Source organism: Brassica napus, chromosome C6 (assembly GCF_020379485.1).
Source record: "Brassica napus cultivar Da-Ae chromosome C6, Da-Ae, whole genome shotgun sequence".
Taxonomy (NCBI): domain Eukaryota; kingdom Viridiplantae; phylum Streptophyta; class Magnoliopsida; order Brassicales; family Brassicaceae; genus Brassica; species Brassica napus.
The window spans coordinates 34,988,803-35,132,981 of NC_063449.1; the positions used below are offsets into that span (position 1 = coordinate 34,988,803).

The following is a 144,179-nucleotide window of genomic DNA, read 5'->3' on the forward strand; positions in this document are numbered from 1 at the left end:
ACTTTTTATTCACAATTAAAATATTAAATTAATTCAGATATATAGACTCAAATTTTCAAAAAAAAAAAAATTGGCTTTTTAAAAATTTTAAATACTTATTTGGATATTCAAATCTGAAATACAATCTTAAAAACCCTATTCGGATAATTTTACATATTAGACTAGATAGAAATTCAGTTTTTTCGATTTAAATTTCGTTGGAATCTCAAATTAATTAAAAAATATTAAAATATTATTTATGTCATCATCAACTTAGTTTGGCATATATTAGTCGAAAGAGTCAACGCCAACTATATATGGTGTGTAATGCAAGATATTACTTGTGTGGAGTGTAATGTAAAATATTTCATGAAATATTTTTTAGACTTTGTACTATAAATAAAGAAGGTTGGAGTGTGTTGTAATCTAAGCCAAGTGAGTTGATTAATCTAGAGTCTATCAGAATCATTTGTATTATCTTTGAATGTTTTTAATTAAATAAAAGTTTCCTTCTTATAAAATATTGTTTCTCCACTTAAATTTTTTATAGATATACCTTAGATTTTAAACACCTTCTTTGCGGTTGTACTACTATGTGTTCGTAAATTTGCATTTGTCTGCTTTCATTATCTATGCTAAAGATTTGACAAGAAAGTTGCATACAAATTCAAAAGAGACCAGTTCATAGTTAAACATGTGAAACCATACATCATGACAACCGCATAAACCCATTTGATTTTATTAAATCTTCTTCATCGAATTAACCTACTCCTCATTTGCTCTTGCGTAGGTTTTCTTCATTACTTCCACTATAGATTTCTCTTGGTCGCCTTCCAGTTTTTCCAGCTCCTCCTCCCAAGTCCTTTCATCCTTGCCATGTAAAGACGAACCTAGGATTTGAAGAGTCAGAGGAAGGAAACAAGCAATCTGAACAGCACGAAGAGCAAGTGATTCAAAACTAGTAGAAGGGTGTTGCTGCTTGAAAGCATATCGGGAGAAGAGTAGGAGAGCTTCGTCGTATCTTAGAGACTGGAGTTCATAGACATGCTCCACACCAACTTCATCTAATAAGCTCTTTTCCTGTGTAATAAAGATGACTCTGCTTCCTGAACCAAACCAGCCAACGATCTCTGCTATGTCCTTTAACTGTTGGAGGTTATCCACGCAGTCAATCACAAGCAGACCTCTTCGCTGTCCAAGCGCTGACTTGATTACAGCAGTTTGAGCGTCTTCTTGAATCTCTCCCGATGTGAAAGTTTCTTGATGGTCTTGGTGATAGTTCTTTTCGGAGTTGTCTACAAACATATGGACATGGAAATTGACAGACATTTCTTCGTATGCGTATCTTGCTAGTGTCGTCTTGCCAACGCCTCCTGGACCACATATACCGACCAATCGGACTTCCTTGTTGGAATTTAAATCCAGCAGCTCATATAATGCATGCATATGACGATCCATTGCAACAGGTCCATCCGCTTTGAATGTGGATGGACTGATCGGCTTATTTGAAATCACCAGTGATATTTCATTTGTAATCAGATCGACCATTTCTGCTTCTCTGCTCCTGTGATTGAATAATAGGGAAAATACCATGAAACGAAAAGTTTATAGGATACTATATAAGTGAATGAAAATCTTGCATCGATAGTTGGAGAAATGAACTAATTTGTAAGAAAAAATAAACCACAAATATTTTTGTTGCCTATTCTTTTGAACTAGAAGCTAAGATGTATGATAGGCTCAAAATTTGGCATGGTATCAGAATCATCAGATATTGAGCTACCATATGGATGATGTTCTCACAATTACTCAGAAAGTGTATAATGAATGAAAGTCTAACATCGCGCTCGGTCATATATTGTTATAAAGAAAACATTTACCAAAAACGTGAATCCAGGCCGGATATACCGGTGAGTTTGGTAAGAACCCTCCTCCATGATTGAACCTTCTCAGCTGAATACTGTTCACCAAGATTTCTGAAAGGTTCTGCGTATTCTCCGGTTTGTTTTCTTATATTCGAAGTTTCCACTCCATAGAAGATGAGTAGGACGGAGAGTTGATCTTCATCGTGCAAGTTTAGTATTGTTTGGAGTTCGTTCAGGCATAAAACAGAGGTTGGATAGCTTTCGGAGACCACCACAACGGCTAGTTTTGAATCTCTAATACATTTGCTTAGGTCAGAACCCGAAGATGAGACTCCCTCCTCTAGTTTTTCATCTTTGTAATAAGTTGTAATGCCTTTTTCTGACAAGGAACTGAAAAGATCCGTTACAAAAGTTTTGGCGGTGTCTTCTTCTGAGCTGAAACTTAGGAAGACATCAAACTTGGGAATAAAAGATGAAGACGAGGCAGACATTTAGCAGAGTGATTGAGATTACTAGAGAGATGGGAGTTACTGAAATCTCAAAGGAAGAAGAGACGCAGTTTCGAGCAGAGGAAAAGTCCCCCCCAACCACCCCACTTGCACATAGTAATTAAACGTTCCACCCCACTTGCACATAGTAATTAAACGTTGATTTCGGTATTAAATTTCATATTGCTGTGCTTTGAATAAAGGTGAACAGACGTTTCCAAAACGTCAAAAGGAGCACGTGACGCAGTTTCGAGCAGAGGAAAACCCCCCCCCCACCCCCCCCCCCCCCCCCCCACACTTGCACATAGTAATTAAACGTTCCACCCCACTCGCACGTAGTAATTAAACGTTGTTTTCTGTATTAAATTTCATATTGCTGTTTAATTTCAAATACTTTGAATAAAGGTGAACAGACGTTTTTGGCTTTGTAATTTGTAATGCACCAAAACGTCAAAAGGAGCACGTGAAGTCAACAAAAGGTTGCTCTATCAGTTTTATTTCTTTATTCTAAGTGATGTTAACGTAAAATAACACTTTCTCTGTTCCTGATTATAGGATGTTTAAAATAGTTTTTATATTCGAATATGTAAGATATTCTCATATTTCTAGGTAGTTTAAGTTTATAAAAAACTATGTAACTAATCAAATTTAATAGTTAGTATTTTAGATAAAAAGTAATTTTTTAATATGTGTATTAGCTAAAAAATTTTTTATATTTAGGAACTGAGGAGAGAGTACGATATTAGAATCAAGTTTACAATGTACAGTGTAGCAATAATATTAAAATCAATGCCATCAATGATTTTTTTTTTTTTGAACAACTGCCATCAAGAATCTCTAAATAGAATATGACCCAGAAAGAAAAAGACTAGTTTCCTTCTTGGACAGCCTGTTCTAATCGGCAACCGAGAAAATAATTTTCTTTCCGTCCATGGCTTCCCTGTCAACTCGTGTCAGGAACTATGATGTCTTCCTCAGCTTCCGAGGGGAAGACACTCGGCGCACTATCGTCAGCTATTTGTACGAAGCTCTTTGTCGTGAAGGTATCATTACTTTTAGGGACGATCGGAGGTTGGAGGCAGGTGACAACATTTCAGACCAGCTTATCGAAGCCCTAAAGACTTCGTGGTTCGCTGTTGTAGTCATCTCAAAGAACTACGCTACCTCGAAATGGTGCTTGGAGGAGCTTCGACTGATAATGGAGCTTCACGGTGCCAATCATATTCAAGTTGTTCCTATGTTCTACGAAGTCGAACCTACGGACGTGAGAAACCAGACAGGAAGCTTCGCGGCTGCGTTTCAAAATTTCGAAGATCTACATACGGTGCCAGAGAGGGTTTCCCAATGGAGAAGAGCTCTCAACCAAGTCAGTCATCTCTCAGGCTTTCATTCCACCACATGGTAATCTTTCCTTATTATAACAACATTTTTCTACATGCTTCACGGATTTCTTAAAACATGCGTATGAAGCTATAGCTTTCTCTCTCTCTTTTTTTTTTTAATTCAGCACACTATGTCCCTGGATGCCATTGTTTTAAGAGTAGCTGCTATACAACTGTAGTATGTAGCCATGACCAAAACAAAGCCATGTACAGCCTTTCATATCCTCATGAAAGTCTCAATTCGGTATTTGGAGAATTAATGAACTATTATATAAAGAATTATGGTTCATACATTTTTATAGTTAATTAGTTTTGAATTAGAAGTTTATGATAAACTCGAGTTTAACATGGGTGTTGATGAATGTTACATATTAGTACTTAAGAAATAATGAGCTACTTATCGGCAGTTGGTTTTAAGTTGGGAGTTTATGATAAACCAGAATTTAGTCTTAACTAAATTCTCAAAATTGGCTTGGTACTAGAGTTATCAAGTGTAGGGAGGAACTAAGGAACGAATAAATATAAATTCCAAAGAATGTAAAAAAATGGTTCATTTGGGACATATATATATATATATACGTGGCTTACCTAAATACCTTTCGTTTCTATGGGAGAATTAAAGCAATGTTTGTTTTCCATGTTAGGGAGGATGAGGCAGCAATGGTAGCCAAGACAGTTCAAAGTGTCTCAAGTGGACTGCTGAAGATGAGGCCGACCAGTGGGGTCGATTTAGTTGGGATGGAAGCACACATGGTGAAGATGCATTTCCTTTTGAATATGGGGTCTACAAATGAGGTTCTCATGATAGGAATATGGGGCATGGGAGGCGTAGGCAAAACCACCATTGCCAAGTGTCTCTATGAACGATTTTCAAGTCAATTTCCAGTTCATTATTTCATTGAAGACATTAAGAAGGTTTATAAGGACAAGAGTCCATCCTACTTACAGGAAACTTTCCTCTACAAAATCACTGGTCAACAAATTGATTCTCAAAGGGTTGTAGCAGGATCTCAGGTAATAAAGGCAAGACTCGAGCACCAGAAAGTACTTGTGGTGCTTGATGGTTTGGATAAAGTGGAGCAGATGCATGCACTGGCAAAAGAGACGAGCTGGTTTGGTCGAGGGAGCCGAATCATCATAACCACACAGGACAGGGGTCTGCTTACTTCCTGTGGAGTAAACCATGTACATGAGGTTAAGTGCTTGGACGATAAGGATGCCCTCAAAGTATTTAAACAATCAGTTTTCGGAGGAAGAAGGCCTCCTTCTGATGAATTTGAGCAACTCTTCATCAGAGCCTCTCGTCTGGCTCACGGCCTTCCCTCTGCCCTCGTGGCTTATGCCTTACATCTTAGTGAAAACACTACCATAGAGAGATGGGAAGATGAATTACGTCTCCTTGAAACATCACCTCATAAGAATGTTGAGGAGATCCTGAGAAATAGCTATGATGGTTTAGATAACAATGACAAGATTGCTTTCCTTCATGTTGCATGTCTCCTTAACGGATACCCTTTCAACCATGTCACTTCCCTTCTTGATGCTGGTTCTCCTCGGATAAATCATTTAAGTAAGAAGTCTCTCATAAGCATATCAACAGATGGATGCATAAACATGCATTTCTTGGTCGTACAAACAGGCAAGGAAATTGTGCGCCAAGAATGTGAGTATAGACCTTTCAGACAAAGGTTCCTATGGGATGCTGATGATATCTATAATGTCCTCGATAACAAAATAGTAAGTTATTAGTTTTCTCTGCCTTTGATCTCTTGTAAGTCAAACTCATCTGGATATGTTTTTCTTAACCTTGTTCAACAGGGTACGAACGAAACTGATGGTGTGATGCTACACATTTGTAAGATGCATGATAAGTTAACTATGAGTGATACAGCATTTGATGGCATGCGTAGTATCAAGTTTCTCAAGTTCTTCCACCACTTGTGTGATACAAAGTCTAAATTGGAGCTCAAATCATCCGAGTTTTATTTTCCCCCAAATCTTAGGCTACTACATTGGGATGCCTGTGCGTTGGAAACCTTACAATCCAGGTTCCGAGACCTTGTTGAAGTCAATCTTCGATACAGCAACCTCAAGAGTCTTTGGGATGACACGTCGGTACGTTATCATTAGAAATATGTTTTGATTCTCTTTTCATAAATATCAATGAGTAAAGGACTCGCCACAATCCCCCACCCCCCAAATATAAATATCTACATGTTTTTTAATCTTTATTTTGTTTCAGATCCTTCCTAGTCTAGAAAGACTAGATGTGACAGGCTCGAAAAATCTGATACAACTTCCCAATCTTTCAACAGCCGTGAACTTCGAGGAATTGAGAGTAGAAGGGTGCAAGAGGCTACAGGAAATTTTGCAGTCCCTAAGGGGCTTACGCAAGCTCACAAAACTCAACGCAAGCCACTGTAATAGCCGTATGAGTATTTTCATAAGCTTTCCTAATAAGGAAGCGGGTTTGGGTTGTCTTAAAGATCTATCCATCGACGGTCAAATAGACTTAAATTTATGGGGCCTATACGGATTTGCAGATCACATCTCCTTTAGGTCCAAACAACAAATCCTGGATGAATCGGTGATGATGGAAGAGAGCACATCTCATCAGCTCACGTCAGATCCCAAGGGATTCCATTCACTCAACATCAAGAAGTCCAGGTACACAGAGTCCAACGCTCCTTTCACCTGTCCCAGCTTTTCAGTCTTTACCGGTTTAACAGAGCTAAAGCTGGTCAACTTGAACATTGAAGAAATCCCATACAACATTGATTGCTTGCTAAACCTAGAGAAACTGGACCTCAGCGGAAATGATTTTGTGTCCCTACCAAACGCCATTGGGGACCTGCGCAAGTTGAAGTATCTCAGCCTTCAGAACTGCCGCAAAATCACATCACTGCCACAACTTGCTCAGGTGGAGACGCTCATACTTTCTGAATGCGTTCAACTTCAGTGGTTGCAGCGATTTCTTGTTGGCTTGCTTGAGCTTTGGCTTGACAACTGCAAGGATGTTCATGTTTTGTCAAAACAACTCAGTCGGTTCACCAAGTTAACATATTTAGACCTCAGCAGACATGACTTTGTCAGACTGCCTCAAAGTATCAGGGTGCTTACATCCTTGGAAACTTTCTACCTCAACAACTGCAAGAAACTCAAATCAGTGGAGGAGCTTCCACAAAGCGTCAAGTATCTCTACGCACACAGCTGCGATTCCCTGGAGAAGGTTTCCCTTTCTCCAAATCACTCGATAAAACACCTTGATATTCTCCATTGCCCCCGCCTGAAACAAGAAGAACACAAGCATCTAATGGATCTGTTTATACATGATGGACATAGTCAAGGGGTAATCTTACTGCCATGGCCTGTTTTTTTTTTCCTTTTCATATCCATATGTTTATATGTCATGACTCATGAGTGCACACTCTTTATTTTTCATAGGCTTCAAGGCGATGTGCTTGCTTATCTGAAACTGAAACATCCAAGAAACTCAGCCGGACTAGAAAAATTTTTCGGTCCCTCAAATCAGTGTTTAGTTGATCACTACTCTTCCGTTTGAAGCTAGATGATGGTGTGTCACACAAAAGAATCATTCAATCAAACACCGAGACAATGGAAGAGTTGCGGCTTGAGTTCTATCTTCGGTAACAGTATGTGGAGTATGTATGATCTGGGCCAAGCCCATTGAAACAATGGTCTTAGGCCCCCAAAAATGTTAGACAATTTTTATATGGGTAAAGGTATCCAAATTATCATAAATTTTTTTTTTATAAATGTCCTTAAGAAATGTTTAAGGTCCGATCTGGCCCTGTGTATGATTAGCGATAACTATAGAGGTTAGTCGATTGTGGTGCGGGGAAATTATGTTCAGGCTTGGAACTATATTAAACCAATCATCGGTTTATTTGTACTACTTTGCGGTTCAATTGTATTTTCAAATCAAACAAAAGTTAACCAGCGGTGGGACATTGCGAAATGTCAACATGGAGCGTCACTTTTCTTGCTTTGGCAAGTCACTAGACTGTGCTCTTCTTCTACTTAACAAGGTTTCTCATATTGTATTTATGTGCTCGTGTTGCGTTTTAAGAGCATGATTATTGGGAGGTTCTTAGCGAAATATAAGAATCTGTTTCTTAACTTTTAACTAAAAAAGTTAAGAACCGTCTCTTAAAACTCTTATTTAAGAGCCGGTTCTTAGCTTTTTTAGTTAAAAGTTAAGAGTCAGGTTCTTATATTCCGTTAAGAACCCCACTTTAAGAACCCTCCAATAATCATGCTCTAATGAACTGTGTGCTCCCTTAGTTTACGATAAAAATGGAGACGAGCAAATTTTAGTCAAAGCCAAAAGAGTTGTCTCTAAGTCACACTGGAAATGCTAAAACATAACTGTTGGAGTAAGTTTGAATTAGCTTGGAGAACAAGCTATCCTAATACCACCGAGATATGGTTTACTAAGTGGATTAAGAGTTATCTATAATAGGTTTTACTAATAAAATTAGGAGATATCTATTCTTATATAAAGGAGTTGCAGAGTCGTTGCAACCCTTGGGAGTTTTAAGATTGTTAGAGTGAGAACTTAAGGTTTTGAGAGGATTTTCCTTAAGATTAATAAGAGAGCAAATTCTTATTATTGTGATCTTGCAAATACAATCGAAAAACTTAAACTATATTTGGTATCAGAGCTTATATGAACGATTACGAGAACATCATGGGAGACATTGTTGTTGCGAAACCGATGGAAGGAGGAGGCTCTTCTTCCACGATAAAGTGTCCTACGCTCACGACAACTAACTACACAGTCTGGGCAATAAGGATCAAGCTGTTGTTGAAGGTACACAAAGTTTGGGATGCGATAGAGAATGAGTCAGATGTCGGAGAGAAGAACGACATGGCCACAGCCCTAATATTTCAGTCCATACCCGAAGCACTTGTGCTGCAAGTAGGTGATCTCGAAGCAAAGAAGGTTTGGGACTCGATCAAATCAAGGTACATGGGAGCAGATCGAGTTCGTGAAGCAAGACTATAGACATTAATAGCGGAGTTCGAGAGATTGAAGATGAAAGATAATGACACCATTGACGATTTTGTTGGGAAGCTAGCAGAAATCTCGTCAAATTCAACCGCTCTAGGAGAAAACATTGAAGAATATAAACTCGTAAAGAAATTTCTATGTAGCCTCCCAAGAAAGAAGTTCATACACATCGTTGCGTCATTAGAGCAAGTCCTTGATATCAAAACCACAACCTTCGAAGATATCATCGGTAGATTGAAGGCTTATGAAGACAGAGTGAAAGAAGAAGAAGAGGCAGAGGAAACACAGAGCAAACTCATGTTGGCAAACAATGAGTCTCAACCTACCTCGAACTCGTATAATCAGGGTTATAACAACTATAGAGGCCGTGGACGTGGTGGACGCTACTATAACCGCGGAAGAGGATGAGGAAGGTACAATGAACGTTTTCAAGAGAACTTTGATATGTCAAAGATTCAATGTTTCCGTTGTGATAAGAATGGGCATTACGCATCAACCTGCCCTGATCGACTTCTAAAGCTGCAAGAAGTTACAGAGACCAAGGATGAGAGCACGCTTGAGGCAGAGGAACTAATGATGCAAGAGGTTGTGTACCTTAATGAGAAGAATGTTAATCCTAAAGAGTTTGAGGCGAGCAAAGACAACGTATGGTACTTAGATAACGGTGCAAGTAATCAAATGACCGGCAACCGCAAGTACTTTAAACGGATTGATGAATCTATCACAGGAAAAGTAAGGTTTGGTGACGATTCACACATTGACATAAAAGGAAAGGGCTCAATCTTGTTCTACAGCAAAGATGGAGGAAAGAAGCTCTTGGCTGATGTCTACTACATACCAGATTTGAAGAGTAATATAATTATTCTTGGGCAAGCTACGGAAGCCGGTTGTGATGTTAGAATGAGAGACGAGTACCTCACGCTAAGAGATAAAGATGGCAAGTTGATCACAAAGGCAAATAGATCACAGAACCGTTTGTATAAGGTCATCATCGACATCGTCACTGAGAGGTGCTTACAACTTGAAATCTTAAGCAAATCAGCAAGATGGCATGCAAGATTAGGACACATAGGCAGAGAATCAATGAGGTCAATGATCAGCAAGGAACTTGTTTTGAGCATACCTAAGATCGTGATCGAGAAGGGTACTTGTTCAAGCTGTTTACTTGGGAAACAAGCAATACATCCCTTCCCACAAGAAACATCTTTCAGAGCTAAAAGAACACTTGAGCTCGTTCATGGAGACCTCTGTGGCCCAATAACACCCATTACGCCGTCGAAGAAGAGGTACATATCTGTTCTTATTGATGATTATTCACGATATATGTGGTCGATTCTTCTTGGAGAGAAAGGAGAGACGTTTGAGAAGTTCAGAAAGTTCAAAGCGATCGTCGAGCAAGAGACAGGAGAAACCATTACAACTTTTAGAACTGACAGGGGAGGAGAATTCGTGTCAAACGAGTTTCAATCATACTGTGAAACAAATGGAATTGCGAGACAGCTCACAGCTCCGTACTCTCTGCAGTAAAACGGCGTTGTGGAACGACGAAATCGAACCCTTCTAGGTATGACTAGAAGCATCTTGAAGCATATGGACTTGCCTAATTATCTATGCGGAGAAGCAATAAGGCATGCTACATATATCATTAATAGAGTAGCGACAAGGGTGCTAGTGAACGTGACACCGTACGAAGCGTACAAAGGAAGAAAGCCAAGACTTGACCATGTTCGCGTATTTGGACGCGTCTCTTATGCTAAGATTGAAAAAGGTCACATGCGGAAGTTAGATGATAGGTCTCGTCTGCTGATACATCTTGGTACGGAACCAGGATCAAAAGCGTATCGATTACTCGATCCAATAAATAGAAAGGTGGTGGTAAGCAGAGATGTAATTTTCGATGAAAGCAAAAGTTGGGATTGGAAGAACTGTGAGAAATAAGATAGTACAGAGCCACTCAGCGTTGAGTTCGGAGAATATGGAAACCATGGAATTGATGAAGTTGATGAGATGAATCGCGAAGATAGAGGTGATGAGATGGATAGTAGTAAAGTGATAAAAACAGAGGATCATGAAACAGAGGATCATCATGAAACAGAGGATCATGAGACAGAGGATCATGTTGAGAACGAAGAAGACAATGAAGAGAACGCTGAGACGGGATTAAGACGATCACAAAGAGAGATTAGGAAGCCAAGCTACTTAGATGACTACATTCTCCTTGCGGAGGTTGAAGGAGAACGTTTGTTACTGAGCGTTAACGGCGAACCATGGAGCTTTGAGGAAGAAAAGTTAGAGAAAGTTTGGCGAGACGCTTGTGAAGACGAGATAGCTTCGATAGTGAAAAACAAGACTTGGGATCTGATCAATCTTCCTGCCGGAGCTAAAGCAATTGGTCTAAAGTGGATTTTCAAGGTGAAGCGTAACTCTGATGGAAGCATCAACAAGTACAAAGCGAGATTGGTAGCAAAGGGTTACATCCAGCGCCACGGTATTGATTTTGATGAGGTATTTGCACCTGTCGCACGCATCGAAACTGTCCGTTTCATATTATCTCTGGCTGCTTCAAAAGGATGGGAGGTGCACCATCTAGATGTCAATACTGCACTCCTTCACGGCGATCTAAAGAAAGAGGTTTATGTTTCTCAACCGGAAGGCTTCGAAATCAAGGACAAGAGAGCAAAGTATACAAGCTAAACAAAGCTCTCTATGGGTTGCGTCAAGCTCCAAGAGCATGGAATGAAAAATTAAATAAAGTGCTTGGAGAATTGAAGTTTGTTAAGTGCGCCAAGGAACCGGCTCTGTATCGACGACAAGACAAAGAACATCTCCTTCTCGTAGCAGTATACGTTGATGATCTTCTTGTAACAGGAACAAGCTTGGAGTTGATCATCGAGTTTAAGAGAGGGATGTCCGCACGTTTTGAGATGAGTGACTTAGGAAAGCTCACATATTACCTAGGTATTGAGGTCGATCAACACGCTGAAGGGATTACTTTGAAGCAAGAGAGATAAGCTAAGAAGATATTGGAAGAGACGAGAATGCAAGACTGTAACATGGTTCATGTTCCTATGGATCCAAGTCTGAAACTCTCTAAAGCGTGTGATGAAGGACGAGTAGATGAAAAGGAGTACAGGAGAAACGTCGGGTGTCTCAGATACCTTCTACACACCAGACCCGACCTCTCTTATTCTTTTGGGGTAATGAGTAGGTACATGGCAGAGCCAAGGACTTCGCACGCAGCAGCAATGAAACAGATCCTCCGCTACTTGCAGGGAACTTGTTCTCATGGACTTACTTTCAGGACGGGAGATAACTCGAAGCTTAGTGGATACAGAGATGCAACCCACGATGTTGATGATGATGATGGAAGGAGTACAACTGGTCACGTTTTTTAATTTCTAGACTCACCAATCACATGGTGTGCTCAGAAGCAAGAAACGGTTGTTCTATCATCTTGTGAAGCAGAATTCATGGCAGCATCTGAGGCAGCAAAACAAGCTATTTGGCTTCAAGATCTTCTTTGTGAGATAGTTGGCAAATCGTGTGAGAGGGTGGTGATTTACATTAACAATAAGTCAGCTATAGTTCTTACTAAGAATCCGATGTTTCACGGTTGAAGCAAACATATTCATAGACGATACCACTTCATAAGAGAATGTGTAGATAACAACTTGATCGAGGTTCATCACATAGCAGGAAGCGAGCAACGAGCAGATATCTTAACGAAAGCACTCGCAAGGATTCGGTACAAAGAGATGAGGAGTTTAATTGGCGTTGAAGACTTGACAAGAAATGGTTTCAAGCTTAAGGGGGAGAATGTTGGAGTAAGCTTGAATTAGCTTGAATTAGCTTGGAGAACAAGCTATCCTAATCCCACCGAGATATGGTTTACTAAGAAGATTAGGAGTTATCTATAATAGGTTTTACTAATAAGATTAGAAGATATTTATTCTTATATAAAGGAGTTGCAGAGTTGTTGCAACCCTTGGGAGTTTTAAGATTGTTAGAGTGAGAACTTAATTAAGGTTTTGAGAGGATTATCCTTAAGATTAATAAGAGAGCAAATTCTTATTATTGTGATCTTGCAAATACAATCGAGAAACTCAAACTATAATGACATCGTGATTCGTGACAATCTATCTATATATAATAGCAAACCAAAATTTTTTACTCTCACATCATCTTTTTTTCATAGGAAAAAAAAAGTTTCAATCCTACGGTTAAGTCTGTTGGTCTTTTACGATTTAGCGGATATATAGTCCTGTTGCTCAAGTCATCTAAAAAACTGTCTTGTTTGGCAATTTTCCCGAATCATCGCCTTCTCAAGCAACACAACTCTTAATCGCACCTCTATCAATCTATGTTTAAAACATAACATCTTGATTCGTGACAATCTATCTATATATAATAGCAAACCAAAATTTTTTTACTCTGACATCATCTTTTTTCCCTTTTTTCTTAGGAAAAAACAAGTTTCAATCCTATGATTAAGTCTGTTGGTCTTTTACGATCTAGCGGATATAAAGTCCTCTTGCTCAAGTCATCTAAAAAGCTGTCTTGTTTGGCAATTTTCCCGAATCATCGCCTTCTCAAGCAACACAACCCTTAATCGCGCCTCTATCAATCTATGTATATCCAGTTTCATGTTTATTACACCTCATTCTTCTATCCTTTTTCGCATATCTTGTCTATGTTAACCTTTCCACTCGCTGAATTCCAGAATCGATTTGAACGTAATCGCATTTGTAAACCATTTATGTGTCTCGCTCTATCCCCAATTTGAGAAGGTTTGTTTTTCGTATCTGTTCACCGTATGTCTGTTTGATTTATGCCTCTTTTAGTTTTGTAATCTTCCTCCTTTTTTCATATACGTATTTGTTGTCTCTGCAATTTTCCTTTTCTCCGATTTCACCACTTGCAGGGAAAGAAATCAATTTCGTGACTGTTTTTATATTTCAAAAGAGTTTGCTCACTTTTTCAATTTTTTGGGTTTGGTTGGGAGGAGATGGACTGAACTGTGTCTTATTTTTGGGCGACGAATAATCTTTCTTAGCACTTCTTTCGTTTCTATTCCAAGATTTTGTACTCCAAATAATTACTACATTTTTAATTGGTATGTTATGTTTCTTTCAAAAGAACTGATCCGAGAGTCGTGAAAAACATCAGTGTAATTTTTGTTCTCTTGATTAAACGTCAGTCGTGAATCACAGATAGAGAACTGATGTTCCTTCTCTGTTTACAAATCATTATGTATACTAGATCATCTTTCCACCTAACTATATCATCTTTCCATCTTTATTTGCTTTTCTGCATTCTCTATTTGTGATTCCTTTGGAGGATATATTAAACTCCGTGACTTTTCTGTAGTACGTGTGTCTTTTGTCTTTTTTAGTAGTTAGATATGCTTGATCTAAATTGGGTCTTGCGATCTTGTTCTTGTGGTTGTTAAATTTTCTCTTCTATTTTCTGAGATTTAGTCTGATTACTTGTTTTCTCTTATTGGAGTTTTCAAAATAGATGAAAAATAGAGAGTGAAATTTACTGTCCTTAAACGAAGGTTTGGTAATTTTCCATTGTTTCATGTAAAATTCATGTCGTGGATCTGTCACGGAAAAAAACTACGAGGGCAAAACATTCTAAAACATCTACCCACGTTTCTTCGGATCGTTGTAATGCAGACCATTCTCCGAGCAACCCGCTTCAGATATCATGCTCAAGAATTATCCAAAGAAGCTCACTAAAAGGGACAACACCAGCAAGTATCCAGCTACTGTTATTCCTTTGAGAGAACTAATCATGAGGCGTAACATGGACAATCATGCATACGATGCTTTTGGTCATAAGACATCAACCATTCGTGATCTCTACACGCTGAGCTGTAATAAATGACAAGGAACTGTTTGATGGGATTATTCAAAGATGGCATTACACCCAGGAGAGAAGGGGCTGTGCCGACTAAAATCGTGGGGGGTGTTGAAGTGTGACATTCACTCGGTGTTACGCATAGAGACTTAAAAGCCGGGATTTGTTGTTGGTTAATAAAGATTTATCTCAAAATGCTATTGACTTTGGTCTATCTTTTTCAAACCGGTGGTTTATAAAATATGTGAACAATTGGGTTCTGCACCTGTTTTTGTTTTATTATTTTGTTATAGAAAACTTTTTTTTTCTGAACGACTACTTCATTAATAAGAAGAAAAACATTACACAGAGAGCAGAGTAATATCAGAAGCAAGCAGAACCCCCTTAGCAAGGACATCAGCAGCTATGTTGTCTGAGCGAGGAATAAAAACAAAGGAGATCACATGGAACTCTAGAGACAATTTGAGAATATCATGAAATATTCCAAACATTTCTTTAAGAAGTTTCCTGTCGTTGATAGCTCTGACTAGAGTCTGAGCGTCCGATTTCACTGTCAAGGTGGAGATGCCCATTTGGCGCGCATGAAGCAAAGCTTCGCGAATGGCCAGGCTCTCAGCCATGAGGGGGGAAGGAACAAAAGTTTCCGATCTACTTTCCGACGTAATGGTATCGCCTGCATGGTCTGTGAAGATCCAGCCAAGGCCTGCTCTATTTGATTCTTCTTTCCACGCCGCATCCGTGCAAACGGTAGTTCCACCCGAGTTGTTCCGAGAAGTGGTCTCGATAGGGTGGACTACATTCAGTGGAGGAGTAGTTGTAGTCTGCGATTGTCCCTGACATTGAGCTTCTTGCCATTCCCGCGCTAGTTTTATTGCTCGTGTCAGTGTTTCCTCCGGAGTGACTGCTCTGTTTTCAAAGATTAGCTGATTTCTTGAAGTCCAGAGGGTCCAACAAATCCAAGGAAACAGAGGGCCAGACGCCAATCCTGACGGTGGGAGATTAGTGATCTTCTTTGAGTTTTTGAGGGCCGTTTCAAAGTCTGGTGTAGAGGTGATGAGTTCCGGATGTAGCAGTGGTGCCATCGCCCAAACTCTTGTTGCAAACCGACAATGTAGGAACAGATGTGATGCTGTCTCTCGCAGTCCACAGTGAATACACTTAGAGGTGGTTAGAATACTTCTCTTTTCTAAGTTCTCTCCCAGTGGCAACGCTCCCTTAACAATTTTCCATAGGAAAACTCTTAGTTTTGGTGAAAATAATCCCCTCCAGATATCGGCGTTCCAATTGCAAGGTTGTGGTGGTGCAGGCCGCAAGTGGGTTGTCTCCTTCATTGATAGGCCGGTGTAGTAACCGGTTTTCGTGCTGTATGCCCCATCTTTTGTTGGAAGCCATACCAGAGCATCAGGCTTGCCTAATTTGCTTGGTTTTATGCTGAGGATCTCCTTGACAGCATGAGGCAAGGTGCGCTCTATTAACGCTTTGTTCCACTCTCCCGACTCCCTACTAATAAGATCTGAGACCCGCCAATGCTTAGTCTCATCCGTTGGCGGTCCCATTGGACGGGTTGGTGTTTCTGAAGAGAGCCACGGTTCCTCCCATAACGAAGTGTCTCTGCCATCCCCGATCGCTTTCCCAGTATTTGCTAGGAGGAGGTCTCTACCGCAGAGGATGCTTCGCCAACCGTGTGATATTGAGGATGAAGCTGAGACACTGAAGAATGGTTGATGATTGCAGTATTTCCCAAGTAAGACCCTTGAGAGCAGGCACTCAGGGTTTGTGGCAATTCTCCAGCTTTGTTTTGCTAGTAAAGCCACATTAAACATCTCTATATCGCGGAGGCCTAGTCCCCCTACTCCCTTTGATTTAGCCAGCTCCGAGAAAGCAACCCAACACATTTTCCGCTCATCGGGATTAGCATACCACCAGAATCTTGTTAGCGCTGATTGGATTCGCTTGATGAGACTGAGTGGGAGTTTGAAACAGGTCATGGCATATGTTGGTTTGACTGATAACACCGACTTGAGCATGACTAGTTTTCCAGCACTAGATAACTTATTGGAGCTCCAACTCGCGGCTCTTTGTCGAATGCTGTCCACAATTGAAGTAAAGAGGTCTTTCTTTCGCCTACCGAAGTGTTCAGGCAGGCCTAAATACTTGCCCACGCCTCCTTCCTTTGTGATTCCCAAGCTAGCTTGTACTCTGATCTTCACCTCCATGGGAGTCTTCTTCGAGAATGTGATGGAAGATTTCAAGGGGCTTATCGTTTGGCCTGATGCAGTCTCATATTTGATCAGGATGTCCTTTAGCACGTCCACACTTTGCTGCGATGTCTTAACGAAGAACATCGTATCGTCAGCGAATAGAAGGTGATTGACGCGCGGACTGCCCCGAGCCACTCTGATCCCTGCGAGCGTGCCCCGGTTTTGAGCCACAGTACACAAGCCTGATAGCACCTGGCTGCACATGATGAAGATATAAGAAGATAACGGATCTCCTTGCCTAATCCCCCTCTTCGGAATTATATGGCCCTGCGCTTCTCCATTAAACAAGATCGAGTAAGAGACTGAAGTGATACAGCTCATTACTCTGTGACAGAAGCTGTCGTTGAAGCCGAATCTCCGCAAGACCGCTTCTATAAAATTCCACTCTAGGCGATCGTAAGCTTTGCTCATGTCCGTTTTCACCGCCATAGAGCAATGTTTGACCGCTCCTGATCGTTTCAGAAAGTGCAGCGTTTCGTGAGTAATCATGACGTTATCCGCTATAGCTCGTCCTGGAACAAAAGCCGACTGATTTTCTGAGATTATCAAGTCCAAGATGGGTTGTAGCCGTTTGGTGATAATCTTAGAAATGATTTTGTAGTAAACGCTGGTCAGGGCGATGGGCCGGTAGTCCGCCACAGTCCTAGGGGCAAGGATCTTTGGGATGAGCCGGATGTGAGTATGGTTGATGTTGCTGGGCAGGACTCTTGTGCTGAAGAACTGTTTGATCTCTCTTGATACTGCAGGTCCCACTGTGTTCCAGTTTGTCCGGATGAACCCTGCAGAAAACCCATCCGGGCCCGGGGCCTTATCCGGATGTATGGAGAAAGTCGCGGCTTTGATCTCTTCATCAGAAGGTACAGCGGATACTCCCTCGTTAAGCTCCTCGGTTATGGCTGGCGAGATTGCTTCCTCAACTATTCCGGTGTTGGTAGAGTTGTTAGTCTTGAACAGGTTCTCAAAATAATCTGAGATCAGTCTCAAGATTTCGTGTTCTTCAAAGACTGCAAGGCGTTGACTATCTTCCATAACTGAGAACTTATTTGTCGCCCATCTTTGTCTGGTTGTTGCATGAAAGAACCCTGAGTTCCTATCCCCTAATGCAAGCCATAAGGTCCGGCTCCTTTGCCTCCAATACTCTTCCTCTTCGCTGTAGGCCTTTCGTAGTCGGGCATTGATCTCAGAGATGAGGATATCATTAGGGACCGAACTGGTCATTGCTTCCTCAAGTCAAGCTTTTTCCATGTTGATTTGTAGCTGGCTGTTAACATGATGAATTCAATTCCACTTGGAGATGGCTCTCCTGCACGCTGCGATCTTGCTTTCGACTGATTCACCATGCTCGAGCCATGCTTTAGCGATGATCTTCTTTACCTCCTTGTTTTTGCATAGTTTCTGGTCGTATCGAAACAGACCTTTCTTCTTCCTCGTATCCGGCTCTAAGAAGGTGATGACTGGTCTGCGATCCGAGCCTCCAAAGTTGAGATAAGAGCACCTTCCAGAGGGGAATATCTCTGCCCAGAGGCTGTTTGACATTGCTCTATCCAGACGGCAATGAACGGTATGAGAATGGCGTACTCCCCGCCATGAGAGGAAATTGCCAGAATGCCTGAGATCATAGAGATCACATTCAGACATCAAAGTTCTGAAGTCAATGAATGTGCCTTCTGCTCTAGTCGGCCCGCCGTCTTTTTCAGAGTTATCAATGATATCGTTAAAATCACCGGTAAGAAGCCAAGGGCCGGTCCTGGACAGAGAGATTTCGGTTAGGCGTTCCAGCACTTCTCTCCGTCGTGCCTGTTCCGGTGCTCCATATGTAAAAGTTGCAAAAAACATCTTGTTCTTGTATTCGATCTCGGTATCAATGTAGTTATCGCATAACTGAAGAACTCTAAGTTTAATAGAAGCATTCCATAACAGAGTTAGACCTCCTCCTCCTGGACTATGGGGAGGAACATGAACTTGTGATGTAAAATTTAGTACAGTCAGTTTATTGGTCACAACATCTGGGGGATTTTTTTGTCTCCATAAGAAATAGAATGTCGGGATCAAAATCTTTCTTCATCTCCCGCAATCTCTGGACTGTTGTGGGATTCCCCAACCCACAACAGTTCCAGCTCAGAACTTTTAATGAAGAGAGCTGGGCGGGTTGTGAAAATCCGCCGTTTTCGGTAACGGGGATGGTCCGCTACCTTTTCCCTTCTTTCATGTCTTTGACGCTTCTCTAGATGTTCCCGCTATGCTTGCTTCTGGTATATTTGAAGAAGATGGTTTTGGAATTGGTGGCTTCCTCCTCTGCGTGGTTCGTTTGCTCTCCTTTGCTCCTTCATTATTGTTCTGAGAAGCATAGGACTTGCGCACTCTTGGTGAGTTTTGAATTACTAACTTCCGTTTCTTGGACCCTGCTCTTTTTAATGCCTGTTGATTGATGTTTGTGGATCTTTTCCCTGGAGGTCTACCCCTTTTTCGCGGTTGTGTCAACTGAGAACGTTCTTCTATAGCCTGGCCCGAAGTTGGGGCAGCTATCTGCTCTGTTGCTTGTGCAGGAGATTCCTTGTTTTGTTCCAGAGCCGCATAGAAAGCATGGTTGCTTGCGTTCTGATTTCCAGTGTTAATAGCTTCAGCCAGAAGTGTAGCCGCTGTTTTGGCCATCAGCTCTTGAGTTTCGCATTCTAGTACCCTTTGTCTTCTCGCAGCGCTCTCCACGGGGTCTGAGACATTGACATATTAAAATGTCACCTCCTAAAGCTCAGTCATGATGTCGTCATGTAGTTGTTGAACTGTTTGGGTCTCAATCTCAGGTTGTTGCACTGGAGTAGTAAATGGAGTATTGATGTGATCTCCGTCATCTTCATTATCCTTTTCTTTCCATACCAATTGAGCGCCGTTGGAGTTGTTTCCAAAAGATAGGGAGCGTCTCCTTGAACCATCTCTGAGTTGGGTGGTCTGTCTCTTGTACTCATTGTTGGTGTTTTTGAGTGGAGGGGAAATCCTTCGATCTCTTCTGTAGGAGTGAGAATCGCTGGGAGAGTTCCTGATTTCAATTTGTTTGTTTTCCTTTAAAGCGTGTTTTGGGGGGCCAGCTGGCGGTTTCCTCACGTAACTCATAGATGTTGATTTAGCTGACGGTCTTGTTCCAAACGGGCGTCCGTATCTATCTAAGCGCTCGCTGTAGTTCCTCTGATTCTGCAGGTCTCTGTGTCTGTTGAGATCCATTGGGTGGTTGACTTGTGTAGTGGGAGGAGCACTTGGGAGTGGTGGTGGACCAGGAAGAGTAGCCCGACCCTCCCTCTGGCGTTTGTCAGCACAAACTGGGACTTGGTGCGAAGACTCTTGATCACTTTGATTTTGGCACTGATATTCATCATGTAGGAGGCTGTTGCAGAGTTGGCAATGGTTTGCAAGCTTTTCATATTCCAACGAAACTATAGTTTCATCTCCAGAATCAAACTCGACAATGGTTTCCTTAATCAGTGGCTTCAAGCCATCTATTGTAACCCTGATCCTTGCTGCCAATGGGGTTACTTCGAAGCTATCAAGAGAACCTAGTTCCTTCCCAATTTTGTGAAGCATTTCTTTATTCCAGTAGTGAAGGGGTAGCCCCTTTAACTCTATCCAGAAAGGTATTTGAGACAGATAGTTTGGAGCAATAATTGGTTCCCATTGTTGTATAATCACCATCCATCTTGCGTAGTGGTACGGCCTGTGCGCCAGAACATAGTCGAGATCCTCCTTGCTCTCGGATCTCACTTGGAAGCAACTCTGACCTAAGTCAGAGCAGGAAACGGCTCCTTTTGCACTCCATCTCCGAGACAAGAACGAGATTAGGTGCCAGATCTTTTGTTCACTGGGGTTGGTGAGTCGTCCAATGAGAGTGAGTTCGTTATCTCGAACAGCGTCGGTTGTATCTATGGTCGGAGCTCTGATGCGAAGCGGTGGAGCCTTCTTTGACTGGTTGTTGATAGCTTTCCCTTTCTCTGCGTAAGTGAATCGTCGAGCCTGGTGTAGATAGTAGTAGAAATCTTCGGCGGTGGAGGGAACAAAGATGCGAAGAGGCAGTAGCGTTATGGTCTGATTCTCCTGAAGTAGTTGCAGAAACCCTATTTTCCGGTGAGTATGTAAGCTTCCTTAGGATAAGGCGATGTCGCTTATTTCCTTGTAGACGCCATATAATGTCGGAGGTGAGATAAGTGAGGTCGTGCAGTTTGGATCCGTCGTCGGTGAGGAGTACTCCGGTGGCACGTCGGGCCCTCCGACTGAGTGTCGGGGGCTGAACCCGGGAAAAAACCCTCTAGCGGTTTTCAATTTGAAAAAATTGCCCGAAACGGCAAAAAACCGGGTTGGTGGAGTGTGTCAGGCTTGGTCAGAAGAAACAGAGTTGAGCTAAAACGGGTAAACCCGGTTAAGAAGAAACCGTGGGAGGGTCAAAACGTGGATTAGCTTAAATGTCTAGGGAAACGTGTCTGGGATAGAAAACTAAATACTAAAATTATGTATGAATGGTGAGGGCATCGCTGTTAGAGCATTAGCATGCGTACTATGATCTTTATTATATTAACAATTATTAGAACATTTAGAATAGCATTTAAAAGTTGCAAATGCGCTTTTTATCCAATGCTTTCATATGAAAACTTTTGGTATATCATTACCATGTAGAATATATTAAAATTTTAAAATAATTTAATTATAATAATTTGTTTTTTTTTAATAATATCACAAAATTATATTAGGATCCAAAAATCAAAATATGTTTTATTTAAAAAAAAAAAAAAAAATAATTAGTCTATTTTTAATTTTTAAAAAGTATAAAGTTTGACAATTAAACTACAAATTAAATATATATAATTAAATATAATTTATTATTTTGAATAAAATTATAAAATTAATATATATTATAATTAAAAATGTATCTATACTATTTTGAAATAAAGAAATTATATATCTTATACTAATTTTTATAATAGTTTTTTGTATAAATCATGTACGTACTGCTCTATAAATCATGTACTGCTCAAGTAAGATGGATTTTATTTTCCCCCAAATCTTAGGCTACTACACAGGGATGCATATATCCATTGAAAACCTTACCATCCAAGTTCAGACTCCATCACCTTGTTGAAATCGATCTCCGATACAGCAAACTCGAGAGCCTTTGGGATGACACATTGGTATGCTATCTTTAGATAATATGTTTTGATTACCAAAGATAAATCTCTACATATTTTTTTATCTTCATTTTGTTTCAGATCTTTCGTAATCTACATAGGCTAGATGTGACGGGCTCCAAGAATCTGATACAACTTCCAAATCTGTCAACAGCCAAGAACTTTGAGGAGTTGATAGTAGAAGGGTGCAAGAGTCTACAGAAAATTCCGGAGTCCCTAAAGAGGTTATTTAAGCTCAAAAAACTCAACGCAAGCCACTGCGATAGCCTTAAGAGTATCTTGTCCAATGTTGACTCCTTCAAGTCTGAGTATACCTGGCTAGTTTTATTAAGTTTTCCGTATGAGAAATCGAGCATGGTTTATCTGAAAGATTTATCCATCGACGGTCAAATACACGTAAAAGTATTGAGCCTTTATGGATTTGCGGAGCATATCTCCTTTAGGTCCAAACAACCGATCCCTGATGAATTGTTGATGATGGAAGAGAGCACATCCCATCAGCTCATGTCAGATTCTAAGGGCTTACATTCACTCAACATCATGAATTTCAGGTACAGAGAGTCCAATGTTCCCTTCGCCTGTATAGATTTTGTAGGCTTTAAGAGTGTAAAAGAGCTAAAGCTAGTCAACTTGAACATTGAAGAAATCCCAGACGGCATTATTTCCTGTCGGAACCTAGAGAAATTGGACCTCAGTGGAAATAATTTTGTGTCCCTACCCTACACCATGGACCCTACACCATGGGACTACTGCGCAAGCTGAAGTATCTCAGCCTTCATAACTGCCGCAGAATCATATCACTACTAGATCTCTATGCACATGGCTGTGATTCCCTGGAGAAGGTTTCCCTTTCTCCAACTCACTCGATCAAACACATTGATCTTATCCATTGCCCCCGCCTGAATCAAGAAGAACACAACCATTTAATGGATCTGTTTATAGATGATGGACAGAGTCAAGAGGTAAGCTTACTGCCATCGACCTGTGTTTTTTTTTTCAGATCATTCTGTTTATATGTTATGAATGCAAACTCCTTTTTTTCATAGGGTTCACGGCGATGTGCTTGCATACCTGAAACTGGAGTGTCCAGTGACTCTGGTAATGAAACCAGTCTGATATCCAAGAAACTTAGCCGGACTAGAAATTTTTTCTGGTCCCTGAAATCAGTGTTTAGTTAATGGTGTGTCACAAAAAAAAAATCATTCAATCAAACACCTCGACCTTATCCATTTCTTCAATCTGCAAATAACAGTATGATTAGCGATAACCATAGCGGTTAGACTGTGGTGTGTGGAATTTATGTTCAGGTTTGGGAACTATATTATACCAATCATCGGTTTATTTGTATATTTTCGGTTTGATTGTATTTTCGTATCAAACCAAACTTAACCAGCGGCGGGAGACATTCCAAAATGTCAACATTGGTAAATCACTAGCCAGTGCTCTGCTTTACCTTAACAAGGTTTATCAGATTCTGCTTATGAGCGTGTGTTGCGTTCTAATGAACTGCGTGCTTCCTTAGTTTACGACAAAAGCAAATTTTGGTCAAAGCCAAAAGAGTTTTGTTCACACTGGAAATGTTACAACATAACATCGTGACATTACTACTAACACTCTCAATGAAACTATCACTCACATTTAACGCCTTTGGGGGCGAAGGCAATCTTGTAGAATGATTCACCTAAGAGACGAGATAAAATGAAGGATTTGTTTTTTCCTCTCTTGTCTTGTCCAGCTTTTTAATTTCATGACTTCTATAATACTAGTTTTATCTTGGTCTCCTTTGACTTTTGACCAAAGAAAGGTAATAAACTTTTTATTTTGGTCCCTAGGTACGTGAAATTCCCATGAATCAAGGCCTCGTATCTTATAAACATAGGAATTTTAAGAAGTTACTAACAAACTGTTAAACAATAAATTAAGAAAGAAAACATGAAGTAGCAATTATTATGGTTTGGATGTTCCAAGGATAAAGGAGGCATGACTATGCTTTTTTTTTGTTTTGAATATAATATTAAATTTATTCAAAGAAAAAGCTTTTGTACATCATGTGTAACGTTTGTGTTCTAAACTGAAAGAGATAAACTTTCCTAAAGCATATTATCCTTGAGAAACAAACCAGAGCTGCAGAAGAGCTTCAAGTCTGTTGTTTCCCATAGCGTCGATGGATAGGCATTTGTTCTTCACTTGGCGATCAACAAATCGGACCAGCACTGCAGTAGGCATGGGGTTTGAGCCATGACGTCTTTCATTCCTTTCCCTCCAGAGAGAGTGAATGGTTGCTTGAAAAAAAATCGCGCCAGAAATCTGACCCTGCAATCGAGAGTGTTGTTGACTAGCAAAAGAATCAAACTATCCCAATCAGCACTGAAGTGTGAACCAAGAAGTCCGCGTGTTAACTTGGTCCATGCTGCCATAGTATATGCGCACTCAAAGAATAAATGGTTGCGGGTTTCCACACTATGTTGACAGAATATACAAGCTGGATCAATGCTTGAATTCCATGTGAGCATACGATCCCCAGTTGTTAACCTGTTGTGCAGAGCTAGCCATGTACAGAAAGCGTACTTAGGTGTTGCATGCTGAAACCAAACCCCTGTGTGCCAGTAAACTGTCGGAGAGGCTTGTCGAATGAGTTGCCATGTTTTATTTGTGTTGAACAAGTTCTCGTAGGTCCTTTGTTGCTGTTGCCACAAAGGAATATCCTCTGCATCAACAGCCTTTAAACGCTGATTCTCCAAGGCTACCTCAATCTGATTGAACACATCCACTCGATGATTCCTCTTGCGCCTGCTAAAAGCAGAGGCCACTGATGCCATTGCTCTGATACCCATATCGATACACCCCCTGGGCCCAACTACATCAAAGAGGCACTCCATATCCGACCAGACATCATGTCAGAAGGATGTTGATCTGCCATTCCTAACCTCCATTCTGTGGAAAACCTTGGCCTTGTCTCTATATTTCAACAGTTTACGCCATATCCATGAACCTAAAGATGTATTCTCTTTAGTAGACCAGAAGTTACCGTTACGTAGCAGATAGGTATGAACCCACTTAACCCATAGGGACGCCTGCTGGGATGTTAGACGCCATGTGAGCTTCAAACTGCTTACCATGTTGGCCTCTTTCAAGGGACGAAGCCCCAACCCTCCCTCTCGTTTAGGTAGGCATACTATATCCCAAGAAATTTTTGCTTTTTTCGAGCTTAGCGTAGGGCCTGACTATGCTTGACTTGCACTAAAGCTTTCTTACATTGCAGAAAAGGTTAGGTTATTGATTAAGAACCCAACCTAAGTTTTAGTATAAATAAATCCTTATTACACTTTTCTTAAACATATACTCTTAAGGAAATGGTTGTAATGAATCCATAACTTGCAGATTAAATTTGTCATATGTTATGCAGTTGAAAGCATCTGAATCACGAGTTCAAAAGGCGCGTGAGATATGATTGTGGTGAGGGGCGGCTAAATACTTGAGGGGACGGTCCACAAATTTAAAACCTTAATCATTGGCTAGTTACGCTTGAAAGATAATTTTAATAAGGTGAATTCGCAATCCGATTTTTTTTTTTTTTTGCCATCTGATGATTTCATTTCATTGCTCAAACGAGCATCAGAGTCAAGGGTACAACACTAACAAGCTCAAGAAGACAAAGCATACCCTTTAAGATCTTAAAACAGCCTGGTCATACTAAACCCAAAAAAAACAAAAACCAAGGACTAAACTCCTTCAAACTTTATTCAAAACAACCAAAATTCTCGCCATGAAGCTCTTTAGGAGTCAATCTATAAAGAGGAAAGCCTCTCCTCATTCTCAAAGAGATCCAAAAGCCAAAAAGGAGCACCAGTAGCTACATAAGATTGAGCATAGCCACCTTTGATCACACTTTGAGCAATGAGGAAAGCTCCTCTATTAGATGTCTTCTCTTCCTTCAACACTCTCTACTTTTCTAATTTCTCCAATCTTTCCATAATCTGGATGTATTGACATTTGAAGTTAGGCCATGCTTTCGGTCTTAGAATAACCTTTGGAAAGGTAGAGTCATCTAAGGCTATTATGATTCTATTGAGATGATGGAAGTGAAAACATTCCGCAGACCATAAGAGCGCTTGATATTTAGCATCTTCCAATGATCTGATATTGGAGAACGCTCGCCTACTATGAATAAGAACCTTTCCTTTGTCATTTCTAACAACCCAGGCACCTCCGCATCTAGCTTGCGATCTGTTCCAATGAACACTTATGTTCCCTTTCAGCCAACCTTTTGGAGGAACAGACCAGGACTTTGTAACATCCAACCCTGCCTCTTGTTCCTCCTGTTCACGGATCTTTTTATTTTTCTGAGCCATTAACCAAAAATCTGCTTCTTCGAAAATCTTTATCACTAAATCCAACGCAGTCATTTGTTTAGCACCAAAGATGATGCCATTTCTATACTTCCAGAGATACCACACAATCCAGGGAATAGCATTTCTTACTTCCTCAGGGATGGTTGCATTTTTCATCATTAAAATCAAGGAATGGAAGTTTGAGAAATGTGATACCTTATCAAAGCCATTCTCTGGATATGGAACATTTGCCAACGCCCATACCTGCCTGGCTATAGAGCATTGGAAGATTATGTGATTGATAGACTCGCCTTGGAAACCGCAAGACTGGCAACATGGATCCATTTTAACTCCTCTCTTCACCAGGAGTTCCCCCACCGGAATTTCATTGCTCATAGCTCGCCAAAAGAACGTTTTAATCTTAGGAGCCGTCTGAACTTTCCAAATGGCAGCCTTCAAGACATTAATTGAAGGTTGTGCTTCAGCTTCTCTGATTTCTTCTCTTCTACGCAGATTGTTTATAAACCAGTATCCAGATTTCACCGAATAACTGCCATGCCTATTATGCAGCCAAACCCAATAATCTTCTTCCCCAAAGGCAGTTTTCATGGCCAAAATTCTTTCAATGTCTTCCTCATAAAACATATCACGAAGCTTCTCCAGATTCCAACAGCTGTTCTGATGATCAATAAGATCACTAACCTTCAGCAACAGATCAACAAAAATATTCTTCATGAGAGGAGCTCGTCGCACTTCTCCTTCGATCCAACGATTCACCCATACAGAAACGGTTTGACCATTGCCCACATGCTTTCTCAACCCTTGAACCAAGAGTTCTTTACCAAATTGTATGCTCCGTCATGCATAAGAAGGTCTTGATCCGATCCTAGCAGAAAAAAAATCTGAATTTTCAAAGTATCTGCTCTTAAAAACTTTCGTAAACAGTGAGTCGGGATAAGCTAAAATTCTCCAAGCTTGTTTTGCCAAAAGGGCTTGGTTGAAGCTCTGAATGTCTTTAAACCCAAGACCCCCTTGCTCTTTAGCCAAACACAATTTAGTCCAACTCAACCAATGCAATTTCCTTTTGTGCTCCAGAGAGTTCCACCAAAAGTCTGCCATTTCTTTAGTAAGATTCTCGCAAAAAATCTTGGTAAGTTTGAAACACGACATTGCATAAACCGGCATTGCCATAGCGACCCCTTTGATCAGAATTTCCTTTCCACCGAGGGACAGCGGTTTCAAAAACCAACCAGATAATCTACCCTTGAGTCTATCATAGATGAAGGCTAAGAGCTTCGTTTTAGAACCACTGAAACACTCCGGCAATCCAAAATAAGAACCAGAACCACCTTCTTTTCCAATGCCCGTAATCTCTTTGATCTCAACCTTCAGATTCTCCTTAAGCTTCGTGCCAAAAGAGATGGCTGATTTAGAAACATTAACCAGCTGCCCCGTAGCTCTTTCATAAATTTTCAGAATTTCCACCAACTTTCTAGCTTGATCCGGAGAGGCTTTACTGATGAGCAAACAGTCATCAGCGAACAACAAATGGTGAATCATCGGTCCCTCTTCAGAAAACTGAATACCTTGAAGACTCCCATTCTCAACTGCCTTGTGGATTAAGTGAATGAGGCCCTCTGTACAAAGACCAAAGAGGAACGGAGATAAGGGGTCTCCCTGTCGAAGACCTCTTTCAGGATGAATAAGGCCATAAGGAACATCATTGATCAAGGAAGCATAGCTGACTGTAGAGACACAGAACATGATCTTCTCAATCCAGTCTTGCTTAAACCCCAAAGCTGAGATCAATGCACGCAAGTAGCCCCATTCCACATGGTCAAAAGCCTTCGACATATCAGATTTAATCGCCATAAACTCCTTAGAGACCTTATCATTAGTTCTCAGCACAAGGATAATCTCATGGGCTATAAGAATGTTGTCTGTTATAAGCCTTTCCTCCACAAAAGCTTATTGCGTTGGAGACACAATATCTAGCATAAGCGGTTTCAACTTAGAAACCAGAAGCTTGGATATGATCTTGTAAAGGATTGAGCACAAGCTAATGGGTCTCAAGTCAGACATAAGGATAGGGTCATCAATCTTTGGGATAAAAAAAAAGATGCGTAAAGTTCCACTCAGCTGGAAACAGACCAGAGGAAAAGAAATCCTTCACCTCCTTGGTCACTTGATCACCTACAATTCCCCAATATTTTTGAAAGAATAACCCCGTCATTCCATCAGGACCAGGGGCACTCCCAGGCTTGATTGAGAATACCGCTTCTTTGACTTCTGCATTACTCACATCCTTGGATAAGGAGTCATTCATTGTAGGCGTAACCCTAGCAGAGAAACCTTCAAACAGCTCAGAAAATTCTCCAATATTGGCAGACTTGAAAAGGTTAGCAAAGTAAGCAGTGGCAACTTCTCCTTTAGCTTCCTCAGAAAATTGATCTTGACCAAGATCATCCTTTAGCTTAACGATTCTCTTCTTAGCTCTGTTATGCTTGACTGAGGCATGATAATACTTTGTATTCAAGTCCCCTTTAGTTGCCCATTGCTCCTTACATCTTTGTTGCCAATATTCTTCTTCTTCTTTGTAAGTTTTGACAAGCTCTTTTTTTAGAAAGGTGATAGTCGTTGTTGAAGCACCTAAAGAAGACTGTTCTCTTTCCAGAGCAAACTGAATTTGATTGATCTTATCACGCGAGTTCAAACACTCTTTCTTCTTCCAATTACTCAAGGATTTTCTACAACACTTCAGTCTCTCCGAAACAGTTGCTTCAAAGTAGGGGTGATTGGTTAACCAGGCTTTCTTGATCTCTTCCTTAACCCCTTTTTTATGAAGAAATCTTCCATCAAAACGAAACTGTCCTCTCCTGGCCACCGAAACAGCTGAAAGCTTAACCAACACAGGTCTGTGGTCTGAACCTCTTTTGTCCAAAAAAACTTGATTAGAAGCCGGAAACAGCCGATGCCACATTTTGTTTCCAAAACACCTATCCAGCTTAGGTCCCTCTATTACCTCCCCAAGTGAAAGTATCTCCGGAACTTTGAAGTTCAACCATCTCGCCAATTTCAAGCATATCATTAAACGGTAGAAAAGATATAACACTTCTTCTAGGACCTCCTATTTTTTCATCATTGTTTCTGATCTCGTTAAAGTCCCCAAGCATACACCAAGGATCTTTTCTGAAGACTCCAATCCGAGATAGTCTCTCCCACAAATGCGGTCTTTCACTACGAACAGGTTCACCATATACACAAGAAACAAAGAAACTGAGATTTCCAAATTGTACATGAAAATCCAACAGGTGCTTATCAACAAACTTGAAGTCTATATACACCGAGCTTTCACATCAACGCTAGGCCGCCGCTGTACCCAATAGGATTCACTGTCATCATCCTATCATAGCCTAGCCAGGTTTGAATATCTACCAAAACGTCTCGCTTGTTCTTCGTCTCCATCAAAAACAAAATTTCTGGGAAATGTTCTTGTCTCATCCCCCATAGTCTTGGAATCACCAGATCTTGTGCACGGCCCAAGCCCTGGCAATTCCAGCTAATCATCGTCATTTAGATATTGGGCGGTCCCTCATTTGGAACCACCAATGGTTTCTTAAACCTTGCAGAGCTTTGAGATGGCTCAACATCATCCTGCGCCTTCCTTTTCGCATCTGACACTACACCTTCTCCAATTTGCACTCCAGAATCTTTATCTGGAATCATGGTAGCTTTACCATTTCCCTTTCGATTAAAAGTACCCGGCCTTCTTCGAGGTCTAGCTTTCTTCAAGGGAGTCCCGTACGTACTTGGTTCTGAGAAACCCGTACTAAAACCCATCGAACCTACCTGAGAGAAAGAAGAACGAAACGACACTACTTGAGCATTAAGAATTGGCAAATCAGAAACCACTTTTCTGATTGTAAGAACCTTGACCCTGCAGCTATCGCCGACGTCATCAACTTCACTGGATTTGAGTTTGGTTTCATCTGAACACTGAAGTCATAAACAATCCCTTTTCCTTTGTCTACATCATTAGTTATCGAAGGAGATGGTTCTAACATCAGGCAAGTCTTTCTCCCAATCGGGTCTTTCTTTAACTCTTCTAGTGATTTCCTCACTCTTTCAGCTCTAGCTCTTTTTTCAGGACCATCCGCAACCATGAGGTACATACGCATATCATCAAGAACTTCCTGTGCAATCTTAGGCTTTCCTGTAATAGGATCCAATCCTACAAGGTCTTCAGTGATGAGACCAAACAGAGGGTCAGAAGCAGAAAGACAATCTGAGACGCCAATTCTTTTATTTCCAGCTGAAGAAGACTCTACTGCTTTAATCGGATCCACCCGCCCCTTATTGAAAAAAGGGCATTGGCTTTGCTCATGAGTGAGTCTTTGACAATTATAACACCTTTTCTGAAGTCTTTCATAGTCGTACAGAATGTTGACCACCTCACCACCAGGCAACATCACCTTTTTTGATCTCCTGAGAGGTTTAGCAACATTAAACCTGACTAAAACCCTGATGTAGTCTTTGGTTTGAGGTTTATCTGGATCGAAAGCCAATTCCACCACCTGGCCTGCAAAGTCTCCAAGGGACCACGGAGCTTTGAAAGTATAGTGATTGATGGGATGTTCCTCATCTGAACCCACACCATAAAGTATTGGAGATAATCTTCTGGAGGTCTTTCCACCCATCTCTCCAAAACAATCGGCCATAACCGAAACGTATGGACGCCTCTGTTGAGGATATCAAGAAGATCATGTTCATATTTGAAAATGAACTGGAATCTGTCCTTAGAGAGGGCCACACCCCTGACTCTGTCGTATAGTTGCCACTTCCTAGGCATCTCGAGAATCAAATCAGACATCCTCTGACATGACGGATTAAGGAGCCTTCCCACCAAGCTCAGCGAGTTCCTTGCTGTATAATAGTATTCCGGCATGTCCGGGAGGATGAACGGAACATCGTCCTCTTCTTCCAACGATAGATTTTAAAGTTCTTTATCAAGATGAGACGACATGACCAGCACTTCAAATCTTGATAATAACATGCAAACCACCAACTTCTACGGTCTTGAAATTTTCTTGATCGAAGAAAATCCTTTAAGAACACGATGAACAAACACTAGAATTTTCTGAAATCAGGTTGGAAACCAGAGAAAATATCTAGAAAAAGGTTACTTTCTTAAAAGGAAATGTATTTAATTAGCCATGTAGCCCCACTATGCTATGAGGTGTACAATAGCAAACAGGGAGATAAGCCCAAAAGAGGGAGCCAGCTATTTTACGCCGAAAGAGAATTCTGAACTAAATTTGACTTTTTTTGTCGCAATTCGATTATAGTTGACCATTAGATAATTTAACTTTGTATTTCTAGGACCTACGGAATAATATGTCGACGGTTAATTTGAAAAATAAAATTAAAAAGCTTTGGACACTGGAAACGACAACACACACTGTGGCACTAATTTAATATTTTAATAAACTTACACAAATATCTAAAATATTTTTATATAACCAAAGCTAACGTGGCCAAGATAGCTCATACTTTTTGGCTTCATTACCTGATTAGTGATTAGATTAATTTGTAAGACATCATGCAGCCAAAAACTTAGCTGTAACCGAATATAAGATGGGGAAAGTTGATAATGCATTATTGCTAAAGTGATAAACAGGAAAACAAACTCACCACAATAAAATGTATTAGAGTTTAAACTTGTGACTTTTAAGTCTTTATGAAAACCTCGTGATCGAGTGGTAAATTTTTTTTAAAAAAAATTACATTAATTTGAGGTTCAATTTCCAAAGATGTAATTTTACAGATTATATAATACTCCTACAAAATTTATAGAAATTTTAGAATGCTATAAATGGAGCTATTTGTTGTGGTCATATATATTGTAAAAAAAAAATACATATCGAAGATATCATATGTATATGTAAAATCATCTATTAATCATGAAAATTTAATAACATTACGTATATATGTTTCAAATAATTTATTATTATTTATAATATATAAAAAAATTATATAGTTATGTTATCAAGTTAAAAAATCTTCTAAAGATAAATTCAAAATTTTAACCAGTACACAATTGGTTGTTTAAATTATTTAACATTATCATTTTAGTATTTTTCCAATTTTAAATTTTCATTTTTAGGGAACTTAGGAATCTGAAAATATTTGGCCAATTTCAATTTATAAAATTATCATTTAAAAAAATTTAATATTATATTTTTGAGGGTAAATGATTCTAGTAAGTAGGCAGAGAGCTAGAGATGTCAACCGAAGGCTTGTACCGCGGGACATGGCCGTTTAAACCTGTGGCGGGGCGGGATTGGGCCTAGGATTTGTTATCCCGCAATGTTGCGGGATGGGCTTTTAGCGGGATGGCCCAAACGAAACCGCGGTTAACCTTAAAGTCTCGCAACTTCTTCTCTTCTAATTTCGTCTGCCACCTTTAGAACAAAGGGGAGAGAGAGATAGAGAGAGAGAGAGAGAGAGAGAGAGAGAGAGAGAGAGAGAGAGAGAGAGAGAGAGAGAGAGACGAGTCGCCACCGACTGAAATGGAGCTGGAGCTCCAGCGACGGCGATAAGCTCTGGTACTCCTATCTCGGGTTCTAAACTTCACAGATCAAACATGCATATCCGGAGATAAGTTCTTTCCTCAAACTCTCAGCGAACTCCCTTTCCATCGTAGACCAAGATCCATCTCCGGCGATGGTTTCTTCAGCGACGGTGACCGCATGCATGTCACAGGTAAAGAAAGATCTATGTAGTTACTGTATTTTTTTTTTTGTTTTTTGGAGTCTAACAGTTTTACTCGTTTTCAGGTGGGTAACATGGGTTCTCTGCTTCGATCCACCACCGGAGGTTATATTCTTCTTTGATCCACCGCCAGAGCTTTTATTTTTCTGAGATCCACCGCCGGAGCTCTTCCTTTGCTGCATGCATGGTCGTCTTCTTCACTTCATGAGCCGCTCACCGACAAATGCGACTTCCGAGGGTATGATTTGCTTCCCTTCTTACTGACTGTACATGCATTTTCTAAATATTATGTCGATTGTATTTATGTTGTTTGAGCTTGTCGTTTGTTGTTAGTAACTGATTAATAAGTATAATGTTCTGTCTATGAAGTGTGAACTTTTATTAATTGTCTTAACGCGATTATTAGATTGATGCTAAGTTATACATGCATTTATAATTTCAATAGAAAAAATTGACTTCAAAACTTATATGAAATGTAATAGACTCAAAGAATAATATATATAGTGATTTTGAAGAATTTGAGGAGTAAATGCTTCATGTTTATTAATTATGTGAACTTGGTTGTGTAGGGGAGCAGCCTGCAGCATCAGGAAGTGTTCTGGAGCGGTCTGTAGTGTCAAGCATGATCGGATACACTACATTGACGTATGTCCTGCGGGACAGTCCGCGAAGAAGTGTGCATTTGGCGGTATGGGTTTGGGATGACCTTTTGGAGACCGCAACCCGCGCGGACCTGATCCGCCGTGACCCGCAAAAAGATGAACCCGCTGCGGTACGGGACGGGACGAGACGGATCAACCTGTTTGACATCTCTGCGGGAGCCTCCTTTATTCTGTGTTTTGGGTGAAGTGAAACAATTAAATGAATAATAAAAGAGAGAGAGAGAGAGAGAGAGAGACGAGTCGCCACCGACTGAAATGGAGCTGGAGCTCCAGCGACGGCGATAAGCTCTGGTACTCCTATCTCGGGTTCTAAACTTCACAGATCAAACATGCATATCCGGAGATAAGTTCTTTCCTCAAACTCTCAGCGAACTCCCTTTCCATCGTAGACCAAGATCCATCTCCGGCGATGGTTTCTTCAGCGACGGTGACCGCATGCATGTCACAGGTAAAGAAAGATCTATGTAGTTACTGTATTTTTTTTTTTTTGTTTTTTGGAGTCTAACAGTTTTACTCGTTTTCAGGTGGGTAACATGGGTTCTCTGCTTCGATCCACCACCGGAGGTTATATTCTTCTTTGATCCACCGCCAGAGCTTTTATTTTTCTGAGATCCACCGCCGGAGCTCTTCCTTTGCTGCATGCATGGTCGTCTTCTTCACTTCATGAGCCGCTCACCGACAAATGCGACTTCCGAGGGTATGATTTGCTTCCCTTCTTACTGACTGTACATGCATTTTCTAAATATTATGTCGATTGTATTTATGTTGTTTGAGCTCGTCGTTTGTTGTTAGTAACTGATTAATAAGTATAATGTTCTGTCTATGAAGTGTGAACTTTTATTAATTGTCTTAACGCGATTATTAGATTGATGCTAAGTTATACATGCATTTATAATTTCAATAGAAAAAATTGACTTCAAAAACTTATATGAAATGTAATAGACTCAAAGAATAATATATATAGTGATTTTGAAGAATTTGAGGAGTAAATGCTTCATGTTTATTAATTATGTGAACTTGGTTGTGTAGGGGAGCAGCCTGCAGCATCAGGAAGTGTTCTGGAGCGGTCTGTAGTGTCAAGCATGATCGGATACACTACATTGACGTATGTCCTGCGGGACAGTCCGCGAAGAAGTGTGCATTTGGCGGTATGGGTTCGGGATGACCTTTTGGAGACCGCAACCCGCGCGGACCTGATCCGCCGTGACCCGCAAAAAGATGAACCCGCTGCGGTACGGGACGGGACGAGACGGATCAACCTGTTTGACATCTCTGCGGGAGCCACCTTTATTCTGTGTTTTGGGTGAAGTGAAACAATTAAATGAATAATAAAAGCACTTAAAGACAATAATAAACCAGAAGGAGAAGGAGAAGAAGAAGAAAGTGGCAGTGGTGGTGCTCATGGCGATGGTGGTTTCCCAGTAAAGCTAAGAGAGATAGAAATCGACATAGACAAAGAATCAAAAGAAGGATCACACCAGTCCAATACGACACGCACCCTCTGATTCACTTAGTTTCATTCAAAATTTCAAAGAGACAACAACAGTCCACTTTGTTCTGTAAGGACAGGGAGACATGCAAAACTAATCGTCGTTTCATCCAACTACTCAAAAGGTTGTCTCTCTTGTTCGAAACGCTTTTGTTGTTTTAATCTCTGTCAAAGTTTTCTCCTTTTCGTTGTATCTGTCTTGTGGCGTGTGCGATTGTTATGTTTAACCGATTTGGTAAAAAAAAGTTTTCCTCTGCAAGTCAACGCCTTTTTGCCTAAAGTGATGACAGGGCACAAATCTTGGTCGGAAGATTTCTAATTTGAGCCAATCGTCACTGATCTCTGCATCCTTTAGCTTACCCAATATAGTACTATCGAATCAGAATTCGTTTAGACAAGACCAATTTAGAAACTTCCAGTCCCTCTTTTATTTCTATTTCTAGGTTTTCACCCTTTCTTCTTGATTTGAGCCCTTTAAATGTTTTGTGTAATTATCCTCTTCTTCATATAATTTATGAATCATGGTTGAACTGTGTAGGTACTCTTCTTGTGAGGACAGCTTGTTGGGCGTTATGCATCAGATGAATAAGAAAGATTCCACTTTGCCATACCTGAACACTAGCATCTCATGGGGTGGTGTGGATGCAAGACCTGAACATATGCAAACCACTAAGCAAATCAGTTTTCAGGATCTGGATTCACCTTCATCTCAGTCCACTTGTCAATCTTACACTGAAGTTGCAAGCAGTGGGGATGATAATCCTTCCATACAAATCTCGTTTTCAACAAAGTCAGGTCAGTTCTAAAGTATGGAGTTAGTTATAAAAAAGAGAAGGTTGTGTGATATTCTATGTTATAGACTCTTGCTTGATGTTTTGACTTTCTTGATATGAGAATGCTGTTGTTTGGTATCATGTCTCTTATTTTTTAGATGTTTGTTTAGGATCTGAAGAAACTCAACATAAAGGATTTGCAACTCATCCTAACTCAGCCTCAATGACAGGAGTCCCAAGTATTCACTTTGCTCCTACGCAGGTATTTGTAAATCTTTTATTTTGTAATAATAGCAAACTTCTGATGGTGGACTGACATCTTATATCATACATGGTTCAGGCTAACTTCTCTTTTCACTATGCTGATCCACAGATTGGTGGTTTATTGGCTGCAACATATCTACCACATGCACCGGTTAGTAAAACTTTCCTTTCTTATACTTTCTTCTTCTGGTATCCTTGCATTTAGTTAGTGAGACCTTTAAGACTCTTAATCTCTGTTGCAGACATGCCATCCCCAAATGGTGGGTATGGTTCTTGGTCGAGTTCCACTACCAGTGGAGATCACAGAAACTGAGCCAGTTTTTGTCAATGCGAAGCAATACCACGCAATCATGAGGAGAAGAGAGCAACGTGCCAAGCTTGAGGCTCAAAACAAACTAATCAAAGCCAGGAAGGTATAATGTATAAATGTTCACAAACAAATGAATCTCACTTACAACTGCTTTGCTCATCTCTGTTTTTCCTTATTTCAACAGCCTTATCTTCATGAATCACGACATGTTCATGCTCTCAAAAGGCCAAGAGGATCTGGTGGAAGATTCCTAAACACCAAACAACTTCTCCAAGAATCCGAACAAACTGCTGCTAAAGAACAAGAACGTGACAAGCTGGTCCAACAGGGAAGCAAAAAGGCAAACATGTCTAGATTGGACGCTCATATGCTGCAGCACAACAAAGACCGTGGCTCAACCACTTCTGGCTCAGACATCACATCTGTTTCCGACGGTGCTGATATCTTCGGACACACCGAGTTTCAGTTGTCAGGTTTTCCAACAACTCAGACTAACCGAGCTATGCTTGTTCATGGACAATCCAATGACATGCATGGAGGTGGGGACTTGCACCATTTCTCTATCCATATCTGAGACATTGGATCTTTGGTGCTGTTTCAATGTTTCCCACCAAAAGGGGAAGTCATCCTTGGCTACTACTACTAGTTCTTTTGCTTGTTGTTACTTGTTATTGTTTTCATGTATGTGGTATACATCACAAGAACAACCAAAATATTTACTTTGGAACCGACTCTTTCCTTATAAACTTGCAATTCCTCTGTGTGTTTTTCATGTTTTACTCTTTATGTGAGTGTCTATAAATGATCAAGTCTCCAGATTCTGTATCAAATGATAAATAAATAAAACAGATTTTGCTTCCAATGTATCTTGGATTTCTGAATATTTTTTAGTTTAGTTGACAATGTTTGAGAAACATTTAATGAAGAATCTAGACCATATTTATATGATTATATCTTATTCTGAATACACTTCATTTAATTAAGAAATGAGGTTGAAAGATTCTACTTTTGAGTCTCATTCATGTCTGAGAAAATATCAACACACGACTTGAGATACTTGAAAATATTACATTTCTTGGACACGTTCAAAAATAAAAATATCAAAGCCGTCTCTACGTATTATTTCCTATTAAAGAAAGAATAAATTATCTTGATAAGGTAAGAAGAAACGTAAGACTCTGCTCCAAGATACGTTGACTTCTGTAAAAGATACACACTTGTGTCTCTTGAGCACTAACAATGAAAACAAATGACAGCATTTTTGAATCATACAAGTCACAATCAATCCTTGTAAATCACTTTCATAAGTGAATCATGAATTACTAATTGTAAACATATTATTGCCAAATCAAATCCTGTTGTGTGTCTTTAGTGATGTAAGAGCTTGCCAGTTGCCAAATGTGTTGGATAAGCTTCAAGAGATAGCTTAAGATTCAAGTTATCCATAAAGGAAAGAAGGATAACTTAAAGGTTTTGGATAAAGACTAAGATTCCTAGATTAACTTGTAATAGGAAAAGATAAGAAGTTTCTATTACCTATATAAGGGGAGACTAATGTAAGTTGTTCAACACAACAATAAGAAGAAAGAAAAGAAAGAAATAAAACAAAGAACCGTTTTATAGTTTCTGTGTCATTAGCTACTTTATTTGGTATCAGAGCTTGTGGTTTATCTCGATCACATAGAGCTTGGATACAGAAACGATGGCAGACCCAAAAGCTATAACAGATTCAAAGGCAGTAGTAAAGATGAAGAAATCAGTTCCTAGTGCAGTGGTGTGTCCGATGTTAAACACATCAAACTACACGGTATGGGTGATGAAGATGAAAGCACTCCTACGCGTGCACAAGGCATGGGAAGCTATGGAGCCAGGAACCGACGATGAAGACAAGAATGATTTAGCTATAGCTCTTCTGTTCCAGTCGATACCTGAATCACTGGTTTTACAGGTGGGTGATCTTGGAACTCCTAAATTGATATGGGAGGCCATACAATCAAGAAACCTAGGCGCAGAACGAGTCAAGTCGGCTCGACTCCTAACATTAATGAATGAGTTTGATCGTCTGAAGATGGAAGATACAGACACAATCGATGCATTCACTGAAAAAATCTCAGAGCTTGTATCAAAGGCCTCGACATTGGGACAGATTATTGAGGGTCCTAAAGTAGTAAAGAAGCTCCTTAATAGTCTACCACCAAAGTTTATCTTCATGACAGCATCTCTGGAACAAATGTTAGACTTGGAAACAACAAGCTTTGAAGATATAATTGGGAGACTTAAGGCTTATGAAGAGCGCATAAAAGGTTATACACCAGTTGAGCAACAAGGAAGTCTTCTGTACTCAAACACTGAGAAGTCCTACGATCAGAAGGGAACTGATAATACAGGAAGAGGGAGAGGACAGAACAGAGGACGTGGCCGTGGTAACAGAGGAAGGGGTCGTGGCAGGAGCAACTATGGTGAGAGAAATAAAGAAAAGAGAGACTACTCTCAAATAGTGTGCTATAACTGTAAGAAGAAGGGACACTTCGCCTCTGTTTGTACCGAAAAGAAGGCCGAGGATGAACTCAACAAGACTGAAACAGAGACTGCAGAAGTAGCGCTTTACATGCTGGAGGTGGTATTCCTTAACGAAGAAAAGGTAATGCCGAAAGAACTGGAAGCTGACAAGAAAGAAGATGGAGTGTGGTACTTGGACAACGGAGCCAGTAACCATATGACAGGACAAAGATCGTACTTCTCTGAGATAAACGAAAATATCAAAGGGAAAGTAAAATTTGGAGATGGATCTTATGTTGACATAAGAGGAAAAGGTTCGATTATGTTTGAGGCAAAGACGGGGGAGCAGAAGATGTTAACTGACATATACTATATCCCTGAGCTACGAAGCAATATCCTAAGCTTAGGACAGGCAACCGAGCAAGGCTGTGATGTTCGAATGAAAGACAACTACTTGACTCTAAGAGATCCTGAAGGAAGATTGCTCGTGAAGGTCTTAAGGTCTGCAAACAGACTCTACAAACTAAAACTGCAAGTAGGTAGAGCAGTTTGTCTACACGCAAAGATACAGGAGGAACCATGGAGATGGCATGCCAGACTTGGCCATATTAGCTTCAAGACAATACGAGCAATGGCAACTAAAAGAATGGTACATGGTCTGCCAGAAATAAGTGAAGAACGACGACTCTGTGATTCATGCTTGGTAGGCAAGCAATCGAGACAACCTTTTCCAAAAGCGACAATGTTTAGAGCATCACATCCACTAGAGCTTCTACATGCAGACCTTTGTGGACCAATCTCGCCTGCAACTCTCTCTCTCAACCGCAATATCTTTGTCATCATTGATGATAACACAAGATTTATGTGGTCTATACTGATGAAAGACAAAAGTGATGCATTTGACAGGTTTAAAACGTTTAAGAAGCTTGTCGAGAAGGAACTAAACAGAGAGATACTAACACTGCGTACTGATAGAGGAGGTGAATTTACTTCACATGACTTCAATAACTTCTGCAACAGCAATGGGATCAAGAGACACTTAACGGCACCATACACCCCACAACAGAATGGCGTTGTGGAGCGAAGGAACCGCACACTAATGGAGATGACTCGCAGCATACTAAAGGCAATGAGTGTGCCTAATTACTTATGGGGAGAGGCAGTTCGTCACGCCACATATTTGATTAATAGAGTACCTACAAGAGCTCTATCTAATCAAACTCCCTATGAATGCTTGAAAGGAAGAAAGCCAAGCATATCTCACATTAAGATCTTCGGGTGTATGGCGTATGCAAAGAAAGATGCAGGACAGTTAAGGAAGCTTGATGATAGATCTGAAGCAGCAGTTCATCTAGGCATTGAACCAGGGTCCAAGGCCTACAGACTCTACAATCCAACCTCAAAGAAAATCATTGTAAGTAGGGATGTTATCTTTGATGAGAAGGCATGTTGGAATTGGAAGGGAGAAGGTGAACAAGTTAGAACCGATCCAGGCATGTTTCACATGACGTGGGGGAGCACAGAGGACAATGGAAGTGGTCCTTATGTTGGTAACGAAGAAGCTGCTACAGAACCAATATCACAGCCGTTCGAAGCAGAGGAAGATGAAACAGAGTCAGAAGTAGAAGAAGAAACTGAGAACGAGAACCCTACAGGTCAAAGAAGATCATCTCGTCAAGTCAATCCACCTGCCTATCTTAAAGACTACGTATTACTATCTGACGTTGAGTGTGAAGTGTTACTCCTCGCACTGAATGATGAACCTGCAAGTATTCAAGAGGCACTCAAAGACAAGCGTTGGAGGATTGCGTGTAAGGATGAGATTGATTCGATAGACAAAAACGAAACCTGGATCCTTATTGAAAAACCACACGGAGTAAAGGTGATAGGACTCAAATGGATTTTCAAAATCAAGCGCAACGCAGACGGAAGCATCAACAAGTACAAGTCAAGGCTTGTTGCGAAAGGTTATGTGCAAGAGCATGGCATAGACTATGATGAAGTCTTTGCTCCAGTCGCTCGTATGGAAACAATACGGTTTCTTATTGGTCTAGCTGCTGCAAACGGATGGGAAATCCACCACCTAGATGTTAAGACAGCCTTTTTACACGGTGAGTTGATTGAAGAGGTGTTTGTGTCGCAACCAGAAGGGTTTGAAAAGAAGGGAGAAGAGCATAAGGTTTTCAAACTTAAGAAAGCTTTATATGGCCTGCGACAAGCTCCTAGAGCATGGAACACGAAGCTTGATCAGATACTAAAAGGATTACGGTTTAAGAAGTGTGTCAAGGAGAACTCTGTCTATCGCAAGGAGGAAAAAGGTAAGCTACTTATAGTAGCTGTATATGTAGATGACTTATTCATCACGGGTAGCTCAGTGGAATCTATCAAGGAGTTCAAACACGCGATGTCCGGCGAGTTTGAGATGACTGATTTAGGCTTGCTTACCTATTATCTCGGCATAGAAGTAAAACAGAGCATACAAAGAATCATGATTAAGCAAGAAGCTTATGCTCGACGAATTTTAGAAGAAACAAAGATGGATAGTTGTAACTCAGTCTACGTACCAATGGAGTTCGGATTACATCTCTCGAAGGCAATGGATGAAACAGAGATAAATGCAAGCGAATACAGGAGAAGAATAGGATGTCTGAGATACTTAATGCATACTAGACCTGATATGGGGTTTAGTGTTGGCATTCTAAGTAGATTTATGCAATCACCAAGAGAGTCACATGGAAAAGCGTTAAAGCAAGTATTGAGATATTTGAAAGGGACTCTCGGTTACGGGTTAATGTTCAAGCATGGAGGATCTCAAGGACTGATAGGATATAGCGATAGCAGCCACAACACTGATCCAGATGATGGAAGAAGTACCACTGGTCATCTATTTTGCTTCGGTGACACGCCAATCTCGTGGTGCTCGCAGAAACAAGACGTGGTGGCTCTATCCTCTTGTGAGGCCGAATACATGGCAGCAACAGAAGCTGCTAAACAGGCTATCTGGCTGCAAGAGTTAATGACTGAGATCACAGGAAGAAAGCTTGGAAGAACACTGATTCGCGTTGACAACAAGTCAGCCATTGCCTTGGCAAAGAATCCGGTTCTGCATCGTCGCAGCAAACACATTCACAAACGCTTCCACTTTATAAGAGAATGTGTTGAACGGGAGCTGATCGATGTTGAACACATACCGGGAACAGAGCAACGCGCGGACATCCTGACTAAAGCACTTGCAAGGAACAAGTTCAAGGAGATGAGAGAGATGATCAAGGTTCAAGACTTAAGTGAAAATGTCTTGAAGCTTAGAAGGGAGACTGTTGGATAAGCTTCAAGAGATAGCTTAAGATTCAAGTTATCCATAAAGGAAAGAAGGATAACTTAAAGGTTTTGGATAAAGACTAAGATTCCTAGATTAACTTGTAATAGGAAAAGATAAGAAGTTTCTATTACCTATATAAGGGGAGACTAATGTAAGTTGTTCAACACAACAATAAGAAGAAAGAAAAGAAAGAAATAAAACAAAGAACCGTTTTATAGTTTCTGTGTCATTAGCTACTTTAAAATGGAGTATTGAAGTCTCTCAGAAACCATTCTTTTATATTGCATTGATCATACACCGGTTTAATAGCGCGGTTTTGTTTAACCATTCCAAACCGAACCGGAAATTTAAGCCATTGATGAAATGAACCTTTCTTTATTTAGAAACAACTGAATTTTAACACATTCATTACATATAACTGGAAACAAAAGAGAAAGCAAGAACAACATCAAAGATTCTTATCACGATGATTTAGAGTAAAACCCGTCATGGTTCTTAGCCGAAAGCCGTTTCAAGAACTCGTAGGTAGTGATCATAGTTGTTGCAGACATTGACATTGAAGCACATCTTGGTCCCAATCCTCTATAACAAGCTGTCCATCCACCTTCCCTAACCAAGTTCCTCACTGTCTGTCCAATACTCGGTCCACGCTTCCCATTACTATCTTCCCCATCAAGAACCTGCAGTCTCGTCTTGATTGTGTCCAGCGGCATTGTAATCAAAGCAGAAACACTCCCAGCAACCGCAGCACTAACTCCCTGAACAGCCATTACCGTCTTGGAGTCTGGTTTAACCGTGTTCCCATTCTCTTCCCCTTTCTTACAGACATAACACCCAATCCCACCCCAAACCATACTCTGCGCAACAGAGTAAGAAGCCCACCAAACCGCGTTAGACGGTGCGTAAGTCAGAATCGATATCCCAAACCCTCTGTATAACCCTTTAACCCCATCAGCTCTAACAATCTTCCTAAACGCATCGAACCCATTAACATAATTACAAGCATTAACAAGACCACTGCTTCCTTGAACCATAAGTCTCTGGCTAACCACATCAACAGGAGTCCAAACAAGCTGAGCAGCCATCGCAGCCGTCAATCCACCAACGGCATTAGCAGCAGCAGAGGCTTTAGCCTCAGTGAAACCTAAGCTAAGAGCAGCAGAGCCGACGTTGCTCTTGGTAACCTCTAAAGCCGTCATGTACAAGGCGCGAGCGGGGATGGTTCCCATCAGAGAAGTGCCGAATCCTCTGTACAATCCCTTTAAGCCTTCGTGTCTGACGAGAGTGAACGCGCCTTTGATACATGAGCCTTGAGAACGGCACACTTGTTGACGAGTTTTCATCAAAACGGCAGGGTAGAGAGCTCCTGATACCCCTGAGAACAAAGCTGCGCCTAGAACGAAGAACTTTGATTTGTCGAGCATCTCCCAGTTGATATCAGCCGGGATGTGAATCTCTTTAGCTGTTTCTTCCTCGGATGTGCCAAGATTCATCTTTGCCACCTTTATAATCCCAACTCAGAAAAAGACCAACAACAAAGAGAAAAAAAAAAACAAGAACAAAAGCTTTTGTTTTTTTTTTAGTGTTTGAGCTATTACAATCTATCTGTCTGTACAATCTTGAAAAAAAAAACAAACTTGGAAATTTCTATTTACAGGATTAGAAAGACCAGAACTTTCTAAGAAGAGAAATAAAAGAGTTAATAGATTCGCCGAGAAAGGAAAGATTTTTTCAGAAGTTAGAAGATCAAACAAAGAGACGGCGGCATTTTTTACGCCTGTGGAACCATGTCTTGGATGCAAAACGATCACCGAGAAGACCTTGTGGATCTAACGACATCTCTGAACGATTCCGAAACAGAATCGATAGATCGAGCTTGCCGAAGGAACGATCATCCCAGAAGATAATCTAAACTGTATTCTTTTGCTGAAGATAGCTAACGAGAGATGAAAATGCGCAGCACCAATACGAGACGGATGAGACAAAACGAGAGAGTATTTGGGAGAAAGCATGAAAGTGCGACCTTTTACAGTTTATACTGTTATCTAGGGAGCGAGAGACTAGGGTTCCGCCTTTTTTTTATTCTGTTAACAAACCAAATTGAGATTCCGGTATAGCTATTACCTAGTATAAACCGGTTTGTTTAACCGATTTCTTTTTCTAACAAGATGTCATGTATGATTTTCCCAAAGTTTATCTGTTTGTAGACATGACAAAAAAAAAACTTGGAAATTACTAGGAATGTGTACAGTGTACTTAATCAAGGATTTGGAAGAGTGTACACTAATAATAAAATATTATATTATTTAAGTAGAAATTTATAAAAAAATGCTAGAAAGTTTAGTGTTTTGAATCTATGGTTAGAAATTTATTATTGCTACTATTTTAAAGAGAAAATCGCATAAGAAACCTTAAAATTGTCACTTATTAACACTTTAAACCTTGAATTTTTTTCACTAACACTTTTAACCTTTAAAATGATATTTGTATCATAAAAAACCTCTAAGTAAAACGTTTATATATTGAACGGATAAAAAAGTGATGTGTCAGCTTTTTCTGTCAAAAAATATATTTAATTAATAAAATAAACAAAAAAATTAAATAAAAATCAGAAAATTAAATAAAAATTGAAAATTTTAATAAAAACTCAGGAATTAAATAAAAATTCAGAAAAAATTAAAAAATAGAAAACTAATTAAATATCAAAAAATTAAAAATTAATTAAAAATTCAAAAAATAAATGAAATCAAATTAAACTACAGAAAAAAATTCATAAATTTCAGAAAAAAAATTAAAATTTTAAAGTTCAAAATTTTTTTTTTCCCATTTTCAACTATGACGTTATAAACTATCATTGGATATATGCCAAAAATCGTCATTGTTAATGGTTATGTGATAAACCATCATCATCAGTGATATATTTGAAATTGTTATTGACAGTGATGATATTATATATTTTCTTTAAAAAAATCTTGGAATTAAAAAAAAAACCTTTTTTGAATTTTCTATTTTCTTAAAAAAAATTTACGAATTTTTATTTAGTTCTTCTGTATTTTAATTTAATCTTATTTATTATTGAATTTTTAGTTATTTTTTATTTTTGTTTAATTTTAAATATTTATTTAATTTTGTGAAATTGTCATTTCATTTTCTGATTTTTTTGGTTTTTCTGAATTTTTATTAAAATTTTCGATTTTTATTTAATTTTCTGAATTTTTATTTATTTTTTTGTTTACTTTATTAATTAATTAATGATTTTTGAAAAAAAAAAACTAGCTCATCATTTTTTACCTGTTTAGCAGGTTAGTTTTTTACTTTGGAGTTTTTTTTATGATACAAATGTCACTTTGAAGGTTAAAAGTGTTTTAAGATTTAAAATGTTAGTAAGTGACACTTTCAAGGTTTTTATGCGATTTTTTCTATTTTAAATGTAGTGTTTTGAAAAAAAAAATTGATTTTAAATTGTTTTGGTGAAACGTTTAGTTAAAAGTATAAGAATCCAAATTACATGTTCTTAAAAGTACCAAACATTTTGATTTGCTTAAGATTCAAAATCATCTTAAATTTATTAAAATTTAAATATTTTCAAACCTTGCACCCCATTAGGTTTGGATTCAGGAGCTGTATATGAGATTCTATTTTTTCTTATATAAAATTTGTTAATGCAACTTGGAACACTTTTTTACTATTTTAATTTAATGATTTTGATCAGTATTTTTTAAGGAAGTAAGGACAATCTATATCCACTCAAATGCTGGCAGGTCACACGTGCCAATCACGACTTAGGATAAAGAAGAAAAACGAAATTGAGAAATAGTTCGACTGCAAAATGGAATAACACTTTGAAGAGGATCAAACAGCAGAGATGCAAGACAAAATACAAAAAAGTAATCGAACTGAACGGCTAAGATCTTTCCATCGGAAGAGAGAAAGTGGATCCGTGTTTTGTGATATGGATAAGTTGACGTGGTGTCCATCCATATCCTTGGGACGTTGGGAGTAGTTTGGAAGAAAATTAAGGAGTAGAAGTCAGTATGTGTAAGAGCTGAGGCACGTGCTCTTTCAGACAAATCACGTGACCTCTTGTGCACGATTCTTTTCCACAGTTCCACCATCTGTCAAACCTTTTATATCTTCTATACATAAATAGTATCTTTTTTCCAGATATATCATTTCATAAAGATGCTAAATGTCATGAACAGTGGTGGTCCTGAAACAAGAAACCACAAAACATACCAGCAGAAATAATTTTTCTCTATAAGTGACATTAATTGAAAACATAAACTTAACATTGTGTCACATTTATACATTAATCATTTCTTTTCATCAGATTTTAGACGCTTAAAGCGAGTGGAAACAAAATTATTTAAGCCCACAACAATAATCCTATTCGTAAGTTTCACTCTTGTTTGTTCAAAATATTCTCGATGCGTCAGATCAATCTTAACAAGTCCACAAAGATAGCCTTATAAGAAAATGAAGTAAAAAGTAACTGGGATATTTTTAACGTTTCTCCTCTAATAATTTAAGGCATGTGTTGATATCTCTTATGTGAAACGTTTTCTTCTATATATCTGAAACTGGCATCATAAACAGCGTATGTGTTTGCTACCAGCTGCATCACAATGGGTGTTATGTTCAAACAGATTAAACAATGTTATATTTCGGCACTATTGTTTTGTTAAGTATTGGCTTTTCTGGACTTGTGAAATTAAAGGACTAAGTAAGGATCGCTAAATTCTTAACATTCAGTTGAGCTTACTTGAACATTTTATCAAAAACTTAACGAGAACATAAGTAAACGGAAGTAATAAAAGAAACTTAACGAATAAAAAGGGTTGCATTGTATCACAAGTAAAAAACACCATATAGCTAGAGAAGAGCCTTCTACTCATAATAGTTGAAGGTAATCTTCTAACCTGATTGTATCACGACTTTTTCTTGGATGAACCTTTAGGTTCACCAACCAATAGAAAGTTGTCATTTTAGATCTAGTATCTTTTAATTAAGGAAACAAAATAACTTGCCAAATTATATTATGCTTTTAAAATAAAAAATAAAAAATTAAATAAATAAAAATAACAATAGTTCTAAAAAAAGATTATTTAAAAAAATATTTTATTTTTATGATTTAGAGTTTAGTGTTTAAGATTTATAATTTAGAATTTATCCAAATGTTTAGTGTTTTTCCAAGGGTTTAGGGTTTACCTAAGGGTTTAGGGTTTACCCAAGGATTTAAGGTTTTCCCAAAGGTTTAGGGTTTAGGATTAGAGTTTAGGGTTTAGTGTTTTGTTGACATCATGTTTAGTATTTTTCCAAGGGTTTAGGGGTTTACCCAAGGATTTAGGGTTTACCCAAGGATTTAGGGTTTAGGATTTGAGTTTAGGTTTTAGTATTAGAGTTTAGGGTTTAGTGTTTTGTTGACAACATTATTTTTTTTTGAATTCGTTTTTTATATATTATTTTTATTTATTTTTAAATTTTATTTTGAAAAGATAATAAAATTTGCTAAGTTATTTGGTTTCCTTAATTAAAAGATAATAGATTTAAAATGACAATTTTCTATTGGTTGGTGAACCTTGGGGGTGAACCCAAGAATAACTCTTGTATCACAAAGTTTTTTTTTTTTTTTTTGTTAAAAATGTTAAGATTTTATTACCACTTTTATGTTTTTGACAGAAAACAGAAGAAGCAAGAAACATAAAATTGAAATGCAACTAAACTAACTACGCATAAACTCAAACTGGATTAAGGAGAAGACAATACAACTAGTTAACCTGCCCACACGGAGGACCCATCAGAGTCGGTAAAAGTCCCTTGCCGCAAATGGATGAACTGCAGAGAATACGAGATCCTGAGCCCGGTAGAATTTGGTGTACCCGATGAACATGTCTTTTAAGATAAGGCACAAAGTTCAAAGGTACTCTTCTTACATGATTGTATCACAAGTTTAAAGCACCAAACAGCTAGAGAAACTGTAATAAGTTAAAAACACCAAATAGCTAGAAAACACCTCTGATCGCCACAACAACATCAGAAGCTGCTTCTTCTTTAGTGGCAAATTTCTTGTTAGACTCGTACGCGAAGGAAATAAGAATAGCGATTGTGTGGTTTTGAGCGACAAAAACCCTAGACTAATGCTTAAGGAGTAATGTATATACTAAGTTTAATGAAACAAATAACATAAATATTTTTCACAACGTACATAAAGACATTTTGGTAAGCCATATGATGGGCTAAAATTGTATACACCACAAAGCTACGTATACGAAAATAAATTAATGTAAGAAAGAAAAGCAACAGAACAAAGTACTCACCAAAAAGGAATCCGACGTTTAGAAAGAAAACACAAATACAAAATGAAATCAACATCTATACGCTTGGGCCTAGGCCTACAACCCATTTAAGATTCGGATTCATCCCGACCGGGTTCGGGTCCTAAATTGGATCTCCCTCTTTTGACAGAGTTCATCTTCTCCAACTTAAGTCCAGCTCTGAATCTCGAGATGAAATCATCGGCTTTGGTATCTACATCAGGACTCGGACAGAACATACCCCCAACAGGCTTACCGGATTGAGCTACATCCTGATCATCCTCAGGTTCGTCTGAGCTTATGCTGATGTTGCTAGCCATCCTCACGTAATCTCCACGCTTCACGAACTTCCACGCTGGCATTTTGAACGGCGGAGGAGGCGGCGGCGGAGGGATCGGCATTAACGGCGATTCGCTTCCGGTGAATCGTGTTACTTCAGCTGGCGGATTGGATTCCATCGGAGCTCTGCGAATGTTCGACGTTGATGCGCGTGGTTGGAAGTTCCGATGAGGTGGTGGTGGCGGAGGAGGCGGTGGATTTGAGTAAGTTTTCTTGCTTTTACCTTTTTTAGAGGAGAAGAGTCCCTGGAAGAAAGGTGGTGGAGGTGGCGGCGGCGGAGGATGCGGCGGTGAATGTGGTGGCATTGAATAGTCAAATTGAGAATCGGAGCCGAAGAGTAAATCAAGACCATCGATGCTCTGTTGCCGCTGCTTCTTCTTTCTCCGTAGCGAAACAAGAAAATCCTTGGGTTGCTCCGCCTTTCTTCTTCTCTTGTTTACTGCTCTTCTGATACACAGTCGTCGCCGCCACAAAATCAGCTCTCTCCTCCTTCTCTTCCTTTGGAGGAACATCTTGGTACACTCTCTTTGTCCTCCTCTTCACTGGCTTAGATGGAGGAGACGGCGGAGCAGAAGGTGGAGGCGCCGGATTAGAAGACGCAGATATCTCTTCTACAACTTCAGCCGTCGCCGTCTCAACGACCTCAACTTTCTCAGTAACAGAACCATCGTTATGGAGCTTCCCTCCATCGCCGCCGGCGTCTGCTGGATCTTGATTCTGATAGATCGGATCTGATGCTTCGTAACGGCATTCACTGACACGTGTATCGTCGTAAAATCTCCACCGTTCATCGGTTTCAAATTCTCGGTTCCTTAGATCTGGATACGAGCTAACACTCCGTAACCTACTAAACCTCTTGTACACCGTCTGATCAGGAAACTGATCTCCGCCGCGATCATCGATCCAATAACGCGGCGTGGCACGACCTCGATCGATGGTCGACGGCGAGCTCGAGTACTTGTCGAAACCGTATCCGTTGATGACGTCATTGCTTTTAGCAACTTCTTCCTTGTTGTGATTGCTTTCGTCATTACCGGTGTTGCGGCTGAGGAAGCCGCAGACGACGGCGAAGAGTACCAGGACGAAGTTGAGATAGTCCCAGCTTTTACGGACAAGATGTGGTCGGAGGAACTGAGAAACAGAGGAGAAGAAAGGAGGGATGATGAAGAAGACTATGAGGATTGCAGCTACTCCGGCGAAGAATGATTGGATTGCGACGGTGGTTGCGCGGTTGCCGAGACTAGAGGTACGGCGGAAGTAAGTGTTATTGCGGCGGGATTGAAGCCAGAACGGCGTAGACGCGCCTCCATCTTCTTCTTCCATACGCTTCTTGTTTTTTCTAATGTTTTTTTTTGAGTTTAGGATTTAGAAAGAAAACTTTTTGTTGAGAGTGGTTGGCTTTCGATGATGCTTTTTATGCTTTGCTTCCTCTGTTGAGATTTTTTATATGCTTGAGGAGTTGAGTTTGGTCATATTATATGCAATTTCTTTGTTCTTTCTTTCTGGATTACTACTTTACTTTACAGTTCACACCTTCCTTATTAGAAAATGTAATTTCTTGGAGTATTAAGTAAAAGACATGTTACTCACAAGATAGTGTTGCTCGAAAATACTCATAAGATGGTTTATAAGAATAATTATGTGTCAGATTCTGCATTTCATATATCTTTTATACATGTGTCAGATTCTGCATTTAGCTAATTTATTATGAAGGGATATAAAATGTATAATGTTCAAACTAGTACTTAACTGCACACTTTTTACCAAGTCATCTACTTATCCATGAAAATTTTCAGCTGAAATTATGAATTATATTCCCTATTATTTTTAATAATAGAGAATGTATATTGTTCTTTTCAGTGTTTTTTTTGGGGGTCAATTTCTTTTCAGTGTTTAACATGTGAATCCACGAGAGTTTGGTGATACATTAGATAATAAGCTGAAAAACGGTATATTTGCTTGTGAAAGATGGAAATGGAATTACAAAGACATATGATACAGCTGGATTACATGAAGCAAAAACATATTGGTACGCCACAATTGTTCAACGGACTCTTATGTCTACCATGTTAATACACGTTTTCTATATCAAAACATAAGGCGTAATTAGCCTGTTAATTTCTAATTTTGAATAACAAACAATAGTGCTCATATTTATATTATTCAAGATTTGATTAATAAATGGGATCCCATTAATAAATAGTATTTGGGTCAAAGAGGGAGATTGTTTCAAAAAAAAAAAAAAAAAAAAAAAAGGGTCAAAGAGGGAGAGAGCCGTGCTGTCGATGGCTTTGGCAGTAGGTCAAACCGTCGAACGTAATATTAATATTAATATTATTATTATTATTATTAATATATTATTATTATTATTATTATTATTATTATTATTATTATTATTATTATTATTATTATTATTATTATTATTATTATCAGAGGAAGAAAAAATGATTAGGATAGCACTAAAAAAGTTTTTGTCACAAATATAGTTTTTAAAAATTAAAATGACCAAAATAACACTTAATGTTTTATCAAAAAAAATAAATATACACTTATACTCCAATGATAAATTAATTTAGACATTAGGGTTTATAGTTAAGGGGTGGAGTTTAAGATTTAAGGTTTAGGGTTTAGAGTTTAGGGTTTAGGGTTTAGAGTTTAGGGGTGGGGTTTAGGATTTAGGGTTTAGAGTTAAGGGGTGGGGTTTAGGATTTAGGGTTTAGGGTTTAGGATTTAGGGTTTAGGGTTTAAAGTTTAGGTTTTAGGGTTTAGAGTTGGAGAGTGGGGTTTTGGGATAAGATTTCAAATTTTGAAAAATAAAAAAAAAAACTAAATTTTTCAAAAGATAAAATTCTATTTTGGTCATTTTAGTTTTTGAGGGCTATTTTTGTGACATAATCTTAGAAATGTGCTATTTTGGAGATTTGACCTTAGAGGAATTGGAGCACATATACATAAGAAAAAGAGAAATTAAGTTTATACACATATCACCACTTTGGCTATGATATGTTATATATTGTTATGAAAAGTATCAAAAATACCTCTTTTGCGCGTGTAAACGTGAATGAGTACTTTTTCTCTTTATTCTGGAAATTGAAAGTGTTTTTTTTTCCAAACTCTTGCTAGCGACAAAGAAGAAGAATTTGAAGAGAGTGCATGAAAATCTGAGTTCGAAAATAGAAAAGTTGAAACTAGCGATAAACGATTCAGTCGTGCATCATAACTAGGATATTGAAAGTTAGGGTTCAAGTGGTTCTTTCAATTTCACGCCGGCACAATTGAGTTTTCAAAACCAATGAATCAAGGTAAATTTGGTTTGATTTCATATAGTCTAAGTTTCAAACTGATCTCGTCCTGTATTGACAAAAATTAAATTGGTAACATCTGTTTTTTTCAGATCCTGTCAGTTTAAGTGTTTTCTTCGTTTTTTCCAACAGAAAGTTCTGGTTAGGGGTTGAGGAGACAATGATGTCGTGTGATGATAGGACTATACTATATGAGAGATGTTCATAGTATAGTTACCCAAAAGAATTTAAAATAGTGTGATCTAGATACGTTGTGCTTCCATGATTGTGTTGAATGGTGTGAATGATCTGCCCTATGTTTCCCTATGTTCAATAACACATAGGAGAATATAAACATATTGTATTGGAAGTCATTTGTGTGTTTGTTAATGTGACCATGCTACATTGAATATAATATAGTCTACTGTTCGAGTTTTTTCATACACCACCATTCCGTCATATATGTTTTGTTTAATGAAACCACGTTCTTGCTTATTATGTTGCACATGTTATGCGTGCATCAACCATGCAATAATGCTGGAGGATTGCTTGCCGGATCTGGAAATTCCATGTTCCATCAACCATTTCTGCCCCCATGTTATGGTAAGAGGTTATATCGCTTGGCATATGCGACGTCAAGTGCATCCGTTTCCAAAACTCCATGGCCTGCCAGTGCGGATTTCTCAGACAAGCACCGTCTTATAGTTCAAATACTGTTCTTATTCCCCGTAAATGAAGCTTTCCTAGTTTCCATCTGTGGGACAACCTTTTTGGACCCGACCTTATGCATTTCTTTGTCGTGCAACACCCAAGCTTTTGTTTATTCTCTTGTCTTAAAAGTACATATCTTTCGTAGATTCCCTATTTGATATGGTTCAATATCTCTCATACCAGACATTCAATACGTGGGAACTTATTCAACTTTGCATAGGAAAGTGAAACCTAAACAAAATTACAGGCCAATAGTTTGTTTGGCAAAGTGCCCATACTATATTGACGATAGTATAGTCTATTTTTATTTATTCACAAACCAAACATGGAGAATTATCAGTTGCGGTAACTGCCACCCCGTTATTCACAACTCCGTTGCACTTGTTACTGATGTTTATAATGCTTGCAATTTACAGCTTACATTCAAATTGAGCGGAGAATTACAGTGCTTTAAATAATTAAGTTTGGTGTTAAGTTATAGAAGTGGCAGACTATTCTATGCATAGGCTTAGTACAACAAAATTAAGCACATGGTTATTACCTTTCGTTGGCTTCCACAAACGCACGCGGTTGCAGGGCAATTTTCATCAATTTTTGACGAAACCTATCACTTCGGTGGACATGTACTGTAGCATGGCTATATTGTACATTTTGATGCCTCTTACGAAGATCTTACAAATTCTCCCTTATTATTATTATTATTATTATTATTATCAATTTCTGTTTTTTTCCTCCATTGTAAAAGAAAGATGATCTAATAATGATATGAATAATCAGTTAATCACGATCTTAAGTTGATATAATTTCACTCTCGGGTTCACTTTAAAAAATCTGTAACTACGTCTACGTGTGTGAATCAGTGAATGTAAAATGATTTATTTATGGAAAACATTTAAGAAAAGAAACAGGAAAATAAAAACAAAAAAATGCGTGAACGGCAGGATTCGAACCTGCGCGGGCAAAGCCCACATGATTTCTAGTCATGCCCGATAACCACTCCGGCACGTCCACTTAATGTCCATTTGCTGGTTTGTTTTGAATTATTCTTGAATTCGTTTCTCTACAATATTCAAGTTACACAATTAAAAGAAATTAAATAAGTAATATAAAAATTAAAAGGCTATTATTTCGTTTCTTTTCCTCCCCATATTATATTATTTTGTCTTATATCTGACTGAAATCTGTATAGAGTTTCATTTATTCTTAAAGATATTAAAAAAAATTTGTTTTTTCTTTCTTAAAGATATGTAAATGATTTCACAAAAGCCTTAAAACTCATAGAGGCATACACTCATTCTAATTAGACAGTTTGATAAATGAAGTGAAATAAAAACAAATCATGATTGTATATGCATGCATTTATTAGTTCTAGTTTCTAAATGACAACTACATGAGATGAATTAGACAGAATGTGATAGAGAATGAGATATGTGAATTAATGAAATCTCGACGCGTATAAATGTATGGGTGTCACTAGTTCAATATAATCCAGTTTTTTTTCTATATATAATTTTCATTAAAAACCCTTTTATTTTAATTGGAACACCAAAAGTGAGTCGTTCAATGGGTTTATTCTATTTAAGTTCAAATATACCACTCTAAAAAATAAAACTCTGTTTGATAATGTTCATACTTCAACCTTATCTTGATCCTATCTGCTATTGGCCGCCATGAGAGTAAAGCTTTTGTGTTTTAGAATTTTTTTGTAACTTTTTCGGAAACTATTGAGTTAGTGTTCTGTCAGAAAGACCAGACCTGTTCAGCTGTTATGTTCCAGTTGTTTCCATAGATTCGTACTTTCGTAGAAATAGATTGGTTTGATAAAATTTTTGTTTGATCAACTAAAACCAATTGTTGCTTCTTTTGTGGCTTTTGCTTGACACAAGCTGTGTATACTGATTATTTCTACTATGATCCAAAAGAAACACGAATGAATTTAACCAATTTAAGTTTAAACATTTTTTGTTGTCAACATGTAAGCATTCAACATTTCAGTACATATATGTATAACGTTCATATTTTGTTTGAATTCTTAAAGAAAAAATTTGGGAACAAAAGACAAATTATTTGGTTACAAGACCTTCAAATCGTGTATATTATTATTTGTTTTGCTATTCTGTCACTAATAGCAAATCATTACTTATATTGCTAAAAGTTGAAATTTTAAAATTAAAATTTTCTATAATGTGGCATGGTTCCAACGAAAAATATTTTTTTGTAGGTTTTGGCGTTGCATAACAAAACAACTTTAAACGAACAAAACTAGAGAAAGAATTGTTATTTGCCAGAGTTTTTAAAGTTCGGTACTACAGGAATGCTTCACCCCTGGAACCGATTCGCTCATATTCTCCATCCTATGGATGGCGGAGTATTGTCTCTGCTAGATCTCTGGTAAGCAAAGGACTAATCAAAAGGGTGGGAACAGGCTCTTCTATATTTGTATGGAATGATCCATGGCTCCCAACCACTCGCCCGAGACCAGCTAATAAAAATCAACATAATTTATATCCGGACCTCACAGTGGAGTCACTCATTAACTCCACTTCGCGTACTTGGAATTCTCAGGCAATTCGGGCATTGGTGGAACCACAGGATGCAAAACTTATAGAAAGTCTACCACTGAGTAGAACTCAGAAGATAGATCGGGATGGATGGCATTTTACCAAAAATGGAAAATATACAGTTAAATCAGGATATCAGGTGGAGAGGATTTACCCAGATAGGGCACGACCACCCTCTATGTTTGGGCCCACGGTTAATGTCTTAAAGGCTTATTGCTGGAAAATAAAATGTCCACCAAAGTTAAAACATTTCCTCTGGCAGCTCGTGTCAGGAAGTATAGCAGTTAGGAAAAATTTACAAGGGAGAGGGATTAAAGGAGATATCTGTTGTGCCAGGTGTGGAGCCGATGAGGAATCGATAAATCATGTTTTTTTGAATGTCCTCCAGTGCTTCAGGTTTGGGCTCTTTCAAAGATGCCGTCGAACCTAGATGTTTTTCCAACAAAGTCGCTTTTCACAAATATAGATCATCTATTTTGGAGAGTTTTACCACAAATGGAGGATCATCAGTTTGCCTGGATTTTATGGTACATTTGGAAAGGACGTAATAACAAAGTGTTTAGTAATTTGGATATTGACCCTATGGATACACTCAAGTTGGCAGAAACAGAATCTAAATTATGGGCGGAGGCCCAGGTTTTAAACGAGCAGAGAACAGAACCACGACCTATGGTTACGTCTTTGCCGAGAATTCCGGGTAGATGGTGTTTTATAGATGGTTCTTGGAAAGATAAGGATATCTTTTCAGGGCAAGGATGACTTAGTACACTAGTGGGTTTTAATGGTTTATTGGGGGCGAGGAATGTTCGGGCTAGTCTCTCTCCTCTTCATGCGGAGATGGAAGTGCTACTCTGGGCAATGGAATGTATGAGGAACCTACGTCAATTTCAGGTCACATTTGCAACGGATTGTTCTCAATTGGTGAAGATGGTTTCCGAACCAGAAGAATGGCCGGCTTTTGCAGATTATTTGGACGATTACAAGATCCTGAAGGAGAGTTTCACAAGATCAGACATCATCCATGTTCCACGAACGCTAAACACTATGGCGGATAGTCTAGCCCGTAAAGCTAGGATGCAGCTGTCGTATGTTGTTCATATGGATGTAGATCACCCAGTTTGGTTTACAGAGTCAATATGAGTCTGTAAAAGTCGATGACAAAAAAAAAAAGAGAAAGAATTGTAATATATCAAAAGTTCGGATGACAAAAAAAAAAATCAAAAGTTGGAGGGAAATAAAGGAAAAAAAAATATTTCTGTTATTTTCCGTTTTTCCTAATCAGAAAAACCTACAGAGAAAAGGAAAATTGGGTTGTATAGATCCAAAACAAATCATAATTAATTATATAACCAAAAAATTACTTTTACTATTTTTGGTTAATGAAATAAAAAAATATATTCTTCTTCTTCATCAGTTATCAACTACCACATTTCTTCTTCTTTTTCCACCACCTTACTATCTGTCACCGTTACAATACTATCATCACCAATTTCACACTGTATTTTATATTTATCGTCTTCTTAATCACCATAATTTTCTATAATCAATATCTATTTTTTCGTAATCATTATCTCCTCATTGATAATCACATTCATCATTGAGCCACCATCACCATAGCCACCACAACTACCTCCAAATCCATAATCTTTGCTACATATGTCGTCTCCGCTTCTTAAATCTACAGACCACATCGGTGTTACGGTCGAGGCGTCCTTGTTTGTCCTGTAAGTTCCTGTACTATACTATTTTGTATGTTATTATTCTATTTTAATAATACGTCATATCATGTACTATGTGCATATTTGTTATTTTGATTAGAGTTTATATTTCTTTTTAGAGTTTAGTGATTAATATTTTGGATTTAGTTAATTGAAGGTTTGGGATGACTTTGGGGTAAACATTACCTCCTTCCCTGTCATCAGAGACATTTCAAAATTTGAAAATTAATATGTCCTATGCTATTTCGTTTGTTACTACTCTATTTTGACAGTGCTTTATATTATGTACTATATGCATATTTGATATTTAGGTATGGGTTTATATTTCTTTTTAAGGTTTAGTGATTAGTATTGAGGCTTAGTTTATAAAAAGTTGGGTTGACGTTGGAGTAAACATTACTTTTTTCCCTATAATCATAGACATTTCAAAATTTGAACAATATGTACTATGCTATTTGTTTGTTCATATGGATGTAGATCACCCAGTTTGGTTTACAGAGTCAATATGAGTCTGTAAAAGTCGATGACAAAAAAAAAAAGAGAAAGAATTGTAATATATCAAAAGTTCGGATGACAAAAAAAAAATCAAAAGTTGGAGGGAAATAAAGGAAAAAAAAATATTTCTGTTATTTTCCGTTTTTCCTAATCAGAAAAACCTACAGAGAAAAGGAAAATTGGGTTGTATAGATCCAAAACAAATCATAATTAATTATATAACCAAAAAAATACTTTTATTATTTTTGGTTAATGAAAGAAAAAAATATATTCTTCTTCTTCATCAGTTATCAACTACCACATTTCTTCTTCTTTTTCCACCACCTTACTATCTGTCACCGTTACAATACTATCATCACCAATTTCACACTGTATTTTATATTTATCGTCTTCTTAATCACCATAATTTTCTATAATCAATATCTATTTTTTCGTAATCAATATCTCCTCATTGATAATCACATTCATCATTGAGCCACCATCACCATAGCTACCACAACCACCTCCAAATCCATAATCTTTGCTACATATGTCGTCTCCGCTTCTTAAATCTACAGACCACATCGGTGTTACGGTCGAGGCGTCCTTGTTTGTCCTGTAAGTTCCTGTACTATACTATTTTGTATGTTATTATTCTATTTTAATAATACGTCATATTATGTACTATGTGCATATTTGTTATTTTGATTAGAGTTTATATTTCTTTTTAGAGTTTAGTGATTAATGTTTTGGATTTAGTTAATTGAAGGTTTGGGATGACTTTGGGGTAAACATTACCTCCTTCCCTGTCATCAGAGACATTTCAAAATTTGAAAATTAATATGTCCTATGCTATTTCGTTTGTTACTACTCTATTTTGACAGTGCTTTATATTATGTACTATATGCATATTTGATATTTAGGTTTGAGTTTATATTTCTTTTTAAGGTTTAGTGATTAGTATTGAGGCTTAGTTTATAAAAAGTTGGGTTGACGTTGGAGTAAACATTACTTTTTTCCCTATAATCATAGACATTTCAAAATTTGAACAATATGTACTATGCTATTTGTTTGTTGCTTTCTATTTGCATATTTTAATATTTGAGTTTATTTTGATATTTAGGTTATGATTTATATTTATTTTTAAGATTTAGTAATTACTGTTTTGGATTTAGTATATAAAAGTTTGGGTTGACGTTGGAGTAATCATTATCTCCATTATTATTAAATTATTTTAAAATTTCATTATTATGAAGTATACCATTTAGAATATTCTATTCTATTTACTCAGTTTATCTTCTTCTATAATGTTCTCTTTTTCCAATCATCACATTCATAGCATGACCAACATCGTAGTCAGAGTAATTTTTGTTTGAAAGATGATCGCTTCTTTTGGATTGATGACGTCTGTTTCATCCATGATCACTCTTACCGTAGTCACCATCTCGTAGTCAACGCCACCGCCGGTGCGATAGCCACGACCGCCGCAATGACCATTACCACTGCAATGACCATTACCACTGCAATGATCATCAACTCCGTTTTCTTTCTAACCATTCTCTTTCCATTGTAATTTTTTAATCAACATGACTATAAATTTATTAATCACAATATTTTTTCATTGCTAGCAACCGGTTCAGAAAAAAGGACAAAACCGAAAAAATATTATACAAATGCTAGAAATCTAATAACATCAAAATTATTGATATATTCTTAATTTATTGCTGAAGTATGCCTAGTTGGCAAATAAGCCCAAAAGAAAAGCCAGTCACTAACAGTTTCACTTCTTTCTTCTTCAACTCCACTGCGCAGATCCGAAGAGTTTTTCGTCTTTTTGAATCTTTCTCTCTTTCTTCAATTTGCTAACAGCATCACGTATGATTTAATCTCTCTCTCTCTCTCTCTTTAGGTTCGTACTACGCAATGCTTGATTCGTTAATCGTTATATATCGATTTCTGTACAATGTAGATTGAGAAATTAGATTATCAGTGGGAATGTACCATTCACATTACGAAAGATGGATACTTTTCGTTGTATCTATCTATACCAATAAATGAGGCTTTTCTCCCTTCTCCTTGTGCTAGGTCAGCATGGAGAGAGGGGCATTTGGTGACACCTGGCAGCTCTTCATTCATCAACTTTCTCCTTTCGTCGTTAACCGAAAATATCCTCTCTATGGGCTTTCTTGCAATCATATTATTCAGACCCAATATCTATAGGCTTTCATCTTTTTTGTAATATCGGCAAACAAAGCTTTGTGTCGCTTCCTTCTCTTCAGATGATTCCTCCTCCGAAGAACTCTCTATAAGGGCTCTGATTTTCATTCATGTGCTCCCTAAATCCGTGCGTTAACGTGATTTACCGCATTCGACCCACTCTCTAGCATTGAATCGAGACCTCTTCATCTTCTGAGGTAACCGGTAAAGCTTTCCTATAAATTTGCAAGATCCCAGTGATGAACAACACAATCTTAACAAATTTGAGAAAATAATAATCGTGGCTGAGTAGGTATGCAGGCTTCTATTTGTTTCCCCAAGTGAAGTATTTGTTTCTTTTCCCCAGTGCTTGATCGTTGGGATGTCGACGCTGTGCTCTGTGATCGAGAACGTTGCTTTGGTAATGGCAAGCTTCCTCATGTTCTTCACGATAAAAGTAATTAAATTCCAACTTATGAACCCTAACCTCCTCTAATTTTCAACTAATTGCAACGGGCACACTGGTTTTGGACCAATAAGAAATCATAATCGAGATCTGTATTTACAGATTGGGATATAATTTTGGAATAGTCCATTGTCTATGGCTTCCATCGGTTGGAACTGTAGACCTTAAAGAGGGCTCGAGCCGTTGTTCCACGAAAGGGAAATGGTGGTGATCCTGATGGAAATCCAAGTTCGCCATCGATCAAAACAGAAGACTGTCAGGATGAGGTAACATGAATATATGATTGCGTTTCACTTTAGAGGGGTTTGATTTCGTTCTATAAGTAGTGCTAATCGTGTTATAAATTTAGGATGACTATAAAGATGAAGCAGAGTTTGACATTTATTGTATCCAACGACGTCTGAGCAAATGGTACGAGAGACAAAGTGCGATGATTCTTCTGCTGGCTTGCATTCTCCTATAATTTCTTCTTTTTTTAAAATTTTTTTTTTTGCAGGGATTAGTAAATGGGAGAATCTGAGGTAGATCAACAGATAGAATAACTTTTATGGTATAGAATTCAGAAATCCAATAACTAGACATTTCTTTTCAAGTCTTTTTCATATCCCTCTATTCTTCTGTTTGAAATGTGAGATATTTTTAGTGGATTTATTACAGAATCGCATGTTGAAATGTAGTGACAGTGATGAGCATGCTTATTACTCATCGATTATGTCTAGGGATGTTAATATAGGCTCAACCTAACAGAGTTAGCCATAACCCTGCAAACCCGTTTGTAACCCTAACCTTCATTTTTTAAACAGGGTTTAAATAGGGTTGATCATAATAGGACCAGAGTTTAAATTCTAACCCTTTTATTTTGATTCACACAACTATTATACAATATTTAATAATGTTTTTCATCAAAAAAAACTTAAAGTCGAGTTTTCTCGCCAAAAACTGAACAACGAAATTTTTCGTCGAAACCGCAAAATCGAGTTTTCAACTAAAACAACAAAATTGAGTTTTTCTTCCAAAAACGCAAAATCGAGTTTTTCGTCAAAACTTCAAAATCGAGTTTTCCCGCCAAAAATTTAATAATGTTTTATTTTGATTTTTATTTTGATTCACACAACTATTATACAATATTTAATAATGTTTTTCATCAAAAAAAACTTAAAGTCGAGTTTTCTCGCCAAAAACTGAACGACGAAATTTTCCGTCGAAACTGCAAAATCGAGTTTTCAACTAAAACAACGAAATCGAGTTTTCCTTCCAAAAACGCAAAATCGAGTTTTTCGTCAAAACTTCGAAATCGAGTTTTCCCGCCAAAAAAACAAAATCGAGTTTTTCGCCAAAACCTCAAAATCGAATTTTCCTGTGAAAACGTAAAATTAAGTTTTTCTGGAAAACCCGTAAAATTGAATTTTACGGTTTTGGCGGGAAAACTCGATTTACCGGTTTTGTAGGGAAAACTCGATATTGCGGTTTTAGTTTTGGCGGAAAAACTCGATTTTGCGGTTTCGGCGGAAAAACTCGATTTTGCAGTTTTGGCGGGAAAACCCGATTTGCCGGTTTCGGCGGAAAACTCGTTTTTACTGTTTCGGCGGGAAAATGCAATTTTGTAGTTTTCGGCGGAAAAACTCGATTTGCCGGTTTCGGCGGAAAAACTCGATTTGCCGGTTTCGGCGGAAAAACGAGTTTTGGCGGGAAAACTCGATTTTGCGGTTTTGGCGGAAAAACTAGATTTTACGGTTTCGGCGGGAAAACCCGATTTGCCGGTTTCGGCAGAAAACTTGATTTTGCTGTTTCGGCGGGAAAACGCGATTTTACAGTTTTGGCGGGAAAACTCGATTTGCCGGTTTTGACAGGAAAACTCGATTTTTTGGTTTTTGCGTTTTTTGCGGGAAAACTCGATTTTACGGTTTTGGCGGGAAAACTTGATTTTGTGGTTTTGGTGGAAAAACTCAAATTAGGTTTTGGCGGAAAAAAACACAATTTTTTTTTTGACGGAAAAATTTTATTCTTAGTTGTGGAGCAAAAACTCGATTTTGCGATTTTGGGAGGAAAACTTTTGATTTTGATGCTCAACAAATTGGAGGAAAGAATCATATCATATCTTAATTTTTCTAGTTTTATCTTTAAAATTTAAGAACAAAAATAAATGAAATATTTTTTTCAATTAAATGAGCTAACCCTGGTACCAGCCCTAACCCTTGATTATAATAGGATTAAAATTGGGTTGGGTTAAAATAGGGTTGGGTTTATAATAAACAAAAGAGGGCTGGGCCCTAACCCTGTAGTTAACATCCCTAATTATGTCATATGGCAGGCGTAGCCTTGACAACCAAGGTAATAAAATCAGCTAAAAGGAGTATTTGGACATGACTAGTTACCTTATCTTTATGTGTATCCATGTGCAAGAGTTAACTCACATATATTGGTACCATGAAATTTAGAAACTAATGAAAATAATATATATATAGTTGAATTGTTTTGTCCTGATCGTACTGATCTCATTTTGTATTTTTATAAGATATATTTTTCAAGTTGAGATAATCTTTGTGATTGTCTCAGAGACGCATGGGATAACGTTTTAGCAAGTTAAACAGAGAAAGTCAAAAGGTGCGGGCTTGGCAGATGAGTTGGCAGCTTGAAGAAGAAGACATTTGTTCTCTCGGGATATTTTCAGTAAAGGAGTTGTTGAACATAAGTAGAAGTGCTGGATGTCTTTGGGAATTACGATTGAGGATTGTAATCATAAACAAAGCAAAACTTAGGTCTTTTGAGGCGAGAGTTCAACAGATCTTCAAGTGATGGATTTGTAAATTTTTTATTCAGATTCAGTTATTCAGTGTACGCCTGTACCATTTTGTAAGTCATCTTTTTAAATTGAATAACAAGTTACAGAGATTTGAAGGTGAAATTCAGAGTTGTTATTTAAAGTTTGTAGCTTATATCTTATCAAACGGTTCTATGAGCTATGAACGTTACTTTAGGGTAATCTGTCCACTATTAGTAGACAAAATGCCAGTCTACCGGTTCGGAAACTCCACCCAAAAATTGCTCCTCTGATGCCAGATGTGGAACGAAAGTATAGTTGCTTCTCCTGTGATGAGACATATGTATTCAACTTATAAACTATTTGAATGAAGCCCTGACTTATCGGAAAACCCAATAAGTTGAACATAACTTGATGACACAGTTTCTTATATGTTTGAGCAACAAAAGAGGTTACTTATTTTAACTGAATGTGTCGTTTTTTTTAGTCAACGATGTGATGTTTCTTTACAAAAATCATCACTGATATTGGACATATGTTTTTAGTATAATGAAGGAAAAAACAAATGTGCACGATTAGTTATGGAGAAAGTAGTTAAATTATTAGTGATTACACAATAATCAAGCATGATTGCATTTTTATTTAAATAAGAATTGTTGATGATGTAAAAAAGGTGCTTTCTTTTTGAAAAATGTGAAATAAGAAGACATAATTAGGATTATCATAAATTCAAAATTGAGGAAAACGTACAACTATGTACGGGCCATTAAGAGTTTCTTCTCATATCATAGTATCTCAGCTAGAAGAAAGTTACTAAAAAAAAAGAGTATCTCAGCTAGATTTGATTGCTAGCCAAAAATTTGTAAGGATTACAAAGAAAACGGAAAGTGCGGATATGGAGATGGATGTAAGTCTTGCATCACAATGAAGATTACAAACCGGGATGAAGATAGAAAAGGAGTGAGAAGAGGGAGAGAAAGTTATGAAGAAAAATAAAGCTATGGAAATTGAAGATGAGGATAATGATGATACTAACAACAACAGCAACGAAGACAAAGATACATTGCCCTTTGCTTGCTTCATATGAAAAGAGCCAAGGAGCCTTTCATGGATCCAATTGTCACCAAATGCAAGTATAACTTCTCTGAGAATTATGCTTTTTCTCTGCTCAACTATTCATCATGCTAGAATTCAGTTCTAGGTGCAGATGATCATAGAAGATGACGTCTGAGAGGTCATATATAGTCTTTTAAGTATCACCTTATTTATAATATATCATTAGCAAATCATGAAGAAATTATGCATAATTACTAAAACACTAAAAGTTAAATCTTATTTCATTATAAATTGAAAATCTAATATCAACTGAAACAGACATATATTAAAAATATCATTTGTCATTAAATAAAATATATTAATTATTATCTACGAAATTATTGAAACTATTTATATAGTATTTTAAAATATAAGTCTTTATAATGTTATCACATTACATTATATTTTTCAGTTGATTTATCTTGAGGTCGATTTTAGTTTATTATCGTGAGAAAATTATTAGTGTAATAATTTTATAATTTGAAACTCTTAGAAAAAAATGTATTACTTATTCTTACTTTAAATTTATTCAACTATATCAAAGTGAAATAAAAACCAAAAGAATATAAACCATTATATTTTTTAATTTTTAATTTTTAGTTTTGTTTTCTCTTAAAAAAACATTAGTGGTTCTTTCGTTTCAAACCAATAAAATTAAATTAAATTTACAATATGATCTTAGAATTTTCTTAATCATGTTTAATTTTAAAATTTTTTCTCAAATGTTATATAAAATTAAAATATATTTTTATATAAAATAATTTTATTGTAAATTCACACCCCTAGTTATAAATAAAATCCAAACTTTCAATGCTTGATTTGATTCTGCTTTCTCTTCAAGTGGTTTTGAGATCTGAAACAACGAGTTTAATTTGCTTATAAATTTGAATGTTTTTCTTACAATGTCGTTTTGTTTTTTTGTTTTGTTATGCATCTCCCAGTCATGGCAGGAAGGGCAACTGAAGGAACACAATACGACCCTCGTCAGTTTGATTCTAAGATGAATGCCATGTTAGTTCATTTCAGTATCTGAATCACTCTATAACCTAATCACTGTCTGAGACAACTGAGTTGTATGATACTTTTTCAGACTCGGCGAGGAAGGAGAGGAAACTTTCTACACGACTTTTGACGAAGTTTGCTATAGCTTTGATACTATGGAACTCAGGTCTGATCCTCTGAGAGGCATCTATGCCTACGGTAACACACTATACCTTCATTGTGTCTGCTTAGTTTTGTTTCAGAGCTTAATGTCACTACTGCGAAAACTGTTTGTATTTTTCTGCGGTGATTAATTATATATAATCTTAATATGTGTGGCCAGGTTTTGAGAAGCCTTCTGCTATTCAGCAGATCTGCCGAGAGGAATCATTCCATTCTGCAAGGGTCTTGACGTGATCCAGCAAGCTCAATCCGGAACCGGCAAGACCGCTACCTTCTGCTCTGGCGTTCTACAGCAGCCTGATTACACTCTTGTTCAGTGCCAAGCTCTTGTTTTAGCCCCCACCAGAGAACTCTCCCAGCAGATCGAAAAGGTTATGAGGGCTCTCGGCGACTACCTCGGCGTCAAAGTCCACGCGTGTGTCGGCGGAACAAGCGTCCGTAAGGATCAACGCATTCTCCAATCCGGTGTCCACGTTGTTGTCGGCACACCCGGTAGTGTCTTGGACATGTTGCGTAGACAGTCGCTCCGTGCAGATGCCATCAAGATGTTTGTTCTCGACGAAGCTGACGAGATGCTCTCTCGCGGGTTCAAGTTATTAAAAAATTTAATTTTTTAAAATTGTTTCATTTAAATAAGTTACCACTCATCAATAAAATAGATTAAAATTTGTAACCTATATAATAATTTATGCAAAATTAAATTTATTAACATAGGAATTTTATATCTACAACTATATGTTATCTTTTTATTTATACTGAAACTCTCAATAATATATTGTTTAAAAGTTTATATACAAAATATAATGATATATAATAACCTTTAGTTCTTAATTATACAATTTAAAAATATATTATTAGAAAACTATGAAATTTTAATAATTTTTTTTTATCATCAACCAGAACAGACTCAAACAGACTCTGTAAACCAAACTGGTATTAACGACAAATATTAGTGAAAAATCAAAATTTTAATTAGAAATTTATTTTTATTTTAATTATAACAAAATCTGTTGAGAAAAATTTAGAAAATCTTACCAAATGTTCAAATGTTTTTTTTATAAAATAATGTATTAATGTAGTAACAAAACAAATTCAAACTTCATGTAATCTTCTAAACTCAATAGTTGTGTAATTTTTCAAAGTTTTCATGAAAAATATACAATTTTGAAAATAACATTTAAACTCAAAATGATAATATTTTAAATTTTACAAAAGATAAAATCATAGATAATAAAGAATAAGTTTTTGAAATGCACCACAGAAAAACAAACTATATATGTTATAAAAATGAAACTAATCTAATATTTTGGAATCTTAATAAAAAAAAGAAAAGTTAATGTCATAAAATATATATTTTCTATAATATAAATAATTTTTTTTTTTAAATATATTATATGAAAGATGTATTAATTAAAGAAAAGAACATATTTTAGAGGAGATTCTCTTTTTGATTATTTTAGATTGTACATATCTCGAAAATATATTCGTAAGCAATCAACTTAATATCAAAGTAAAATGTATTAAACAAATCACTATATATTAATAATGTCGAATAAGATATATAAACAATAATAATATAGAACTATACAATATATAATATTAAAACGGAAATAAAAATATTTAAAACATTTGTAACAATATTAAATACATTTAGAAAATGAAAAAAAAATATCCGCACGGATGTTATATTACGAATTATGTCTAAACACAGTAATACTAATGTTATTTGCTGTCAAAAAAAAAAAAAACTAATGTTATTTATTTTAACAAACTAAGATGAAACAATAACATAATACTTATACACATATGCCACCACAACCACAGCTTTAACATAATACTAATGTTATTTATCAATAACTGAAAAGGGTTCTACTTACAAATTTAATGGCAACTTCTTCATTTGTCTGTATATTTGTACCTACAAAACAACAGTTTAAACTCATAAAAAGATGAAATAAACAAGATGCAAATCTTATATATTAAAATAGAAGTTATGACTTCTTTCATGTGTGATTTTTTTTTTTTAATTTGGACCATCACTTAAAAATCTTATTAAATGTATTTTATTAAGACTAATAATACATATAATCTTTAAAATACTTTAATTATAATATCTTTTGATAGCTTTTCATTTTAAATATAAATATATTTATTTTAAAATTCTAACAAATCTGTTTTAAAAGACTTTTACAAGATCTTCATTTTTGAAATTATATTTAAATATTTTCACTAATTTTGAAATTAGTTTGAAATATTATTATACATTAATAAATTCAGTAATCGTTTATAAAATGAAAAATAAAAAATTCTGTAATATTTTATATAGTATATAATCATAATCAATCATATTAAAAGAAAATTATTATATTGAGCTAAATATAATAAAATTGTATTAAATTTATAAATTTTATAAATTTTATTTCGTAAGTATAAAATATTTATGTTCAAAAATAAAATCTAATACGTTGGTAAGATGGGTTAACATTAGCAAACTATATAATAAATATATAAAAATTAACATGTATTTCTTTAAAGCTTATAATATAAAATCTTTGTAACTAATTTAATCATATTATATTTTCATTTTAAATATACTATATATTTATATATTATATTTTAAAAATTCTAATAAATCTGTGTAAAAATATTTTAATAATAATTTAATATATTTTAAGTTATCGTTTATAAAATGAAAAATAAATAAATTATATCCTATTTTATCTACTTTATAGTCATGATCATGTTAAAACAATCATTATACTTAAATAAAAATATGACAAAAGTATATTCAATTGATAAATTTATAAATTTTATTTTCATAAATATAAATTATTTATTTTAAAAATATAATATGATGATAGAACAGCTTAAAATTAGCAAACCATATAATACATGTCTAAAAATTAACATATCTTAGACTTTTGTATACACAATAATATATTATCTAAAATGAATAAGCATGAAAAATATTAGTAAAAAGAAATACAGCTTTGAAACACGGATCAAAATTTAACATAAATTAAATACAAAACAATTTTGCAAATATGTTTTTTCATGAATATATTAATTTGCTTAATAACTAAATGCAAATACAATAAGATAAATATATAATAAAAAGTGAAAATATATACGGTTTTAAACAATTGATTAATTATAATATGTAAATTATAAAATTATTGTATTTGAAATAGTTATATAAACATTTAAGTATATAATTAACGTTAAAAATATATACCACTAATGTTTAAAAACAATAATTTATATATAGAAAAATGAAAACAAATATCCGCGCGGTTGGGCGGGTCAAAATCTAGTTTGATTTTAAAGAACAAGTAAGGGGGGCATTACCAAGATAGATCTCTCCAAATGATCCACTGCCGATCTTACTTCCCAGCCGAAACTTGTTTCCCACTCGCGGCGGCTCCATCAAATCAGTCTGATTAAAATCTATAACTAACTATATAACTACCCTTAGCACGATTACTACTTACTAGCCACCTTTCACCAGAAACTTTACAGGAAAAAAGAAAAGGAGATTGGAGCAGAATATTTGAGGATACGAGATAGATCAGCCAAATAAAATCAAAAGAGATTGAAGCAAGGAGTAGCGGTGGATACTTCCGGGGACAGCGTCGACGTTTTTCCACGCGGCCAAAATATCCCTCACACAACATACAAAAACCATAACCTTTTATTTTTTTTTCAAAAGAGACCTTAATTATTACAAAATACGTTTATACCCAAGAGTTAATTAATGTAGACTTACGATTTAATAGAGTTTTAAGGATAGAGTTTCAATTTTTTTTTTAAAAAAATAAAAAATAAAAATAAAAATTTTTAAAATAAAAATGGTTATTTTGGTCTCCTCCTTAAATACTATTTTGTGACAAAATTTTAAAAATGACTATTTGATAGAATTACCTTAATTATTATGCGGAGTTGTTGTATACTTTTCATGAGCCACACTGGTCCATATATTGGCCCATAATAATTTTTTTGCGAAAAATATTTTACTTTTTTTTTTTGCAATTTTATCGATGTGTATTGATGTGTATAATGTCTTCATGAACTATCTATATTCTGATACAGTATATTTGGTATCGATGTGTGGATAAATATGAACTATCGTCGAAACCATGGAAACCACTATGGAAAAAATGACAGTACATAATGAAAGATGTATTCTTTTTGTTGTATGGCGATATTCTTACAATCGTTAAAAGTTGATTTTTCCAGATTTTAGTTTCCACGGTTGAATCAGTACATTTGATTCTATACCGGGAAATATTTATAACTCTAATTTTGAGTAAGGCCAGCGTAATACAACAAAAAAATTGGTGTTTGTGATGCGACGAAGATTTGAAGCTCGCAAGAAATTTAGTAAAATTATACTCTACTGATAAAGAAAATATTGGAAGAAAAATCATCTTTACTATTTACTTCACTTGATATGTTGTTATTTTCATTATGCTATTTGTTGTTCTGTATTTTCATATGTATGCTACATGTATTTGTATCATAGTCAACGATTTAATTAATAAATTTAAGTTGAAAAAAAGAAACTACTTGTCAATTCAACTCGGTTTCGGATTCTTTTTAGTCCGACGAGGAAGAGTCATTATCTCTAAGTCTGGAAACAAAGAATTATAAGAACAACTTTTTTTATTAACTTTAGAAACTACTCAGAACTAAAGCTTTCAATATTTCACTAGATCTTATGAAACACCTCTTCATTAGATCTATATTTATATGAAAGACAATTCCCTTTAACTTATGGGATATGAAAAATACAAACTTAACCTAAATAGAAACTTCATTTTTCTATTTCTAGGTTTCTTTACTGTGCTTATCTTAACATATTAAACATCTAATAATATGTTAAGTTTCCACAAGCTTGGAATTATCCAACATTCACCCCCTTAATTCCAACTTGAATTAGGGACATCAATTTCTTGAGCTCCGATTACGCTCCTCATTTGCTTGAACATAATCCTCAAGTAATCTTCCTTCACCACACCATGGTGTGCGAATCCACCCATTGGATCACATTATTCTCAAGGTTAGACCGGATGCTCTCCTCGCTTCCGTACCGCCTCTTCTCGGAATCGGCCCAGTTCTTTTAGAACCTTCTCCAGACCTCTTCACTTAAGTTGCGATGAGTCTTGTGGTTGAAGCTCGCTGCCACGATAACTCTGGTCACATCCGCCATCTTGCGTACGTGATCTCTGGTAAGGATGTCGGCCTTCTGCTCAACACCCAACGGATTTATCTCTGGTTCGTCTTCAGCCTTTGAGATCTCTAACCTTGACTCCACTGGTACGTGCGTTGTGATACACGCTTCCATCTTTGTGTCACATTCCCATGTATGTTTAACACCAGCCGATCTATCCGCAAGCTCACACGCCTTGTTTCTTGTGATAGAATCCACCTCGGCTGCCATAGCTTCAACTTTATTATCTTCACTGAATAAATTGAACTCATCTGAGGCAAACTCTCCTCCTCTATCGGTGCATCCTCGATTGAACATAGCTGAGGCAAACTCTCCTCCTCTATCGGTGTGAAATCTTTTGAACCGATAGAATGCCTCACGATTATCTGCTGGCGTTGATGGTGTGATTCGTCCACACAAATCTCCAAGCAATAATCCCAATGGCTTTGATGTACGAACCATGGTCTTAGTCGGGAATGAGCCTCTGAGATGCTTTCCTGTGAGACATGCGTCATACACAGCTTCTCCGTGTGTTACACTCGGGAATGAGAGACATGTGTCACACACGGCTTCTTCGTGTGTTACACTCGGGAATGAGTGTCTAATATGCTTCTCTGCTAGACATGCGTCACACACGAATCCGTGTGTTACACTCCGGAATGAGAGACATGTGTCACACACGACTTCTTCGTGTGTTACACTTGGGAATGAGTGTCTAATCTGCTTCTCTGCTAGACATGCGTCACACACGCTTTCTTCGTGTGTTACACACGACATTCCTACGACCATCTCCTTCCTTACCATGTTGTTCATCACTCCATAACTTATATATCTTATAAATGAGAGATGTCAATCCAAGTCCCACATTGGAAGTTTAGACAAGGACTGTCTAATATATAAAGGGATGTCCAACTCTAATTAGTACGAGACATTTTGGGAAAGAGCCCAAAATTAAATCCATGTGGGCTAGCCAATTAGGTCCAAAGTGGACAATATCGTACTAATAGGACAATATATAGTTGGACACGGGATTTCACAATCCCAACAATTGGTATCAGAGCGGTTTGAAGAAAATCTGCAAGAAGACCAAAATACCCTTCGAGTAGGAATGAGACCATTCAAGGTGGAAAGGGAGGTTCAGCATAGATTAGTCAGAAGATCCTGGAATTGTGGGAAGAACATCCTCAAAGCCACTCAAAGTAACCTTGCGACTAAGGGTGTCGAATGTCGAAGATGCGACAAGGCACCAAGATGATTCGCTAGAGAAAAGGGCACAAGGTGTGTGGTCCTTAGCTTGAGGGGGAGAATGAGAGATGTCAATCCAAGTCCCACATTGGAAGTTTAGACAAGGAGTGTCTAATATATAAAGGGATGTCCAACTCTAATTAGTACGAGGCCTTTTGGGAAGAAGCCCAAAAATAAATCCATGTGGGCCAGCCAATTAGGCCCAAAGTGGACAATATTGTACTAATCGGACAATATAGAGTTGGACACGGGATTTCACAATCCCAACAATTGGTATCAGAGCCAGGTTGGAGACTCTATCTAAAGCTTAAGTTGTAGCTTAAGATCCTGGTGCTTGTTAACAAGAGATCACGACGGCAAGATGGCTGACGTGACTAGGGCTCCACGCACAAAGGACTTTGGATCTACATCCATCCAATGTCCGATGTTGTCATCGACAAACTACACAGTTTGGTCGATGAGGATGAAGGTTCTACTTCGTGTTCATGAAGTGTGGCACACGATCAAACACGGTTCAGATGATCAAAAGAAGAACGATGTTGCGATAGCTCTTTTGTTTCAATCTGTTCCCGAAACTTTGATTCTCAAGGTGGGAGAACAAACCGCATCAAAAGAGATCTGGAACGCCATCAAGTCACGACACCTAGGAGCTGATCGTGTAAGGGAGGCGAGACTTCAGACGTTGATGACGGAGTTTGATAGGTTGAAGATGGATGATAACGATACGGTCGATGACTTCACGGGGAAAATATCATGCCTATCATCTAAAGCAATCTCCTTGGGAGAGAACATAGAAGAATCCAAGATGGTTAAGAAGTTCTTGAAGGGTCTTCCGAGACACAAGTATATCCAGGTCGTAGCATCACTTGAGCAAGTCCTAGATCTCACCTCGATGGGGTTTGAAGACATAATTGGAAGGCTTATGGCGTACAAGGAGCGTGTAGGAGAAGAAACTCAGAAAGAAGACCAAGGGAAGCTGATGTTTTCGAACAATGAAGAGCATAGTCAGAGGGGCTATGAGAACTCCCGTGGTAGAGGAAGAGGACGGAACGGTAGAGGCAGAGGTTTGAGGTAGGTCACACAACCAAAACCGTGCGTCACACACCGAAGATAACAACTCGAAGAAGAATCGTTCAAAGCTGATATGTTGGAGACGTGACAAGCCTGGTCACTACGCAACTGTCTGTCCCGAGAAGACGGAGAAGAATCAAGAAACCAACCTAAATGAGACAGAAGAGGCCGTTGCACTCTATGTACACGAGGTGGTGTTTTTGAACGAAGATAAGGTGATTCCCAAGAATCTTGATATTGACAAAGGCAATGCAAATGTCTGGTATTTGGATAATGGAGCGAGCAATCACATGACAGGGAACAAGTTATTTTCGAGTTTGAATCTCAACACCAAAGGGAAGGTGAAGTTTGGTGATGGATCGTGTGTTGACATTGTAGAAAAGGGTGTGGTTACCTTTCTGTGCAAGACTGGAGAGAAGAAGACACTCAAGGACATATACTACATACCCGACCTGAAGCACAACAAACTGAGTCTTGGGAAAGCAACAGAAAACTGATGTGAGGTTAACATGAAAGATGTCTACTTAACGCTCACAGATTCGCATGGAAGGTTGCTAGTTCGTGTGACAAGATCTCCAAACCGTCTCTACAAGACCCCTATGGAGATAAACTACCCGGAGTGTTTACATGTCAAGGACGTAGATGCTACATGGAGGTGGCATGCTCGAAGATGCGGCACCGAGATGATAACTCTGATACCAATTCAAGTCTCTTAGGAAACAAAGAATTATAAGAAAAACTTTTCTTAATAGCTTTACAAACTACTCAAAACTAAAGCTCTCAATATTTCACTCTTAGATCTTATGAACACCTCTCTATTAGACCTATATTTATATGAAAGACAATTCTCTTTAACATGTGAGATATGGAAAACACAAACTTAACCTAAATAGAAACTTCATTTTCCTATTTCTAGGTTTCCTTATTGTATTTATCTTAACATATTAAACATCTAATAATATGTTAAGTTTACACAAGCTTAAAATTATCCAACATTATCTACACTTTTTTTTGTCGTCGTCTTCATATTTCATTTTCGTAGCCCTGATCTTCTCATCTATCTTCTCCAAGAACTAGGTTTTAGTACACTTAAGCTGATAGATTTCTTCAAGAGCTCATACAAAGTGTTCATATCATCAAAAGGCCCACTGCATCTTTCAGCTACGATTAACCCGAAACCGAGCAGGTCACTGACTCCAAAAAGATGCCCGATACCATGGCATGCGTGTTGGGGTCAGAATCGGTCACGACGGAATCAATGTCCGAAATTCCTTAGAAAAACCGAATCTCGGTTAAAACTTCAAAAGCCGAGAAAACGAACAGCCGAAACGGATCGCCCAGCGATATCGGCCGTGACACGAGCCAGCTCGCCCGGCGAGCACGGCCGTGTTTCCGGTCAAGTCGCCAGCGAGCTCGGCTGTGACACGGGCCAGCTCGCCCGGCGAGCACGACCGTGTTGCCGGTCGACTCGCCGGCGAGCTCGGCCGCGACACGAACAAGCTCGCTCGGCGAGCACGGCCGTGCCGTGTTGCCGGTCGACTCGCCGGCGAGCTCGGCCGTGACACGGGCCAGCTCACCCGGCGAGCACGACCGTGTTGCCGGTCGGCTCGCCGGCGAGCTTGATCGTGGCACGGATCAGCTCGCCCGGCGAGCGCGGCCAATTCTCTGTGGACCATTCCGAACCCGGTCCTATCCCATAACCATGCATCTTCATCCGAAGTTTCCGTAACTCAGTATTCGGGTCCGTTGATACGACACCAATGTTCTGTCTAAAAAACATCGTCGAAAGTATTCGGGAAGTTGGGAAGGTTATGTCTCTCGAACGGTTTCCTATTCTCCGTAGTAGGACAGGTTACGGTTAACTTAACACCAACTGCCTCGGCTATGCGAAGAAACAGGGTTCCGTTGGAAGAACCATGCCTATACCAACGACAACTTCGCGAGTAAAATCGTAAAAACGCTTAAGTCTCGATACGGCCCAAAGAGGGTCCGAATTGCGGACAACGTCCCAACTTTGGTCCCAAAAGACTTGAACCCAAAGACTGGTATGATGGTTTATCTCATCCGCGGGAAGAGATAAATGTCAAATTTCCGAAGATATTCACAAAGAAGAAGGAAATATGGAAAAGCCCGCTTCACGACAAATCCGGCCCGAGAAGAGGTAAACCGACCTAAGGAGGAGTATATAAGGAGGACCTAGGACGAAGAGAAAGGGAGCATTCTCAAAGCAAACTTAATACTCAGAGCAATTTAGGTTTTTTTCCGTTTTTACTATCAAGCTGCGACTCGACTAGGTTAGAACTTAGGTGGCTAGACTAACGAATATACCGACAGCTCTCGTGGCCTAGGATCTTACCTGTTGTTCACGCTCAAACGCGAATTCGGAAATAAGACCTCTTTGTTCTCTTTTTGCTCTTTTATGATTTATTACTTTCGAATCTTTCATGTTGATTGTGTTGTGCGTGACCCAGCAGATAACCGGGACTTTCAGGGAAGGCTAGGTTAACTTTGCTTTCCTCCGATTAACAAAAGTCGATGGTGTGAATTTCGGTTCCCACAGTTTGGCACTAGAAGGAAGGGGGGTACGGATCTATCTCTCTCGCAACCACACACGCTCAGTCCGAAATGACGACCAACGCTGACAAAGACCCGCAAACGCACGACAGGACTCCCGTCGATGCCAACGCTGATAAAACTCCAGCTGGAAACGTATAAACGGTCACCCGCGATACTAGACCAGATGAAGGAAATGTTCGCCTCCGCTCAGAAAAAGTCGGACGAACAAGGAAAACTCGTGTCCTCTCTCGCAAAACAGGTGGAAACCTTAACGGCGAAGGCCAGGAGCAAAGCCCCGCGCGGGACCACAAGAGCCCGCAGTGGTAGAAGACTTGATTTTGAGACTCCGGGCAATCGATCTGCACACGCGGACAAGGCTTCCTTAGGCCAAAACCCTGATGAAACGCTCCAGCCAGGTGCACAACCAACTGCAGAGAACCTTCCACCTCCTACCGAGAGCAACGAAGGAGAAGAAATCGAGCGCATCGACCTAGATATAAGCGACCAGTTCGATCACTCGGACGACGGTGCTGACATCCACCAAAGAAGAACGCGAACCCAGTCCGCTCGGCAGGACGCGTCCTTCGAAAGACCCATGACCGAGGAAGAAGAAAACCTCTATTGGGTAGGAACGCCCGCAACAACAAAGCAGAACTACGAGATGGCTTGATCCTCGAAAGAGGTACATAGGCAGCTTGTCCTATTGACAAGTTCAACTATCCCCCTCTCCAAAAAGGGGGGGGGGGGGGGAGTGGGTATGTATACTCGTATACTCCCACAAAGTTCGGAATATCCACACATGTACTCGATAATTTCGAAACTTTTCCAATAAAACTCATTTTATTTTGGTGTCCCGATTCACTTGCAATAAGCCATAACAATCGGAGATTGACCAGAGAAACACCCAAAACAAGGGTCTCCAAACACGCATACCTCTCAAGCAGTCCTTGGATGGGAACTAACTTAAACAACAATCACTGTGTATCAATGGTCATGCAAGACCAAATTCATTTTCTCTAAAAACAAAGATCGTAACTTTCTCACTACAAAGGATATACCTTTCGGAAAAAGCGAGATGTCGTAAATATTTTCGAGAGATATTATCCAAGCACACTGTCCGTCCGCGACTATAAAAAAAAAACAAATTGCCCATCGATTGGCCTCGACGGATAAACCCAAAACGTTCTAAAAAAGAACTCGTAGTCTAACCTTTCGTAAAAGTAAAGGTTCTCTTACATCCGACGAGGATACCATAGCGCGCTATACAAGAAATCCGAAATTTTGATCAGCACTCCAGATGGTCTCTGGAGAGTGCTCGGTTCGTTCCAAACAAGTTATATAAGCCGGTGCCAAGTTGCGGACTTTTAATCGGAAAGAACCAGGTGGAAATCGCCCACAGGCAAAACGAGAGCCGATCAGTCGTCGCACAGCTTTAAAGCCAAAAGTAAACCTAGGTCTTGCCCTAAACCCAGTCCTACTGGTCCACTAACTTCTCAAGACATGACACTTGATCTTAAAAACATGTCCCACCGTCTATATCTAATACGCTCACGAAACTTCGTGAAACTCCTAAACGTTTCCGAACGTCCTCGTTCAGTAATAGCAAATGAACAAGACGATAAACTAAGAGTTAAGATACTAAGTGACTACTCGTATATTTCCCTCACACTTGGCAGAAGTATAAACTAAAACGCACAGAATGTCAATCATTCATCATATATATAGAAGCCGCTAAAAACGGCTAGGACCCAAAGCCACCAAATGGCCGGTCTCAAACACATAGTTCACATAGCCTCGCCAGGCCATAACACACATAAATCAAATACGGCCACACTCGGCCTAGATACATCAAACCTCGAAATAAAACTAAGGGAAATAACCCCAACAATCCTCAAAGCTCAAAGTCGAGGAACCCAAACATGGAGATCCCGAACGAGCTCGCGGGCTGATCCACCTCTCCGTCCGCGACTCCGGACCTTCATCACCAACACAGGTTCCCGCTTCCGCCGTGTCCTCCGAGACCTTGATGGATTCCCAAAGCTGTCGAACCCTTCCTTCGATCGGAGGAACCAAGGATTCAGCATGGGCACACCCGTTCATAAGACCCGACATCTCAGCGACCTCGACAGGAAAAGAGAAGTCCGCGTTCTGCGACTTGTAGAGGGTAGCAAGCCACGACACTCGTGAAAATCGCCCACGAATTCTTGAGCATCCTTAAAGCTCTCGAATTCGGAGGCAAACAAAGCAGCCCTCCGCTTCATTTCGGCGACAATCGCTCTCTTTCCTCTCCTCTCCGCACGTATAAGGGCCCGAGAATGGAGCTCAGCCTGTCTCCGGCTCTGTTCCTCGACCTCCTTACGAAACCGAAAGAGTTCCCTTTCAGCCTCCTCGGCTTTGAAGTGAGAAATACGCGACTCCCAGAAACTTCCTTCGAGCGCCGCATTGAACACCCTCATCCCCTGCACGAACTTAAGATCGGAAAGGGAAAAACAATAATTTAGATCAAAGTTCAAAGGATAAACCTCGTTGATTAAACTGGAGCCTTCGGCAACTACTTTCCTCCTCGACTCTTCGTCCATCGACTTATGAGTAGTAAAACCGGGAGGGAGGTCGGTAAAATAGTCGCTGGGAAGGGGAACCTCGCTGGTTCCACTCCTTTCCCCTGGGGAGAAACAAGGGTTCCATTCTGGCAGCGGAAGGTTTCCAAAGACGTTCTCAGAGGCAACTCCCTTGCCTTTCTGAGACCTGATTCTCTGCCTCTGAGCAGGCAAGACATCAATGACCGGTTTTACGTCATACGGAACGTCCCAGAGGCTGAGAGACGGCTCGAGATCGATGGAGCTCCACCGCGGTTCGAATCCGTTCGACGGTGAAGGAATTCCAGAAGAACAGCTTGCTGCGGAGAAGATCCCGCTTGGCAAAAAGATCGGCAGGAGTCGGCGGAAGGATCCTGTTCATTGCAAGATAATAAAAAAATCATCTTCGCATGTTTTCAAGGTATCAAAACGGAAAAATATAGCTATTCGTATTACCACGGGTGAAGTTCCACTCCCGACGGAATAAGTGGAGGTAGCTCTCCTCGACAAACTCCCCATCTATTCGGACAAAGAAAAAGCACTCGAACCATGCCTTAGGATGTGAAGTGTGCCCCTGAATTATAGCCATACCCTTCTTTGGCGCCATGCGGTATGAGCCATCAATCCCCGTTCCTCTCGTAAACCAAAATCCCTCGAAGTCACCACGGTTAAGATCCATTCCTAGCTCGTAACTCGAGATCAACACGCCTAGCCAATGCTGCAAGGCCGGAACGCTTAGCTGGCTGATCGAAAGCCCAAAGTGGTGAAGCACGCAGACGATGGTACCAGGGATCGGAAACCACATGCGGCAATACATCTGGGAGGCCTCGTAGCAAGTAAAGAAACCTTCTGGAGGGTTCTTCGTACTCTCGTTGCCACTCGGGATCCGAAATACGACTCCACTTGGAATATGGTAAAAATCCCTGAGAGTCGTGAGGTAGTCGGGAGAGGATAAGAAGAGTTTTGAGGAGTAATGGCTGCTTGAAGAAGTCAAGTTCTGCTTGCAAAAGACCTGTATCATTCAGCGTGTGATGAAAACGATGGTTGAATAGTCCCAACCAGACCATAAGATCTTTGTTATATCCCTTACCATAAGAGATAAGCGAGTGCATGATAGAGGTCTAACGACGAGGGTGAAAAAAGTGTTAACACTTCATATGCATGATGAAAAACAAGTTGAGAATACAACAATAGCTTGCTTGATCACAAGAAACATCACTCCAATAAACATGTATCGTAGACGTGTAGTTGAAAAAAAAACTACCTGACAATCAACCAAGTAAAAGTCAACTTATATGTACTCGGCTGTGTATAATTTTAACAGTTTTAGTACTACGTTGGCACTACGAATTAAATATAATTAACTTAAAACAAATCAAACTCAACACCTTAAATATAAGGAAGTTGAATAGTCTAACCAAGTTGGACAACTAATTTATTTGTTTAGATAAGACATAAAATTATTTACGAACTTGGACAATGAGAAATGCCAAATTGATGATCTTACAACTTGATTTACCACTCGTTCCTCAAGAATTTGATCAGTAATTCAAGTCTTGTCCTAACCATGTACAACTATGAAGCCAAACCCATTATAATAATCTTTTCAAATTTTGATCTTTCTAAGATGCAAGTGTCGAAGATCACTAAGAGACTCTAAAATAACAGAGAAAGATTAGAAACTCTAATGGGATGTCAGTGGGAATTAGATTTATAATGATTATTAGAATTTTCTGTTATTGGTTTATTGATTCTCACATTCTTATTAAAATCTAGTGTTATAGGATCGATGAGTTTATAATTCTATAAAAAAAACTAATGTTTTTTTCTGACAAAAAAAAATATTAAACAAATTTGGGTTTTAATAATTAGACAAATCTATTAAAATAAGTGTTATTGAGAATTGTATTCTTAACATTCTAACTCAGAAAACAAGATTTTGAAAATACTCTTTGATTCTTAAAATCATTATGGATTTTCAATAACATTCTAACTCGCCGGCGAGCTCAACCGCGACACGAGCCAGCTCACCCGGCGAGCACGGCCGTGTTGCTGGTCGACTCGCCGGCGATCTCGGCCGTGACACGGGCCAGCTCGCCCGGCGAGCACGACCGTGTTGCCGGTCGGCTCGCTGGCGAGCTCGATCGTTGCACGGATCAACTCGCCCGGCGAGCGGCGAGCGCGGCCAATTCTCCGTGGACCATTTCGAACCTGGTCCCATCCCATAACCATGCATCTTCGTCCGAAGTTTTCGTAACTCAGTCTCCGGGTCCGTGGATACGACACCAATGTTCCTTCTAAAAAACATCGTCGAAAGTATTCGGGAAGTTGGGAAGGTTATGTCTCTCGAACGGTTTCCTATTCTTCGTAGTAGAGCAGGGTACAGTTAACTTAACACCAACTGCCTCGGCTATGCGAAGAAACAGGGTTCCGTTGGAAGAACCATGCCTATACCAACGGCTACTTCGCGAGTAAAATCGTAAAAACGCTTATGTCTCGATACGGCCCAAAGAGGGTCCAAATTGCGGACAACGGCCCATCTTTGGTCCCAAAAGACTTGAACCCAAAGACTGGTATGACGGTTTATCTCGTCCGCGGGAAGAGATAAATGTCAAATTTCCGAAGATAATCACAAAGAATAAGGAAATATGGTAAAGCCCGCTTCACGACAAATCCGGCCCGAGAAGAGGTAAACCGACCTAAGGAGGAGTATATAAGGAGGACCTAGGACGAAGAGAAAGGGAGCATTCTCAAAGCAAACTTAATACTTTGAGCAATTTAGGCTTTTTTTTTTCCGTTTTTACTATCGAGCTGCGACTCTACTAGGTTAGAACTTAGGTGGCTAGACTAGCAAACATACCGACAGCTCTCGTGGCCTAGGATCTTACCTGTTGTTCACGTTCAAACGCGAATTCGGAAATAAGACCTCTTTGTTCTCTTTTCGCTCTTTTACGATTTATTACTTTCGAATCTTTCATATTGATTGTGCTGTGCGTGGCCCAGCAGATAACCGGGACCTTCAGGGAAGACTAGGTTAACTTGGCTTTCCTCCGATTAACAAAACTCGACGGTGTGAATTTCGGTTCCCACAACGCGCACACTCTTCCTCAGGAGTAGAAATTGTTCCCCTTGTCCCAAGTCCAGTTCTGAAACCTCAGCAGATTCCAGCAGCAAGGTTGAAGCTTCCTCTAAGAAGCGGTCTATTGAGACAGATAAAAGAGAAGAAGCGAAGAGGGTCAAGAGGGTTTTGGTATGGAAGATCTTGCTGCTAAAAAAAGGTTGGAGAAGGCTTTCATCAGAGGATAAGAAGAGTTTTGAGGAGTAATGGCTGCTTGAAGAAGTCAAGTTCTGCTTGCAAAAGACCTGTATCATTCAGCGTGTGATGAAAACGATGGTTGAATAGTCCCAACCAGACCATTAGATCTTTGTTATATCCCTTACCATAAGAGATAAGCGAGTGCATGATAGAGGTCTAACGACGAGGGTGAAAAAAGTGTTAACACTTCATATGCATGATGAAAAACAAGTTGAGAATACAACAATAGCTTGCTTGATTCACAAGAAACATCAGTCCAATAAACATGTATCGTAGACGTGTAGTTGAAAAAAAAAACTACCTGACAATCAACCAAGTAAAAGTCAACTTATATGTACTCGGCCGTGTATAATTTTAACAGTTTTAGTACTACGTTGGCACTACGAATTAAATAAAATTAACTTAAAACAAATCAAACTTAACACCTTAAATACAAGGAAGTTGAATAGTCTGACCAAGTTGGACAACTAATTTATTTGTTTAGATAAGACATAAAATTATTTACGAACTTGGACAATGAGAAATGCCAAATTGATGATCTTACAACTTGATTTACCACTCGTTCCTCAAGAATTTGATCAGTACTTCAAGTCTTGTCCTAACCATGTACAACTATGAAGCCAAACCCATTATAATAATCTTTTCCAAATTTTGATCTTTCTAAGATGCAAGTGTCGAAGATCACTAAGAGACTCTAAAATAACAGAGAAAGATTAGAAACTCTAATGGAATGTCAGTGGGAATTAGATTTATAATGATTATTAGAATTTTCTGTTATTGGTTTATTGATTCTCACATTCTTACTAAAATCCAGTGTTATAGGATCGATGAGTTTATAATTCTATAAAAAATCTTTTTTTTTTGACAACAAAAAAAAAATATCAAACAAATTTGGGTTTTAATGATTAGACAAATCTATTAAAATAAGTGTTATTGAGAATTGTATTCTTAACATTCTAACTCAGAAAACAAGATTTTGAAAATACTCTTTGATTCTTAAAATCATTATAGTATTTTATTTTCATGGATTTTCATAATATACAAAATTTTCTACTAGTCTCTCAATTTTTTAAAAGAAAATCAACAAATTCAATAGAAATATAAGTTGTACTAACACCACCTAAAATATCAGACAGATTAAGACGACACAAACACAAAAAGCGATAAATGGAACAAGTTGTAACATATTAAAAAAATGTTATGAACCGATTTGTGAATGCCATAACCAAATAGGCATATTTTCTTTCTATTTAGACAGTTTCTTTTTCCTTGTATGCTTAGGATTTTCTTTTACTAATCACTATAGGATTTGTATACTTTCCATTTATCTATGACGGTCTATTGTTATTCCCTATATATATAAAGGGCTCCATAATTATGAGATATAGACAATCTCTTTCTCCCATTAATTTACAACACGTTATCAGCACGAAGCTCCCTAATTCCCTGAGTTCTAAAATCGACCAGAAACCCTATTTTCCTTTTCTTTCTCGTTTTGAAACCTTGATCATCATAAACCCTAATTTTTCTTTCTCTCTCGGTGGTTACCCTCTGATCTGATAAAGCCATCCGATACGACCAGTCAATCCAACGACCCGATAGAAGCTCAGTCGATCCGAAGATCCGATAAGTACCCGACTAGATGATTTGTTCGCATCCTGACGTACCGACGACCAGGCGAACCCGATAGCGCATTCGATAGACGATCCGACTGACGATCCCTACTGGTCTTCGCGACCCGACGATCCGATCTGGCACGTACCAGCTCGCGAAGTTCTTCTCGATTCTCGGTGGTCCGTTCAACCCGTTTGGAGGTTAAGGTTGCTAGCTTGCTTTGCTTATATAATCAGAAAAGTTGATAGATTGATTGAGGTTTACTTGTTTAAAATCTGAATGATCTGATTGCATGATTCTTGAGGTTTAATATCATCTGCTAGGATTGATAGTTTTGTAATCTGATCTGTTTTAAATAGAAACCCTAAATAATCTGTAAGATAAGTTATATTGATATGATTTGGATGTCTTTGAGAATAGAGAATCCGTATGCTAGGTTGATAGATTCATGATAAAATCAAATGTCTTGAGGTTTAAGATTGTATGCTAAGTTCGATTTTATTGATTGATCTGATTATAAATCATGAAACCCTAATCCTAGTCCTAACCTTAATCCGTATATCTGAAACTTGAAACCCTAAATTCATTATGCTTATGAGTTCTATTAAATTGATTGATCTGATTATATGTTTTTGAGGTTTGATAAATTCGGATACTAGATAGATTATTTACACACGGTTTATGTTAAATACCAACCAGCCTTGAAACTGATTCATTGAAATTCATGCTTGAAATCTATATTCTAGTATTGCTAAAATCAGCCTTGAAACTGATTGAGTGATTAATGAATCTTTTTACTAGTCTTGCTAAAATCCATTGATTGTTAAACCCTAATTTCATGATTAATTGAATCTGTTTTTATTAGTCTTGATAAACCATAATATTATGAGCACATAGAAATAGTATTGCTGAGACTTGCTAGAAATTGACTGATTGATTAAATAAATGCCTTTAAGATTGATATTTTCATTGTCCTCACAAGATTGAAATCCGAATTGATTGTTTTTAAGAGTAAGGCCGCATGAAAATTATACCTAAATATTGAGTGATATATGATTTGAGATGTCGAAAATCAACCTGGATTTTGCTGCCCTAAATCTCTCTGGAGATAATTATTTACGGTGGACATTGGATACAAAAATTATCCTAAAGTAAAAAAGACTTGGTGAATGTATCATAGAAGACAATAATGCCAATGAGAAAGATTGATACAAGCCAATATTAATTATTCGCCATCATCTTATTGAGAGTCTCAAAGATCAGTATTAGACATTTGAGAATCCTCTAGACCTTTGGACATAATTCAAATCGAGATATGATCACCAAAAAAAGATGTTATTACCAAAAGCTATGGAGGAATCTCAGAATCCAGGACTACAAGTCCGTGGATGAGCCTATTGCTAGCTACTAAGAAACAATGAATTGAGACGTCCTGGATCAACCCCATTAACTGAAGCTAATAAGGCCGCAAAGGAAAAGAAAGAATCCAAAGAATCTAACCACGTCCAGGATGATAGACCACACGGCCATGGCCGTGGAGGGTAGAAAGGACGTGGCCATGGCCACTATTATACATTTGGCCGTGGGAACCACTATGGCAAAGGCCCTGGGTATCAACCTAATTTGAGCCATGGTCGAGGCAGAGACCGTGGTATATCCTTTAAACCACAAAGCTCGACCAAATCAGTGTGCCATAGATGTGGAATGGGGAACCATTGGGCTAAGATATGTAGGACTCCCAAACATCTTTGTGACCTCTAACAAGAGAGTCTGAAAGGGAAGAATCTTGAAGCCCACTTGGTATACAAAGATGATTTTTGATCATGAAAGAGATGATCCTACGGAATATGAAACTTCTGATTGCCTAAAAGAATAATGTTGATTTCGACCTCTGTGTTTGTTTTGCTTTTATACTTGCTTTGTTTTATCACTTTGAATTTATTTTATTGCTTTGTTTGCTCTGAACTTAATAAAAGGAATGAATGATTTTTCAAATATATAAGTTTATAAGAAATATAGTTGCGGGTATAGCCATTGTCATGATAGGCTACGACCAGACTAAAAAGATCTAATGATTTATATTCACTCATAGAAGCCCATTGAGTTTAAAAGATATAAGAGTGGTTTCCATATTGAAACAATGGGCAAAGGAAATAAAAAGTTCATTTTAGATATATAAAATTCGCCCAAGACCATAGAAAAATGGTCGAGACTATACATGCATTCTCTACTGGTCTTTACTATGTCAAGATCAGGATGATAGAGGCTAAATGCCTGCGAAAAATATTCACTTTATGGCATAACAGGATTGGTCATCCTGGTTCAAACATAATGCGAAATTGATATACAAATGGGCTCACATTGAAAGGAAGAAAGAGTTATCCCAAAGAATCTCACGTGTACAGCATGTACACAAGGGAAACTCATTGATAGGCCATCACCAGTCAAAGAGACTAAGTAAATAATAAACTGGTAAATACATGTCTCAAGCATTTAAATGATTATGGTATGTCCATGGGGGTAAGTGTGGACAATTCCGTGATACATGTCCATACCAAGAACGGCTTGACCGAAATCTTTTATTAAACGCATACAGTAGATTGCTAGACCATTACTTATGAGGTCAAAAATCCCAGTCACAGCTTGGGCCACACGAAATTTACATGCATCTAAGTTAATACGCATCAGGCCATTTAGTGAGCATAGATATTCCCCATCGATTAGATAACGGGTCAAGAGCCAGACATATCCCAACGTAAGACATTTGGATGTGCCGTATATATACAAATTACTCCACCACAGAAAACTAAGATGGGACCTCAAAGGAGGATGGGGATATATGTTGGATATGATTCTCCCACGATTATTAAGTTTCTTGAGCCAAATATGGGTGATCGGTTTGAGGCCAGGTATACGGATTAGGGGGAGAAAGTAATAAGCTGGCAAAAGAGTAAAAGAGATTACATGGAATCAACCATCATTGTCTTGGCAAGATCCTCGGACTAAAGAATGTGAATTAGACCTCCGAAAGATAATACATTTACAAAAGCTAGCTAATCAATTGCGAGACTCATTTGCTGACCCGAAAGAGAGTGACTAAGTCATATATACCAGCTTATAATGCACCAATTCGAAATGAAGTCCAAGAAGGACATAATCAAGTTGCTACAGAGTCTAGAAAACGTTTCAAACGTGGTATACCGATAGGTTCCAAAGATAAGAATCCTCGGAAACAAAAGAAAGGTGCAGAGAATGATAAACAAATCCGAGGTCGAGGAAACCATCCTAGACATGAAAACAAAGCCGGTCGGCTCTAAGGTACCAAACACTGAGGCTTGGGACGCCAAGCTTCAGGGTACTAATGGTCCTGATAATAATGAGTTTGTAATCGATTATATCATGTCTGGAACATAATGGAAACATAAGAATGTCGACACATAGATGATATATTTATATACAAGGTAGCACTTGAACTAATGAATATAAACGAGGATCACGAACCCACGTCAATATAAGAGTGCGCACTCGTAAGATCAGATTGGATTAAATGGAAACGTGGAGTTAGACTATTTAAAGAAGAGAGGCATATTTGGTCATACAATATAGACGCCATATGAGAAATGAATATGAGAAATCGTGAGATATAAAGCACGGCTTATTGCACAAGGATTCTCACAATAGACCAGGAATAGGTTATGAGGAAATATACTCTCTTGTGGTGGATACAGATACTTTTAGATTCCTAATAAGTTTGGCTATATGTATAAGAAAGGAAATATACACGAGAGGTGTCCAAGTACTTCATATTCATTCAAGTGACAGTTCAGAAGATCTATTCATCAAGAACCTTCCAACATCAACCTTTCAGTGAGGTTCAAATCAGGGGGAGTAATACATGTTGTACTATTTTTCCTTATCCATGGTTTTGTCCCACTGGGTTTTCCTGGAAAGGTTTTAATGAGGCAACATCCAAAGCATATTACGAGCTCTTATGGTTATAACATTCATGGGGAGTATTATGAACCGATTTGTGAATGCCATAACCAAATAGGCATATTTTCTTTCTACTTAGACAGTTTCCTTTTTCTTGTATGCTTAGGATTTCTTTTTCCTAATCACTTTAGGATTTGTATACTTTTCATTTATCTATGACGGTCTGTTGTAATTTCCTATATATATAAAGAGCTCCGTAATTATGAGATATAGACAATCTCTTTCTTCCATTAATTTACAACAAAAAACAACTATTTCAAGACCCATTTGCTTTCTTAGTACAAGAAATGAAAAAAAGAAGGAAAGATGCCTATTTAAAATCCACCAATTTGGATATAGATAAGGATTAAACGGGGAACTTGAACATAATCCATTAGCTCTATGATAAGTCAAGCACAATAGATAACACACAATGATAAAAACAATCAGAAAATTAAGTAGAGTAAAGGATGAAGAAAAAAACCAAGAATCACCAGACACAAATTATGTTGATAACATGATGATAATAATATGAACCATTTCAATAAAGATTGTAATTATCTACCTATAATCTGTCGGAAATATAAAATCAAGCACAAAGCATACACAAATAAAAAAATAGCTTTCACTATATATACATTTGTTGTCTTTTTCTTCTCTTTATTATTTGGGAGAGAAGAAGAGGAGGAAAAAAACCGAGAAAATGTTTTAGAGAACAACAAAAACTTGCTTTATATTTAAGTTTTACTCGTTTTTGTTTTTTACCAGGGGACTGCAAATCTGAATCAATGCATGAGTCTGTGTCTTCTCTCTCTTTAACCGTAGTTTAATTTGTTGTAACTGTTTTTTAAACAAATATTCTTAGATAATATTATGAAAGCTTGTCCTGGTAACTTGGTTGCCAAGATGACCGGACCATGACATTGTTGAATTCTTTGATGTGAGAATTATGAGATGGTTTTTTCATATGTAAAAATTAAAGTACCTTTGAATGAAATATGAAAATCAAAAATAGATAATTTATAGTTATCCATATTAGAAATATGGGGTAAGAATACCATAGTGTATAAATTGGAAATATTATAACAACGCTAAGAACTTTGTAGACACTTACTTGAGTTGGACTCAAGTTTTGAAATTAAGCAAAGCAGATTAATCTTGTTTGACTCAAGTTCTTCTGCTAATTCTTTGACTAAATAAATAAAGTATTTTTTAGTACTGTAGAAAATTGATTTTTACATCTCTGACTACTTCTTTAATACATCTTTTGAGTATTGATTTAATTTTGAATTCATTTTTGAAAGCTACAAAGGTCAATATTCTTGTCATTATAAGAGAATCAAAATTGTTAATACCCATTTAGTGATGCATGCTGCACACATTAGCTTTATTGACTATATAAAAAGCTAGTTTCATGTCATTCATAACACACAAAAAAACAACAATCTCTTACATATCTAATCTATTAATTTAAGGTTCTATTTTTATCTACTGTTGCAAATTGTCATTTAAATTTTGGAGCTTTTCAAAATTGTTGCAATACACGCTACTTATATAAAATGCAACCGAACTATTTAAACTAAACCAGGGTTGTCACATAAAACTAAACCAATGTCTTTATATTAAACGTAACTTCGGTTATCTACTAATATAAGAACAATACAAAGTTAAAACTATTTTATTAAAGCATTAGTACCTATGGAAATTGTTTGGAAACATGGATAGCAATATATAAAGAAATATAATGTTGTTTGGAATCATGGATTGCAGTATACTAAAAAAAAGTAATGAACTTATGTTATTAAAAAAAAATTGAAATCTATTATAGTATGAGAAACTATAAAGCTGGGCCAGCTTTAAAATATACGAAAATAACTCAATCTAATTATCTGAAAATATCTTTTGTTTAAAATAATCATAGAACAAAATTTATATTTATATACATATTTCAAATCAAAATATTAATTTAAAATTGATTTATATCAAAAATTGATTCAAAAATATACATATATGTAAAAATTGATTTTTACTAAAATATTTTCTTATAACCATTATAAAAATACTTTAAATATATATAAGAAAAATACAATACAAAGCCCAATTTGAAACACCAACTTAAATTATGGTTTTTTTTATTTCACATTAAGTTTTAAAACTATAATATATATTATTATATATATATGATGGTACATATAAAATACTATTAATTATATGATTATTTATATGGTGGTACATATAAAATACGATTAATTATATTATACTTATAAGAAAAACAAAATAACATTTAATACAAAATAACATTTAACAACAAATATATATATAAGATAAATTAAACACCCAAATCTAGTTTTTTGTATTGTGTTTGAGAACATAACACATTTCTATGTTCGACTGGTTTTGGTTCTCAATTTAATTGACTGACGGAAGAGATTAGCAGTTGTATCATGGAATTTTTGAATGTGTCAAACTGACACAGTATATATGTTTAAGGAATTAAGGAGAACGATTTTATCTCGGCTCTGCTTAGACTAAATAGTATTTTGTTCATATGTCTATTCCTATTATTTGTAATTTGTAATTTGTCACTTTACATATTCGATTTGTCCATCTTATAGAATATGGATGGTTACATAAATCCCGTTTCTTATAAACCTTCTGATTCAAACAGACTTCACCTTTTAAAGAAACAGCTGTTGAACCAGGACTTAACGAAGTTCCATTGAGATCACATATGCAAGAGAAATGACTAACGAATATAGGATATTCATCAATTGACAGACAATGTTGTTGCTGATATCCACTGCGAATCAACACAATTCTGATACGTGTGAAAGACTTCATACTTGGAAACTATTAAACCCTCATAGGTCCAACACTCAGAGATATATATGATAATATGAAATTAAGTTTGCTCTTAGGACTTTTTGCAATATTGACTCAAAACTCAAAGTCAAACCTAAAACTAACTCATGCTTTGTTCTATTCACTCCACAAGTTCATATAATTCACGAAAATGCCATCAATTTTTTTTTTCTTCCGAAAATGATATTTTTACTCTCTCACCCTCGTCATCTTCAAGTAATTACAAGATTGCTATTGTCATCGATACCCCAACCACCATGAACAACCAATTTGAAGCTCTTAATGAACCTAAAATCGATTTACACTCTCTCTTTCTCACTTGTTATGAACTAAAAACAACATCTCTTTCACTTTGCCTCCATATTCATCCAAAAAACTCAATCTTTTGATTCAATTTTTTTTTAAGGTTGATAGAGCCATTCAAACATACTATTCTTGGTGGGTTACTTTCGTTTGAGATTCTGGGTGGTTGGAGAAGACTCTGTATGCTAAGGAAGTCATCTCACTAGTTTAAGGTATGAAATTGAAATTTTTTCCAGATCTGTTAGTGTAGAAGACTTACCCGTAAGTAGTCTGGCTGTAGAAGACTTACAGGTAAGTCTTCTGGTCAAACGCACGACTTACTTGTAAGTCGTCATCTTTGTTTGTTAAAAAAAAATCTAGAGAATACCCTAGACGACTTACTGATAAGTCGTCTAGGATAAACATGCTAGTTTTGCATTTGACCGAATTGTGTCAGATATTTGATTTTTCCTGGACGACTCACTAGTAAGTCGTCTCCGGGAAAACAAAAATTTCAATATTTTATTAAAGCTGGACGACTTATCTGTAAGTCGTCTCAGGTTACTTTTGCAATTGGAAAATAAAACTTAAATATTTAACTTTTTCCAGACGACTTGCGCGGAAGTCGTCAAGTAAGATGACTTACCTAAAAGTCGTCCAGGATAAGCAAAGTCGTCCAGATTTATTTCCTAGATTCTGGTCAAACCTTGCTTATCTCGGACGACTTTCTCGTACGTCGTCTACCTGGACGACTTTCAAGTAAGTCGTCTGGGTAAAGTTAAATATTTAAGTTTCTTTTTCAAATTGCAAACTAACCTGAGAAGACTTACAAATAAGTCATCTAGCTTTAATAAAATATTGAAATTTTTGTTTTTCCGGAGACGACTTACTGGTAAGTCATCCAGGAAAAGTCAAATATCTGACACAATTCGGTCAAATGCAAAACTAACCCGTTTATCCTAGACGACTTAGGGGTTTTTTTTAACAAACAAAGCTGGACGACTTACTTGTAAGTCGTCCTATTTAAAATTAAATTGCAAAAATGACCTGTTTGGACGACTTGCTGGTAAGTCTTCCAGACGACTTATTGGTATGTTGTCTGCGTCATTATTTAGTAAACTTTCATTTTCTCTATGTTTACTAATGTGTTTTATTTTGAATTTTTGTAGATGATGCGTCAGTTACATGCAGTGTATGGAGAATGGTTGTTGAAAGAATGCCGTTGGCATTTTGTGGTTGATAATGTCAAAGGAGCGAGAATCATTTTTTTGGGGGAAGGTTCGACACATGCTGAACTTCTTGCAATGACTCAAGAAGATTATAGCCTGGACATGAGCACATAATCTGTGGAGATAACCTACTCATTACCAGCAGAAATGATGCAGGCTCCAGACACCCCACTTATTCATGTTACAAGTGATAGACAAGTTCGAAACTTGCTCGAGATAACCAAAACGCATGGAGTACGGCTTTGGGTATCAAACCGTAGCAAGGTGGAAACGGTTTCAGAGTTTAGGGAAGAAGATGATGAAGCTGATGAATGTTTTGAAGATGATGATGATGAATTGGAGGATGATGGGGAGGAGGATGATGGGGAGGCGGACGATGGGGAGGAGGATGCCGGTATCTCTAGTGTTGCTGAAGCAGACGAGAATGGTGAGGATTACAGTTTTTATGGAAAGGTTGAAGATGAGGATGAGGAAGATGATGATATGTGTTTTGAAGATATCAAAAAGATTGAAGGAGGAAGATCGAATGGTAACAGTATCTATGTCAACCAGAGTTTTGTTAGCAAGGATGCACTGCTTTCAGAGCTGCGGTTGACAGCAGTGAGGTTTAGGTTCTCCTTCAGAATATACAAGTCAACGAAAACTCTCCTTGTGACAACATGTCCGGTTAGTGGTTGTCAATGGAAGGTCAGAGCGAGTGTGAAACGTGGGACAAACACGTTTTGGGTAACAAAGTATGTGGAAAAACATACATGCTCAGTGGGAGACCGACTCGCTCAGCGGAGACACTGTACTCCGAAGTATGGTAGGCTTTTCATTGATCGTGTTGGAATCATTGATGGGTTGAATCCGCAGCATATCACTGATGCAGTGAAGAACATGTTTGGCATGACGCTTGATTACACCACTTCATACAGAGCACTTTTATATGCACAAACATTGGTGAGAGGATCAGCAGAAGATGGGTCTTCGCGTCTGCCATCATATCTCGAGAAAATCTCCTTAGCAAATCCCGATTCTATCACAGCTATAGAACTTGATTTTATCAATAGATTTAAGTATCTATTTCTCTCTTTTGGAGCTTCTATCAAAGGTTTTAAGTATCAGAGAATGGTCATTGTGGTGGATGGGGCTCACCTAAGTGGAAAGTATGGAGGTGTTATGTTAGTTGCAGCCGTACAAGATGAGAATTTTCAGATATTTCCATTGGCTTTTGGGATCGTAGATGCCGAAGATGAACCTTCTTGGGAATGGTTTTTCACAAAATTGGCTAGTTGTGTATCTGATGAGCATCATCTGGTGATAGTCTCTGACCGGCACGCGGCCATTAAAAGTGCGTGTGATAAGGTGTTTCCTTGGGCAACCCGAGGAATATGTTATTATCACCTTCAAGACAATATTGTCAAAAAGTATAAAGGTAAGCATCTCTTGTACTTGGTGAAAGGTGCTGCTTATGCTCATACGGTTTCAGATTTTGACCGGTACATGGCTGAGATACGGAGTGCAAACCCGGACCTTTCAACGTATTTGGAGAATGCCGACGCCAGCTTATGGTCAAGGGTTTATTGTCAGGATGACATGTACAACATAAAGACAAGCAACATCGCTGAATCTATTAATTCCGCCCTGAAGCGAGTTAGAGGATTTCCGGTTCAGTTCCTGTTGGAGTTCATAAGGGATAAGCTAGGAAAGTGGTTTTGGAAAGGGAGAGAAGATGTTTTGAGTCTCCCAACTCAACATAGTCGAGGTGTTGAATACTTGCTTGTTGTTCGATCAGAGATAGCGGATACGATGATGGTACAACCAATTGATGGATGGCGATTCTTTGTGAAAGGTGGCAAAATGGACTGTGTAGTTGATTTGGAACTTGGAAAGTGTGATTGTGGTGTCTATGCAGTGGAGAAAATACCTTGCTCTCATGCTATAGCTGCTGGAACATCTGCTGGTTTGCATATCTTCACACTTGTATCTCCAGTGTACTCAAAGGATTTTCTGTTTGCAGGATACTCAGAGAATATATATCCTTGTGTTGGACAACAAGTTGAAGAATGCACATGCTTTCCTCCGGATGAAAAGCGTGGTCCGGGAAGACAGAAGAAATCAAGATGGCAATCTTGGTTGGAGCTATCCAGGATGAGAGGACGCAGACCCTGGAAGCAACACAGGGTTTGTAGATGCTCAAAATGCAAGGAAACTGGCCATACGAAACCACAATGTAAGAAATAATGTGGACGACCTTCAAGTAAGCCGTCCAGTGTTTAGTCTTCCAGAAGACCTTCAATTAAGTCTTCCAGAAGGTCGTCCAGTTAGTCGTCCATAGTTTTTTTCTTCCAGAAGACCTTCAAGTAAGTCGTCCAGTGTTTAGTCTTCCAGAAGACCTTCAATTAAGTCGTCCAGAAGGTCGTCTAGTTAGTCGTCCAGGTTTTTTTCTTCCAGAAGACCTTCAAGTTAGTCGTCCAGTGTTTAGTCTTCCAGAAGACCTTCAATTAAGTCGTCCAGAAGGTCGTCTAGTTAGTCGTCCAGGGTTTTTCTTCCAGAAGACCTTCAAGTTAGTCGTCCAGTGTTTAGTCTTCCAGAAGACCTTCAATTAAGTCGTCCAGAAGGTCGTCCAGTTAGTCGTCCAGGGTTTTTCTTCCAGAAGACCTTCAAGTTAGTCGTCCAGTGTTTAGTCTTCCAGAAGACCTTCAATTAAGTCGTCCAGAAGGTCGTCCAGTTAGTCGTCCAGGGTTTAGTCTATGTATTAAAAATTTGTGTTATGAACTTATCTATGTCAACTTCTTTGTCAAATTGCACTACCAAACAAATTTGAGATGGTCTTGCCCTTTATATTATCCGAAATATAGTTACAAAAGGTCACTGCTCAGAAGACTTTCCAGACGACTTAACTGTAAGTCTTCTGCGCAGAATATAGTTACAAAATAGGGATCAAGTTCAAATACATACATCAGCCTAATCTATCGTACAAAATAATCTAACGAAGCATATTTATCACCCCTCATACGCACCCACGTTGGCATCATTGTCCTTGTTTTCGAACTCATGCGCGTCAGGAAGCTCTTGAAATATATCCACCGCCATCTTATCCCTCATAGTCTTCCCGTTGGCCTTAGCAAAGTCTTTTTTACTAAACTCTATCCCAAGAGCATGACATTCAACGTACTTTAGAGTGTACACGCCACAATCACCAGCTCAGGCCGGAGGTATATTGGTCAGTCTCTCATATGTGAATGGATCCAGGCTGTATTTGGCACATTGTTCGTCTGAGGAAGCGCACTCAACAAGCAGATAAGGGACCATGTAGAGAAAATGCTCCATTACCACATCGAGGTCTTCTGGGGAGATACTAGAACAAATGCTGTCCCAGACGACTATGTGCCTCTTAGGGATCGATATCCACATAGCAATCCAATGAGTGTCGTTGTAGTTCACTGGCGCATAGACATCATCAATATCCTTCCCCCAAACCTTGTTCGATTGGCAAAATGATGGTGTAGTGCCTGCATAATAATTCCACGCCCCACCAGGGAGTCTTCTTCCTAAACCGTTCTGATCGGGCTCCGAGTCCTTAAAATCCTTGTAGTTGAATCTCTATTGCTGAGCAAAGAGATGATCAAGAAAACACATTCTCTTGCTCCTGAAATGTTGTGGGTTAGCGTCGTACCTTTTCCTCAACACATTAATCCAAGCATCAATATGCTGCATATAAAATAGGGTACAAGTCAGAAGATATCAGACGACTTACTGGTAAGTCGTCTACGTAGAAGACTTACCAGACGACTTACTGGTAAGTCATCTGGTAAGTCTTCTACGTAGACGACTTACCAGTAAGTCGTCTAGTAAGTCTTCTACGTAGACGACTTACCAGTAAGTCGTCTGATATCTTCTGACGACTTACCAGACGACTTATTGGTAAGTCGTCTACAAAGAAAATTTATCAGTAAGTCATCCAAGTCATAGAAGAAGACTTACACAGTCTTCCAGCCACTCTAAGGAGGTCCGGAGGATTTGATACCACCAAGTTCTACTTGTCCGTGGTTTTTTATCGAGAGGTGTTCTATAATGACTGCAAACACAAATTGTTGAAAAGCAATCAGTTTTTGTAGACTAAAGCAAGCTATTATGGGAAAAGCAAACACTTACAGCCAAGTTTTCAACCAATCAGCGAGCTCCTTCAACTTCTTCTTGTCAATTGGTGCAAAAGGATTATAGCCTGGATAAAGCTTTTTGTTTGGAATGATCACTTTGACCGTGCTGTTTGCCGTATAAGGATATTGCTTTGAGGTAGTAAGTTTCCTTGTTCGATCACTCTTTGCACGGCAAAGTGCCAAAACAGCATCTCTCTTTTCCAGATATCTAGCATCCTCCTTCTGTAAATCCGAAACAGTGGATTGATTTTTGTCCAATAGAACAAGGCTCGGTTCTGGAGCTTTATCTTTCGAGGAACTAGCATCTGCGGGCACATCTGGACCTTTATCCTCCGGTAAGCTCTTCCTTCCCGTTGGGAGAGGATTCGTTACTAACCCCGAGTTCGAGCGTCGGTTTAGGTGGAGGGGTAGTGTTTTGAGCTGATGTCCCTTTCCGTTTTGTGGTGATACCAACCTTCTTCTCCACAGCTTCCACCCTTTCCGATAGATACTTGATCTCCTTAAGGCACGTCCCAAACCCTTCCCTCATGGCATCAACTATGTCCTTGAACATGGTTTTAATATCCTCTTTGGTCAACCCACCAACAGTCGCATGAACCTCTTCACTAGCCTCTGCAGCTGCCTCTTCACTATCCACTGCAGCTGCCTCTTCACTAGCCTCTTCACAAACCACTTTACGAGCTTTCTTCCGAGGTCTTGGACTGTCTTCCTTCACTACCTTTTTCTTCGCTGGACTCACAACCGCCGGCTTTGTATTGACCCAAGTACCGGTGACTTCCCAGCAATCCATGGTCCACTTCCTCGGTTTCTTTACAAACATGAGTTTTATTATGTTCTCCGCGGGCGTGTCCTCAACATCAAACTCCCATTTTGAAAACATTTCACCAATGTCCTTCTGAACAAAGTTGATCACCCTAGTCTGCAGTAAATAGAAGATATGAACTTAGATATTTGACGGATTAAGAAAGATGGAAAGAAAAGACTTCGCAGACGACTTATAATTAAGTCGTTTGGAAAGTCTTCCAGCTGAACGACTAAGTAAACGACTTATAATTAAGTCGTCTGGAAAGTCTTCCAGCTGGAAGACTTAGTAGAAGACTTATAATTAAGTAGTCTGGATAGTCTTCCCAGACGACTTAATTATAAGTCTTCTACTAAGTCATTCAGTTGGAAGACTTTCCAGACGACCTAATTATAAGTCTTCTACTAAGTCGTCCAGTTGGAAGACTTATCAGACGACTTAATTATAAGTTGTTTGCGAAGTAGTCCAAATTGCAGTTTATACCTGACTGAGGATAGCCTCTTTAAACTGTCTGCGTCCTTTTCGACCCTTGTAAGCCAGTATCGGTGGAGACAGATTGTTTGGGAGAGAATTACCATAATTAGCACCCAATTCCGGTAGAGCTGTGTACACCTAGACCTGAAGAGCTTGCGCAAACCCATTAATAGTGTAACAACCCGAAATATCTCTGCCCTTCACAGAGTCCATCAGCACCTTAAACGCGACTCTCCCCATGGATAATTCTCAAACCGTTCTAGCTCCATTACTAGCCTTGCCAGACTAACCCGTGTAGGGGTTGAATATTTTCTCCCTTCAATGTATCCAGTGAAGATGGCAAGGTACGCGAGCCGCTTGCGATCATCCCAAGACCACCCTTCACATCTCTTAAATGCTGCTATTATCTCCTGAGTAGATGGCCCAGCTTCGACATGAACTCCCAACATCTCCCAGAAAGAAGTCAACTCATTTGAAACGACACAGTGAGGTCTCTCAAGGTCCTCGATGTAGTCGCAGTTTAGACCAGTGAGGTTTTCAAACTCTAACAGTGAAAACCTCATAGGTTCTGGACCAACGAGACTCCACAGCTCATACTTCTTCTTTATGTCCAGCTGGAAACCGAGCATGTAGTGAACCAGCCTTGAAGCCAATCAAATCCCAGCTCTTGGAACATGATGAAAACTCCCAACTTCGACTCCTTCAACGGCGTTAGGGTTTTCTGAATTTCGCGAAACAGTGAATAAAAAAAGCACCTTATATATGTCCGGTAAATAGTCCGGTTAGGTTTAAGAGTTCATTGAAAAATTAAAGGTTCGGTCCGGTTTGGACGACTTACTAGTAAGTCGTCTGTTGAATACTGTACATTAGAAGACGTCCCAGACCCTAAATTTAACCCCTAAACGAAATTGACCAAATTAACTTACTAACCACGTTATAAAGCCGTAGTTATACTTAAATAGTGTTTACTATACGCAGAAATAAACACACTTAGGTAAATTTTAAAGTTTTCAAAAAAACATTTATGCATTCCAAAATCTAACCCTAAGAACACATACAATACTACAACTTATGTTGGCAAAACCTAAACCAAAGAATATCATGACTCACTACTTTCACTCATCTATGTTGAAAACAATTAACTTTTGTTATATCTTAATTTATATCTCTTAAAACATATGTTAATTACATGATTTCAATTTTTCACTTATCAAAATATTTTTTACAAAATTTTTAAACTATTTCTAAGTAGAACTAGTCCAGACGACTTACAGGGATTAGAAACGTACAAAAAATTTGTTTTTTTTGTTTGTTCACAAGGGGTTGGTTGTAATTTCAATAGCGTTTTAGGTTACTTTTGCATTTGATTCAAGTTTGGGTTTACTTTTCCATTCGAAATCAAGTTGTGAGTCATATTTTTCTTAAGTACATACGATGAAGTAACTATGAAACGTTCACTTCTTTGGAGAATGCTTAGGAGTAACAACAGCATTAACGATGGCTTCTACATCTTCTTTGACGCGTTCAAAGAAACCAGGTCCTTTCACATCGTCAACTGGTGTATTCTGGTCAATGTCGTCACTTGTTCCATGAGTCTCTTTGTGATGGTGGCTCCTCGACTTTTCAGGATGATGACCTATTGCCTCTATCTCTTCTTTGACCCGTTCTAACACATTAGGCGCTCTTACAGTCTTCTCCTCTTAGAAAAAACACCCAACAAAGAAAATAAGAATTGTGTAGTTTCTCTGAATCTACACAAATGAGATTACAAACAGGATTAGTTTTTTTCTATTTTATCGATAATTCTGATAAACATTCCAATAGACCCGTGATTTGATTGTGAAATTTTTGAAAACAGGATTTGATCAAAGTCTTGTTTTTTTTTCTTTTTTCTTACAAAAACTCAAAGAAACCTATACATATAACCCGTGAGATCTGATGTGTTCATTGTGTGTACCTGATAAAGAGTTTAGGTTTTGTTCCGCCATGGATGGGTGTCTGAATCTCCCCTCCCCATAGATAATGATATGATCTTTGCTGCCGCCGACTTTTGGTTCTTGATTCGGTGGCGTTTGCTCTGTTTTGGTATTTTTCTCGAAACGAGATGCGTTAAAACCGTCAGACGTAAACGAAAAGTAGTGGGTCCCTCCTACAAACAGCTAGACGACAAGAACCTGATCTGTACTCGAACCGGTGGAATGAGATTTCTGGATCAACGATTCCCAAATGTAGGAATTAAATTGATAACACGAGGCTTAAAACTAAGAAACATGAAGTAAGGTGTTCCTTTCATAATAACTCTTATATATTGGACCTAAAGCCAATTTAGAAATACTATTGTCACGCGAAATATCCCAACGTGTAATTGAGGATATTCAATTTTTTTTTTGTCTATCGTATTATTAAGCTTTTTAGAAAAAAAAAATTTAAACAATGATAACTATCAAAACAAATATAGAAAAGGAATACACCAATAGAGATCCAATGTAAACTAACGCACATCTATATTGCGTGTGTACGATGATATGTCATGAATTTTAACCATTTTTAACCATAATTTATATATATTTGTAGAGTCTTTTATTTCTGGAGTCTTTTCAGAGCTTTTACAACTTTAGGTACTCATTTGAGAAAAATAGTGATTTTAGAGCATTTTGGAACTTTTTTAAGAGTTATGCTGAAATCACTAGCTAAGGCAGATCAATTATTGAAAATAATCGATCGACAGATCACTTCCACCATCGATCGACATAGAGCTATTGATGTCGATCGAGCGAGAATCAGCATTTAAGAAAATTACGAGTTTTATCCAAAACTCCAAGTTATTGCACCATCAGTTCCTCGCCACATGTTAGACTATTTATTAGGGTTTTGTATCATTTTAGAGGCAGACCTTATTGAGACTTCTTCCACCATTATCACATACTTGAAGAGGAGGCAAACGTGATAGGTTGGAAAGTTTAGGAGAGGAGAGAGAGATATGAACTTCATAACATAAAAGATTTTAAACTCCCTTGTTTCTTTACTTTGTCTTGTTACTTTTCATACTCATTTCATTTTAAGTATTATTCATACTATTATGACCATGTTTCTTATGAATATGTCTGAGTTTTCTTATTGTTGGATTAGGGTTCTTCAAAGGGTGATCTATGTATTGATAATATGAATTGTTGTTAGGATATTTTAATAGTTTTTCATCTAGTTGTTCTTAATGCTAACTCTATGATTGATCACCCTAAACTTAGATCTTAGGTTTAACTAGCGCAAGCGGAAGCTTGGTTAATTGCCTAAAACTAAACTAGTATGATCTAATTTACCAGATGAACACAGAAGTTGGTCTAGAAAATTAGAGAACCTATTCAAACATGTTCGCAAAGCGTGCTAGAAGGAACATCGATCGACAACTTCATAGTAGCATCGATCGACGGGCTGAAAGGTGTATCGATCGACATCATATAAAATCGTTGATCGACACTTTCTCAAGATCTACAAGTGACAGCTGAGATCTTAGATCCAGACATTAGATAATCTAAAAAAACAGAAGTTGATAGATTATACTTAAGTTTGAGTTCGAGAACATATAATTTATAATTCCTAAACAACTTAATTAAGTTTGCATACTTGTCACACCTGAGAATGATCCCAAGTCTAACCCTTTCCAAACCAGTTTACAACCTAAAACCATTCAATCGAACAATCACTTTGTTTAAAATTGATTTACTGCTTTAATCATAATTGTCTAGCTTTACTTCGAAAACTACAAATCTATTGTGTAATCTTAGAGTCCCTGTGAATGGTTCCCTAAGTATTACAACCAAGCCTCTTATTTAAGAGAGTACAAATCACTCATTAGGGTAATTTGAGTGATATCATATGACTAAAGATTTTTCATATAAAAGCTTCATATTTGCTTCTGGAATAGTTGAATCTCAAGGGAGATAATCTTCGTATTAATCCAAACCACGCTTCAAACTGAATTGGGAACGATTGCCACTCTCTTTTAAATACTCCAGAAGGTGTCACCGAGACAGGACAACTCTTTATATTGCTCTATTGAAAATAATAAAGTCAAAGAGATTACCATTCCATAGACTTTCATGCTGCCTTTCGAAGTAACCATAGTTTGCAGCAAGAACTCCATCAACATCAAATGAAGAACCATCAACGATTGAAGCCGGTAAGATCAGTCGCCACCATCCGCTGTAGATCTGTCAATTACCTTTTCTAAATGGTTCAATTGAACCAAGTTTTTGTCTTACCAAATCCATTGGAAGAAACATACAAAAGAACAATAAAAAACTATGCCATATTTAAAATAAATTTGCAATCAAACAAACCAAGTGTAAAATTCATAAATTTCCAGAAGTCTAGAAAATAGGGTCAAAAAGTTTTGCGTTAAAATTGAAAGGATCATCCCTGAAGTATTTAAGAGTTTTTTATACTTTAGTCCATTTATAATTTTTTTAATGTATGGGTTTATATGTGACGAAGAACTGCAATGATAAAATAATATTAAAATAGTTTCATTTTTTATCATATGTTTATGAACATTTTTTCCTGCACATACACATGATTTAACCAACATTTTCATAATATGGATGAACTATAGTTCTTATGTAAATTTATGTGATATTTTTAATTTGATTTATATATTTTATAGGTAATATGTTATGTTTTTTCAATACATACTGTAGTTGTTCTTAAAACATCAAAATTTTATGTGTAATGTTTATTAATGTGCACATAATTCTTAAAACCATATTTTTCACAAAATAAAAAATAATGTTTGACCAAACCAAATACTCATTTTTTAATTTACCGGCAAAATCCATTTATCTATTTCTTTACTTGTAAAGCTTAAAACAAAATTTTATCAAACAGTTTTTGTTGATAAATAAGTTTTATATTTCAGAAAATCTATATATATTTTTATATCCAACAGGAATGATGGCAGAAGTGCATAAAAAGAATTGTCCTCATAAAATTCCAATAAAAGGAAGCTATTGTATTCCAACTGAATGTTTGGCTATGTGTAAGAAACAACATGGAACTCTTGGAAGTTGTGCGGAAAAAGGAATTTGTAGGTGCGTTTATAAGTAAGGGTTCTCACTAAGTGTTATGACTCTAATAATGTCCAACCAAAGTTTTATATTATTTATTTTAACAATAAGTCTAAATGTTTGTCTCTGATTTGTGGATCTATTTATAATAAATAATAATTTGAATGTTAAATAAATACAAATGTGTAAAACCAGAGTGGACTATTAATAAAATATATGATAACATTATTGTTAGATGTAACCAGTATTATTTATAAAATCAAAAGCTTAAGACAAGTTAAAAAGATAGAGATGAAATCACAACCAATATTTAAATGTGAGATAATCAACTAACATGTAATTTTGTACACATTGTAAAAAAAAAAGCAAGTTTTGATTCTCAAACAAGAAAGTGTTAGAAAGAGCAACGGATCATGCAAGGGCAGTCTAGGTTTTAATTGGCTTGACAGATGGGTTGCAGACATGCCATGGGAAAGTCCTACAAACTTATCAGACAGCGCAAAGAAAATTGATAGAATTGTTTCTGAACATGACAAAGCTCTGGTCATGAAGAAAAATTTCACAACCAGAGTTTTTGGTAGACCTCCTCCAATGTCATCATCAGCTACGAGTTATGAGACTTCATCCACATCTCAGTCTCCATTTCCATTCTCATGAAGTTTCCTTTAGGGAAGAGGTTATTACAGAAAGCCAAGTTACATGAACCTAACACAATCTATCAAAGCTAAGAAGAGACGATCAACCAGTATTCTTCATCTTATTGTTCCAAAATCACTGTTTGAAAAGAAACAGTCCATGTCTTACAACGAAGATGTGAATGTAAAGTGTTGTGCATGTTCGGATCCATCTTGCACCCAGTGGAGTGATCTATATCCACATGCTCAAGTAACAAGGAGAAATATGTGGGCAAAGAAGCTAAAGTACACATCGTTTCATTAAATCATTAAAGCATTTCAACACCTTGAGGGTTCTAAAACACACACAAAATACTAATTTATTGATATATAAGCAACTTCTATGTATGTTCTTTTACATATGAGTTAGTATGAATACTGCTGTAATGTTGTTGTTTGACCACTTTTATTATTTAATAGTTAACTTCTAATGCTTCTAAGATAATATGTTCTTCCCAACTCTTGTCAATATGAAACCAAAGGCAAAGTTTCATCTTTAGACATGAAAGACCTATTAAATGACCAAATAACATAGTTTAGACGAAAGCTTCCTAATAAAATTTATTCTCACTGTCTAAATCTAAAACTGAATTCAATTCATCTATATGATTATTATATAGTTTTAATTTTTCGTTATTTTATTGAATGAGTAAAAAAATTAATTAAAAACTTACTAATTTTTTAATATAATCTAATAAATTATGTTACGTGTGGGACATCCACCTAATAAACTATTAAATTAAATAGTAATGTTTGAAAAGTATTTTATTGACATTGTTTTAAATAAATTCATAATTCTAAAAATAGCAATAACTTTTTGAGAACATCAGATTTATGAACACGCATAGGACAAAAACCTTTTTATTTACTTGAAGGAAAATGAACGACTCTAAAGCTTCCACATGTTATATGAGCAAAACATGGATTTTTCTAAATTAGATTCGTTTAAATCGGAACATATTAATGTGAGTTTCTTAAATTAGATTTTAAATATGTATATATACGTAAGAATACTTCTTATGTTTAAAAAAAATAGAACACTTCATCTCTTTCCTAAACTTTTAAGCCAATATCAATCCATTTCTATAATCCAAGATGAAGAAATCCCTTCAACTCTAGTTTACGTTCTTAATTATCTCCATCATTCTCTCACAAGGTTTGTATTTACATCTTAATATATTGCATATAGTAATTCTATAATAAATTGATTATACTAAAATTTGACTTTTAAAATATTGTAAACCCCCATATAATAAATTTTATTTACTATATAAAACATAGCATTAAATTATCTCTTTGTGTAAAATTCATAAATTTGCAGAAGGCAAGAAAATATAGAAAGTATGGTCAGAAATGTTTGCGTTAAAATTCAAAGGATCAACCCTAAAGTATTTAACTGTTTTTTATACTTTATGCCATTTATAATTATTTTAATGTATGGATTTATATATAATGAAGAACTATTATGATAAAATAATATTAAATAATTTCAATTTTATCATCTATTTATGAACATTTTGTCCTGCACATACAAATGATTTAACCAACATTTTTCATAATATGGATGAACTATAGTTCTTACGTAAATTTATTTGATATTTTTAATTAAATTTATATATTTTTATAGGTAATATGTTATGCTTTTCCAATACATACAGTAGTTGTTCTTAAAATATCAAAATTTTATGAGTATTGTTTATTAATATGCACACAATTCTAAAAACTATATTTTTCACAAAATAAAAAATAATGTGTGACCAAACGATATGCTCATTTTTTTTATTTACTGGCAAAATATATTTCTTTTGTTTTACTTATAACGTTTAAAACGAAATGTTATTAAACATTTTTTGCTGATAAATAAATTTTCTATTTCATAAAATCTATATATATTTTCTAACAATTAAAATTTAAAATTTTAATATCTTACAGGAATGATGACAGATGCGCAGAAAAAGAATTGTCCTCATAAAATTCCAATAAAAGGAAGCTATTGTGCTCCAACTATATGTTTGGATAAGTGTAAGAAGCAACATGAAACTGTTGGTAGTTGTGCGGAAGAAAAATGATTTTGTAACTGTGCTTGTAAGTAAGGGTTCTCACTAAGTGTTACGAATCTAGTAAGGTCCAACCAAAGTTTTAAATTATTTCTTTTAACAATAAGTGTAAATGTTTGTTTTTGATTTATGTATCTATTTATAATAAATAATAATATGAATGTTAAATAAATACAAATGTGTAAAACAAGAGTGGACTATTAATAAAATATATGATCACATTATGTTACGTATGGGAAAGTTCTGGTCATGACAAAGCTCTAGTCACGAAGAAAAATTTCACAACTAGAGTTTTTGGTAGACCTCCTCCAATGTCATCATCAGCTACGAGTTCTGAGACATCATCCACATCTCAGTCTCCATTTCCATTCTCATGAAGTTTCCTTTAGGGAAGAGGTTATTACAGAAAGCCAAGTTACATGAACCTAACACAATCTATCAAAGGTAAGAAGAGACGATCAACCAGTATTCTTCATCTTCTTGTTCCAAAATCACTGTTTGAAAAGAAACAGTCAATGTCTTACAACGAAGATGTGAATGTAAAGTGTTGTGCATGTTTGGATCCATCTTGCACTCAGTGGAGTGATCTATATCCACGTGCTCAAGTAACAAGGAGAAATATGTGGGCAAAGAAGCTAAAGTACACATCGTTTCATTAAATCATTAAAGCATTTTAACACCTTGAGGGTTCTAAAACACACACAAAATACTGATTTATAGATATATAAGCAACTTCTATGTAAGTTCTTTTACATACGAGTTAGTTTGAAGACTGCTGCAATGTTGTTGTTTGACCACTTTTATTATTTATTAGTTTACTTCTGATGCTTCTAAGATAATATGTTCTTCCCAACTCTTGTCAATATGAAACCAAGAGCAAAGTTTCATCTTTAGACATGAAAGGCCTATTAAATGACCAAATAACATAGTTTAGACGAAAGCTTCCTAATAAAATTGATTCTCACTATCTAAATCTAAAACTGAATTCAATTCATCTATCTGATTATTATATAGTTTTCATTTTTTGTTATTTTATTGAATCGAGTAAAAAAACATAATTATAAACTTACTAATTTTTTAATATAATCTTACAAATTATGTTACGTGTGGGACATCCACCTAATAAACTATTAATTTATATAGTAATGTTTGAAAAGTATTTTATTGACATTGTTTTTAATAAATTCATAATTCTAAAAATAGCAATAACTTTTTGAGAACATCAGATTTATGTACACGCATGGGACACATACCTTTTTCTTTACTTAAAGTAAAATGAACGAGTCTAAAGTTTCCACATGTTATATGAGAAAAACATGGATTTTTCTAAATTAGATTCGTTTAAATCGGAACATATTAATGTGAGTTTCTTAAATTAGATTTTTAATATGTATATATACGTAAGAATACTTCTTATGTTTTAAAAAAAATAGAATACTTCATCTCTTTCCTAAATTTTTAAGCCAATATTAATCCATTTCTATAATCCAAGATGAAGAAATCCCTTCAACTCTCGTTTACGTTCTTAATTATCTCCATCATTCTCTCACAAGGTTTGTATTTACATCTTAAAATATTGCATATAGTAATTCCATAATAAATTGATTATACTAAAATTTGACTTTTAAAATATTGTAAACCCTCATATAATAAATTTTATTTACTATATAAAACATAGCATTAAATTATCTCTTTGTGTAAAATTCATAAATTTCCAGAAGGCTAGAAAATATAGAGAGTATGGTCAGAAATGTTTGCGTTAAAATTGAAAGGATCAACCATGAAGTATTTAACTGTTTTTTATACTTTATGCCATTTATAATTTTTTTAATGTATGGATTTATATATGATGAAGAACTATTATGATAAAATAATATTAAATAATTTCATTTTTATCATTTATTTATGAACATTTTGTCCTGCACATACAAATGATTTAACCAACATTTTTCATAATATGGATAAACTATAGTTCTTACGTAAATGTATTTGATACTTTTAATTAAATTTATATATTTTTATAGGTAATATGTTATGCTTTTCTAATACATACAGTAGTTGTTCATAAAATATCAAAATTTTATACGTAATGTTTATTAATATGCACACAATTCTTAAAACCATATTTTTCACAAAATAAAAAATAATGTGTGACCAAACGATATGCTCATTTATTTAATTTACAGGCAAAATATTTTTCTTTTTTTTTGGCTTATAACGTTTAAAACGAAATGTTATTAAACATTTTTTGCTGACAAATAAATTTTCTATTTCATAAAATCTATATATATTTTCTAACAATTAAACTTTAAAATTTTAATATCTTACAGGAATGATGGCAGATGCGCAGAAAAAGAATTGTCCTCATAAAATTCCAATAAAAGGAAGCTATTGTGCTCCAACTATATGTTTGGATAAGTGTAAGAAGCAACATGGAACTGTTGGTAGTTGTGCGGAAGAAAAAGGATTTTGTAACTGCGCTTGTAAGTAAGGGTTCTCACTAAGTCTTATGAATCTAGTAATGTCCAACCAAAGTTTTATATTATTTCTTTTAACAATAAGTCTAAATGTTTGTTTTTGATTTCTTGATCTATTAATAATAAATAATAATATGAATGTTAAATAAATACAAATGTGTAAAACAAGAGTGGACTATTAATAAAATATATGATCACATTATTGTTAGAAGTAACCAATATTACGTGTAAAATCAAAGGCTTAAGAAGAGTTAAAAAGATAGAGATGAAATCACAACCAATATTTAAATGTGAGATAATCAACTAACATGTAATTTTGTACACATTGTAAAAAAAAAAGAAGCAAGATTTGATTATCAAACAAAAAAGTGTTAGAAAGAGCAACAGATCATGCAAGGGCAGTCTAGGTTTGAATTGGCTTGACAGATGGGATGCAGACATGCCATAGGAAAGTCCTACAAACTCATCAGACAATGCAAAGAAAATTGATAGCATTGTTTCTGAACATGACAAAGCTCTGGTCATGAAGAAAAATTTCAGAACCAGAGTTTTTGGTAGACCTCCTCCAATGTCATCATCAGCTATGAGTTTTGAGACTTCATCCACATCTCAGTCTCCATTTCCATTCTCATGAAGTTTCCTTTAGAGAAGAGGTTATTACAGAAAGCCAAGTTACATGAACATAACACAATCTATCAAAGGTAAGAAGAGACGATCAACCAGTATTCTTCATCTTCTTGTTCCAAAATCACTGTTTGAAAAGAAACAGTCAATGTCTTACAACAAAGATGTGAATGTAAAGTGTTGTGCATGTTCGGATCCATCTTGCATCCAGTGGAGTGATATATATCCACATGCTCAAGTAACAAGGAGAAATATGTGGGCAAAGAAGCAAAAGTAAACATTGTTTCAATAAATCATTAAAGCATTTCAACACCTTGAGGGTTCTAAAACACACACAAAATACTGATTTATAGATATATAAGCAACTTCTACGTATGTTCTTTTACATACGAGTTAGTATGAAAACTGCTGCAATGTTGTTGTTTGACCACATTTATTAGTTAATAGTTAACTTCTGATGCTTTTAAGATAATATGTTCTTCCCAACTCTTGTCAATATGAAACCAAGAGCAAAGTTTCATCTTTAGACATGAAAGACCTATTAAATGACCAAATAACATAGTTTAGACGAAAGCTTCCTAATAAAATTTATTCTCATTATCTAAATCTAAAACTGAATTCAATTCATCTATCTAATTATTATATAGTTTTCATTTTTTTGTTATTTTATTGAATTAAGTAAAAAAATTAATTATAAACGTACTAATTTTTTAATATAATCTTATAAATTATGTTACATGTAGGACATCCACCTAATAAACTATTAATTTAAATAGTAATGTTTGAAAAGTATTTTATTGACATTATTTTAAATAAATTCATAATTCTAAAAATAGCAATAACTTTTTGAGAACATCAGATTTATGTACACACATAGGACACATACCTTTTTGTTTACTTAAAGGAAAATGAACGAGTCTAAAGCTTCCACATGTTATATGAGCAAAACATGGATTTTTCTAAATTAGATTCGTTTAAATCGGAACATATTAATGTGAGTTTCTTAAATTAGATTTTTAATATGTATATATACGTAAGAATACTTCTTATGTTTTAAAAAAAAATAGAATACTTCATCTCTTTCCTAAATTTTTAAGCCAATATCAATCCATTTCTATAATTCAAGATGAAGAAATCCCTTAAACTCTCGTTTACGTTCTTAATTATCTCCATCATTCTCTCACAAGGTTTGTATTTACATCTTAATATATTGCATATAGTAATTCCATAATAAATTGATTATACTAAAATTTGACTTTTAAAATATTGTAAACCCTCATATAATAAATTATATTTACTATATAAAACATAGCATTAAATTATCTCTTTGTGTAAAATTCATAAATTTGCAGAAGGCTAGAAAATATAGAGAGTATGGTCAGAAATGTTTGCATTAAAATTGAAAGGATCAACCATGAAGTATTTAACTGTTTTTTATACTTTATGCCATTTATAATTTTTCAAATGTATGAGTTTATATATGATGAAGAACTATTATGATAAAATAATATTAAAAAATTTCATTTTTATCATCTATTTATGAACATTTTGTCCTGTACATACAAATGATTTGACCAACATTTTTCATAATATGGATGAACTATAGTTCTTACGTAAATTTATTTGATATTTTTAATTAAATTTATATATTTTTATAGGTAATATGTTATGCTTTTCCAATACATACAGTAGTTGTTTTTAAAATATCAAAATTTTATACGTAATGTTTATTAATATGCACACAATTCTTAAAACCATATTTTTCACAAAATAAAAAATAATGGGTGACAAAACGATATGCTCATTTTTTTTATTTACTGCCAAAATATATTTCTTTTTTTTACTTATAACGTTTAAAATGAAATGTTATTAAACATTTTTTTGCTGATAAATAAATTTTCTATTTCATAAAATCTATATATATTTTCTAACAATTAAAATTTAAAATTTTAATATCTTACAGGAATGATGGCAGAAGCGCAGAAAAAGAATTGTCCTCATAAAATTCCAATAAAAGGAAGCTATTGTGCTCCAACTATATGTTTGGATAAGTGTAAGAAGCAAGATGGAACTGTTGGTAGTTGTGCGGAAGAAAAAGGATTTTGTAACTGCGCTTGTAAATAAGGGTTCTCACTAAGTGTTATGAATCTAGTAATGTCCAACCAAAATTTTATATTATTTCTTTTAACAATAAGTCTAAATGTTTGTTTTTGATTTGTGGATCTATTTATAATAAATAATAATATGAATGTTAAATAAATACAAATGTGTAAAACAAGAGTGGACTATTAATAAAATATATGATCACATTATTGTTAGGAGTAACCAATATTACGTGTAAAATCAAAAGCTTAAGAAGAGTTAAAAAGATAGAGATGAAATCACAACCAATATTTAAATGTGAGATAATCAACTAACACGTAATTTTGTACACAATTTTTAAAAAAAGCAAGAGTTGATTATCAAACAAAAAAGTGTTAGAAAGAGCAACAGATCATGCAAGGGCAGTCTAGGTTTGAATTGACTTGACAGATGGGATGCAGACATGCCATAGGAAAGTCCTACAAACTCATCAGACAACGCAAAGAAAATTGATAGCATTGTTTCTGAACATGACAAAGCTCTGGTCATGAAAAAAATTTCAGAACCAGAGTTTTTGGTAGACCTCCTCCAATGTCATCATCAGCTACGAGTTTTGAGACTTCATCCACATCTCAGTCTCTATTTCCATTCTCATGAAGTTTCCTTTAGAGAAGAGGTTATTACAGAAAGCCAAGTTACATGAACCTAACACAATCTATCAAAGGTAAGAAGAGACGATCAACCAGTATTCTTCATCTTCTTGTTCGAAAATCACTGTTTGAGAAGAAACAGTCAATGTCTTACATCGAAGATAAGAATGTAAAGTGTTGTGCCTGTTCGGATCCATCTTGCACCCAGTGGAGTGATCTATATCCACATGCTCAAGTAACAAGGAGAAATATGTGGGCAAAGAAGCTAAAGTAAACATTGTTTCATTAAATCATTAAAGCATTTCAACACCTTGATGGTTCTAAAACACACACAAAATACTGATTTATTGATATATAAGCAACTTCTATGTATGTTCTTTTACATACGAGTTAGTATGAAAACTGCTGCAATGTTGTTGTTTGACCACTTTTATTATTTAATAGTTAACTTCTGATGATTCTAAGATAATATGTTCTTCCCAACTCTTGTCAATATGAAACCAAGAGCAAAGTTTCATCTTTAGACATGAAAGACCTATAAAATGACCAAATAACATAGTTTAGACGAAAGCTTCCTAATAAAATTTATTCTCACTATCTAAATCTAAAACTGAATTCAATTCATCTATCTGATTATTATATAGTTTTCATTTTTCGTTATTTTATTGAATTGAGTAAAAAAATTTAATTATAAACTTACTAATTTTTTATTATAATCTTATAAATTATGTAACGTGTGGGACATCCACCTAATAAACTATTAATTTAAATAGTAATGTTTGAAAAGTATTTTATTGACATTGTTTTAAATAAATTCATAATTCTAAAAATAGCAATAACTTTTTGAAAACATCAGATTTATGTACACGCATAGGACACATACCTTTTTATTTACTTAAAGGTAAATGAACGAGTCTAAATCTTCCACATCTTATATGAGCAAAACATGGATTTTTCTAAATTAGATTAGTTTTTATTGGAACACATTAATGTGCGTTTCTTAAATTAGATTTTTAATATGTATATATACGCATGAATACTTCTTATATTTAAATAAAAAATAGAATACTTCATCTCTTTCCTAAATTTTAAGCCAATATCAATCCATTTCTATAATCCATGATGAAGAAATCCCTTCAACTCTCGTTTACGTTCTTAATTATCTCCATCATTCTCTCACAAGATTTGTATTTACATCTTAATATATTGCATATATTAATTCCATAATAAATTGATTATACTAAAATTTGACTTTAAAAATATTGTAAACCTCAATATAATAAATTTTATTAACTATATAAAACATAGCATTAAATTATCTCTTTGTGTAAAATTCATAAATTTGCAGAAGGCTAGAAAATATAGATAGTATGGTCAGAAATATTTTTGTTAAAATTGAAAGGATCAACCATGAAGTATTTAACTGTTTTTTATACTTTATGCCATTTATAATTTTTCTAATGTATGGGTTTATATATGATGAAGAACTATTATGATAAAATAATATTAAATAATTTCATTTTTATTATCTATTTATGAACATTCTGTCCTGCACATACAAATGATTTAACCAACATTTTTCATAATATGGATGAACTATAGTTCTTACGTAAATTTATTTGATATTTTTAATTAAATTTATATATTTTTATAGGTAATATGTTATGCTTTTCCAATACATACAGTAGTTGTTCTTAAAATATCAAAATTTTATACGTAATGTTTATTAATATGCAAACAATTCTTAAAACCATATTTTTCAAAATAAAAAATAATGTGTGACCAAACGATATGCTCATTTTTTTAATTTACTGGCAAAATATAATTCTTTTTTTTACTTATAACGTTTAAAACGAAATGTTATTAAACATTTTTTGCTGATAAATAAATTTTCTATTACATAAAATCTATATATATTTTCTAACAATTAAAATTTGAAATTTTAATATCTTACAGGAATGATGACAGATGCGCAGAAAAAGAATTGTCCTCATAAAATTCCAATAAAAGGAAGCTATTGTGCTCCAACTATATGTTTGGATAAGTGTAAGAAGCAACATGGAACTGTTGGTAGTTGTGCGGAAGAAAAAGGATTTTGTAACTGTGCTTGTAAGTAAGGGTTCTCACTAAGTGTTACGAATCTAGTAAGGTCCAACCAAAGTTTTATATTATTTCTTTTAACAATAAGTCTAAATGTTTGTTTTTGATTTATGGATCTATTTATAATAAATAATAATATGAATGTTAAATAAATACAAATGTGTAAAACAAGAGTGGACTATTAATAAAATATATGATCACATTATGTTACGTATGGGAAAGCTCTGGTCATGACAAAGCTCTGGTCATGAAGAAAAATTTCAGAACCAGAGTTTTTGGTAGACCTCCTCTAATGTCATCATCAGCTATGAGTTTTGAGACTTCATCCACATCTCAGTCTCCATTTCCATTATCATGAAGTTTCCTTTAGAGAAGAGGTTATTACAGAAAGTCAAGTTACATGAACATAACACAATCTATCAAAGGTAAGAAGAGACGATCAACCAGTATTCTTCATCTTCTTGTTCCAAAATCACTGTTTGAAACGAAACAGTCAATGTCTTACAACAAAGATGTGAATGTAAAGTGTTGTACATGTTCGGATCCATCTTGCATCCAGTGGAGTGATATATATCCACATGCTCAAGTAAATAGGAGAAATATGTGGGCAAAGAAGCTAAAGTAAACATTGTTTCATTAAATCATTAAAGCATTTCAACACCTTGAGGGTTCTAAAACACACACAAAATACTGATTTATAAATATATAAGCAACTTCTATGTATGTTCTTTTACATACGAGTTAGTATGAAAACAGCTGCAATGTTGTTGTTTGACCACATTTATTATTTAATAGTTAACTTCTGATGCTTTTAAGATAATATGTTCTTCCCAACTCTTGTCAATATGAAACCAAGAGCAAAGTTTCATCTTTAGACATGAAAGACCTATTAAATGACCAAATAACATAGTTTAGCCGAAAGCTTCCTAATAAAATTTATTATCACTATCTAAATCTAAAACTGAATTCAATTCATCTATCTGATTATTATATAGTTTTCATTTTTTCGTTATTTTATTGAATTAAGTAAAAAAATTAATTATAAACGTACTAATTTTTTAATATAATCTTATAAATTATGTTACGTGTAGGACATCCACCTAATAAACTATTAATTTAAATAGTAATGTTTGAAAAGTATTTTATTGACATTATTTTAAATAAATTCATAATTCTAAAAATAGCAATAACTTTTTGAGAACATCAGATTTATGTACACACATAGGACACATACCTTTTTGTTTACTTAAAGGAAAATGAACGAGTCTAAAGCTTCCACATGTTATATGAGCAAAACATGGATTTTTCTAAATTAGATTCGTTTAAATCGGAACATATTAATGTGAGTTTCTTAAATTAGATTTTTAATATGTATATATACGTAAGAATACTTCTTATGTTTAAAAAAAAAATAGAATACTTCATCTCTTTCCTAAATTTTTAAGCCAATATCAATCCATTTCTATAATTCAAGATAAAGAAATCCCTTAAACTCTCGTTTACGTTCTTAATTATCTCCATCATTCTCTCACAAGGTTTGTATTTACATCTTAATATATTGCATATAGTAATTCCATAATAAATTGATTATACTAAAATTTGACTTTTAAAATATTATAAACCCTCATATAATAAATTTTATTTACTATATAAAACATAGCATTAAATTATCTCTTTGTGTAAAATTCATAAATTTGCAGAAGGCTAGAAAATATAGAGAGTATGGTCAGAAATGTTTGCATTAAAATTGAAAGGATCAACCATGAAGTATTTAACTGTTTTTTATGCTTTATGCCATTTATAATTTTTTTAATGTATGCGTTTATATATGATGAAGAACTATTCTGATAAAATAATATTAAAAAAATTCATTTTTATCATCTATTTATGAACATTTTGTCCTGTACATACAAATGATTTGACCAACATTTTTCATAATATGGATGAACTATAGTTCTTACGTAAATTTATTTGATATTTTTAATTAAATTTATATATTTTTATAGGTAATATGTTATGCTTTTCCAATACATACAGTAGTTGTTCTTAAAATATCAAAATTTTATACGTAATGTTTATTAATATGCACACAATTCTTAAAACCATATTTTTCACAAAATAAAAAATAATGGGTGACCAAACGATATGCTCATTTTTTTTATTTCCTGCTAAAATATATTTTTTTTTTTTACTTATAACGTTTAAAATGAAATGTTATTAAACATTTTTTGCTGATAAATAAATTTTCTATTTCATAAAATCTATATATATTTTCTAACAATTAAAATTTAAAATTTTAATATCTTACAGGAATGATGGCAGAAGCGCAGAAAAAGAATTGTCCTCATAAAATTCCAATAAAAGGAAGCTATTGTGCTCCAACTATATGTTTGGATAAGTGTAAGAAGCAACATGGAACTGTTGGTAGTTGTGCGGAAGAAAAAGGATTTTGTAACTGCGCTTGTAAATAAGGGTTCTCACTAAGTGTTATGAATCTAGTAATGTCCAACCAAAGTTTTATATTATTTCTTTTAACAATAAGTCTAAATGTTTGTTTTTGATTTGTGGATCTATTTATAATAAATAATAATATGAATGTTAAATAAATACAAATGTGTAAAACAAGAGTGGACTATTAATAAAATATATGATCACATTATTGTTAGAAGTAACCAATATTACGTGTAAAATCAAAAGCTTAAGAAGAGTTAAAAAGATAGAGATGAAATCACAACCAATATTTAAATGTGAGATAATCAACTAACACGTAATTTTGTACACATTGTAAAAAAAAAGCAAGAGTTGATTATCAAACAAAAAAGTGTTAGAAAGAGCAACAGATCATGCAAGGGCAGTCTAGGTTTGAAATGGCTTGACAGATGGGATGCAGACATGCCATAGGAAAGTCCTACAAATTCATCAGACAACGCAAAGAAAATTGATAGCATTGTTTCTGAACATGACAAAGCTCTGGTCATGAAGAAAAATTTCAGAACCAGAGTTTTTGGTAGACCTCCTCCAATGTCATCATCAGCTACGAGTTTTGAGACTTCATCCACATCTCAGTCTCTATTTCCATTCTAATGAAGTTTCCTTTAGAGAAGAGGTTATTACAGAAAGCCAAGTTACATGAACCTAACACAATCTATCAAAGGTAAGAAGAGACGATCAACCAGTATTCTTCATCTTCTTGTTCGAAAATCACTGTTTGAAAAGAAACAGTCAATGTCTTACATCGAAGATGTGAATGTAAAGTGTTGTGCATGTTCGGATCCATCTTGCACCCAGTGGAGTGATCTATATCGACATGCTCAAGTAACAAGGAGAAATATGTGGGCAAAGAAGCTAAAGTAAACATTGTTTCATTAAATCATTAAAGCATTTCAACACCTTGAAGGTTCTAAAACACACACAAAATACTGATTTATTGATATATAAGCAACTCCTATGTATGTTCTTTTACATACGAGTTAGTATGAAAACTGCTGCAATGTTGTTGTTTGACCACTTTTATTGTTTAATAGTTAACTTCTGATGATTCTAAGATAATATGTTCTTCCCAACTCTTGTCAATATGAAACCAAGAGCAAAGTTTCATCTGTAGACATGAAAGACCTATAAAATGACCAAATAACATAGTTTAGACGAAAGCTTCCTAATAAAATTTATTCTCACTATCTAAATCTAAAACTGAATTCAATTCATCTATTTGATTATTATATAGTTTTCATTTTTCGTTATTTTATTGAATTGAGTAAAAAAATTTAATTATAAACTTACTAATTTTTTAGTATAATCTTATAAATTATGTAACGTGTGGGACATCCACCTAATAAACTATTAATTTAAATAGTAATGTTTGAAAAGTATTTTATTGGGAGCATTACAAATTTCTGGTGCTCGGTTTTTTGACTACCAAAGACCTGTCTCAATACAATCGAGGGGATGTGTGCTACTTTTCTATGGTCTGGATCACCGAATACACACACAAAGGCAAAGGTTGCGTGGGAGGATATTTGCCAACTAAAAGATGAGGGCGGTTTGGGTATTAGACGACTAACGGATACTTCAAGGGTCTTCGCTCTAAGTTTGATTTGGAGGTTACTCACAAACTCTGGTTCTTTGTGGGTGGCTTGGACGAAGGCTTACTTGTAAAAAACTCATAGTTTCTGGGATACCAATGGCAACCACGCAGGATCTTGGATTTGGCGAAAACTCCTGAAGCTCAGGGACCAAGCAGCACCTTTCATGAAATCGGAGATAGGAAATGGTAAGGGTACCCTATTCTGGTATGACAACTGGTTACCGGTGGGTAGACTTATTGACATTGCAGGTGCTTTAGGAACGCAAGTGTTAGGCATCTCCCGCTATGCAACCGTCTCAGACGCTGCCTCTGGGGGACAATGGAACATACGTCGGTGTCGAGGCTATCACCTACGGGCGATGATAGCCTGCATCAACTCTGTTCCAGCTCCAGCGGAGGATGCGGATGAGGATAGGACTCTATGGCGTCACGGAGATGGGGAATACAAAGAGAAATTTTCGAGCACCAAAACATGGGAGCAATTACGGGGTTCATACCCCAAATTACAATGGTGTAAAGTTGTTTGGTTCCGACAAAGCATCCCACGTTTTTCTTTCATCACTTGGTTGGCTTTTAAGGATAGGTTGGCGACAGGAGCGTGAACAAGAGCTTGGGGTATTGTTCAACCTTGCCTCCTATGTGGAGAACCGGACGAAACTCGCGACCATCTATTCTTCGCATGCCCTTTCTCCTTTACGGTTTGGCTCGACCTGGTGGGGTTCATACTGGGACCAAATGCAAATCCTGACTGGACAACAACTATCACCTCCATCACCTCTAATCGAAGGAAAGAGACGGATAGATGCTTGTTGAAGCTTGCCCTCCAGGCAAGCATTCATAGCATATGGCGTGAGCAGAACAGCAGGAGACACAACAACAATCCTACCAGCACTGGGCAGTTGGTTCACTACATCGACAAAACAATTAGAAACAGGTTATCTTCCCTCAGGCAAAGAAATCCTACCTTCTATGCCGAAACAATTCAGAGATGGTTCGAAAGGACATCTTGATCGCAATTTTTAGAAGCTTTCTTTATCCATATTATGTTTCATGTTTCATATGATGAATTGTGTTTCCTTTGAAAGCAAAAACTAAAGTTGCATGTAATTTTTCTTTTGTTGTCAATCAATTTAAAAATTCAACAAAAAAAAAAAGTATTTTATTGACATTGTTTTAAATAAATTCATAATTCTAAAAATAGCAATAACTTTTTGAAAACATCAGATTTATGTACACGTATAGGACACCTACCTTTTTATTTACTTAAAGGTAAATGAACGAGTCTAAATCTTCCACATGTTATATGAGCAAAACATGGATTTTTCTAAATTAGATTCGTTTTTATCGGAACATATTAATGTGCGTTTCTTAAATTAGATTTTTAATATGTATATATACGTATGAATACTTCTTATATTTAAATAAAAAATAGAATACTTCATCTCTTTCCTAAATTTTTAAGCCAATATCAATCCATTTCTATAATCCAAGATGAAGAAATCCCTTCAACTCTCGTTTACGTTCTTAATTATCTCCATCATTCTCTCACAAGGTTTGTATTTACATCTTAATATATTGCATATATTAATTCCATAATAAATTGATTATACTAAAATTTGACTTTTAAAATTTGTAAACCTCAATATAATAAATTTTATTAACTATATAAAACATAGCATTAAATTATCTCTTTGTGTAAAATTCATAAATTTGCAGAAGGCTAGAAAATATAGATAGTATGGTCAGAAATGTTTTTGTTAAAATTGAAAGGATCAACCATGAAGTATTTAACTGTTTTTTATACTTTATGCCATTTATAATTTTTTTTAATGTATGGGTTTATATATGATGAAGAACTATTATGATAAAATAATATTAAATAATTTCATTTTTATCATCTATTTATGAACATTTTGTCCTGCACATACAAACGATTTAACCAACATTTTTCATAATATGGATGAACTATAGTTCTTACGTAAATTTATTTGATATTTTTAATTAAATTTATATATTTTTGTAGGTAATATGTTATGCATTTCCAATACATACAGTAGTTGTTCTTAAAATATCAAAATTTTATACGTAATGTTTATTAATATGCACACAATTCTTAAAACCATATTTTCACAAAATAAAAAATAATGTGTTACCAAACGATATGCTCATTTTTTTAATTTACTGGCAAAATATATTTCTTTTTTTTACTTATAACGTTTAAAACGAAATGTTATTAAATATTTTTTGCTGATAAATAAATTTTCTATTTCATAAAATCTATATATATTTTCTAACAATTAAAATTTGAAATTTTAATATCTTACAGGAATGATGGCAGATGCGCAGAAAAAGAATTGTCCTCATAAAATTCCAATAAAAGGAAGCTATTGTGCTCCAACTATATGTTTGGATAAGTGTAAGAAGCAACATGGAACTGTTGGTAGTTGTGCGGAAGAAAAAGGATTTTGTAACTGCGCTTGTAAATAAGGGTTCTCACTAAGTGTTATGAATCTAGTAATGTCCAACCAAAGTTTTATATTATTTCTTTTAACAATAAGTCTAAATGTTTGTTTTTGATTTGTGGATCTATTTATAATAAATAATAATATGAATGTTAAATAAATACAAATGTGTAAAACAAGAGTGGACTATTAATAAAATATATGATCACATTATTGTTAGAAGTAACCAATATTACGTGTAAAATCAAAAGCTTAAGAAGAGTTAAAAAGATAGAGACGAAATCACAACCAATATTTAAATGTGAGATAATCAACTAACACGTAATTTTGTACACATTGTAAAAAAAAAAAGCAAGAGTTGATTATCAAACAAAAAAGTGTTAGAAAGAGCAACAGATCATTCAAGGGCAGACTAGGTTTGAATTGGCTTGACAGATGGGATGCAGACATGCCATAGGAAAGTCTTACAAACTCATCAGACAACGCAAAGAAAAGTGATAGCATTGTTTCTGAACATGACAAAGCTTTGGTCATGAAGAAAAATTTCACAACCAGAGTTTTTGGTAGACCTCCTCCAATGTCATCATCAGCTACGAGTTTTGAGACTTCATCCACATCTCAGTCTCTATTTCAATTCTCATGAAGTTTCCTTTAGAGAAGAGGTTATTACAAAAAGCCAAGTTACATGAACCTAACACAATCTATCAAAGGTAAGAAGAGACGATCAACCAGTATTCTTCATCTTCTTGTTTCAAAATCACTGTTTGAAAATAAACAGTCAATGTCTTACAACGAAGATGTGAATGTAAAGTGTTGTGCATGTTCGGATCCATCTTGCACCCAGTGGAGTGATCTATATCCACATGCTCAAGTAACAAGGAGAAATATGTAGGCAAAGAAGCTAAAGTAAACATTGTTTCATTAAATCATTAAAGCATTTCAACACCTTGACGGTTCTAAAACACACACAAAATGCTGATTTATTGATATATAAGCAACTTCTATGTATGTTTTTTTACATACGAGTTAGTATGAAAACCGCTGCAATGTTGTTGTTTGACCACTTTTATTATTTAATAGTTAACTTCTGATGATTCTAAGATAATATGTTATTCCCAACTCTTGTCAATATGAAAGCAAGAGCAAAGTTTCATCTTTATACATGAAAGACCAATAAAATGACCAAAAAACATAGTTTAGACGAAAGCTTCCTAATAAAATTTATTCTCACTATCTAAATCTAAAACTGAATTCAATTCATCTATCTGATTATTATATAGTTTTCATTTTCGTTATTTTATTGAATTGAGTAAAAAAAATTCAATTATAAACTTAGTAATTTTTTAGTATAATCTTATAAATTATGTAACGTGTGGGACATCCACCTAATAAACTATTAATTTAAATAGTAATGTTTGAAAAGTATTTTATTGACATTGTTTTAAATAAATTCATAATTCTAAAAATAGCAATAACTTTTTGAAAACATCAGATTTATGTACACGCATAGGACACATACCTTTTTATTTACTTAAAGGTAAATGAACGAGTCTAAATTTTCCACATGTTATATGAGCAAAACATGGATTTTTCTAAATTGGATTAGTTTTTATCGGAACACATTAATGTGCGTTTCTTAAATTAGATTTTTAATATGTATATATACGTATGAATACTTCTTATATTTAAATAAAAAATAGAATACTTCATCTCTTTCCTAAATTTTTAAGCCAATATCAATCCATTTCTATAATCCAAGATGAAGAAATCCCTTCAACTCTCGTTTACGTTCTTAATTATCTCCATCATTCTCTCACAAGGTTTGTATTTACATCTTAATATATTGCATATATTAATTCCATAATAAATTGATTATACTAAAATTTGACTTTTAAAATATTGTAAACCTCAATATAATAAATTTTATTAACTATATAAAACATAGCATTAAATTATCTCTTTGTGTAAAATTCATAAATTTGCAGAAGGCTAGAAAATATAGATAGTATGGTCAGAAATGTTTGCGTTAAAATTGAAAGGATCAACCATGAAGTATTTAACTGTTTTTTATACTTTATGCAATTTTAATTTTTTTAATGTATGGGTTTATATATGATGAAGAACTATTATGATAAAATAATATTAAATAATTTCATTTTTATCAACTATTTATGAACATTTTGTCCTGCACATACAAGTGATTTAACCAACATTTTTCATAATATGGATGAACTATAGTTCTTACGTAAATTTATTTGATATTTTAATTAAATTTATATATTTTTATAGGTAATATGTTATGCTTTTCCAATACATACAGAAGTTGTTCTTAAAATATCAAAATTTTATGCGTAATGTTTATTAATATGCACACAATTCTTAAAACCATATTTTTCACAAAATAAAAAATAATGTGTGACCAAACGATATGCTCATTTTTTTTATTTACTGGCAAAATATATTTCTTTTTTTTTTTGCTTATAACGTTTAAAACGAAATGTTATTAAACATTTTTTGCTGATAAATAAATTTTTTATTTCATAAAATCTATATATATATTCTAACAATTAAAATTTAATATTTTAATATCTTACAGGAATGATGGCAGATGCGCAGAAAAAGAATTGCCCTCATAAAATTCCAATAAAAGGAAGCTATTGTGCTCCAACTATATGTTTGGATAAGTGTAAGAAGCAACATGGAACTGTTGGTAGTTGTGCAGAAGAAAAAGGATTTTGTAACTGCGCTTGTAAGTAAGGGTTCTCACTAAGTGTTATGAATCTAGTAATGTCCAACCAAAGTTTTATATTATTTCTTTTAACAATAAGTCTAAATGTTTGTCTCTGATTTGTGGATCTATTTATAATAAATAATAATATGAATGTTAAATAAATACAAATGTGTAAAACAAGAGTGGACTATTAATAAAATATATGATCACATTATTGTTAGAAGTAACCCATATTACTTGAAAAATCAAAAGCTTAAGAAGAGTTAAAAAGATAGATATGAAATCACAACCAATATTTAAATGTGAGATAATCAACTAACATGTAATTTTGTACACATTGTAAAAAAAAAAAAAAACAAGAGTTGATTATCAAACAAAAAAGTGTTAGAAAGAGCAACAGATCATGCAAGGGCAGTCTAGGTTTGAATTGGCTTGACAGATGGGTTGCAGACATGCCATAGGAAAGTCCTACAAACTCATCAGACATCAAAGAAAATTGATAGCATTGTTTCTGAACATGACAAAGCTCTGGTCATGAAGAAAAATTTCACAGCCAAAGTTTTTGGTAGACCTTCTCCGATTTCATCATCAGCTACGAGTTTTGAGACTTCATCCACATCTCAGTCTCCATTTCCATTCTCATGAAGTTTTCTTTAGGGAAGAGGTTATTACAGAAAGCCAAGTTACATGAACCTAACACAATCTATCAAAGGTAAGAAGAGACGATCAACCAGTATTCTTCATCTTCTTGTTCCAAAATCACTGTTTGAAAAGAAACAGTCAATGTCTTACAACGAAGATGTGAATGTAAAGTGTTGTGCATGTTCGGATCCATCTTGCACCCAGTGGAATGATCTATATCTACATGCTCAAGTAACAAGGAGAAATATGTGTGCAAAGAAGCTAAAGTAAACATTGTTTCATTAAATCTTTAAAGCATTTCAACACCTTGAGAGTTCTAAAACACACACAAAATACCGATTTATAGATATATAAGCAACTTCTATGTATGTTCTTTTACATATGAGTTAGTATGAAAATTGCTGCAATGTTGTTGTTTGACCACTTTTATTATTTAATAGTTAACTTCTGATGATTCTAAGATAACATGTTCTTCCCAACTCTTGTCAATATGAAACCAAGAGCAAAGTTTCATCTTTAGACATGAAAGACCTATAAAATGACAAAATAGCATAGTTTAGACGAAAGCTTCCTAATAAAATTTATTCTCACTATCTAAATCTAAAACTGAATTCAATTCATCTATTTGATTATTATATAGTTTTTATTTTTCATTATTTTATTGAATTGAGTAAAAAAATTTAATTATAAACTTACTAATTTTTTAATATAATCTCATAAATTATGTTACGTGTGGGACATCCACCTAATAAACTATTAATTTAAATAGTAATGTTCGAAAAGTATTTTATTGACATTGTTTTAAATAAATTCAGAATTCTAAAAATAGCAATAACTTTTTGAGAACATCAGATTTATGTACACGCATAGGACACATACCTTTTTATTTACTTAAAGGAAAATGAACGAGTCTAAATCTTCCACATGTTATATGAGCAAAACATGAATTTTTCTAAATTAGATTCGTTTAAATCAGAACATATTAATGTGAGTTTCTTAAATTAGATTTTTAATATGTATATATACGTAAGAATACTTCTTATGTTTTAAAATAAAAAATAGAATACTTCATCTCTTTCCTAAATTTTTAAGCCAATATCAATCCATTTCTATAATCTAAGATGAAGAAATCCCTTCAACTCTCTTTTTCGTTCTTAATTATCTCCATCATTCTCTCACATGGTTTGTATTTTCATCTTAATATATTGCATATAGTAATTCCATAATAAATTGATTATACTAAAATTTGACTTTTAAAATATTGTCAACCCCCATATAATAAATTTTATTTACTATATAAAACATAGCATTAAATTATCTCTTTGTGTAAAATTCATAACTTTGCAGAAGGCTAGAAAATATAGATAGTATAGTCAGAAATGTTTGCGTTAAAATTGAAAGGATCAACCATGGAGTATTTAAATGTTTTTTATACTTTATGCCATTTATAATTTTTTTAATGTATGGGTTTATATATGATGAAGAACTATTATGATAAAATAATATTAAATAATTTCATTTTTATCATCTATTTATGAACATTTTGTCCTGCACATACAAATGATTTAACCAACATTTTTAATAATATGGATGAACTATAGCTCTTACGTAAATTTATTTGATATTTTTAATTAAATTTATATATTTTTATAGGTAATTTGTTATGCTTTTCCAATACATACAGTAGTTGTTATTAAAATATCAAAATTTAATACGTAATGTTTATTAATATGCACACAATTCTTAAAACCATATTTTTAAAAAATAATGTGTGACCAAACGATATGCTCATTTTTTTATTTACTAGCAAAATATATTTCTTTTCTTACTTATAACGTTTAAAAAGAAATGTTATTAAACATTTTTTGCTGATAAATAAATTTTATATTTCATAAAATCTAAATATATTTTTTAACAATTAAAATTTGAAATTTTTATATCTTACAGGAATGATGGCAGATGCGCAGAAAAAGAATTGTCCTCATAAAATTCCAATAAAAGGAAGTTATTGTGCTCCAACTATATGTTTGGATATGTGTAAGAAGCAACATGGAACTGTTGGTAGTTGTGCGGAATAAAAATGATTTTGTAACTGCGCTTGTAAGTAAGGGTTCTCACTAAGTGTTATGAATCTAGTAATGTCCAACCAAAGTTTTATATTATTTCTTTTAACAATAAGTCTAAATGTTTGTCTCAGATTTGTGGATCTATTTATAATAAATAATAATATGAATGTTAAATAAATACAAATGTGTAAAACAAGAGTGGACTATTAATAAAATATATGATTGCATTATTGTTAGAAGTAACCAATATTACGTGTAAAATCAAAATCTTAAGACAAGTTAAAAAGATTGAGATGAAATCACAACCAATATTTAAATGTGAGATAATCAACTAACATGTAATTTTGTACACATTGTAAAAAAAAAAAGCAAGAGTTCATTATCAAACAAGAAAGTGTTAGAAAGAGCAACAGATCATGCAAGGGCAGTCTAGGTTTGAATTGGCTGGACATAGGGAAAATTGAAAGCACTGTTTCTGAACATGACAACGCTTTGGTCAGGAAGAACAATCTCACAACCAGAGTTTTGGGTAGATTTCTCCAATGTCATTATCAGGTACGAGTTATGAGACTTCATCCACATCTCAGTCCCAGTTCCCTTCTCAGGAAGTTTCCTTGAGGAAGGAGGTTATTACAGAAAGCTAAGTTACATGAGCCTGACATATCATGCAAGGGCAGTCCCAACAAGAAAATGTTAGAAAGAGCAACATATCATGCAAGGACAGTCCAGGTTTGAATTGGCTTGACAGATGGTTTGCAGACATGCCATCTGAAGGTCCTACAAACTCATCAGACAACGAAGGAAAATTGATAGCATTGTTTCTGAACATGACAAAACTCTAGTCAGGAAGAAGAATCTCACAACCAAAGTTTTGGGTAGAGCTCCTCCAATGTCATCATCAGCTACGAGTTCAAAGACTTCATCCACATCTTAGTCCCCATTCTCTTCTCATGAAGTTTCCTTTAGGAAAGAGGTTATTACAGAAAGCCAAGTTACATGAGCCTAACACAATCTATCAAAGCTAAGAAGAGACGATTAACCATTATTCTTCATCTTTTTGTCCCAAAATCACTGTTTGAAAAGAAACAGTCCATGTCTTACAACGAAGATGTGAATGTAAAGCGTTGTGCATGTTCGGATCCATCTTGCAACCAGCAGAGTTATCTATATCCACATGCTCAAGTAACAAGGAAAAATATGTGGGCAAAGAAGGTAAAGTGAACATCGTTTCATTAATTCATTAAAGCATTTCAACACCTTGATGGTTCTAAATACACACAAAACACTGATTTATAGATACATAAGCAACTTCTGTGTATGTTCTTTTACATACAAGTTGGTATCAAGGCTGTTGCAATGTTGTTGTTTGACCACTTTTATTATTTAATAGTTAACTTTTGATGCTTCTAAGATAATATGTTCCTCCTAACTCTTGTCAACATGAAAGACCAATTAAAGGTTTTGATTAAATACATACTAATTTTTTAATATAATCTTATAAGTTATGTTACGTGTGGGACATCCACCTAATAAACTATAAATTTAAATAATAATGTTTGAAAAGGATTTTATTGACATTCCTTTAAATAAATTCATAATTTTAAAAATAGCGATAACTTTTTGAAAACATCAGAATTATGTACACGCAGAGGACACATACCTTTTTATTTACTTATAGGAAAATGAACGAGTCTAAAGCTTCCACATGTTATATGAGCAAAACATGGATTTTTCTAAATTAGATTCGTTTAAATCAGAACATATTAATGTAAGTTTCTTAAATTAGATTTTTAATATGTATATATATGTAAAAATACTTCTTTTTTTTTTTTTGTCATCAGCATTACAGATTTCTAAATAAGTTACTTCTTATGTTTTAACAAATAGAATACTTCATCTCTTTCCTAAATTTTAAGTCAATATCAATCCATTTCTATAATCCAAGATGAAGAAATCCCTTCATCTCTAGAAAATAGGGTCAGAAAGTTTTGCGTTAAAATTGAAAGGATCATCCCTGAAGTATTTATTTGTTTTTTTTATGCTTTAGTCCATTAATATTTTTTTAATGTATGGGTTTATATATGATTAAGAACTTCCATGATAAAATAATATTAAATAGTTTTATTTCTTATCATCTATTTATGAACGTTTGTTCCTGCACACACAAATGATTTAACCAACATTTTTCATAATATGGATAAACTATAGTTCTTATGTAAATTTATGTGATATTTTAATTAGATTTATATATTTATAGGTAATCTATTATGCTTTTCCAATACATACAGTAGTTGTTCTTAAAACATCAAATTTTTATATGTAATGTTTATTAATATGCACACAATTCTTAAAACAATATTTTCACAACATAAAAAAATAATGTTTGACCAAACCATATGCTCATTTTCTTTATTTACCGGCAAAAACCATTTCTCCATTTTTTTACTTATAACGCTTAAGATAAAAAAATTATTAAACAGTTTTTGTTGATAAATAAGTTTTATATTTCAGAAAATGTATTATATTTTCAAACAATTAAAATTTGGGTTTTTATATCTAACATAAATGATGGCAGAAGCACAGAAAAATAATTGTCTTCATAAAATTCCAATAAAAGGAAGCTAGTGCATTCCAAATAAATGTTTGGCTATGTGTAAGAAGCAACATGGAACTCTTGGTAGTTGTCCGGAAAAAGAAATTTGTAGTTGTGCTTGTAAGTAAGGGTTCTCACTAAGTGTTATGAATCTAATAATGTCCAACCAAAGTTGTATATAATTTTTTAACAATAAATGTCTAAATGTTTGTCTCAGATTTGTGGATCTATTTATAATAAATAATAATATGAATGTTAAATAAATACAAATGTGTAAAAAAAGATTGGACTATTAATAAAATAAATGATCACATTATTATTAGATGTAACCAATATTGTGTATAAGATCGTAAAAGCTTAAGACGAGTTAAAAAGATAGAGATGAAATCACATCCAATATCTAAATGTGAGATAATCAACTAACATATAATTTTGTATATATTGTAAGATAAAATAAAAATAAAAATTAAAAAGCAAGAGTTGATTATCAAACAAAGAAGTATTAGAAAGAGCAACAGATCATGCAAGAAGAGTCCATGTTTGAATTTTCTTGACAGATGGGTTGCAGACAAGTCATGGGAAGGTCATACAAACTCATCAGACAACGCAAAGAAAATTGATAGCACAGTTTCTGAACATGACAAAGCTCTGGTCATGAAGAACAATCTCACAAGCAGAGTTTTGGGTAGACCTCCTCCAATGTCATCATCAGCTACGAGCTCTGAGACTTCATCCACATCTCAGTCCTCAGTTTCTTCCCAGGAAGTTTCCTTGAGGAAGGAGGTTATTACAGAAATCCAAGTTACATGAGCCTGGCAAAATCTATCAAAGCTAAGCAGAGATGATCACGGTATTCTTCATCGTCTTCTTCCAAAACCTGGTTTGAGAAAAAACAATCCATGTCTTACAACAGAGATGTAAATGTAAAGTGTTGTGTTTGTTCGGATCAATCTTGCAACCAGTGGAGTGATCTATATCGACCGGTTCAAGTAACAAGGAGAACTATGTGGGAAAGAGGCTAAATTAAACATCGTTTCATCAAAGATTGTTGCAATGTTGTTGTTTGGCCACTTTGATTATTTAATAATTAACTTCGGATGCTTCTGAGACAATCTGTTCCTCCCATTTTTTGTCAATATGAAACGAAGAGCAATGCTTCATCTTTAGACATGAAAAGCCATTTAAATGACCAAATAACATAGTTTATACCAAAGCTTCCTTATAAATTTTACCCGTTCTAAAAATTGCTCTTACTATCAAAATCTAAAACTGAATTAAATTCAATTATCTTACTGTTACACAGTTTTCACTAATCACTATTTTAATGTATAAACTATAAAAATAAATTAAATACTTACTAAATTTTTAGATTTAATCCATAAATTATATTACAGTTCAGAGATTTCATCCACATTTCAGTCCCCAGTCCCTTACTCATTAAATTTTCCTGAGGAAGGAGGTTATACAGAAAGTCAACTTACATGAGCCTTACTCAATCTATCAAAGCTAAGAAGAGATGTCAGGTTCTTCTTCATCTTTCTGTTCCACAACACCATTTAAGTAGAAACAGTATATGTCTTACAACGGTGATGTGAATGTAAAGGGTTGTGCTGGTTCGGAGTAGACTGATCTATATCCACCAGTGCAAGGAACATGGAGGCATATGTGGGCTAAAAAAAACATCATTAACTGAATCTTTAAAGCACTTTCAACATCTTGTTGGTTCCATGAAATACATAAATGGATTATAGGTTATTGAAGCCATTGTTGTATATGTTTCTTACTTATAAATTAGTTTGAAGACAGCAATGTTGTTGTTTGGCCACTTTGATTATTTAATAATTAACTTCTGATCTTTCTGAGACAATATGTTCCTCTTATTTCTTGTCAATATGAAACCAAGAGCAAAGTTTCATCCTTAGACATGAAAGGCTTATTAAATGACCAAATAACATAGTTTAGACGAAAGCTTCCTAATAAAATTTATTCTCACTATCTAAATCTAAAACTGAATTCAATTCATCTATCTGATTATTATATAGTTTTCATTTTTTGTTATTTTATTGAATGAGTAAAAAATTTAATTAAATACTTACTATTTTTTTCATATAATCTTATAAATTATGTTACGTGTGGGACATCCACCTAATAACCTATTAATTTAAATAGTAATATTTGAAAAATATTTTATTGACATTGTTTTAAATAAATTCATAATTCTAAAAATAGCAATAACTTTTTGAAAACATCAGATTTATGTACACGCATAGGACACATACCTTTTTATTTACTTAAAGGAAAATGAACGAGTCTAAAGCTTCCACATGTTATATGAGCAAAACATGGATTTTTCTAAATTAGATTCGTTTAAATCAGAACATATTAATGTGAGTTTCTTAAATTAGATTTTTAATATGTATATATACGTAAGAATACTTCTTATGTTTAAAAAAAAAAAATAGAATACTTTATCTCTTTCCTAAATTTTTAAGCCAATATCAATCCATTTCTATAATCCAAGATGAAGAAATCCCTTCAACTCTCGTTTACGTTCTTAATTATCTCCATCATTCTCTCACAAGGTTTGTATTTACATCTTAATATATTGCATATAGTAATTCCATAATAAATTGATTATACTAAAATTTGACTTTTAAAATATTGTAAACCCCCCATATAATAAATTTTATTTACTATATAAAACATAGCATTAAATTATCTCTTTGTGTAAAATTCATAACTTTGCAGAAGGGAAGAAAATATAGAAAGTATGGTCAGAAATGTTTGCGTTAATATTGAAAGAATCAACCCTGAAGTATTTAACTGTTTTTTATACTTTATGCCATTTATAATTTTTTTAATGTATGGGTTTATATATGATGAAGAGCTATTATGATAAAATAATATTAAATAGTTTCATTTTTATCATCTATTTACGAACATTTTGTCTTGCACATACAAATGATTTAACCGACATTTTTCATAATATGGATGAACTATAGTTCTTACGTAAATTTATTTGATATTTTTAACTAATTTTATATATTTTTATGCTTTTCCAATACATACAGTAGTTGTTCTTAAAATATCAAAATTTTATACGTAATGTTTATTAATATGCACACAATTCTTAAAACCATATTTTTCACAAAATAAAAAATAAAGTGTGACCAAACGATATGCTCATTTTTTTTTATATACTGGCAAAATATATTTCTTTTTTTTTTTACTTATAACGTTTAAAATGAAATGTTATTAAACATTTTTTGCTGATAAATAAATTTTCTATTTCATAAAATCTATATATATTTTCTAACAATTAAAATTTGAAATTTTAATATCTTACAGGAATGATGGCAGATGCGCAGAAAAAGAATTGTCCTCGTAAAATTCCAATAAAAGGAAGCTATTGTGCTCCAACTATATGTTTGGATAAGTGTAAGAAGCAACATGGAACTGTTGGTAGTTGTGCGGAAGAAAAAGGATTTTGTAACTGCGCTTGTAAGTAAGAGTTCTCACTAAGTGTAATGAATCTAGTAATGTCCAACCAAAGTTTTATATTATTTCTTTTAACAATAAGTCTAAATGTTTGTCTCAGATTTGTGGATCTATTTATAATAAATATTAATATGAATGTTAAATAAATACAATTGTATAAAACAAGAGTGGACTATTAATAAAATATATGATCACAGTATTGTTAGAAGTAACCAATATTACGTGTAAAATCAAAAGCTTAAGACTAGTTAAAAATATAGAGATGAAATCACAACCAATATTTAAATGTTATATAATCAACTAACATGTAATTTTGTACACATTGTAAAAAAAAAAAAAAAAAAAAAAAGCAAGAGTTGATTAACAAACAAGAAAGTGTTAGAAAGAGCAACAGATCATGCAAGAGCAGTCTAGGTTTGAATTGGCTTGACAGATGTGTTGCAGACATGCCATGAGGAAGTCTTACAAACTCATCAGACAACACACAGAAAATTGATAGCATTGTTTCTGAACATGACAAAGCTCTGGTCATGAAGAAAAATTTCACAGCCAAAGTTTTTGGTAGACCTTCTCCAGCTACGAGTTTTGAGACTTCATCCACATCTCAGTCTCCATTTCCATTCTCATGAAGTTTTCTTTAGGGAAGAGGTTATTACAGAAAGCCAAGTTACATGAACCTAACACAATCTATCAAAGGTAAGAAGAGACGATCAACCAGTATTCTTCATCTTCTTGTTCCGAAATCACTGTTTGAAAAGAAACAGTCAATGTCTTACAACGAAGATGTGAATGTAAAGTGTTGTGCATGTTCGGATCCATCTTGCACCCAGTGGAATGATCTATATCTACATGCTCAAGTAACAAGGAGAAATATGTGGGCAAAGAAGCTAAAGTAAACATTGTTTCATTAAATCTTTAAAGCATTTCAACACCTTGAGAGTTCTAAAACACACACAAAATACCGATTTATAGATATATAAGCAACTTCTATGTATGTTCTTTTACATACGAGTTAGTATGAAGACTGCTGCAATGTTGTTGTTTGACCATTTTTATTATTTAATAGTTAACTTCTGATGCTTCTAAAATAATATGTTCTTCCCAACTCTTGTCAATATGAAACCAAGAGCAAAGTTTTATTTTTAGACATGAAACGCCTATTAAATGACCAAATAACATAGTTTAGACGAAAACTTCCTAATAAAATTTATTCTCACTATCTAAATCTAAAACTGAATTCAATTCATCTATCTGATTATTATATAGTTTTCATTTTTCATTATTTTATTGAATTGAGTAAAAAAAATTAATTAAATACTTACTAATTTTAATATAATCTTATAAATTATGTTACGTGTGGGACATCCACCTAATAAATTATTAATTTAAATAGTAATGTTTGAAAAGTATTTTATTGACATTGTTTTAAATAAATTCATAATTCTATAAATAGCAATAACTTTTTGAGAACATCAGATTTATGTACACGCATAGGACACATACCTTTTTATTTACTTAAAGGGAAATAAACGAGTCTTAAGCTTCCACATGTTATATGAGCAAAACATGGATTTTTCTAAATTAGATTCGTTTAAATCGGAACATATTAATGTGAGTTTCTTAAATTAGATTTTTAATATGTATATATACGTAAGAATACTTCTTATGTTTAAAAAAAAATAGAATACTTCATCTCTTTCCTAAATTTTTAAGCCAATATCAATCCATTTCTATAATCCAAGATGAAGAAATCCCTTCATCTCTCGTTTACGTTCTTAATTATTTCCATCATTCTCTCACAAGTTTTGTATTTACATCTTAATATATTGCATATAGTAATTCCATAATAAATTGATTATACTAAAATTTGACTTTTAAAATATTATAAACCCCCATATAATAAATTTTATTTACTATATAAAACATAGCATTAAATTATCTCTTTGTGTAAAATTCATAAATTTGCAGAAGGCTAGAAAATATAGAAAGTATGGTCAGAAATGTTTGCGTTAAAATTGAAAGGATCAACCCTAAAGTATTTAACTGTTTTTTATAATTTATGCCATTTATAAATTTTTTAATGTATGAGTTTATTTATGATGAAAAACTATTATGATAAAATAATATTAAATTGTTTCATTTTTATCATCTATTTATGAACATTTTGTCCTGCACATGCAAATGATTTAACCAACATTTTTCAAAATATGGATGAACTATAGTTTTTACGTAAATTTATTTGATATTTTTATTTAAATTTATATATTTTATAGGTAATATGTTATGCTTTTCCAATACAAATAGTAGTTGTTCTTAAAATATCAAACTTTTATGCGTAATGTTTATTAATATGCACACAATTCTTAAAACCATATTTTTCACAAAATAAAAAATAATGTGTGACTAAACAATATGCTCATTTTTTTATTTACTGGCAAAATATATTTCATTTTTTTTACTTATAACGTTTAAAACAAAATGTTATTAAACATTTTTTGCTGATAAATAAATTTTCTAATTCATAAAATCTATATATATTTTGTAACAGTTAAAATTTGAAATTTTTATATCTTACAGGAATGATGGCATATGCGCAGAAAAAGAATTGTCCTCATAAAATTCCAATAAAAAGGAAGCTATTGTGCTCCAACTATATGTTTGGATATGTGTAAGAAGCAACATAGAACTGTTGGTAGCTGTGCGGAAGAGAAAAAAAATTTGTAACTGCGCTTGTAAGTAAGGGTTCTCACTAAGTGTTATGAACCTAGTAATGTCCAACCAAAATTTTATATTATTTCCTTTAACAATAAGTCTAAATGTTTGTCTTTGATTTGTGGATCTATTTATAATAAATAATAATATGAATGTTAAATAAATAGAAGTGTGTAAAACAAAAGTGGACTATTAATAAAATATGTGATCACATTATTGTTAGAAGTAACCAATATTACGTGTAAAATCAAAATCTTAAGACAAGTTAAAAAGATTGAGATGAAATCACAACCAATATTTAAATGTGAGATAATCAACTAACATGTAATTTTGTACACATTGTAAAAAAAAAAAAGCAAGAGTTGATTATCAAACAAGAAAGTGTTAGAAAGAGCAACAGATCATGCAAGGGCAGTCTAGGTTTGAATTGGCTTGAAAGAGGGAAAATTGATAGCACTGTTTCTGAACATGACAACGCTTTGGTCAGGAAGAACAATCTCACAACCAGAGTTTTTGGTAGATTCCTCCAATGTCATCATCAGGTAGGAGTTCTGAGACTTCATCCACATCTTAGTCCCCAGTTCCTTCTTAGAAAGTTTCCTTGAGGAAGGAGGTTATTACAGAGAACCAAGTTAAATGAGCCTGACATATCATGCAAGGGCAGTCCCAACAAGAAAGTGTTAGAAAGAGCAACATATCATGCAAGGACAGTCCAGGTTTGAATTGGCTTGACAGATGGGTTGCAGACATGCCATGGGAAGGTCCTAAAAACTCATCAGACAACGAAAGGAAAATTGATAGCACTGTTTCTGAACATACAAAACTCTGGTCAGAAAGAACAATCTCACAACCAGAGTTTTGGGTAGACCTCCTCCAATGTCATCATCAACTACGAGTTCTGAGACTTCATCCACATCTTAGTCCCCATTTCCCTTCTCATGAAGTTTCCTTTAGGAAAGATGTTATTATAGAAAGCCTAGTTACATGAGCCTAACACAATCTTTGAAAGCTAAGAAGAGACGATTAACCAGTATTCTTCATCTTTTTGTTCCAAAATCACTGTTTGAAAAGAAACAGTCCACGTCTTACAACGAAGATGTGAATGTAAAGCGTTGTGCATGTTTGGATCCATCTTGCAACCAGTGGAGTTATCTATATCCACTTGCTCAAATAACAAGGAAAAATATGTGGGCAAAGAAGGTAAAGTAAACATTGTTTCATTAAATCATTAAAGCATTTCAACACCTTGATGGTTCTAAATACATACAAAACACTGATTTATAGATACATAAACAACTTCTGTGTATGTTCTTTTACATACAAGTTAGTATGAAGACTATTGCAATGTTGTTGTTTGGCCACTTTTATTATTTAATAGTTAACTTCTAATGCTTCTAAGATAATATGTTCCTCCTAACTCTTGTCAACATGAAAGACCAATTAAAAGTTTTAATTAGATACTTACTAATTTTTTAATATAATCTTATAAATTATGTTACGTGTGGGACATCCACCTAATAAACTATAAATTTAAATAGTAATGTTTGAAAAGGATTTTATTGACATTCTTTTAAATAAATTCATAATTCAAAAAATAGCAATAACTTTTTTAAAACATCAGAATTATATACACGCAGAGGACACATACCTTCTTATTTACTTAGAGGAAAATGAACGAGTCTAAAGCTTCCACATGTTATATGAGCAAAACATGGATTTTTCTAAATTAGATTCGTTTAAATCGGAACATATTAATGTGAGTTTCTTAAATTAGATTTTTAATATGTATATATATGTAAGAATACTTCTTATGTTTTAACAAATAGAATACTTCATCTCTTTCCTAAATTTTAAGTCAATATCAATCTATTTCTATAATCCAAGATGAAGAAATCCCTTCAACTCTAGAAAATAGGGTCAAAAAGTTTTGCGTTAAAATTGAAAGGATCATCCCTGAAGTATTTATTTGTTTTTTTTATCCTTTGGTCCATTAATAATTTTTTAATGTATTGGTTTATATATAATTAAGAACTTCCATGATAAAATAATATTAAATAGTTTTATTTATTATCATCTATTTATGAACGTTTGTTCCTGCACAAATGATTTAACCAACATTTTGCATAATATGTATAAACTATAGTTCTTATGTAAATTTATGTGATATTTTAATTAGATTTATATATTTATAGGTAATTTGTTATGCTTTTCTAATACATTCAGTAGTTGTTCTTAAAACATCAAATTTTTATATGTAATGTTTATTAATATGCACACAATTCTTAAAACAATATTTTCACAAAATAAAAAAATAATGTTTGACCAAACCATATGCTCATTTTCTTTATTTACCGGCAAAAACCATTTCTCCTTTTCTTTACTTATAACGCTTAAGATAAAAAAAATTATTAAACAGTTTTTGTTGATAAATAAGTTTTATATTTCAGAAAATGTATATATATTTTCAAACAATTAAAATTTGGGTTTTTATATCTACCATAAATAATGGCAGAAGCACAGAAAAATAATTGTCTTCATAAAATTCCAATAAAAGGAAGCTAGTGCATTCCAAATAAATGTTTGGCTATGTGTAAGAAGCAACATGGAACTCTTGGTAGTTGTCCGGAAAAAGAAATTTGTATTTGTGCTTGTAAGTAAGGATTCTCACTAAGTGTTATGAATCTAATAATATCCAACCAAAGTTGTATATAATTTTTTAACAATAAATGACTAAATGTTTGTCTCAGATTTGTGGATCTATTTATAATAAATAATAATATGAATGTTAAATAAATACAAATGTGTAAAAAAGATTGGACTATTAATAAAATAAATGATCACATGATTATTAGATGTAACCAATATTGTGTATAAGATCGTAAAAGCTTAAGACGAGTTAAAAAGATAGAGATGAAATCACATCCAATATTTAAATGTGAGATAATCAACTAACATATAATTTTGTTTATATTGTAAGATAAAATAAAAATAAAAATATAAAAAGCAAGAGTTGATTATCAAACAAGGAAGTATTAGAAAGAGCAACAGATAATGCAAGAAGAGTCCATGTTTGAATTTTCTTGACAGATGGGTTGGAGACAAGCCATGGGAAGGTCCTACAAACTCATCAGACAACGCAAAGAAAATTGATGACATTGTTTCTGAACATGACAAAGCTCTGGTCATGAAGAACAATCTCACAACCAGAGTTTTGGGTAGACCTCCTCCAATGTCATCATCAGCTACGAGTTCTGAGACTTCATCCACATCTTAGTCCCCAGGAAGTTTCCTTGAGGAAGAAGGTTATTACAGAAATCCAAGTCACATGAGTCTGGCACAATCTATCAAAGCTAAGCAGAGACGATCACGGTATTCTTCATCTTCTTCTTCTTCCAAAACCTGGTTTGAGAAGAAATAATCCATGTCTTACAACGGAGATGTAAATGTAAAGTGTTGTGTTTGTTCGGATCAATCTTGCAACCAGCGGAGTGATCTATATCGACCGGCTCAAGTAACAAGGAGAAATATGTGGGAAAGAGGCTAAAGTAAACATCGTTTCATTAAAAACTGTTGCAATGTTGTTGTTTGGCCACTTTGATTATTTAATAATTAACTTCGGATTCATCTCAGACAATCTGTTCCTCCCATTTTCTGTCAATATGAAACGAAGAGCAATGCTTCATCTTTAGACATGAAAAGCCATTTAAATGACCAAATAACATAGTTTATACCAAAGCTTCCTTATAAATTTTACTCGATCTAAAAATTGCTCTTACTATCAAAATCTAAAACTGAATTAAATTCAATTATCTTATTGTTACACAGTTTTCACTAATCACTATTTTAATGTATAAACTATAAAAATAAATTAAATACTTACTAAATTTTTAGATTTAATCCATAAATTATATTACAGTTCTGAGATTTCTTCTACATTTCAATCCCCAGTCCCTTATTAAATTTTCTTGAGGAAGTAGGTTATACAGAAAGTCAACTTACATGAGCTTTACACAATCTATCAAAGCTAAGCAGAGATGATCAGGTTCTTCTTCATCTTCCTGTTCCTGTTCCACAACACCATTTAAGTAGAAACAGTATATGTCTTACAATGGAGATGTGAATGTAAAGAGTTGTGCTGGTTCAGAATGGACTGATCTATATCCACCAGTGCAAGGAACATGGAGGCATATGTGGGCTAAAGAAAACATCGTTAACTGAATCTTTAAAGCACTTTCAACATCTTGTTGGTTTCATGAAATACATAAACGGATTATAGGTTATATAAGCAATTAATGTATATATTTCTTGCTTATAAATTAGTTTGAAGACAGCAATGTTGTTGTTTGGCCACTTTGATTATTTAATAATTAACTTCTGATCTTTGATAATATGTTCCTCTTATTTCTTGTAAATATGAAACCAAGATCAGTTTCATCTTTAGACCAATACAACAGTTTTAGACCAAAGCTTCCTAATAAAAGTTACACAAGTCAGCATCAACTGTATCTTATCTCACATTTCTCATCTTCCTTACTTGGTTGCTATTTTACAAAACTCAGCTACAAGGAGTTGGATCTTGTTTCCTCGTCTCGAATAACCTTATTTTATCAGTGATTCGGTGGGACCAGTGCTTGCTTCTCTGCAAGCTCCCTTACCTGCAACAGAATCTGCATAGGAATGTGCATCGATCCATGTTTCTTGAGACTTCCCTGGAAACACAACCCCAACACATATTCCCAAGGTTTTGTTGGCAAAGGAAAAAAGAAGTTTACAAGCTAAAGGGATGTATATATAGAGAGAGAGAGGTACCATGATGTTTGAGGGACTCTGAGCAAAGTTTGTTCTCAGAAGATTTCGCCATTTGTCCTACAAATTACAACAAATTGATCATAAACAAAGCCTAGATTGATAGGACTATCTCAAGAGAGGTTAAGAAGTTGAATTACCTTGAGATCTACAGGGGTACGGTATGAATGAGATGAAAACGAAAGCTTTTTGATTTCAGACCACTTTCCAGCTCCATACTTGGCTACACCTTCTACTAATTGTGTAACCTCAGATAGAGTCCAAGCTCGGTGATGCTTCCTTCTAAGTCCACCACCTTGCATCGTTGGCAAGCCAATGTTATTATTGTCATCTGAGCTATTTCCAGATGAGTCTATGTTCTCTGTCTCCATGTCTTCATCAACCTCAGTGAGAACATCCTCCTCATTGTTGCTGCTACTTGTAGCTGACTGCATTTGCAACGATAAACTGTATCATATATGCAAAACCAATTTCTTCTAAAATTATCAAGTGTAGAATGACGAAACCAAAAAAACAGGTATGTCTTACTTCTTTCTGGTCTGGTCCAGAAGCCGACTTTAGCACTTCATTGTGTAGCATGTTACTCTCTCCTGAACTAGCTTTTGCCTCCAAGCAACTGGAGTGACATTCCTAAACAATGTTGCATTATCCTTTTTAAATACATTCCAACTTAGAAAAAAAAAGCAAAGCCAAATAACTATATTGAGAAGAATGAGTAGTAAACCAAGAGAAAATACCATAAGAGCCATGATGTTCTCTCTTGGACAGCTTCTCCGGACAAGAGAAACATAAGGAACCTCAATTTCAGATCCAGCAAGGGACACCACCCTGGTGACGGTGACTCTCTTCCCTAAGGAGACGCTAATAGACCTCACCTCAGATTTTTCTGATAGCTTCTCATCTTTTGAAGTAACCACTGGCTGTTTCTCATCGTTTTCTGAAAGTTCTTCAATGTATCTTCGTGTAGGTTTCCTAACCCTTTTTGCAGCCCTCTCTTCACTAGAAAAATCCTCAGTGAGACTATGTCCAGAGGCATTTGAATGTCCATCGGCATGATCAGTACTAGATGGTGCATCATTGGCCTTGTCTTGATTTTCAACTAGCTTTTTATCTTTAACTGTCAGGTTAGTGGTTGGTACATTACAGGAATTAGTAAGTCCCATTGTAATCCTCCTTTTAAGCCAAGTCTTGTCCGTAACAGTCGTCGCACGGCCAAAGGTTGCCTTGAATGTTTCTTGCAGTGCCTTAATAGGTAAATTATTCAAGCATATCTCCCCTCTAACTAAAGAAAAATCAGGTCTTTGAGCATCAGCAGGGGGCGCTGTAGGTTCAACCGTATTAGATTGATCCACATTGCATCCGTGCTGAACATTTGATGAGAAAGGAATGGGTTGCTGCAGCAAAGGTTCATGGTGGACATGATCCTCATCAAACATGTCGGTTTCATTACAAAGCTGAATGTTGGCATCTGGAGGAGCAGAAAGCATGTGAAGACTGTGTATCATGGCAAGTCTCTCATCCTGTTCAACCTTTTACAATATCTCTTCATTATACTGCAAAATATCAAATTTGGAGAAAAATATAAGGAGTAAGGTCATCTAGACGTCTTATGAAACTCCAAAACATGAAAACTTTTAGGACAAGAAATAAGAAAAGAGTAGTTGTAGAAAGATACAGTGCTAGAAAATAAAAATTCTATGTGAAACAGGACCAACCTCAGGTTGAGTATTCACTTCTTGTGTATATGGTTCCACATATTCAGACTGCAATAAACCTGAACTAATAGCTGATACAAAAAAAAAAGTTATCTCCAAGATGTAAGCAAACAATAACTGAATCCAGGAGAAAAAAATCCAGAGAGACTTATGGGCATATATCACTTATAAAAAAGTCTGCATGAATGTGAAATAGATTGATAAAAGTTTAGAGAAGTGCATCTGGATATAAAATGCATTTGCTAGCACCAAAAAAATGTTCCCATTAAAAAAGAGAGCATCAGTTGAACATGTAAGGAATGGTAAGAAGTAAACCTTGAGAAGTTTCTTCTAGTTGGGACAACCGAGAAGCTAACCCTTGGGCAGGATTCTGACAAGCATCTGATGGAGTATGCATATCCTGTCTCATTGACCTCAACTATTTCTTCATCGGTTGCAGGCACTAGTCTCCCATCTCCTGCAACCTATACCATTTCCACAAACCACATAAGATTAGATTTTGAAAGACTAATACCTATATCCACAGTAGATAGATTTGTCAATTATAGAAGCTATACTCAAAATTTAAGGAAAATTACACCAAACTATAATTGTGACATTGAAAAGGACATAGTTTTGTAACTTTATACCCGGACAAGCTTGTAGGTAACAGGATTCTCAATCAGATTCGTCGGAGAAAGCGGTATGATCCTCGTCTGAGCACTGCCTTCAAACATATCTATGCAGTCCTCAACAGTTCCAACCACAGTTCTCATCGCAAACCGAACTCAAACGCAAAGCCTGAAATCCAAAACAGGAAAAATGCTAAATGATCAACATATTCTTCAAGTGAGACCCAAAAAAAAAAAAAAAAATCCATAAAAGAATGATTTAGAGAGAATCCAAGAATGCATAGTCCAAACAGATCACCAGATGTGTACTTTCATCCCCTTAGATTCTCAATTTACTAACTGACAGCATATCTGTACAATGACCTAAACCAAAATGGATTCTCCTTCAAATAATACCATGCCATCAAAACAAAAAGCAGTCACTTCATTAACTTTAGTGAAAAAGTATATATATTTCTTAACACAAAACAAGGCCTTTGAAGAGAAACAAAAACACTAAAATACTACAGAGGCTTTGCAGTTATTACAATCAATTGGGCATATTCGAGTGCAGCACCAGAGGTAAAGCCAAACCTTATCAGGAAAGAACAAAATCAAAGCTTTGAAAAAAAATACGGTGGAAAACTCTAATGCTTACCACCGGGGAATTGAGTTAGTCGCCGGTGAAATGGAAGGAAAGCGATTAAAATTTCCGGTGAACACGAAACGTCGGAGTCGAATTCATCTTCGAATAGTGGATTAAGAGAAGCTTCTTGGAATCTTAAAGCATAATAAAGGCAAATAAAATTGGGAGGAAAATAACAAAAGTGCGGACACGAAAGTGTTTTATTAACTCAAAAAAATCCTCTTTTATTTTGGAGTTGAAATCCGTATATAGGCTTCTGAGAGTTTATGACTTTATGGAGTTTTGTCTGATTTTGCCACGTCAGTAAATAGATGAATAATGAGTTAATGACGAAATAGAATTAACTACGTTCCATTTTCTGTCACGTGTACAAGAACGCTGAGTCGTCTGGGGTATCTCTAGACTAGAACTACGCGCCGTTTGACAGTTTGTGAAACGAAATTAAATTTCATTTGCGTAGGTGGGTATTTCTGTTAGTCCAGATTTAATTATTGTTTTATAAATTATTTTTCTTCAAAATTTTAAAGTCAATTACAAAAGAGACTTACTCTAAATGCTTAACATTGAGTGTTTTTGGATGAGGGAGAGTAAATCAAATGCTACAACAGCCAAGTCAACATCAATGTGAATTAATCCCCACCTAAGCAGCTATTAAGCATCAAACCTAATAAGTGGATCTTGGACTGAGAATCTAAACGTGCAAATCAACAGAGTGTACTTTTTTTGGAAAAGAAGTCTATTAGGAAAGCTCAAGTAGTTGAGATGGAAAGGCATGTTTTAAGAAAAGAGACAAGAGAGAATCAATACTAAAGGACGGACAACATAAGTGAACAATGTAAGGAGCTTCCGAACTCCCAAGAACTTGGACAATAGAGAGTTCAGAGAGACTATTAAACTCCAGTTTTACTATAAGCATCGTCTCTGGATCCTCTTTTACCATCAAATCTGGTGTAAGGATTAGGGTTGAGATGGATCAATGCTAAGCAAAAACACCGAGCAGAAAATGATCAACATATAGTTACATATAAGAATCATACATAAGGAGTAACTCAAGATGTAAATGGATTATCTCAAAGCAAGAACGATGACTACTAGTGAAATAAGTTGTATATCAAGTAAGAACAAGCTAAGATCATAATATCATTACTTAACAAAGAGATTCACTGGAGATATTAACAAAAGGAGAAGAAAACTAGTAAACAACAAGAAAAACAATTTATCAACTGTAAAAGCGATGAAGAGAGTCTTAAGCTTTATCAAAACCACATAACACCAAAATGACGTTAGAGATAAGGTTTGGACTTTGAGCACTTGGCAGAGAGAGAAGAGTGAAGATAATCTTATCCGCGAAGTTTGGGAAAACCTCTTCTTCTTCTAGAGGGTTACATTGAACTGTTAGGGAGAAGATTTACAGTAGCGTGGAGAGAACCAAACCTTTTCTTTTCTCTATTGAAACTGCCTTTTGGCATGTTTTGAATATGCGAGATCATGGTTTAATGAGGCTGCAGTTGTCTGTTAAGCCATCTTATAATAAGACAAATCATATGCTGACTTTACCCGCTTGGTTTCAACAACATTTTCATGAAGGAAACATGGTGCTGCAGCCAAAGGAAGCATAAGCAAGGAAGATGCTGCTCGCATATGTGTTGAAGTTTTAAGTGTGATCCTACTACCAATAGGACTGATATTCGAGGTAGATAACATTCTTTGCTTTTCTAGGGAAAGAAGAAAACCAGTAGACAAGTTTTATTTGATGCTACTTCCAATACAAAGATTACTGATGAGGCTTTGACTCTGTCAGTTTTAAAATGGAGAAGAGGCTGTTTCTGACTGGGAAGGACAGTTGATCAAAGTAATGCAGAGACATAGTGAAAATAGGGCTAGACAAAATATTAGTAAATTATGATTCGATTCATTATCTGTTTCAATCCGAACCGAAAAATTCGGATATACGTAACTCTACAAGCAAAACAAATACTAATATGCGATATTCGTAAGAAACGAAGCAAATCACAAATAATAAAAAATTTAAGAACGGGTATCCAATCTGATCCATGTAGGATCAAAATTATATTTTATATAAGTTTTACAATATTTTATTTGTTAAATTTATTATATTAGTTATTAAATTTTTTTAAAAAGTAAATATTTTTGTAATAAACTAGTACTATTTTGATTATTATTTATTTATTAAATTTTATTTTATTTATATGGATCGAATCGGATATCTGGCTAAAAACTAAAATTTTCTAGATATCCGGGACACCGAATATCTGGATGGCTATGGATCGAATCAAAGCGAATAATTGATTATTCGGACGAAACGGATCAGAGAACGAATACCTCCAAAAATTTGGATATTCGATATGTGCCTACCCCTAAGTGAAATATGTAAAGATTTGAAGGTGGGATGAACAAAACAGAACATTAGAGATCATCACACTACAAGAAAAATAAGTTTTATTAGCGGACGAAAAACGCTATATAACGATACGATAGCGGTTTTTGAAGCGCTGTATCATCGCCCGTGATAGTAGGTAAAGGACATTACATAGCGGTTTTTAACACTGGTATCTTTTCTTCCGCTACGATAGCGCTTTTCTATCTGTAATTAAATATTCTTTAATAGCGTATAATTTTTGTTATTATTACATTATTAAAAAATAAAAAATAAAATAAAAAAATAATTTAAAAAATTTTATATATCAATTTTTTTATGCCGATACATGAAAGTAAACCAAACTAAACCAATTTTTTAAAGAAAAATTGAAAAGCTAAACCTAAAACTAAAACCTAGTCTACGTTCCTTCTCCGCCTCTCTTCTTCTTCTTCTTCTCTTGCCCGCCTCTCTTCTCTTCTTTCTTGAATCTACCTCCATCACTACAGCTAGCTTACCCTTCCTCTTCCATTATGACTTCGTAGGCCTCTTTTTGTGCATCGCCTGTCGTCTTCGTAACTCCCCGCCGTCTTCAACCTCTTTGTGTGTCGGCCGCCGCCTCTGTCTCTGGATCATCATTACCCC

General features: G+C 35.4%; 8 protein-coding genes, 8 long non-coding RNA genes, 1 other non-coding gene and 2 pseudogenes across 23 annotated transcripts; 13 read left to right on the forward strand and 6 right to left on the reverse strand.

Moving 5' to 3' along the window:
• Positions 1-575: 575 nt before the first annotated feature.
• Positions 576-2,443, reverse strand: LOC106403723 (disease resistance protein CHS1). Its single transcript, XM_013844527.3, has 2 exons — positions 1,860-2,443; positions 576-1,543 (listed from the first exon to the last, which is right to left on the reverse strand). The coding sequence occupies exons 1-2, from the start codon at positions 2,333-2,335 to the stop codon at positions 745-747; spliced, it is 1,275 nt and encodes a 424-aa protein (XP_013699981.2). The 5' UTR covers positions 2,336-2,443; the 3' UTR covers positions 576-744.
• A 714-nt stretch (positions 2,444-3,157) lies between these two features.
• LOC106402331 (disease resistance-like protein DSC2) lies at positions 3,158-7,630 on the forward strand. Of its 3 annotated transcripts, none has more exons than XM_013843044.3 (6): positions 3,158-3,733; positions 4,359-5,451; positions 5,533-5,829; positions 5,957-6,143; positions 6,258-7,063; positions 7,159-7,630. In XM_013843044.3, exons 1-6 carry the CDS (start codon positions 3,264-3,266, stop codon positions 7,255-7,257), a joined length of 2,952 nt encoding a protein of 983 aa, XP_013698498.1. In that variant the 5' UTR covers positions 3,158-3,263; the 3' UTR covers positions 7,258-7,630. The 3 variants fall into 3 exon arrangements, with proteins under 3 accessions (XP_013698498.1, XP_013698499.1, XP_013698497.1); XM_013843045.3 differs by having other exon boundaries at positions 5,957-6,134; XM_013843043.3 differs by having other exon boundaries at positions 5,957-7,063.
• A 4,172-nt stretch (positions 7,631-11,802) lies between these two features.
• Positions 11,803-12,366, forward strand: LOC125588501 (secreted RxLR effector protein 161-like). The gene is made up of 2 exons (XM_048759873.1): positions 11,803-12,135; positions 12,178-12,366. Exons 1-2 carry the CDS (start codon positions 11,803-11,805, stop codon positions 12,364-12,366), a joined length of 522 nt encoding a protein of 173 aa, XP_048615830.1.
• Positions 12,367-14,952: 2,586 nt separating this feature from the next.
• LOC106403717 lies at positions 14,953-18,090 on the reverse strand. The gene has a single exon (XM_013844521.1). It carries the CDS (start codon positions 18,088-18,090, stop codon positions 14,953-14,955), a length of 3,138 nt encoding a protein of 1,045 aa, XP_013699975.1.
• Positions 18,091-35,125: 17,035 nt separating this feature from the next.
• LOC106402883 (nuclear transcription factor Y subunit A-3) lies at positions 35,126-37,409 on the forward strand. Of its 2 annotated transcripts, none has more exons than XM_013843695.3 (6): positions 35,126-35,415; positions 35,829-36,085; positions 36,234-36,325; positions 36,404-36,478; positions 36,570-36,740; positions 36,822-37,409. In XM_013843695.3, the coding sequence occupies exons 2-6, from the start codon at positions 35,863-35,865 to the stop codon at positions 37,209-37,211; spliced, it is 951 nt and encodes a 316-aa protein (XP_013699149.1). In that variant the 5' UTR covers positions 35,126-35,415; positions 35,829-35,862; the 3' UTR covers positions 37,212-37,409. The 2 variants fall into 2 exon arrangements, with proteins under 2 accessions (XP_013699149.1, XP_013699150.1); XM_013843696.3 differs by having other exon boundaries at positions 36,437-36,478.
• Positions 37,410-42,814: 5,405 nt separating this feature from the next.
• LOC106406402 (solute carrier family 25 member 44) lies at positions 42,815-44,498 on the reverse strand. Its single transcript, XM_013847060.3, has one exon. It carries the CDS (start codon positions 43,946-43,948, stop codon positions 42,917-42,919), a length of 1,032 nt encoding a protein of 343 aa, XP_013702514.1. The 5' UTR covers positions 43,949-44,498; the 3' UTR covers positions 42,815-42,916.
• A 4,122-nt stretch (positions 44,499-48,620) lies between these two features.
• LOC106406401 lies at positions 48,621-50,630 on the reverse strand. The gene is given in 2 exon segments (XM_013847059.3): positions 48,621-49,515; positions 49,517-50,630. Coding segments are annotated over 2 exon segments (1,572 nt in total). The 5' UTR covers positions 50,432-50,630; the 3' UTR covers positions 48,621-48,858.
• Positions 50,631-54,029: 3,399 nt separating this feature from the next.
• TRNAS-AGA lies at positions 54,030-54,111 on the reverse strand. The gene has a single exon. It is a non-coding gene; the product is annotated as a tRNA-Ser (tRNA).
• A 4,862-nt stretch (positions 54,112-58,973) lies between these two features.
• On the forward strand, positions 58,974-63,407 carry LOC106404685. Of its 4 annotated transcripts, none has more exons than XR_001281074.3 (5): positions 58,974-60,267; positions 60,417-60,506; positions 60,618-60,781; positions 60,865-61,065; positions 63,072-63,407. It is a non-coding gene; the product is annotated as an uncharacterized LOC106404685 (long non-coding RNA). The 4 variants fall into 4 exon arrangements; XR_001281072.3 differs by lacking the exon at positions 63,072-63,407 and having other exon boundaries at positions 59,944-60,267; positions 60,865-60,926; positions 61,012-61,191; XR_007324692.1 differs by lacking the exon at positions 63,072-63,407 and having other exon boundaries at positions 60,363-60,506; positions 60,865-61,191.
• Positions 63,408-65,314: 1,907 nt separating this feature from the next.
• On the forward strand, positions 65,315-66,217 carry LOC106405183 (annotated as a pseudogene).
• A 6,133-nt stretch (positions 66,218-72,350) lies between these two features.
• LOC106403715 lies at positions 72,351-73,557 on the forward strand. Its single transcript, XM_048759874.1, has 2 exons — positions 72,351-73,060; positions 73,143-73,557. Exons 1-2 carry the CDS (start codon positions 72,351-72,353, stop codon positions 73,555-73,557), a joined length of 1,125 nt encoding a protein of 374 aa, XP_048615831.1.
• Positions 73,558-100,945: 27,388 nt separating this feature from the next.
• On the forward strand, positions 100,946-104,620 carry LOC125588591. Its single transcript, XR_007324694.1, has 2 exons — positions 100,946-103,778; positions 104,555-104,620. It is a non-coding gene; the product is annotated as an uncharacterized LOC125588591 (long non-coding RNA).
• A 524-nt stretch (positions 104,621-105,144) lies between these two features.
• LOC111206759 lies at positions 105,145-107,166 on the forward strand. The gene is made up of 2 exons (XR_002659021.2): positions 105,145-106,232; positions 107,010-107,166. It is a non-coding gene; the product is annotated as an uncharacterized LOC111206759 (long non-coding RNA).
• A 1,336-nt stretch (positions 107,167-108,502) lies between these two features.
• LOC111206782 lies at positions 108,503-109,862 on the forward strand. Its single transcript, XR_002659045.2, has 2 exons — positions 108,503-108,967; positions 109,744-109,862. It is a non-coding gene; the product is annotated as an uncharacterized LOC111206782 (long non-coding RNA).
• Positions 109,863-112,999: 3,137 nt separating this feature from the next.
• Positions 113,000-115,219, forward strand: LOC111206746. The gene is made up of 2 exons (XR_002659010.2): positions 113,000-114,147; positions 114,923-115,219. It is a non-coding gene; the product is annotated as an uncharacterized LOC111206746 (long non-coding RNA).
• A 2,881-nt stretch (positions 115,220-118,100) lies between these two features.
• Positions 118,101-119,319, forward strand: LOC111206786. Its single transcript, XR_002659056.2, has 2 exons — positions 118,101-118,248; positions 119,023-119,319. It is a non-coding gene; the product is annotated as an uncharacterized LOC111206786 (long non-coding RNA).
• A 110-nt stretch (positions 119,320-119,429) lies between these two features.
• On the forward strand, positions 119,430-122,051 carry LOC111206790. The gene is made up of 2 exons (XR_007324695.1): positions 119,430-120,978; positions 121,755-122,051. It is a non-coding gene; the product is annotated as an uncharacterized LOC111206790 (long non-coding RNA).
• A 6,961-nt stretch (positions 122,052-129,012) lies between these two features.
• LOC125588592 lies at positions 129,013-130,695 on the forward strand. The gene is made up of 2 exons (XR_007324696.1): positions 129,013-129,772; positions 130,539-130,695. It is a non-coding gene; the product is annotated as an uncharacterized LOC125588592 (long non-coding RNA).
• Positions 130,696-137,780: 7,085 nt separating this feature from the next.
• Positions 137,781-142,927, reverse strand: LOC106406585 (annotated as a pseudogene).
• Between the last annotated feature and the right edge of the window lie 1,252 nt (positions 142,928-144,179).

What these genes read in the sequence shown, in the direction of transcription:
- LOC106402883 (XM_013843695.3), top strand. Translation starts at nt 35,863, where the DNA reads ATGCATCAGATGAATAAGAAAGATTCCACTTTGCCATACCTGAACACT. An exon ending in CTCGTTTTCAACAAAGTCAG is followed by an intron (nt 36,086 to 36,233) that starts GTCAGTTCTAAA and finishes ATGTTTGTTTAG; the next exon opens with GATCTGAAGAAACTCAACAT. An exon ending in CATATCTACCACATGCACCG is followed by an intron (nt 36,479 to 36,569) that starts GTTAGTAAAACT and finishes TCTCTGTTGCAG; the next exon opens with ACATGCCATCCCCAAATGGT.
- LOC125588501 (XM_048759873.1), top strand. Translation starts at nt 11,803, where the DNA reads ATGGTTCATGTTCCTATGGATCCAAGTCTGAAACTCTCTAAAGCGTGT. An exon ending in GAAGGAGTACAACTGGTCAC is followed by an intron (nt 12,136 to 12,177) that starts GTTTTTTAATTT and finishes TGGTGTGCTCAG; the next exon opens with AAGCAAGAAACGGTTGTTCT.
- LOC106402331 (XM_013843043.3), top strand. Translation starts at nt 3,264, where the DNA reads ATGGCTTCCCTGTCAACTCGTGTCAGGAACTATGATGTCTTCCTCAGC. An exon ending in GGCTTTCATTCCACCACATG is followed by an intron (nt 3,734 to 4,358) that starts GTAATCTTTCCT and finishes TTTCCATGTTAG; the next exon opens with GGAGGATGAGGCAGCAATGG. An exon ending in GTCTTTGGGATGACACGTCG is followed by an intron (nt 5,830 to 5,956) that starts GTACGTTATCAT and finishes ATTTTGTTTCAG; the next exon opens with ATCCTTCCTAGTCTAGAAAG.
- LOC106403717 (XM_013844521.1), bottom strand. Translation starts at nt 18,090, where the DNA reads ATGACCAGTTCGGTCCCTAATGATATCCTCATCTCTGAGATCAATGCC.
- LOC106406402 (XM_013847060.3), bottom strand. Translation starts at nt 43,948, where the DNA reads ATGAATCTTGGCACATCCGAGGAAGAAACAGCTAAAGAGATTCACATC.
- LOC106403715 (XM_048759874.1), top strand. Translation starts at nt 72,351, where the DNA reads ATGGCTGACGTGACTAGGGCTCCACGCACAAAGGACTTTGGATCTACA. An exon ending in GGTAGAGGCAGAGGTTTGAG is followed by an intron (nt 73,061 to 73,142) that starts GTAGGTCACACA and finishes GATATGTTGGAG; the next exon opens with ACGTGACAAGCCTGGTCACT.
- LOC106403723 (XM_013844527.3), bottom strand. Translation starts at nt 2,335, where the DNA reads ATGTCTGCCTCGTCTTCATCTTTTATTCCCAAGTTTGATGTCTTCCTA. An exon ending in GGCCTGGATTCACGTTTTTG is followed by an intron (nt 1,544 to 1,859) that starts GTAAATGTTTTC and finishes ATTCAATCACAG; the next exon opens with GAGCAGAGAAGCAGAAATGG.